At 42.3% G+C, this 144179-nt stretch overlaps 8 protein-coding genes and 3 pseudogenes across 9 annotated transcripts; 3 read left to right on the top strand and 8 right to left on the bottom strand.

Moving 5' to 3' along the window:
* Window positions 1–15892: 15892 nt before the first annotated feature.
* LOC133923205 (uncharacterized) lies at window positions 15893–16779 on the bottom strand (annotated as a pseudogene).
* A 5677-nt stretch (window positions 16780–22456) lies between these two features.
* On the bottom strand, window positions 22457–24296 carry LOC133923206 (mitochondrial carrier protein CoAc2-like; annotated as a pseudogene).
* A 1042-nt stretch (window positions 24297–25338) lies between these two features.
* On the top strand, window positions 25339–28598 carry LOC133922385 (peroxisomal membrane protein PMP22-like). Its single transcript, XM_062367706.1, has 7 exons — window positions 25339–25768; window positions 25859–25957; window positions 26943–27044; window positions 27570–27645; window positions 27958–28028; window positions 28110–28195; window positions 28290–28598. Exons 1-7 carry the CDS (start codon window positions 25631–25633, stop codon window positions 28339–28341), a joined length of 624 nt encoding a protein of 207 aa, XP_062223690.1. The 5' UTR covers window positions 25339–25630; the 3' UTR covers window positions 28342–28598.
* A 1335-nt stretch (window positions 28599–29933) lies between these two features.
* LOC133923207 (probable F-box protein At4g22030) lies at window positions 29934–31211 on the bottom strand. Its single transcript, XM_062368631.1, has one exon. It carries the CDS (start codon window positions 31209–31211, stop codon window positions 29934–29936), a length of 1278 nt encoding a protein of 425 aa, XP_062224615.1.
* Window positions 31212–38213: 7002 nt separating this feature from the next.
* On the top strand, window positions 38214–39491 carry LOC133923208 (probable F-box protein At4g22030). Its single transcript, XM_062368632.1, has one exon. It carries the CDS (start codon window positions 38214–38216, stop codon window positions 39489–39491), a length of 1278 nt encoding a protein of 425 aa, XP_062224616.1.
* Window positions 39492–43216: 3725 nt separating this feature from the next.
* Window positions 43217–47626, bottom strand: LOC133922386 (protein NDL1-like). Its single transcript, XM_062367707.1, has 11 exons — window positions 47336–47626; window positions 45209–45308; window positions 45019–45116; window positions 44815–44903; window positions 44662–44722; window positions 44494–44580; window positions 44328–44405; window positions 44186–44242; window positions 44043–44098; window positions 43798–43933; window positions 43217–43704 (listed from the first exon to the last, which is right to left on the bottom strand). The coding sequence occupies exons 1-11, from the start codon at window positions 47396–47398 to the stop codon at window positions 43483–43485; spliced, it is 1047 nt and encodes a 348-aa protein (XP_062223691.1). The 5' UTR covers window positions 47399–47626; the 3' UTR covers window positions 43217–43482.
* Window positions 47627–52237: 4611 nt separating this feature from the next.
* Window positions 52238–56093, bottom strand: LOC133923209 (uncharacterized). The gene is made up of 4 exons (XM_062368633.1): window positions 55861–56093; window positions 53817–54183; window positions 53454–53516; window positions 52238–52393 (listed from the first exon to the last, which is right to left on the bottom strand). The coding sequence occupies exons 1-4, from the start codon at window positions 56091–56093 to the stop codon at window positions 52238–52240; spliced, it is 819 nt and encodes a 272-aa protein (XP_062224617.1).
* Window positions 56094–68431: 12338 nt separating this feature from the next.
* Window positions 68432–78309, bottom strand: LOC133922387 (uncharacterized; annotated as a pseudogene).
* Window positions 78310–85840: 7531 nt separating this feature from the next.
* On the bottom strand, window positions 85841–91781 carry LOC133922388 (uncharacterized). 2 transcript variants are annotated; one of them, XM_062367710.1, is made up of 7 exons: window positions 91380–91781; window positions 90188–90300; window positions 89887–90072; window positions 89710–89808; window positions 89454–89525; window positions 89007–89123; window positions 85841–87289 (listed from the first exon to the last, which is right to left on the bottom strand). In XM_062367710.1, exons 1-7 carry the CDS (start codon window positions 91684–91686, stop codon window positions 86129–86131), a joined length of 2055 nt encoding a protein of 684 aa, XP_062223694.1. In that variant the 5' UTR covers window positions 91687–91781; the 3' UTR covers window positions 85841–86128. The 2 variants fall into 2 exon arrangements, with proteins under 2 accessions (XP_062223694.1, XP_062223693.1); XM_062367709.1 differs by having other exon boundaries at window positions 91371–91781.
* Window positions 91782–115366: 23585 nt separating this feature from the next.
* LOC133922389 (serine/threonine protein phosphatase 2A 55 kDa regulatory subunit B beta isoform) lies at window positions 115367–124243 on the top strand. Its single transcript, XM_062367711.1, has 14 exons — window positions 115367–115759; window positions 117642–117745; window positions 117823–117918; window positions 118816–118935; window positions 119369–119572; window positions 119754–119845; window positions 120738–120856; window positions 121732–121855; window positions 122019–122142; window positions 122686–122754; window positions 122842–122933; window positions 123032–123109; window positions 123511–123578; window positions 123666–124243. The coding sequence occupies exons 1-14, from the start codon at window positions 115633–115635 to the stop codon at window positions 123800–123802; spliced, it is 1554 nt and encodes a 517-aa protein (XP_062223695.1). The 5' UTR covers window positions 115367–115632; the 3' UTR covers window positions 123803–124243.
* Window positions 124244–129264: 5021 nt separating this feature from the next.
* Window positions 129265–132220, bottom strand: LOC133922390 (probable protein phosphatase 2C 12). The gene is made up of 4 exons (XM_062367712.1): window positions 131886–132220; window positions 130421–130777; window positions 130210–130327; window positions 129265–130116 (listed from the first exon to the last, which is right to left on the bottom strand). The coding sequence occupies exons 1-4, from the start codon at window positions 132075–132077 to the stop codon at window positions 129692–129694; spliced, it is 1092 nt and encodes a 363-aa protein (XP_062223696.1). The 5' UTR covers window positions 132078–132220; the 3' UTR covers window positions 129265–129691.
* Window positions 132221–144179: the final 11959 nt, after the last annotated feature.

A 144179-nucleotide genomic window follows, 5' to 3' on the forward strand; every position in this document is an offset into this window, starting at 1 on the left:
GCTTTGAAAAGCGCGCAGAGAGTTTCACGGTTGGGCCGCAAAACCGTGAAATGATTGAAGGAGTATATGATACTATCGTGAAGCTTGTGTCGAGGCGAAGCTAAGTCGTGAGGCGTCGCGACCGTTCGATAGACAGAGCAAGAAATGGACCAAAATATCTTCGGTGATAGATAGAAGTATACTATAAGAGTGAGGTATTTTAGTAACAAGCTAGAAAACTTAGCGGTCCATATAATAGTCTTGTGCTATGGTTTTAGACGAGAGGAAGAAGAGTGTTTAACCTATATATTAAGTGAAAGTTTTGTGAGAACTTTTTTTAATCTATCTAAAATAAGACTGATCTTGGTTGCAATGAAATTTATTTTTCTACCTAAAATATCGAGAGAGATATAGATGGCGATCGATGCCTCTGAGGCCTCGGTGCCGTGGCTCGGTTTTGGATGACCGGTGGGGCTTGTGAACAATAACCAGCCAAAAGAAGTATTCTCTCTAATTCTCTAATTCAAAAGAAAACCTTCCCAATCTCTAAAATTTGTGGGACAAATTTTGCGTGAATCTATAATTCGAGTGCAACACATTTTAACTAGTTTGACTTGAAGGCCTGAGACAAATTTGAAATAAAATTATCCAAAGTTGCAACCTTTTGCAACTTGCACCAATTTTTAGGCCTCCAATTTAATTCCCAAAAAATTGGGGAAAAATCACTAATATTCTTCACATGTCATGGACTAATTTCTAAAATTGTTCTCAACCCTATATTTCATAGCAATTTTGTGAGCTCCTTCACATAACACCAATTATTATTAAAATTATCCCTTTTTGTTAAATATTTAATTACATTAATTTCAGACTCAAAACCTTGATTAAGATACTAATGATGCTCGTGAGTGTTTAATGACATGCTTAAGAATTTTGGGTTGTCACAAAGTCCCCCCCTTAAAAGAATCTCGTCCCGAGATTCGGGTGAGGTTCGGGAAGAGAGCGAGGAGCTTTGGAGTTCCGTGAATGAAACAATAAAGGTATCGAAAAGATGATACGACTCCTAGGTTTTTTAGTACCATATTCACCTAGACAAGTTAATCCTTTAACAAGGATTCTACAAGATAACGTAGGTGTGGTGTGAGTGCCGGTGGTGTCATCACTTTTTCTCATATCAGTTCGCTGACATGATAAAGTAATCACTTCTACTCATATTCATGAGAGAAAAAGGTAAGGGTGGTATCCTTGGTTTCTTTTATGGTGATTGCATGCATATCTAAGAAAAGTAGGGATACAAGATTCCTACAAAAGCAAGGGTGGTGTGGGTGGGATGATAGAACTTTCATTTCTCAAAAGTGAACTCATCTCAACAATAAGCAAGGAGTTTTATGATGTCTACATTACTATAGTATCATTTATATATTGGAGAAAAGATCAGGAAAATCAGTGCAAGCTGATCTTCACGTTCCCACGTTACTTCATCTTCAGAAGGATTGTTCCATGAAACATTAAGAAACTTAATCGAACGACATCCTTCCTTTCATTCAGCTTCATCGAGGATGCAAATTGGATGCTCGTGATAAGAAATGTCAGGTTGGAGATCCTGACTGTCCAGTTCCACGTCTTTGGTTGGAACTCGAAGACATTTCCTCAATTGAGAGACATGGAAAACATTGTGAACGTCGAAGAGGGATGGAGGCAGCTCTAACTGATAGGCCACTGTTGCACGCCTAGCAATGACTTGGAAAAGGACCAACATATCGAGGTACCAACTTTCTCTTGACTTGGAAACGTTGGGTCCCTTTGCGTGGAGCAACCTTGAGGTAGACATAGTCTCCCAAATTGAAAAGGAGTTCACGCCGACAACGATCAACGTAGCTCTTTTGATGAGATTGCACCGTAAGCAAATGCTCGTGTATCATCTTGACTTGTTCTTCTGCTTTCCTGACCAGGTCCAGACCAAGGAATGATCTTTCTCTGGACTCAGACCAATGGAGGGGAGTCCTACAACTCCTTCCATAAAGTGCTTCAAAAGGTGACATCTTGATGCTTGACTGATAACTATTGTTGTACGAGAACTTCGTAAAGGGCAACTAAACCTTCCATTTCTTTCCATATGTGAGAGCACAAGCGCACAACATGTCTTCAAGTATATTTACCCACTCGGTTTGGCCATCAGTTTGGGGACGGTAGATAGTGCTATGGAAAACATCGGTACCTATAGCTTCATGGAGACTCCTCCAAAACTGAGAGGTAAAATATGAGCCTCGATCAAATATGATCTTCTTAGGGACACCGTGATGGTAAACAATCCGAGTGAGATACATATTAACATATTCTTTTGCACTATAGCGAGGACGGGAAGAAAGTGCGCGAATTTGGTGAAGCGATCAACGATGATCCAAATAGAATCATACCCTTGAGAGGTCTTTGGTAACCCGACAATAAGATTCATGCCAATCTCTTCCCATTTCCAAAGAGAATCGGTAACAGTTGAAGGGTACCAGTTGGTTTGAGATGATTGTCTTTCACTCTTTGGCAAACGTCACACTCAGCCACATACCGAGCAATCTCCCGCTTCATGCGAGTCCACTAAAACCTTTCCTTGAGATCTTGAGACATTTTCGTGCTTCCGGGGTGAATGGAGAGCAACGAACTATGAGCTTCATCCAAGATCTTCTTTCTCGATTCATGGACCTTAGGAACCACTAGTCGCTTTCCGAACCACAGAACACCTTGATCATCTTCGGAGAAGCAACTAGTCTTGTTCTTCTTCATTTTGTCCTGAATTCGGTCCATACCCTTATCAGTCTTTTGGGCTTCTTTGATTTGATCCAGAATGGTGGACTTTATCTCAAGGTTGGCAAGTAATCCTTCTTTGACTATTTCCAGACCAAGTCCTCTAAATTCGTCACACAGGGTGGCGACTTCGGGTTGGACTATAAGGCAATTGCATTGGGACTTTCGGCTCAGAGCATCAGCAACGACATTAGCCCTGCCAGGATGATAATGAACCACCAACTCATAGTCCTTGATCAATTCAAGCCATCTTCGTTGCCTCATATTGAGATCAGCTTGAGTGAAGATGTACTTGAGGCTTTTGTGGTCGGTATAGATGTTGCAATGATTCTTAAGAAGATAATGACGCCAAATCTTTAGGACGTGCACAATGGCCATAAGCTCTAAGTCATGAGTAGGATAACTTTTCTCGTGGCGTTTCAATTGGCTAGAGGCATAAGCAACAACTCGACCTTCTTACATCATGACGCACCCGAGTCCAATGCCAAAAGCATAGCAATAGATATCAAAGCTCTTCTACATGTTCGATTGAGCTAGAATAGGTGCAGTGGTGAGAAGAATCTTCTAGGTTTGGAAAGCTTGCTCACAAACCTCAGACCACTTGAAAACCATGCCCTTCTTCAATAATTCAGTCATAGGTTTTACAATCTTTGAGAAGTTTTCGATGAACCCGCAATAATAGCCTGCAAGTCCAAGAAAACTCTGGATGTCGGTGACGTTCTTAGGTTGCACCCAATTCAGCACCTCTTGCACTTTACTTGGGTCAACTGTGACGCCATTTTTAGAAAGCACATGACCTAGAAAGGAGACTTTCTTGATCCAAAACTAACACTTGCTGAATTTGGCATAAAGATAATGCTTCCGAAGTCTCTCTAGAACAATCCGCATATATCCTGCATGTTCATCTTCTATCTTAGAGTAAATGAGGATGCTATCAGTAAAGATCACGACAAAGGCATTGAGCTCCTCCAAAAAGATCGTGTTCATCAAGTACATGAAGTAGGCCGGCACATTGGTTATGTTGAAGGACATGATAGTATACTCGTAAAGCCCATAATGAGTAGAGAAAGCCGTCTTCGGAATATCTTCAGTTCGGATTTTGATTTGATGATAGCCCATTTATGAAGTGACCTTGTTTCTTGGCGTCGGTGTTAACTTCCTTAGGGGCATACTGAGCTAAGTAATTAAACTCTCACCCGTAGTCCATCATGAACTTATTCTTTTGCTTAAGATCCCTGAATTCATGTCTGTTGTTACCAACACCCCGGTAGATATGTGGTAGGCGTGAAAAGCTTCGTGGAACTCTACCCAAGATATACGATGATTGGCTAGTTGCATGGTGAGGAAGTTCGTCCACCATGCCTCGGCTGCTCCCTGAAGTTAGTGCATAGCATAAAGGGTCTCCTCATGGCCCTCGCACCGAATAAGGGTAAGCTTTTGTTCGATGGTGCGAAGCCAATCATCAGGATCGAGGGGGCCCTCGACGCGAGTGAAGACGGGTGGATGAGTGTGAAGAAAGTGGGAGTAGTCATCGTGACGATTGGCTCCACCTCCGCCATAAGGAGTCGTATTCTAAACCAGAGCTTTAAGAAATTGGGTTCGGTCCTGACGGTTCTGTTCGATTCTCATCAACACATCCGCCATAGTCAGCGGCGGGGGTGGGCTCCGTTCACCTGAGCCTTCTGGTTCACCGTCCCTAGAATTATTGCGGGTTCTCATCCTATTGCCAAATCCCAAGTTAGTGGCAACGAGGACACTCTAAAGGGTTAGATAGTTTGAAAGACTTCCAAACAAACGTATGATTTAAAACTAATAACCAGTAAGTGGAAGAATCATTCCAACTTGACAGTTATGCATGCATACACAATGAGATATGAAGATGATCATGACCCTAAACTACACATCACTCACATATCGATAAGTTTACGAATACGTTACACTTAGGGTATAAGATAATGGATTTAAGCATTCAACTAGTTTCACTTATCGAGCTAATTTTCTGAATACGAGAGCTGTACTCCTTGGGAATATACTCATACTTATCCCATGAAAGAAAAGGTGAGTCAGAGATCAACTTTTCCATATATAAGGGTGAAGCAATAAGACTAGAACAACTCTATAATAGAGAAGGAATAAAATAGAGCAACCTTGCTAAATTTCAAATTTTAGTTTCAGTTAGTGAAGTTGTCAAATTTTAATTAACCCACTTACTTACTATGCTATAATTAACTCTATCCACCTTGACTCTGATACCACGCTGTTAGACCTAACCAAATTACACCTGGTTTAATCGACAATTAAGTCGATTAAAACGAAAATAATCTCAATAGTCCCGATATATGCTCAACAAAACCCAAGATCACAGCATAAACCGCTTACAATATAGTTTCATTACAAGATATGAACAAAATGTAAAAGTTTTAACTTTTATTATAGACAATGTTCCGAGTTCCAGTTTCTACTTAGATAAGAGGTTTCATAACGCAGCGAAAAGATATTAATAAAATAAAAAACCAATGGCACTATTGCCCATAAGGCATCACCAGAACTAGCTTAGACATTTGATCTCTACTCCCGGCCATCTTCATCACTGGCAGGATAAAAATACCCAGATACGAGTTCGTTGTTACCTGCATCAACTTAAGGACAGTTCCTTGAGTACGAATGTACTCGCAAAACTTACACAATATGAATATATATATATATATATATATATAATCCCAACTCCAAGGATAATGCATTGAGTTGAATAGCAAGTCATAGCCACAAAATTAAGTTGACTTAGCGAAAAGCAATTTAACCAATGTAATAACATGAACTGCTAACATAAACTGACAGAAAAACATAATCTTCAATAAAGTAAACTTACCTAACTCAACTTAGTACCAGCACACGCTTCTCTCGGAAGCCCACATACTTTCCATTTATTTTTCCCAAACTGAATCGGAACTCTATGACTGATGTAGATGAAACTCAAGTATGCTCATGATTGAGAGCGCGGTAATTCAAATTGGTCTTGCACCCTACAGAGGGTATATTTTTACCCACACGACTTGGGTCCATCCTCTTGGCCCCCGAGATAACCTTTCTCATACCCGGAACTACCCACTTACACTTCCCCTATGACATCAGGGTTACCGTGAGCGTGTCCCGGACACCTCCGGCTCCCCGCCACTTTGCATCTCCTCGTACTTTTTCTATGCGTCATAGGGACACAAGGCAAGCGTCAGTACGGCATACGATAATCGGCCTATCTTACCATTAGATCGACATGTGAAAGTACGGAAAGTGCTCAAGCCAACAACACCAACGGACTATGCTTAAATGATACAAGCAGTCTATGGCACCCGGGTGTCCTCTCTCGAATTGCCTCGGACACCCGCTCACATCTTGTCTAATTTTTTTCTAACTCATCATCCCAATATATCATTCTTTTGTAACAATAGTTGAATTTCCTGTAACTCGTGAACAGCGGTGACTTTCATCGCTCGACTTCTACCGATGACCTATGTAAGGCTAAGAAATTACCGTATCACTTTTTAAGTTAGACCATATCATGAAAATTCCCAGAATACAAGGATTAGGATTAACAATTTTATCAAGTCATGTACGATGCAACAAATAGGTTCTACCTAATTCCCGACATTGACTCCTTATCACATGCATCTACGACATATAGCGAAATCTAACAGATTAATCAACAATTCACCAAAATATAGGAGAGATATGATATATGCTTGCATGGTGCCTGCCTTATGCTTCTTGCACAACACTCACAAAATTCTGCTTGTTCGTTCTCAGGTTAGATCACGTGACACTCCGAAGCATCAATTTCTAAATAAAGACGACAGTGCATCACAATGAGCATGATGGCATGTAACAAGAGGTGAACCATAGTGCATGAACAAAGTGGAGATGTAATTCATCATGACATGAGTTTAACGCATTAAGGATTTCCTTATTTTAAACTATCATTAAACATTTAATAATTTTCTGAACTAATTAAGCTTAACACCAAGCTTAAACCTAATTAGAAAGTTAATTATGTTCAACATGAGTGTGGGTATTTTTAATGAACATGGTATAATATAATAAGATTTAAAAATTTGGTTTCAACAATTTTGGTGTTACCATAATTAATTATGAATTAATAAAGCTTAAACAAATTTCCTCAATTGAATAAACCACATAACATATTTCATGACTCCTAGTATTTTTAATATGTAGAGCATGATAAAACAAAGCTACCAAATTGGTTTCACGATTTTTGGAGTAATATTTGATTTTCTATGCATTCTACAAGTTTCAGCCCATTTAATGACATAACAATAATTCTATTTCATGATTTCTGAACTAACCAAATATTAAAATCCCTAATTACTTTTTGTACCAAGGTTGAGCTAACCTCAGCAGCTAAAGCGGGCCCGGGCGTTTGACCTTGGGTCAAAATCGACCCGAGTTGCTACTAGCATAGCGCCGGCCATGGCGGCAGGCACAACGTGGTCTGCCGGCGGCAAACGATGGCTTAACTTCCCGGCCGAGAGCACCTATGACCTCTATGCGAGCATGTGAACATGACGGCATGCCTCTTGGCCAAGAGGCACGACGACAGCTCGGCCAACAACGTGCATACACGGGTGGTGAAGGCACATACACCGTGGACTACCGTGCTGGCGACAGGCAGAAGAGAAAATGACACGTGCAAAAGCTCTACAAGGGTACGAGGGAGCTCACCACGCGCTCAAATTGGAGAAAAGCACGGTGGAACAACGGCACTACGACGGGTGGTGAAAACTTGGCCGGAGTTGAGGAAGACGACGCTGCTGAGCTCGATTCGCATGGGAAAAGTCAGGAGAAGCGGCGGAGAAGGGCTTAGTGAAGCTCCTTGAGCTTTTTGGCGGCTAGGAGGGCTCAATGATGGCAGGGCTCTAGCAGATTTGAGCCGCGGTGCGTGGTGTGTGCATGCGGTTCTACTGCATTGAGTTCGGCTGAGAGAGAGAGAGACTAAGAGGGAGATATATAGACGATGGTCGATGCCTCTGGAGGCCTTGGTGCCCTGGCTTGGTTTTCTGGTGATGTGGCCAGCCTCATTGGTCAACAAAATCGGCGTCCACCTCTCTCTAAGCTGCTCGGCTGAGTGAGAGAAGGGGATGACCAGTGGGGCACATGAATAGTGTTGAGCCAAAAGAAATATCCTCCCCACTTATCTAATTCAAAAGAAAACCTTCCCAATCTCCAAAATTTGTGTGACAAATTTTGTGTGAATCTATAATTCGAGTGCAACCTATTTTAACTGGTTTTACTTGAAAGTCTTGAGACAAATTTGAAATAAAATTCCTCAAAGTTGCAACCTTTTGCAACTTGCACCAATTTTTAAGCCTCCGATTTAATTCCCAAAAATTTGGGAAAAATCACTAATATTCTTCACATATCATGGACTAATTTCTAAAATTGTTCCAAATCCTATATTTCATAGCAATTTTGTGAGCTCCTTCAGAGAACACCAATTATTATTAAAATTAACCTTTTTGTTAAATCTTTAATTGCATTAATTTCAGGCTCGAAACCTGGATTAAGATGCTAATGATGCTCATGAGTGCTAAATGATATGCTTAAGCATTTTGGACTGTCACAAACCAACAACCCTTCTATTAGACCCGCCATTTTAACGTGTGCTCCATCCTCAGCCTCTTGCACGCCAAATGAGGTGTGCCTCTCTCCTCACGCCATCTTCCAACTATCTTCTCCCCCATGCGCTCACACCATCATCCGGAGCAACGGCAACGGTGTACCACCAGCGCAGATCGGTAGCAATGAAGCTCGTCAGTGTCCCTTCTCACGCTCTTCGCGCTCACCCTCTCCAACCCTACCTTTGGCTTTGCCTCGGCTGCGCTTCCTCGTGCAGCCGCCTTCTGCTGTTGGGCGCTCCAGAGGCGCAGGTGAGTGGCGGCATCAGCCATGGCCTCACCCAGCTCTGTGCTTAGTGAGCACGCCTTCAAACGGCTCCAGCTCGGGAGCGACGACAGGGACGAGGAGGGAGCGTACAGGAGCGACGGCGACGAGGGAGTTGAGGCGGCAATAGGGGAGGGGTTCCAGGGGGACGAGGAGGAGTTCGCCATTTCCAAGCTCAGTCTGCCACGAGCTCATCGCCACACTTGAGAAGCACGAAATTTGGCTCATGGATGTTGATTTTTGGCCTTATTTGTGGGGGTCCAAGGAAGGTGACACGTTGATTTTTTCAGAACTAAATGGGATCGGGATGATTTGGCTTGATTTTGGTGGAATCGGACATGGGGAGCAGCAGATGGACTAGAGCAACAAGAGGGAGATTGTAGCGAAAATGGTTCTATTAGGCCATGATTGTGATTTTAGTGATTAATGACAACATAGTCATTGAGACTAACATGTTTGTCAAGAATATATGTTAGTAGGTCTCATGGATGCAATAAATGAAGAAACCACCATAACTGGGACAAAGTTCAGTTGAATAGGAAGAAGTCCTAGGAAAATTGACTACACAAGAAGATTTGATGCTCAGAGGGCTATACACACCGAAGCATTCTTGTCAGAAGAAGCCAGAAAAGTTTCTATACACCGGAAGGTCCGGTGCTCAGAGTTGAAGACACCGAATTCTTATATCGGAGCATTTGTTGCAGTAGTGGAAGATCAAAGATCAACACGCTAAAAGGTCCGACGATGAAAATATGCACACCAAAAACTTCACTGGAGTATTTAATAGAGTGTGTGAAAAAAAACCCCGAAAAGATAGTGTTGTACACACCGGAAGGTTTGGCGATGAAGATTGTGAACGTTGGAGCTTTTTGCACATAAAAGAAGTGACGCGGCCAGGCTTAGGTTAAAACACCGAATAGTCCGGTGATGGAGTGAAGGTTACACCGAAACATCCAGTGTTCAGAAGAGTTGCTGAGTGGAGTTTCAACGGCTAGTTTGCGATGGTGTATACACCGGATGATCCGGTGAGTACAAACTGTTACACTGGACCATTCAATGCTCACAGTAAAGTTAAGCCGTTGGAGTAGCGACTAGTTAGTGGGGTTTGAGGCTATAAATACCCACTCACTTGGTCTTTGAAGGTGCTGAAGTCCAGAGAATCTCATACACACCTAAGAAGACATCCAAGTGCTTAAAGTGTTCATCCCAGGTGATGAAGCATACTATAGAGAGTGATTAGTTCTTATAGGTCTAGAGAGAAGTGTTGCTAGGTGCTGTAACCTACAGAGTAGATTAAGGAGTGATTTAACCGTGTACCGAGAGGTATGCCGGCGCATTGGAGTCTTGGTGACTTGTAGGTAACTTGTTAACCCTCTGACTTGGTGTGGAGTGGCAACAAAAAAGATTGTGCGGGGACGCGGATGCCCTTGTACTTGTGACTAAAGCTCCAAAGTGAAGACGACGTACAAGTGACCAGAAGAGAGGTTAGTGGTGAGACCTCGTCTTGGTGGCTTATCGTGCTTGAGACCTTGTCTTGATGACTTGGTAACTCAAGAGCTATGATTAGAAGAGATTTGACGACCGATAGTATATCCTTTGTGAAACTCCAACGTGAACTAGAGGTGTCTTGTGTGTCATCGATATCATAGGATAAAAATCACTCGTACGTCTCTCTACCTTATTGATGTTTTCGCATTTACATACTTATATTTTACCTTGTTAGAGTAGGTACAATCCTTTTAAGCATAGAGTAGATATACTAGATAAACTTAGAGCACATTTAGATAAAAATTGAGATAGATTTATCTTATAAAATTTTTGCAACCATTAATTTTTAAGTGTTGTAAGTCATCCTCCTCTTAGGACGCCACCGTTCCTCACAGAGATAAGTGGTGGGACTGGGTTATAGAATACTATTAAAAAATAAGAGAGAATATAAAGAGTGAAATATAGATGTGTTGTTATAGTGGTGAAGTAATATAAAGAGATAATCTTTATATATGGTAATCTATATAGAGGATAAAATATGGATATGCTGTTAAAATTATTCTAACTAGATCAACTCCAACAGTTACTCTAAACTATTGTGCTCCAGTGCTATAGTGGGCTTACGGACTCCATGCAGCTGCAAACAAGCTCCAGCAGACTCGACTTCGACTGCTATAGGGGTGGTACAGTGATAGAGATGTGAGTCTCCATATTTGCAGATTCTCTCTCATCTCTATCACAGTTTATAGAAGATGAATATGAGTTCGAAGAAAGAAAAAGAGTAATAGAATGTAAAAAATAGCGTAGATGTTAGACATGAAAAAAATAGAAAGTACTGTAATAGTGTTAGAGGATGATGTAATAGTGTTTTAAAGAACAAATTTTTAAGTATCTAATGGAGATGGCCTTACTAATATTTTCTCCGCACATTGCAAATTTTATGTTTTATGATGTGCCAATGATAACACAACAGTTAGGGCCTATTTCTTTTGTTTTACGATGTAGTCAGGGCTTCTAATATAGTTATTCAGTCTATCATAACATAATCTTCAAATTCTACTAGCACTATCACAAAAATTTGTCTTTTGTGTAAGCATAAAGACTCTTTTCAGCTAAAATTGACATAAAAACTTTGGGAATAGACATGATTTAGATTGATACATGACCTGCCCTTTTCATATCAGTGAACTATGCATTAAGTATTGGCGGATGCAGAGGAGTCAGCGAGGCTATCTCCGCAAGAGCCGGTAAACTATCGGCATCTGTATTTTTACCAATTCTAACTACCGCCAGCAGCTACCGCATATCTCTTTTTTCGTTGCTGCAGCGATGCCGGTTGTATACGGCTTCTGTATCACTGTAGCTGTGTATGTACGTGGGTCTAAAGGAAGGAGGAGAATAATGGAAGGTAGAATAATAGGGTAGCTGTTGAAGATGAAAAAAATAGAGGATACTGTAATAATATTAGAGGATGTTGTAATAATATTATAGGGATAGATTTTTAAATATTTGTTGAAGATAACCTAAGCTCATCTATCTCTATCTCTATCTTTATCTCTCTTTTCTTCTTCAGAAGAATAATAGGGTAGCTGTTGGAGATAAAAAAAATAGAGGATACTGTAATAATGTTAGAGGATACTGTAATAATATTATAAAGATAGATTTTTAAATATCTGCTAAAGATAACTTGAGCTCATCTATCTCTATCTCTATCTCTATCTCTATCTCTCTCTTCTTCTTCTTTTTTTCTTCATCTCTCATCCATGAAAAAAAATTATTAGGGGCTCAAGGGTCCTAAACCGTAGTCCTATGTGGACCAACCTGAAGCAAACCGTGAGTGTGATAAAGTTAGCCAGCGGTATTTGAAAGCTGGAAGAAGAAATATTACACCCACAACTCCAAACCAAAAGGTGGTTTCCATTATCCATGGTTTTTAGGGTATTCCCATGGATATATATGCATGATGCAAAAAATAATACGTGTGAATACTAAGTTTTATTCGTGTAATGTTGAAAATAATCAATTTAAGTTAAAATAGTTAGATTAGGGTAAATTGGAAGGACTGCAAATGGTTGAGGCTAGACAGCTGAACAACAATATTAAATAAAAGAAAGATATTTGGTATCAAAATTTTATAGCAAATATAACTATATCTTTTTAGAGCATTTGATTTTTTGCCACACTGTTATTGGGTAAGATGGCATATTTACCACTGGCTCACATGTCATAGACTCAAAGACCCACCTACCAGCATAAGTGAGAAATTACCACTCCGATAAAACGACAAAAAATTAAATATTTATTTTTTAATATAAATAAATGTATGGATATATACTGAAGAATAGCCTTCCCGCTGTACTTTTAAAGTTCTTAGCTATATGGTCAGGGAAAAAAGATACATGATTAAATAATCTAAGGAAAAAAGAAATGAACTATGTATTACTCCTTCCCGTCATAAATATTTTATATTTATACGGTTTTCAAAATACATCTTTGACTACTACTTTTTATATATCAAAGTTATATTATTATGAAACTATTTTTCAAGATAAATTTATCTATATCATTTTTAAATATTCAAGCTTAATATATAAAGAGTAATTTATAGCTAAAATTTAAAAATATTAACCATACGTAACTCAAAAACGATACTTATTTATGACTAGAGAAAATATCATAAAAAAGGAAAATGTCTAACGCACTCAATTTAAATTTATGGGACCTAATTAAGGCTATGAACAAAGAGACTATATTTACTGCAATATATTTAAGCTTAAAAGCTAATCGGAATCTCTAAATAATATTGAATATCTAAGACGGTTAGCCCGTGGGCCGATTGACTAGTTTTACAAGAAGCAATACAACTCCTACGAAATCCCGGTGTTTTCAAATTGATATGTATCTGATCAAAGTATCAGACTGTACTCCAGCTTACTATAGTACTGTAACAGAAACCGGACGCAAAACCTCTATAGCACTGCACCCTGGTTGATATTCGGGCACGTCAGCGAGCGCGTTGTAACACAGAAGGTAAAACGGAGAACATCGATAGTACTGTAGAAGACGGGGAGCAGGTGCCTGCTGCGTTTATGGGGAACTGTTGGATGGAATAGCATGAGGTAGACGACGGACAGGCTCCGATACAGTACAGGGAATGCAGTGCAGCAGTGTTTGGGTAGGCAGGCAGGCAGGCAGCATGGACAGGATCGATGATGTCAGCGAAATCTAGGGGGTAGATCCCTCGCAGGCACAGCCATTACTGGGACCAGAGAAGAGAAGCAACAGAGAGTTTGCAGTGTTTTTTTTTTTTTTTACACAGCGGGGCACTGATCTCCTGCACAGCGAGCCTACACCTGCGCAAGACTAGAAGCATGGAAGTAGCCTGGTTTCGAAATGAGGCTCGGTTTAGTGGCGTCCAGCTAGTTTAGCTTGTTAAGAGCATCTCCAAAAGACACCTAAAAATTGGTTCTCTGTATCTCCATTTAGGGAAGCATCCTAAAAAATATTTAGTCTCTAAATCTTTTCTCCTCCAGCAGATACCTATTTGCGATTCTTTATTTTTTAAAATTTGTCCACGTAGATAACTACCAACAGACTGGACATACGCGCATCGTCTCTCTCCTGGCCTGCAATCCATCGCCGCCCCTCCCGGCTCCTTTTTTCCTGCCGCCTAGCGCTTCCCTTCCCGTCTACGTTCCAGCGCCGTGATCTCCACTAGGCGTACAGGCGCGATCCCGAGCGACAGCAGCACCATGATCTCCACTAGGCGTACAGGCGCACCGCGACAGCACAAGGAAAAATCGCCGCATGTGATCCTTCGGTACGACAGTACCGTGAGATTTACCGGACTCGGGCCAGGAGATCCCGCGCGACGTCACGCGATCCAGAGCTACGCCAAGCCGTTCAGCGTGAGTCGATCTCGAGCGATCCGAGAAGAAATTGATCTGTTTTGCGATGAGTCGTCGTAGTTTTGTCATACAAGAGGTCTTGGATTCGTCATCATCGGATGATGATGATGAATTCATTATTGCTGCAGCACACAATCAATATCATCTTGACAAGGAACCTTACCATGTCGGATATGTCCTTGGGCATCAAGTAGTTCATCGGAACAGAGAAGCAGGGCATTTGAGACTGTATGAAGACTATTTCTCAGATGATCCTACGTACGGTCATATTTTGTTCAGACGCAGGTTCGTAATTAGTATATATATTTTTATTGGTCTTTGTTGTAGATCATGATATGTATGGCTCATTCTTATCATACCCGTGCAGGTTTAGGATGAGGCGTTCTCTGTTTGTACGTATAATGCGTGCTGTAGAAGAACATGATGACTACTTTGTGCGGAAAAGAAATGCAGCCGGTAAACTTGGGTTAAGTTGTTTGCAAAAGATTACTGCATCATTCCGTATGCTAACATATGGAATAGCAGCGGATGCTACAGATGATTATGTTCGTATCGGAGAAAGTACTGCTATAGATAGTCTGAAAAGGCTTGTCAAATCTATTATTGAAGTATTTGGAGATGAGTATTTGAGATCACCAAATGAGAATGATACTACTAGATTACTTGCACTTGGGGAGGCAAGAGGTTTTCCGGGAATGTTAGGATCCATTGATTGTATGCATTGGAAGTGGAAGAATGGTCCGGCTGCATGGAAAGGTATGTACAGCGGCCATATCCACGAGCCTACAATAATTCTAGAAGCCGTTGCTTCACAAGATCTATGGATTTGGCATGCTTTCTTTGGTTTACCGGGGTCTCACAATGATATCAATGTTCTTCAACGCTCCCCACTCTTTGCGAAGCTAGCTAAAGGTCACGCTCCAAAAGTGAATTATACCATCAATGGTCACGATTATACAATGGGATATTACCTTGCAGATGGCATATATCCTACATGGGCCACTTTTGTAAAGACAATATCATCTCCACTAGGGAATAAGAAGAAATATTTCGCAAAAGCTCAAGAAGCAGTTAGGAAGGACGTGGAACGAGCATTTAGGGTGCTACAATCTCGTTTTGCCATTGTTCGAGGACCAGCACGATTTTGGGATCAAGACACACTCGGACAAATTATGAGAGCTTGTGTAATTATGCATAACATGATCGTTGAAGATGAGCGAGAGGAAGGATCAGAAGACTTCAATTATGATTAAGTAGGAGAAAAGGTGGAACCTTCCCATGAAAATACGTCTGAACTTCACGAGTTCATTGGAACTCACAAAAAAATTAGGGATAAGGAAATTCATTCACAGCTTCAAGCTGACCTAGTGGAGCACATGTGGCATCGTCATGGAGACCAATATTAACAATAATTTTTTTGGAAAAATACGTAGCACAGGGATTGGTTCTTCATAGTGCTTCAAGATTTGTCCAACTTTAGTTTTGCCGTTTTTGTATTACTGCGGTAGTGGTAACACATTCATTCAAAATTTTACATGTGCTAAGAGTTCTGTCAGTCACCTTCCTATGTGAACATCTATGGAAATGCAGGTGTGCAAATCAGTGATACATTTGGACAGGACAAATGCTAAAAGTATGAACCAGTATCATAATCAGTCTTAATAATCTGTCAAAAAGAATTAAAAAATACCAAAATCAGTCTTAATATCTGTCATATGATCTTGCACCTGGACAGGTACCATTTATCCAAACTATCAGTACATCCATATGATCTGTCAATAAGAATAAGAAAGTTTTAAATTACGCTAACACGATAATTTGCTCCATACATCAAAACCATTCATTCAAAATAAATTCAGACGCAAGTAGTTGCTTTAAAAGTATCAAGATAACATTGCACACAAGTAGCTGCATCAGCTATCACCTCAAGACGCAGTGAAACATGGATCAACACATAAGTACCATCAGCAGCAACAGGACCGAAATCATCTCCATCAGCTTCCAAGTCGCCCCTCTTTGTGTTGCAGTAGCTATCAACCCGAGCTGTTCATTCGTCGAGTCACTATCTCATCCTGCAAGCTCCGGTAGTATTGCTGTTGCAGACTAGACATGCCACTAATGTCTATTGACATAATTCTCTCTTCTTCCAACATTTTCTTAAATGCAAACTCTTTGCTCCTTAACTCTAGATTTTCTTTTTCAATTGCAACCCTCTCTTGTTCCAGTGCATATGCTTGTTTGTATCTGTCATCTTTCTTGAGCTCCTTCTCTGCATCGGCCTCTTTCTTCTTAGCCCACAAATTATCTAATGCCTCTATGTACATAAGATCTCCACCTTTACGTAATTTTTCTTTCTCCCTCTTCTTTCCTATTGGTCTCTTCGTTATTGAATACTCTGGAGTGGCAGCCTCACTCTCATCAGGGCAAATAGGAGTAGACGTAGCCGGCGTTGAAGTGTCAGTTGTCTTCTTTTTTTTGTGAGGTGGCTTTTGTGTCTGCCTATCAATCCACTTTGGCTATGTTCTTAAGAGGTTCCAGCAATGCATGAATTGAAATGACTTATTGGTCTTATCTTTTGACTTGAACAAAGTGCATACTTGCACTAGCTATATAATTCAACAAAAAAAAGTCAGTACGTTTAGCACCAATTCATATTGTTGTATAGACAATAAAATTATATAAAAACTTGTAAATAACCTTGTCTTGGTAAGACACTCCGCTTTGCTTCCTACCCTCAATCCGGCTTAGACATCTGGCAAACTTGTTCACATTTTCTTGAATAGCAGACCAACGATGCAAGAGGGACTTTTGGGAGCGATCTGAGGTGAAGTCCTTGTTGGAATGGAAATAATCATAAATTCTCTTCCAGTATGTAGAACGAGATTGATCGGTGCCTTGGACTGCATCCATACTGACATTGAGCCATGCCGAAACCAAAATTTCATCTTCCTTCTCACTGAAATTCTTTGTTCTTTTTTGGCTTGGTCTAACGGTGGGTGCAACTTCCATAACTGGTGTAACTTGCTCCTCAGGTGGGCTACTCAATCCATCCCAAACCAGTTCATCGCTCTCCTCATTCATCAAGGTACAATAATATCCACTGCCGTCATAGTCCCTATTAAAGAAGAGACTACTATAATTTTTCCTGGCAGAAATGACTACTATACTGTGGCATTAGTGACACAATAAGCCATTCAAGAAGAGACTAACAATAAAATAATATTGACAATCCAAAGATGTTGGCAGTTTAGGATAATGCTGTAAACAAAATAAAGTGATACAAGATCTGGACACGCGCCTAAAATGCATACCACATTTCTGTCACCATAAAGTTTGGCTTAAGGTGTACATTTTTCACAGCAAACAAGAATCCAAATCCTCAAGTCCGCAGGAACAATAAATTTGCTATCACCAAAAGACATCAATGCCACCAGTCATCTCCAACTATTGTTGCAACACAAACCAATGTAAAGCCAAAGAAGTAGCAATCCCAGATGACAGGAGACTGTCAACAACGCAAGAGATCAATTCTAGACTGTCGCACATTCATTTTCCCTCCTTTCCCCACCTCTTGCACATCCACCTGGACAAGAATTGCCACCCGGTAAACAAAAAAGATGCCGAGCTATCCATATGCAACCCACTAGTTCCAATTGGCATGCACAAATGCAAGAACTCCACCAACAATCACTAATTCGCCACAACAATTGCATCCGTGCAATTGCGGCAGGAAGGAGGAGGAGGGGGCACGGGCCGTCGACGGCGCGCGGCGGGAGGGGGGCGTTGACGTCGCGCGGCGGGAGGGGGGGCGTCGACGTCGCGTGGCGGGAGGGGGGGGGGGCGTCGACGGCACGCGGCGGGAGGGGGGGGGGGGCGTCGCAGTCTCGGGTGTCGACGGCGCGCGGCGGCAGGGCGGGAGTCACCGTTTGGGTGCTGGGTTCGCGCGGGAATGAGAGCGGGAACGCGGCGCGGGGGAGGGATAGGGAACGACGATGGTTCCGTAGATTTGGAGACGACGGGGGTGCGTTTAGGGAGTCTGTAAAATTAGAGATTCGTTTTGGGGAACTGTTGGAGGGTGATTTTTAATGCAAAATCTCTAAATTTAATTATAGGGAACCAAATAAGGTATCTCTTGGAGATGCTCTAATCGAAGGCAAGGAGAGGTATTTGGAAGGTAAAGGATGACCAAATTTGTGTTATCATGGAAGAAGATCAAATCGACTCAAAAGTTGAACACTTCTAGCAACCATATACATGTTCCACGATGTAAAATCAATTTAGGATGAAAAATCTAAAAATAAAAAATATAGCGTAACAAAAGAGACATAGGTCTACACGATGGTTGAATCTAGGTGGCTGTGAGATACGGAGATAGATAATATCGAGGAGATGGTCTTTTATTATATGATAATTATTTATTTTGATTTAAGTTTTAAAAATAGAGTAGCGGAATAAAAGAAAGCACATTACTGTTAAGTAAAATGATAGATGTGATTTTTTATACTATAGGAGATGGGAAGAGGTAGGGAGAAATTAAGAGTCTGTTTGGTAGAGTTTTGATTCTGTGGTGAGAGTGATTCTGTGATGGAAATAGAGTGGGAGTGATTCTGTGGTCGAAGTGATTCTGTTTGTAAAATCGGTTGGTATGCTAGTGGTGGAAGTGATTTCTAAGAGAATATTATGTTAAAATCGAGGAGAATCAGTCGGGAATCAGGTGAAAGTTTTTTCAACTATCATCTCGCTATACAAAACGGGAAGTGATTCCCGCGCAGAATCACTCCTCAACCAACCTGTTTAGCAGCGCTAGGAGAGATTCCAGCGCGGAATCAACTCACAGAGCTCTACCAAATAAGGCCTAATTTATATTGTGAATTATTTGGTCGTATAAAATATACGATGATATTTGTAGAAATCTATCTTATACTCGTTTATTTTATAAGAATATAAAAACAACTTTGTGTTTAAGTGCACAAATACCTTCAAAGTTACTCAGGTAAATTTACCTCGAAATTCAACAAGTGCGTTGCCAAACAATGCAACTGAAATAATCGAAGGCTTTGCGCTTTTGGCTAGACCGTTAAGGAAGGAAGGGGCTAATTCTAAATAACGTAGGGAGGTATGGGCCTGGTACAATCATTGGTACGTCACCCTGTAGCAAGATGGGGCAAGCGTAAAGAGGCTTTGGGGCTATGGATGCCGTGTGAGCTCCAAAATCAAGGCAGCCTGCCTGTTTCTATTTCTCCTTTCTACCATTGGGAAATGGGAGGAGGAGGGAGAAAGGAGATATGGGTCCATGCACCTGTTTCTGTATGGAAGCTGGACCTGCCACTGTTTTTTTATATCTCTCTCATGTTGCTCCTGGATTAACGTGAGCGATGAATTTTTTTGAGCAATTTTCCCTTTACACTGCATTTAGTGCACTTTGAATCCAATTTAATATTAAATATTACTTTACATAGTATATTTTCCTCTAATCTTTTCGTTTACACCGTGTCTGAAGATTAAGCTACCAGATTCATTCATCCATCCTAGCTCCACTGAGTAAACTGGAAGGGTAAATTGTTATTTTTAACCTGAACTTTCTTCCTCTTATTTTATTCTTCATTTGCTTACTTTCTATTTCGTCTCAAGTTACTTAGATCTATATCTCTATATCAAGCTTCTAGAATCCAATTGTTATTGCTCACGGACTTTTTCATTGCTCTTCTTCACTTCTTCATTGCTTATATTCCTCATTGATGGCACCACTTAAGTTGCTACTTGCACGGCTGCTACTCTCTAGCTATATCTAACTTGCCGACATCTCTTCTCAAATCATCCTTACACCGCTACACCACTCTAGCCATGTCTACCGCGCCGTCGGCCAGATGTCTATCACCATAATACTAGCAAACATGTAATTATAGAATCAGATTACATACAGAATGATAACTTTTTATATGGTTGATAGCACCATATATTCTATAGCATCCTGCATGATACGGAGATATGGCTTAGCAATTTGAGGTAAAAAAGGAAGCAAACAACGAAGGATGAAACTAAGAGGAAGCAAGCTTGTTACGAAAGATGGATACCTAAATCTAAGATGAATGAAACTACTAAGTTACATGAGTATAATAAAAAAATCAATTCTTTAAACACGATATAAATTAAAATATTAGCATTAAATATTTGGTTGAAAGTAAAAGTTGCTATTAAAGTTGGTTCAAAATGTACTAAATATACTAATACATGGTTTAAAATGAAATTTACCATGTTTTTCTGCAAAAACTCTAGTGAAGTACTACATGACAAGCAGATAATAGGAACAGGAAGTTAGCCAGATTAAGAGTGTGGCTGCAAACAAACGCTGACAATATTCAAACAAATTCTTACGACTATGGCTATGGGAGATGCAACTTAGTATAACCAGTTCTCTTTTAAAAGAAATTTGGTATAACTAGTGATATGTACAGTGCTCCATCAACGTATTGTTTGTTAAAACTAATAAAATATACCCACTCAGGTTATAAATACATATCGTTTTAGAAAATATTCAATAAAACTTTTAAAATTGTAACTAACAATAGCTTTCAAAATAAGAATTAAAATATATGTATAGATTTATCTTAAAGATAAATTTACAATATTGTAAATTCAATAAATTTTATATTCTAATAAAACATAACAATCAAATATATACATTAGACATGCCTTATCCTTCATGATATGACACCATGTTTTTTAAGACACCGGAGAACTTCCCGGACACTCGGTAAGAAGAAGGTGAGCACACAAGTGCTGGTGTGTGCATGGCATTTCAGGGCTGCACATGAGGTAGTCCACTGCAAGAAGGTGTATGATCACCATGGCAGTGGCCTATGGATCCTAGGCTGTCCTCCATCCCTGCTCCCTTGCTACCTGTCCAGAGTTTCCAGGCCTCCCTAGCCGTCTAGGTTGGTGTGCTGCACAGTACAGACATACATCATTGTCTTTCTGTCCTATTTACCAATCTAGTAATTTATATACACCAGTCATTTTAACTTTTTTTAATGTGCATTTGTCAAAACAAAATGCTGCAGAGTTTGCTGCTAATTAGCTCTAGTTGTGTACTTGGATCATTGGATGGTTGAGTAGTGAAGCACCAATATTCACATGCTGGCAGCAGAATAAACTAATCTATGTGCAAAACTGAAAGACTGAGCCAGCTGATCTTATGCAATGTGAATAACTCCAACTGAGATAGGCAGAGCCTTCTGTGCACGAGAGTTTGGAGTAAATAATGCAGCACCAGAGTAAATAATGTGAATTTAACTCAGGCCCTGTTTCAGCATAGTGCAGAGTGTGCTCAGACTATTCATGCACTGCTGCAATTGATTCATATATACTGTACTCAACATGCATACAAAATTACTCCTCTACCCAATTTTCTTTTTTCCTTTGCGAGGATATTTACCTATTTTGACAAGTCTCAAGTGTGGACAAAGACTCGGTGGCACGTTGTGGATTTTTTTTGGAATTCTTGAGATAAACCTCTCAAGTAACCACGAAGTTGTATGCGAATGATAGTACTGCAGTTGGAATTATTATGTCAAGCATACAAGGTCAGTAATTCAGACTGGCAGCAGAAACCTTGCTTCTGTCAAATGTAAAGAATACTACCCAATTGTTTTCAAATCTTAGTTAAATTGGATCCATTCAGATAACTCAACTGTAAATCCAATCTGGAACGTATCAAGAACCAGTACAGGCTAAGGCCATAGAGGGAAGGAATCTGAACTTTGCCAGTATCTAACTCCAAATCCACGTATCCAGTTCATTGCCGTGTTGCAACTCGCAAGAATCCAACAAGGTGCGGAAAACAAGGCATGACAGATTCTTGTACTTCTGGCAAAAGGTCGACGCAGACAAGTCATAACCAGGCTCAAACCTAAAAGAAGCTACCTATGGCAACAAGAAATCCATAATATGAACTCAGTTCTGTAACAAAAAATTGGAACAAGCAGTGGTAGAAACACAAGCATGTTTGCTTTGAAAAGGATCTGAATTCTGACTACGCCAAGAACTTCTCGGTTTGACACAAGCTATTCGTTTATATACATAATCTGTACAGGGTGAAGTTCCACAAGAATTGGTATTTCAAGGAATTCTATTCCTCTTGATAAATGCCAGGATTTTTCTTGGCATCAACGATTTGCTTATGGGCTTATTGATGGTCGATTATTTCTCCACTGTGATGGAGAAGCCTAATAACTATGGTGATGCAGCTCCAAGAAAGAATGCTATACTACACGCCTTGTGAATGTTAAGGCAGCAAGGAGCATCGCATTATGGAAAGAGTTAAACTCATGCTAACTGGAGTGAATGGGAGCTGTATTACTTCTTTCTTCTGTCAAAACAGCCACAGCTGCTTCCTCCCTTGATGGAACTTCAAGGCAAACCTTCATCGAGTCGTAAACAGTAAATCCTATGGCTACTGATGGCACAACCTGTGAAAGGGAGAACATATGAAGAAGTATACTACTTTGACATCAAATACAGATTATTTACTTTATGAACTTCAATAAATATAAAGTATTCATAACTATATCAATCAATAAATATTTCGCACGGTGCTCCTTTTCTATTTTGCCAGTAACGCAGAAATGAAAGGCAAGTATGCTAATGCGTCCAAACTAAAATACTGCTAAAGAATGATCACACAAAAAGACTGCCCTTGATAAAATGTTCTAACTCCTCCACAGTTCAGCTAAATTAATTAATTGGCATACAAAAGAGCAAGTGCTTAAATGAACCAAAGACTTTGGAGGCTTCCGATGACAATACATATCAGAACTTGTAGCTTGTCCAAATTCAGGTTCTACAGTCAAGACATGGGAATTGCAGTGTTTCAATAGCTGCTGCTTACCTGTCACGTTTTGTCGGCAGGTGAGAAAGGCTTTCTAAGCAAAACAAAACTAAATAAACGTTTAGTGGCACAATAAAGGAAATATCTCGCTTTCAAATAGTTGATAGATAATCCTGAGAATAGTTGTCGCCAACCTTGCTGTTTTGCTATCATATGCATACCCATTCCATTTCCCCACAAGGCTGGATGATGAAATGGCCTGAACCTGAAAATGGTGCAATGGTGCATCACAGCCACATGCTACGAAGAAAACTATACATGCATTTGCCGCCTAACAACATCAAGATTCAAGGGGTTATGTTATTGTCCTAGCAAACCGGCAACTGACCCGCAACCAAGTTTTGTTATGATATCTTTTCTGTGCTCTTCAGGAACATGAGTCTTTTCATCTTCTCGTAAAAGTAGAATTTAAGCTCAGAGTAAGGGAAAATTCCATATAGTGATGGGGCTGAAGAACATTAAATCTTAGTTAATAGAGGGGAGTGTATTAGGAACTGGTCTTGAGAAAACAGTGAAATACAATATATGCATACCCATGCCACGGTATAGGCCTTTCATTCCATTTTGTCTGTATATTTTTTTCACACAATCCATGATCACTTTGTAAACCTGTTCAGAGGACTTACATTCTCTGAAACCGACATTTACTGCACCTTTCACCTGCAGAGAAGACTACTAATTAGAAAGGTAATGAAAATTGAAGGAAACGGGGCATATACTCATAGAAGAGTATACTAGATAGATCCTATTAAAAACATAAATATCAGTAGATGATTCTAATCAGATCATTGTTCAGAGAATATGTTGATCTGTAATACATCAAAGGTGGCTTAAAACCCAACAGAAAGTGCGGTTTTCTAACTCAATGAAGGATGCAAGAAAGATTTGGACCAACCTGATAAGACAACTTTGTGCGGACTAGATCAAGAGGGTATGTGCATATGACAGCTGTTCCTCCAGCTATCGATCCGGCCACAAGATCAAGAACAGGCCCTTGCTCAACATTAGGAAAACCAAGAATGATCCATCGGCGGCATTCTTCATAGACCATATAATACAAAGCTGCATAAGGAACAATCCGAGCAACACTAGCACCATTTCCCTTAAGTATAGACAATTCAAAAGTCAAGCTCAAGAGCACGATATGTATTGATAGCCTACTTTTGTTCTGTAAACTAGGAAGAGGCCAACCTGTAAAACCCTAACAGACCTTCTGTCCGAAAGATTGTTCGGAAGGATCTAATCAATCCAGAACCATGAAACTCTGCTCTTATTGTCTGAAAGATCCAACATTATTTCAAACATCAGATGATTACTTAAGAGTCATGATGATATAGAGGAAGGGGCTTCTGTACAAGCACAAATTCAAAGCATGATAAGAAGAACCAAGTGGCTGGGACTATAATTCTGTCAAAGTAGTGACAACGAAACAAATTTCATGATGACCATTTACGGTTTATAATTGAAAAAAAAAATGCATAGGACAATAGATTTTTCGTATTTGTATGTACAACGATATTTTGTCGTATATATACGGGCAGCACAACATACATATACATTCATAAGAAAAGAGAGGAAAAGAGGCATCGGCCGGCCCCTTTTCTTTGGCCGGCCCAGCCCGAGCACCCTCTCCTTTTCCCCACCGAGTCGGCCCAAGCCCGAGGCTCCCCTTCTCCTTATCCTCTCCCAAACCCGGTTGGGCTCCTGTGCTTCTTCTCCTATGTGCTCACGCCGCCTCTCCCACGCGCTCGAGCCGCTCCACCAACCCGAGTGTCAATAGCCCATGTACTCTGCTAAAAAGAGCTAGTGCCATCAATAACGTATGTATGATTATTGCTCCGTGGAAATCTCTCATTAGTTTTTTTTTTTGAGAGAGAGGAGGAAAGCTCTTATTAATCAGTAACCAAATTTCAGAAATCGGCCATCTGATTTGTCCCCGTTTGCAGAAAGGAAATGGAAAATGTATCTGTGCCAGATACTCCTCCAGTCACAAATACATGACGTTTTGGATAAGATTCAACCAATCTTTTAAAACTTTAACTATCAATAATGTTTGAAATATTTAATTTTAAAACATGAAAAATATATGTGTGGATTTATCTTCAAAAATATTTTCATAATATTATAAACTTATTAGATTATATAAATATATTTTATTTGAAATGGTGGTAAAAAATGGATCGAAGTCAGTGCTATATTCAAAACATCAATTTTTTTTACTGAATGGTTATTTCTCAATTTTTTAACTAAACCCGGCCCAATTAGTTTCCATCAAGGCCCGGCCCGCAACAGGAGTGCCTGATAAAAGCGGCAACCACCTGTCAGACTGTCAGGGAGGGTTTAGCTGCCCCTGGCCCACAAGTCGGTGGCCGCGTCGATCGTCCGGCCGGCGAGGGACCACCGCGGCAGCCATCCACCGGCGCGCCATTCCGGAATCACTCACACGATTCCCTCCTCTCGCCGACCCAAAGCATCGCAGAATCCGCCCCAAAAAAATCTTACTCGCATCAGGCGAGCATACAAAGAGCGCGTGGTCAGTGCTCCGAGGAGGGGAGGAGTAGGTGGTTGGTGGATACATCGATCGAAGGGGCTCCGGCGGAGTTGGAGGCGGACCGCCATGGCGACAGCTGCAGGAGGAGGAGGAGGACGAGCCGGAGGATGGAAAGGAGGAGGTGGGGAGGGGGAGGCATCGCTGGCTCGCAGGGCGTGGAGGCAGTACTTGGTACAGCTCCAGCAACACCCGCTTCGCACCAAGGTCTTCGCTTCTCGGTCTTGTTGGAATTTTCCCCTTTTTGTTTTGGGGGAGTGGGGAAATCATGAACCTGGATCTGGTTGGTTTGCGCAGATGATCACAGCGGGGTGCCTCGCCGGCCTCAGCGACTCCGTGGCGCAGAAGCTCTCCGGGTACCAGAAGATTGAGAAGCGCCGCCTCCTGCTCAAGATGGTGAGCATTCTGGCTTCTCATAATTCCGCCTTCCTGGTACAGTCAGTCTGTCAGAGTGTTTTTGTTCCGGTAAAAGTGAATCTTTTCTTGGATTTTTGGTGGGGATTTTTTGAAGGACTACAGTGGGGGAAGCCCTCACTGATTTTTGGTGGGGATTATTCATTGGAGGAATAGAGCATTCAATTGTTGGATCAATAGATGGTGTTATATAATGTCAACTGAGCTCAACTGCAATTTCGTTGCTATAGGAGTATGAATAGTTCTTATCTACTGTTATTTTTGAGAAAGCTTTATTGGAGGAATAGAGCATTCAATTGTTGGAATGCTTAATCCTTTGAGCTAGCGCAGGCATAAATTGGTAGTGTATGCTACTCAATCAGAGCTGCTAGGTCTGAATTATATCTAGTCGTTTCTCAAAATAAGGATTAACATTAAACTTTCGCTTATGTGGTGTCTGATAGTTTCCCCTGCTTAATTTTTTCGAATAAATGTACACCAGAATTATGTAAGAAGATCTGTTAAAGAGTGGAGGTGGACTCTTTTGGGAAAAGAGTTGTCGATGTTTTCTATTATTCTACTCACTTCTGGTCTCAAGTTTCTAGTCGTATTTGCTTCAAAAAAGAAGTCTCAAGTATGCTAGGGATTAGTTTTTTTATTTGACGAGGTTTTGTAGCATGACTTCTTGAATAGTTGTCGAGGTCATTAAGCAGCTGAATCCAAAAGATGGAACTTTTTAAGACAGTATTTGGCACTTTTTAAGTCATGCTTCCGTACATCTTGCTTTTTTTTATTGATTGCTTATAAACAAATGATACTCCACATTTTTAATCTATCCATTCCATTATCTCTGACTTTCCTAACTCAAAAAGTAATTTAGTCACATATTGGCGTTGGATGGTTATGCCTCTGTTCTGTTGTGTATGATGCTTACTTACATGTACTTGTGTATTATAATCTAGCATCGTGTCCTAATGCTGTGCTGCAGCTCTTTGGATTTGCATATGGTGGCCCATTTGGACATTTCCTGCATAAAGTGTTGGATTATATCTTCAAAGGGAAGAAGGATACCAAAACCGTGGCTAAGAAGGTATACTATTTATCATTTGATAATTTGCACCATATATTTCGCTTCTTTTTGCGCAGGCTATGCATAAATAGTTTATAATTATCATGAAAACTATAAAATTCAAGTGAACATGCATGTATAAGCATAGTACACCGAGGAGATGTTTGATTTCAGTAGCCAACTAATAATTGTCCTGCAATGAAGTTTTAGCCTACAGTAATGTAGGCACTTTGCCCCAAAATGTTGATCAAAGCAGCATAAAAATCTTGGATTCCATTGGCATGCTTGTAATCAGCATGTGACCCCATGGTTTCCCAATGGACTCTTGGAACGTTTTCTTTTATTTATTTTCTCAATTCTCATTGCTAACTTGACACTAAAATTATTCAAAGTACTTCCGAAGTGTAAAACTGGCTTTGCTGGTTACTCCTGGGATTGAGACCCCTGTTTAAAGTCAAGCTAATGCAGTTCAACCATCTGCACTTGATATTATGTGTTCTCTGAAACGCTATATATTTCTGAACAGAGGGAGTGCTTTCTTTTCAGGTGTTGCTGGAACAGCTGACGTCTTCTCCCTGGAACAATATGCTGTTTTTGTTCTACTATGGATATGTTGTTGAGAGTAAGTCTGAACCTTGCAAATTAGTGAAGTTTGTGGCAATGAAAGACTTGTGTTGGTATTGTGCTATTACCAAATTGCCAGTTAAAATTTCGTAATTTCCTTTTCATAATTATAATTTTATGTCAGTTTCAGTTTCCCAAGACGTGACCATTTTTTGAGAATATGTTCTTTGAGTAAGGAGGAATTATTGGACCAGAGCAATGTATTTTGGACCGTGTGGTCATCTGTCAAAATATATAATGTCAATGTTGAATCCATATATCTTGTTCATATGTATGTCAGTCCAAGGATAGATCATGCCTTGCAATGCAGGGAGGCCTTTGAAGGAAGTGAAGAATAGGGTCAAGAAGCAATATCCTTCAGTGCAATTGAGTGCTTGGATGGTACACATTTTGCTTTCAGCATGAATACATGTCTTTGAGTTTTCCCTCCACAGATCATTCATAGACCCGGTTAATGTGCAGTTTTGGCCAATAGTCGGTTGGATCAACCATCAGTACATGCCGTTGCAGTTTCGGGTGATCTTCCACAGCTTTGTTGCATGTTGTTGGTAATGTTCGTTTGGCCTGAACATTTCGATTCTGTCCCAATGCATGACATGGCGAATTCTATTTCTTATCTGGTTATCATATTTTTCGCTGTAGGGGGATATTCCTCAACCTTCGCGCAAGGGCTATGTCTTTGAAGCAAGCATAGACAGTTTAGAACGAAACATTAGCGCAGCTCCATCCTGGTTGTAACCGGTCAAAGAACAAGGATGCTGGGTGCTATATCCTGTACTGTTTGGCAACAAATCTCTGTTCAAGTCATTCAAGTAGTTCAGGATTTCGAATATTTATCCGGTAGTATGTAGTTGGCTTACTTGATTGTCAACGCATGCAAGACAGTCCGAGCATTGTAATGGAACCAAAGTATATCAGCTATGAACAAAATTTGCCTACCATCGAGGACCAGTACATGCTGCAAAGCACGTTTTAATTGGAATGCTGGTCATGTGAAAGTTTGGTTGAACTGTCCTTACTTGCAAAACCCTGTTGTCTGACCAACTGCTCTTGCGTCTTGACAGGGTACGTTCAAACTTCAGAAATGACCAAGTGTTCAGAATGTCAGTGTGGAAACGAGACATTCTTTCCAGGTCTTTCCCATTCCTGGCTGCCTCGCCATGCAAGAACTGCCTGAAATCAACCTAGTTTTTGTCAAAACACGCGACACCAATTCGTCGTTGACACCAAGAGCTGAACCTTGGGACTGAATCCACACGTAGCTTGTGCGTTCGCCATTGCGCGTACACTTTTCCGTTGTCAAGTACCTCGACCATCTGGCCAGTCATAATTTTCGAGCTCGCTTCCGTTACCATGGAACCTTGAATTGACCCTACCCTCTCTGAAGTCTGAACAATTCCATGTCCAGCAGGTTGATCATTCCGGCAGCGTAGTTGAATCAAAGCGACAGAATCGACTCGAACAACACCCCTTCTAAGAAAAATTAGTGTGCAAGATGATCTGCATCGGTCAAAGACTAAAGCCTCGTTTTGTCTTTGCATGAACAATAACAAATGTGAAACGCTGGCTGGGCTTCATGTTAGTGAAGGTGATTGTACCCGCTACTCACCAATGATCAGATTTCATGTTTGTTCCTTGTGCGTTTTATTAAAGTGAAAAGGTTACGTACTGTATGGAGCGAGACAACTATGATGACTTTGTCAATCCTCAAGTTTTGTATCTCTGATTTTCAATAGGTACCATGTGAGTGCATACATATAACGTTGTAAGTGTGTACGTATGTCTACAAGTTGTACTAGTGTTTTTAAAAAAAAACACAAAAAAATGAGAGGACCATGTGAAATATGTCCCAACCGTCCAAAGCTCCATTTCAATCTCGTCGCAAAACAAACAAACACACAAAAAAAAGTTCATTTGAAAAAATTGTTACGAAGCCCAGTTGGACTCGCATCATTGTGCGACCCAAACCCGTTGTCCCCAGTGCGCGTCATGTGCCGGCCGCTTCAGTTTTGCGACGATCTCGCGTCGGTAGGTGGCGCACACCGTCGGCGTTGTGCCGTGTCCGTGTGGACGGACCATGTTCTTGGCAGGTCAGACCGTTTTGACATGTAAACCTGTTTCAACTCATGTGTGTGACACTTTGGATTGGAATGAATGAATCAAAGAATTGTCATTTCAGTGTTAATAGTTACAAAAAGAATCAATGGAATTCCTTCGAACGTTTGCTCTCGAACTAATTCGTATGCACATCCTGATGGATTTATCAGCTGCTAGTGATTCAACTGCTCAGAAGAGTTTCCCGGCGAAGTCCTTGATGTCCTCGTCCTTGAAGGACGCCGAGGCCATCCGCCTGAACTGCTTCAGGTCCGACGTGCTCCGGCCCAGCAGCAGCGCCACTTTGGTCTCGAACACCTCGCCATTCTCCCTCAGCTCGGCGTCGGCCTCGCCGAGGCTGGCCTCGATGTCCTCCTGGATCTTGCGGTAGAACCCCGCGCAGTTGCGGAGCAGCTCGAACATCATGCCCACCTGCCCGCCGTGCTCCACCGTGTTCGCCGCCGCGGCCAGCGCGCCGCCGATCACGGCCGCGCCGGAGGCCCAGGAGCCGATTTCACCGGAGCCGATGAACGCCGCGGCGAGCGCGGCAGTGCCGGCCAGCGCCGGGCCTGCCACGGCGAGGCCGCGGTTGAGGCTGAGAATCAGCTTGCCGACCGTCAGGTACTGGTGCTCGTCCTTGGCCTTGAGCACGCGCAGGAGGCCGCGCATCTCGTCCTCGAGGTCCTGGCTCCAGCCGTTGCCGTTGCCACCGCGCCGGCCAAAGCTCTTGGACTTCTTCTTGAGCAGCTGCTGCTGCTGGCGACGGCGCGGCCACCACCGGGCGGGCTCCACGGTCTTGGGGAACTTGTCGAGCATGCCGGGGAGCAGCGGCAGCGGGTACGCCGCGTCGAGCGCCAGCACCCTGTCCATGGCGTCCTGGACGTCGGCATTCGTCAACGGCGTCCTGAGGTCGAGCGTGGCGCGGACGTCGCGCTCGAGCTGCCTCCAGAGCCGCGTGGCGTTGCGCTGCTCCTCGGCGAGCTGCGACGGCTGGATCTTGTTGACGGCAGCCATCGTGACGGCGGCCGTGGCCAGGAGGGCCCCCGCGGAGGCCTTGAGCGCGACCATGGTGGGAGCGGCGGGAGCCAGCGCGGCCATGACGGAGGCAGCGAGCGCGAGGGAGTTGGTGGAGTGGAGCAGCAGGTGGTTCCAGTTGTCCCGCTGCCTGCCGATGATGTCGTGCATCTCGGCGCGGTCCGCCGCCGCCTCCGCTATCGCGCAGAGCTTCTCAACCGTCTTCGAGCCGTCCTCCGCTGCCGGTGCTGAGGCCGTGGTCGCCGGGAGGACGCGCTGGTCGATCCAGTCCAGCTTGAGGCTGACGTCCGCGGGGCCCACCGCCGTTTGCAGACCATTAGGCACGCGCAGGGAGGCTCGGCAGGGAGCGGCGCGCCTCCGCGGCCGTGTGGCGAAAGACGACGACGACGAAGAGGCCGTCAAGAAGAGACGCTGTGCTTGGAGAGCAGCAGCCATTGTCAAGGGATCAGCTATCGCTGCGCGTCTCAAGATTAAAAAAATGCTCGCTTTGAGATTGCGACTGCTTCTTCAGTCGATCTAGGCGACTCCGAAAGCGAAGTGGCGTTGCTTCCGTTCCTGGGGAGTGTGATTGGATCTGATCGAGGCGGGTTGGGAGGATGTGATGGAGGCGAGCTGGTATTTATAGGTGAGAGCGGAACGGGAACTCGGGAAGGGTGGGTGCTGGTCAGCGCGTGGGTGATAAGTTTGACCGGGTTGGGGTTGGGCCGGGTCAATTCCCATTCTGGGAAGCTCTGATTTGAAGGAGACCGTTTCTGGCAAGTGACCAACGGCGCGAGATGGTCCGTACCAGGGATTAAAATTTGGCTAAATTTTATGAAATTACAAACGAAATATTTAATTTTAGAATTTTTTCACTTACATATGGAACCTGCAAAGCAGATGATGAAAAATAACTAAAATTTTAATAAATTTTTATAAATGTTGATTTTGGCCGATGAATGAAACAAAATTGAAATCCCCGATCCCTGCAGCCCTCCATGTTCATCAAATAGAGGTTTGTTCACACGCAATTCTATGGAAGAAAATTATATGAGATCAGTTTTTACAGAAAGACTCTTGCCTTCATGTGAAACGTGTCCTCTGTTATTCTCATATGTATTCAATCAGACTGTTAGATTGAGAAAAAACAACGTGAATCAAAGTTTCACGAAGACCTTTCTGTAGATGGTCTCGTATAATCTTCTTCCCAATTCTATAAGACTCTTTTGGACAGGATAGTCCTCACAAAAAGGTGCTCTGTGGCCGTGCCTTTGGGCAGTTGTTTTTTAGCAATATGTACTATACACCGCCTCTTCTCACGGATCTTTCGGCGTGCATGGGACGCGAGGTGAGATAGATGCGATGTGAAGGCGAGAAATGGCAGCCAGCAGCTCAGGCTCAGCAACCCACGAGTGGTTCCGGCATGCAGGCTGGCCAGATCGACACCGTTGTTGGAGACCGACAGATCGATGCCGTGTCCACCGACTGCCCCAGTGTGGCCGCGGCGCCGGCCAACAGGCCAATGCAAGCTCGGAACCCGTTCCCGACAATGTGGCCGTGTCCTCCACTGTACGCATGTGCAGGCGCCGACGCGCCGTACGTACGCGGCGGGAGGGAACTGCGCCCTGGCCTGCTAGCCTGCCCGTCAGCCTCCCGGAGCTTTCTTCACGGCGCCGTTCCTCCGCCGGCCGCCGCCCAGGAAGCATGCACCGTACGTACGCGCAGGGAGGGAACTGCGCCCTGGCCGGCTAGCCTGCCCTTCAGCCTCCCGGAGCTTTCTTCACGGCGCCGTTCCTCCGCCGGCCGCCGGCCAGGAAGCATGCACCGTACGTACGCCGTCCGATCCGCGCGGAAGAACATCGACCTCCGCGCTCGCGACGCCGGTGAAATAATTAAGATTCGTTGTGCGCCATGCATGACCTTCAACGCGCCAACGCTGCATCCGCACGGCCGGAATGTGGGACGAATCGACCTCCGGAAGCATTGCTCGCCACACTGCAGCGCTGGATGCATGCTCTGTTTCGTTGACTTTCCTGAGCACGCCAACGCATGGCAGCGCTGCATGCATGCATGCCTTCCATCGACGTGGAGATCGAAGAGAAATCAAGCAGCGAGGAGGTGTACCTGGTCTGGTCGAGAGAAAAGTCAGTGTGCACAAAAAAAAACGGTGTGCTTTTCTGCAGATCCATGTCTCAAAACGAATCGATCGTAAGAGCTGGTGCCTTATTTCTTATCTAATATTTGGAGGGGAGATATAGTAAGAAATTAATATTAAGAACTAAGCTTTTAATGTATATATGTAGGTTGTTAGTTTTTTTAAGAACTCCCTAGATAATTTATTGTTTCATATTTATCTAGAATTTCTAAAAAAGCTAGTTTCTTTCCTAATAAATAAGTTTCTTCTCTCTCATATTTAAATTACTATCACATCATCTTTTTATTTAGGTGAACACCTAAATAATGTCTAAAAAACCAGTATTAGAGTGGCCTTAAACATACTATTGATTCAATTTGCAAAGTCAACCATCACTGTGCAGTTTGCGTACCACTTTGTATATGAATTATGAAATATTTTGATGGAGGTCAACTACTGCCTACTGGTGCATAAGCCGCACCAAAGTCCCAATAAGCCAATATATTAGGCATAAAGCCGCCAATGGATGTATGCATTTTTTTACTACTTCAATAATATTGAAATCAATGTCAACTACTAGCTAGCTGCGGCCATTTGTGCATATATATCTACGCACTCCTACACATAAACGGATCCATCGATAACGTCATGTGTTATGTCATGTATGGACTCCTCAAAAGAGAAGAGGTGCGATGCGGATGCGTCATTCCTCATTTGGAACCGTGTGCTTAGGCCGTTTTTGTTGAAGTATTATTCTCTCATGTAAAAAATACTTAGATATTTTGAACATCGTACAATATTTAATATGTAACTTTGATCACTATTTTCAATTAGAATGTATTTTAAAAATCTAATAAGTTTACAATATTATAGATGTATTGTTCAAAACAATGCACACATCTAATTTTCATATTAGGAAGTAAAATATTTCAAAAGTTATTGATAATTAAACTTTTAAAATTTGATCAGATCTTATTTAAAACATCTTGTATTTATAACCAAAGAGAGTACCAGGTTAGCATATCCACGTTCATAATGATCGAATCCGTACTTCAAAATAGAAGAAAATATGTGATGCCGATGCGTCATGTGGAATCGTGTGGTTAATTAAGCCGGCGGTTTTGCTAAACTATTACAAGGTTAATTAACATACCCACATTCATCATTAATGGAATTCGTACCTCAAATATAATTTTGAACACGGTGGCCTCAAACGACGAAATAACCGTAACCACGAGGAACCTCAAAGTTCGCAAGCGCCAAGAACACGTGCATCGGACGATTTTAGGGCACGTGCAATGATCCGCGCGCATCAGCTTGTGTTCGCAAAACGTTCCCCGCGGTCGAGGGGTAAAGGTCTCGTTTGTGCGCCACAAAATTTTCGCCGGGAACTTGGCACGGTTCATCAGGTGTGTGTGTGTGTGTGTGTCAACTAGTCGCCGTGTGCCCAAGGGCTGGTGTGTTAAGCGACGTCCAAACGAAGGCAGGAGGAGTGGTTGGCGTTGGTCGAGGACGATCAACTTGAGGTCGATCGACGCGAAAAGGTGCATGCATGCGTGCATGCATAAAACTTAAGCTCAGCTGCAAGCATTTGACATCATGGCGAAAAGGTCGACTTATATATTCTTTTCTCTTTTTTTTTGGGGAGACTTATATATTCTTTTCAGGATATGTTACAATTATTTTTATTGATAGTGGTAGTGCAACTTGATACGTACCACTAGTGCAATTTTATATGTTATAATTAATTTTATTGACAGGGGCCGTGGCCCCCGGTCTTTTTGCAAAAAAAAAAAGGGGTATGCAGCCCATATTGTCTAATTTTATTTAAATTAGAGCTCCCTTACTCCAGATACCTACGAAACAAGATGGAAAATCTTTCTTTTCAATTGCTTGTACTGATTGAGTATCAAATTATAGATAAATATAGCTATGAAGATATAATGAAGGACATCAAGGATGGAAAGCGTTAAAGAGCTAATCCATAGTAGTTATTAGTTGAGACCATAGCTAGTTGTAATTTTGGTAGATATAGATAGTATTGCTTTTTAGAGTCATTTCTCAGTATTAGAATCTATTTATTTCACTCGAGTATGTATTTTGAACCAAGTATAGAAAATGATAACTATAAATTATGCCATATATTAGTTTAATGGTTTAGAAATTGATATTTTCTAATTTGCTTTTGTTTTTTAGCCTCCTTGAAATTTTAGTAAAGCTTCGTCACTAGATGGGACACTACTACAGAAAAACTCATCACTGACTATCAGTGTCGGATCTAGAACCGGTACTAAAACTTCTTTTCACTGTCGGTTAGAGGCTCCAACCGGCACTGAAAAGGTTCCAGGAGCCCAAAAAATAAATGAGCCAGCTCTAGAGCTGGCTCGGCTGCCGCTCAACGCTCGATGCACCGCTGTAGGCAGTGAACAGATCAACTATCTCATCATCCAAATTCATATAATCGCATCATCCAAATCCATACAAGAACCTATCGACTATCTCATCATACAAATCCATACAATCAGTGTGTTCATTACATTGTTGAATTACATGGCTCCCCAAAGCCCACCCAAATCGCTCCTACTTTATGAGAAATAATCTCGAATAAGAGGCAGCAAAATTCGCACATGCCAAGAGCAAAGCTTTTGAGCTAATGACGAAGCAGTCCGACAGTGCCACAACAACCAAGCAATCCAAAGTATCTAACTACAAATGCAGCACCAAATCATGCACATACCGTAAGCATAGCCAATGTTGGGGTTCTACTCGCTTCGCACAATCGTGTCCCCATCCGCATACCACGTGACCTCCTCCCCCTGCCGAATCTCCCGCGGGCTTCACAAGCAAAACCAAATCCCTAAATGAGTCCACATTTCGTGAATCCACCTAAACAGTTTAACCACCACTCAGGACCCAAAGCAAGCTGAACCTGAGTGGCCGGAAGCGGAATGTGACAGTGACATTCTCCTTGGGCGTTGGGTCATCTTCCAACCCTGTGAACAGCGGGGACGCTGGCCCGTCAAGCGAGAGCTCCGGCGTGAGCCGCGATGAGGATGTGGTTGACGTCGGTAAGCCCGATTGCGGCGGCTGCTGATGCGAACCCTTTGCCCTACCCTCGGTAATGGGGACCCCGCCTTTCGCTGCTGCGAAGCCGACCGCGTCGCCATTGCCAACACGACACGAGATCTAGCAGCACAAGGCACCCACCATTGGATCTAGCAGCATGAGCCTAGGGAGGGAGGGACGACGGCCGGGGTCGGGAGCCCGTGGAAGGAGGGAGGAAGAGAGAGGGAGCCTGGGGAGGGAGGGACAGCTGCTGGGCCTGGATCTCTAGGGATCGGGAGCCCGGGGAGGGAGGGATGGCGGCTGAGGCCGAGAGCCCAGGGAGGGAGGGAGGAAGAGAGAGCGAGCTCGGGGAGGGAGGAAGATAAGGGAGAGCGAGAGGTACGTGTGTGATGGAGGAAAGAGATAAGGGATGAGGAGCGGAGCCGGACGTGAGCATGGAGATTTGAGCCAAAATTGTAGTGGACGAAATTTCAAGTCTGGACACTTATAAGTGCTAGTTCCAATTACGAACCGGTATTGATAGTGGGAGAACGATTATATTGCTGGTTGCTGTGAAATCAATTGATTGGAACGTCAGAATTTTCTAGATAGCGGAAATAAAACTGTTTCATGTGAATTTATATGTATTTAATTAATATGTTCCAATCAAATGCAAGTGTATATATCTCCAAATCTGCAGATTAATGTCGCTGGTGAAAATATATCTCTTTTTGGAGAATGGAAAGGGAAGCCTCTAGATAGGGATGTCAGTACTGTTAGCCAATGAGACAAGTTCTTCATGCAATGTGCGGAGAGACTCCAAAGCATGGCGAGCTTTAGCCCTTCATTGCTGGAAGATGAAAGAGAGAGTAATTCATGCGGTGGAATCTTGCCATCCATCAAAACATGAAAAAGAATTGAACTTTGCTGTTTTTCAAGTGCTTGGGACCAATTTATTTTTCATTCATCTTCCAATTAATGATGTAGGTAAACTCATGCAATAGAATTTTTGCTCAGAGCGTCTTTGGAACACATGATTATAGTTGAACTGCCTGTCGTGAAATCTAAGTATTTCATCATTAGTATATTTCATGTTATATACATGCAGCCTAGGAAACTTTGGGGTTATATAATATTGCTCAAAATAAATATCTATACCTATATTATTATAAAATACATAAATTATGGCAGATCCAATCAATCCCTATCGTTCATTCGAATTGATCAAATGGTTACCGTACGAATTTGAATCACATTCCTCTTTCTAAAAGTGCATTCAATATCTCATTATTTACCTTTCATATCTAGACACCTAATATTTGTCTTCTATGTATTTTAAAAATAAATTTAATCTCTTATTATTTATCTTCTATACCTAGACATCTAATATTTATCTTCTATATATTTATCGCCGGTTTTCTAGAGATTACGCCGCCTCTCACACTTTTCCTACAGTGCCGAGTTTCTCTAGAGGGTGCGCTACCTTTTACACTTCGCTTACGACGTCGGCTTTAAAAAGGATGTGTCTTTATCCGTATGTCGCCTCCACCGCCGTCTACCACAGATATCACCTCTATCGCGCTATATTTACACTAAGGTACTCTACGAGAATTATTTTTATTCCCTCGTAAATCGGTCATCATCTTGATCATCCTTATATCGTTGCTACAAATAGTCAACTCTAAATGATACGATTCCGTCCATCCTTATATTTAGGTACTCGCTGTTCTCTTCACTCTTAAAATTACATGATCATATTATAAATTTTGTATATGCAAATTTTTCTTCTGTTTATATTCTTTTATTTGTTGCTATATCTAGATTAATTTTAGTACGTAAAATACATGTACGATTGCTAGTTCTTGAGAGCTACGCAGTAGCCAGGTCTCGTCAACAGCAGTTGATTCAATGGCCTTGACTTTTCTTTTTCCTTTTCTTTTTATTGGAATGGCTGACTGCTTCGTCCTGGAGTTGGAGCCGTTCAACAGACTTGATCACCAGACCAGACCGAGCTAAAAATTCTCTCTGGTCTGAAGAACCGGTTGCCTGTGCGGACCGGGCCATAGACGACCCAGCACAACCAAACCGTCTCTCTCTCTCTCTCTCTCTCTCTCTCTCTCTCTCTCTCTCTCTTCGCGACGGCTATATATACCATGCGCACACAAGGACTAGGATAACCACCTCACACTCCTCAGGCAAGAACCAAACAACAGATCGATAGCACCTTAATTAGAGGCAGTAACAAGCAAGAAATTGGACGGCACGCTGCACAGACAGTCATGGAAGGGCTTCTCCAGTCGCAAGGCGGCAGCGGCGCTCTGCGGCCCGCCTCGTGCCCGCGCCGCCATAGCCGGCTCTGCAGCCGGGCCCGGGCGAGCGTGCGCGGCGTCCGGCAGCTCGCGGTCAGCCTCGACGAGCTGAGGCGCACCAGGAAAGCCATCGTGGGCGGCGCGGATGACCACGTCGTGAACGGGCGCGCGCCGGAGGCCGGCGTCGACGCCGCGGCTAAGGCGGTCGAGAAGCTCTGCGCGATCGCGGAGGCGGCGGCGGACCGGGCCGAGATGCACGACATCATCGGCAGGCAGCGGGACAACTGGAACCACCTGCTGCTCCACTCCACCAACTCCCTCGCGCTCACGGCCTCCGTGATGGCCGCGCTGGCGCCCGCCGCGCCGACCCTGCTCGCGCTCAAGGCCTCGGCCGGGATCCTCCTGGCGACAACTGCCGTGACGATGGCCGCCGTCAACAAGATCCAGCCGTCGCAGCTCGCCGAGGAGCAGCGCAACTCCACACGGCTCTGGAGGCAGCTCGAGCGTGACGTCCGCGCCACGCTCGACCTCGGGATGACGCCGGTGACGAAAGCCGATGTTGAGGAGGCCATGGAGAGGGTGCTGGCGCTCGACGCGGCGTACCCACTGCCACTGCTCCCAGGAATGCTCGAGAAGTTCCCCAAGACCGTCGAGCCCACCCGGTGGTGGCCGCGCCGGCAGCAGAAGAAGCCAGCTCAGTCCAATGCCATCAATGGCGCCCGGCGAGGCGCCACGGCCGGCAACGGCTGGACCCAAGAGCTGGAGGACGAGATGCGGGGCATCGTGCGGGTGCTCAGAGCCAAGGATGAGCAAGAGTACGTTTCGAACGGCAAGCTGGCGCTGAGGCTCAACCGTGGTCTTGCCGTGGCCGGCCCGGCGCTCGCGGGGACGGCCGCGCTTGCCGCGGCGTTCATCGGCGCCGGCGAGGTCGGCTCCTGGGCCTCCGGCGCGGCCGTGCTCGGCGGCGCGCTGGCGGTGGCGGCGAACACGGTAGAGCACGGCGGGCAGGTGGGCATGGTGTTCGAGCTGTTCCGCAACGTCGCAGGGTTCTACCGCAAGATCCAGGAGGACATCAAGGCAAACCTTGACGAGACCGACGTCGAGCGGAGGGAGAACGGTGAGGTGTTCCAGACCAAGGTGGCTCTGCTGCTCGGGCGGAGCACGTCGGACCTCCAGCAGTTCAGGGAGATGGCGTCGCCGTCGTTCAAGGATGAGGACATCAAGGATTTCGCCGGGAAACTATTTTAGATAGATTCTGATCAAATATAGTTGTGCAGTGCTCAACTGTTCATATGGACTCTGTAGCAATTGATCTTGTTTTGTAGATGTAAGGATGACAAATTCATTGGTTCTTTAACTACATAGAACAAAATTTTAGCCTATCATATCATTCTTCGTAAAATCAATTCATGTATGCCACTGAATATTCGTAAGTCCCTCGTTAATTCATAAGTACAATGGTAGTATAAAAATGAAGAGTTAATTTATCGCGCCAAAATTAAGGGGATCGATGATGCTATGGTGGGCCAATCCATCCTTGCATATAAGGTAGTCTCTAAAATCAAAAGCCAAGATGTGAATTTTAAGTCAATAACCATATATAATAACGTATATTATGCAAGCCATGACAAAAGTGGCGAACTGCTATCATCCTAAATGGTTAATAGCTTGGTCCTTAAAAGATGAGGCAAACCTATCAACCATCTCTTGAGATGGCAGTGGAGACCGGTGGATCTAGTTTCTCTGACTTCATAAGAGTGAAGTCACATTGAAATAGTATTTTGTGAGATGTGATATAGTAATTTACAGTTGAAATAGTATTGCTAGTGGAAAATTGTAGCATTAATGCAGCACTATTTTTTTCCATCTATTTACAATCCAACGGCTCACAACGGAGTTAAAGTCACCTAACTTCACTCTGCTGTGAAGTCAGAGGATCTCTGCCCCATGAGAGTACGACTCCGTACACCTAAAATTTAAATTTTTATGCTCACTATTTACACACATACGAGTGCTTTCAACAGTATTATTGGTAGGTATATAATAAAGACGCCCTCACATGTGTGCAAGTGTAATGTTCGTACTAGTGGTGTGTATACATCACCTTGTAATTGTAAAAAAAGTGAGGCAAACCTCTTATTTGGTGGCATGGAGGAGGATATGATTGGACGATCCTAATTACGAATTCTGTCACTTATTTGGTTTGCGTATAGAATTGTTTGGTGCATCATCGATTAACCCATGATAAGTATTAGTGTAGATAACAACTAGGAGCGTGACGTTGTATGGACCAATCAATCTAAGATACAAGGTAGTTTCTCAAATCAAACACCCAATTAAGATGTAAATATTTAAAATGAATAACCATAAAAAATATCACCCTAAAGCTATACGCAACTACATAGTAGAAATCAAACTTAAAATACATAGGTTTAAAGAAAGATCTTGTATTATATGTAGATAGACAATGACTTCTTGCAATTTAAATTTATCTTCCAAGTACTCGTTATTGATAAAGATCAAGTACTACTGTTGCAACCAAACACGTAAGTTATACCTAATTTCCGTTTCTAATGCCATGCCATGTCATGTCGATCCAACTAAGCTTTCCATGATACGGCGCCGGAAGTCAAATTCCAAGTAATTTTGAACGGTCCAAAAAAATTATAAGTAATTTTTAACTCTGCAATCATTCACTTTTTTCAGAAAATACAAGTCAGACGCGCACATATCATTGACTAGCAAAAAACGCATGGCAACAAACAAAAGCAGCCCACTGAGCGAGTAGCCCAGCTTAGTTAGTCCATTGACGGGCCTTTCGCCAACACATGGGCGGAAACAGATGCATCTCACGTTCATGACAATTCACAAACGAGGTGCCGCCGTTCGAATTTTCTTTATTTTTATATTTTAATATTTGCAAAAATACATGTTTATTTTAAAATATTGCATATATAGAATACCGTCGTCTGTTGAATGGACGATACCAAGATATCGCCCTTCCAACGGGCAATACTTAAAAAAAAATAAAAGTGTCACTCATTCAACGGGTGACATCTTTAAAAATAAAAAAACATTACGTTCCATTACTCTTAAAATTCAAAACAATATCAAAATTATTATAAAAAATTCTGAAAAAAAAGTATGTTGTAGAGGATTCTATAATCTATCTTTCAAAAAAAAAAAAAATCAGACAAAACTATGATTTGTATAATGAGAAAAAAAGACAAATTTTATTACACGCAGTCTGACAGATTTATCTGATTTTTTTAACCTAGATCATAGTATCCCCTACTACATACATTTTTTTTCAGAATTTTTCATAACTACTTCGATTTTGTTTTGATTTTTGAGAGCAATAGAATACAGAGTTTTTTGATTTTTAAAGGTATCGCTCGTTGAATAGGCGACACCTTTATTTTTTTAAGGTATCGCCTATTGGAAGGGCGATATCTTGATATCACCCATCCAACATGCAACGGTAGTCTATATGTATAATATTTTGAAATGAGCGTGTATTTTTGCAAATATTAAAAAAAAGAAAATTCCCGCCGTTCTGCTGGTGTTGTGGACTCCGGCCCATCCGGAGGTTTACACGCAGGAAATGGGTTCCTGTGCCTTGGTTCCGGAATCCAAGTGGATGCTGTCATACAATGTGCAGAGTCAATTGGCAACATTGTTCTACAGGCGTCAAAGTGTTACACATGTAAAAATTTGAGCTTTTCCTAAGTGCACAACAGTACAAACAAAAGGTAGTTGCATATGATCCTAAGATCGCAAAATGCATGTCCATTGGCAACACTTTCAGAACATGCACCTTTCTTACAATTGAAGTGGTTCAAAACCCATTAACTTTCAAGTACTGTGCATTTCCCTATTTAGTCTACTGCAATGATTCATAGCTCAGCAAGGACGCGCACTCTTTTTACAAACATTTCTGTTAATTTCTGGATTCCAAATAATGCGAAAAATGGTAGCTGCACCGACACTTGGACAGGCTACAGAAGAGCATTCATGGCTGTGACTATGTTGGCACTCGTTCATGGGCTAGAGCCTAGAAGCACTAGGGCATATATAACCAAATCTTGCAGTGATCCAGCAGAAATCCAGAACCGATCAGCAAACACTTTGGAGGCATGAATCATGGTGTCAGAAACATGGTAGCACAACTGCACAAGCCAAACTAACAACCTTTCAGAAAGAGGCTCAGCCGATGTGACACCACCGGCAACATAAACGATTTATCACGCGTGGTTGCAATAGCACTGTCACAGAAGGAAGGGCCTGTCGTAGATTGTGTGCATTGAGTGAGACATCATCTCATTCTCATGTGATCGATCATCCCTGGCCCAGATCATGAGAACAAAAACATGCCATCTGGAGGCATGGTGGCAACAGATCTTAAATAATCTGACAATAGCCACAACCGCAAGATACACAATGTTTATATGAACCAACAGGTTCCAACAGACACAGGTTGAGGAATATTATATTTCAAAAAAAAAGAAAGAAAAGAAACAGCTTGAGGAATATATTAGCACCAATGAAAGAATATGATAAGGCAAACGTGATATGCTGTGTAATTTGACGATGAAGCAGTACTCAATAATCGCGCATATATGCTTACAGCAGGACACATCAACATGACAGAATTATAAGCCAAGTGACACCTGTTTGTATATATATTCCTAGTCCAAATCCTATGTAAGGCAAAGGAATAAACACCACACAAACTGCAGACATACAGGTCACATTCTGTGCATATATGCCTTCTTTGAAAACTAGTATCTTAACAGCGCATCTTTTATGGAAACATATTGCAACAGTGCCAACATAAGCGAAGCTTCAGCCAGAATAAGGGCATAAAGGATACACTGAATGAAGATTTAGGAGTTCACAAGTCCAGCTCGCAAGAACATTCTTCTTCCCTTCAAGGCAGGCAAAGGAGAAGAGACAGCAACGTGCACAGCTAATGGTTGGGAACACCTCACCTTCCAACTATTATTTCCTTTGATAAACAATGTATAACAATTTACAAGTTTCATCAGGCTACAAATCAATGAATAGAACCACCCACCCAAGCTCACCAACCTATCATTTCCCATATATACATGACAGTATAACAGGTATTTGACTTTACCTCCAAAAATTAAGACAGGCACCTCAGCACAACGACCAGCGGGTTAGCCTAACATGTCAGCCCTAAACAACACCTGCACCCCCCTTATATTCACCTCTGCTACACTTCAAGCCTGATTCGTGTCTTGATTGGCTTTAGTTTCACTCCCATGCTCTCAGGTGACAGGAGCTCCGGCGAGATACAGAATGGGTTGAGGGGGCTGCGCGGGCTGCAGTCAAGCTGGCTCGGCCTGTACAGACCATATCCCATGAAGAAGTACTCCATCGGTATAAGCATTGCATGTGGTTGCTCCTCGGTTACGAGCGACCCACATGCTTGGACCTGCAATGCATGCCAATTTCCAGAATTAGTATTTAGAAACCAGTAATAATTTAGATGTTAGAGCCTTGAGGTAAACATGCAGATGGTTGTTACCTCAACTAGAGCACAATATCTCATGTCGAGCTTTGACGTCATGTGAACAGCCTCGGTGTGAAACTGCGAATTCTGGCCAATAAAAATCAGGGTTCTACACTGAAGCTGCTTCAGCTGTTCAGTCAAGTCATATCTCCTGGAAATAATTTAGAAGCAATTAAGGATGGTAACTTTGTCTCAATCCAGTGCTGAGTAAATTGCCACTGCATTTATTGAAATAAACAAGTTTGCAATGTATTACGTACTCATTCATTGTCTGTACAAAGCTCCATACGTTCATGCTCTGCCGCTGATCTAGCAACTACAAGATGTAAGAAAAGAAGTTATCATTTAATATATTCAAAGAAAAACAGAATAATTATAAGGGAAACATATCTGTGGTGCTTACGCTTCTACAAGCCTGCACTATGTCTGATTCAGGTAAGTCAGAGCATCCTCGCACTTCCTAACGATTAGAAGATACCATAAGAACATGTTCAAGAACAACCAAGGAAATGCCGCAGGGATAAAATCAAACTAATTGTATCTACCTTGCTGAAGTACCGCTGAAGTAGGCATTCCTTCACCAACCCACACATCCCATAATAATACAGCAAATTGGACATCACCTGTGAATATGACTATATTAGTACAGTCCTGTGGTTTCCATAAATATGTAAATCAAGAAGGGCATTTAACCATATGCAGCAAAGTTACCTTACTGTATAACCACTCCGTCCAAGTGGGGGCTTTACATAGAGGTGAAACAAGGATAAGACCTAGCACGCGCTCCCTATACTTTGCCTGCAACAAAGAAACACAATTCAATAAAAGGTTTTGATTGATAAGCAATAGTTAACACACTAGTGTTGAAGAAACGCATACCGCGAACAGAGTTAGAATGTAAGCACCTGCAGTGACACCCAAGCACATGACAGAGCCTAATCTGGAACGAGCAAATTAAACCAGACAACACAAGATTATCCATACAATCATTTGAGATTTCAAAATTTATGAGATAATATGACAGAGGATTACCCAAAGAAATCGAGGACATCTGCAACCTGATCTGCCAAGTCATCAACAGATGGCATAGGAGCATTTGGTGAAATTGGAGCAGCTCCTAACTGCATGATTCTCACAATAGGAGTGTAAAAGCACTAGTGAGGCAATAGAACTAGGGTGCATCACATGAAGGCCAAATGTGAGTTTTGTTCTAATAGTAAATTGCAGACTACTGACCTCATGTCCTGGGGGGCTGATATGGTAAATGCAAAAATTGTGAAGCAGCAGTGAAGCAGCTTCAGGACAGAATAATAATCCTTGGAAGCAAGACATATCTGACAGGTGATAACAAGGAGGCAATTGCATATTATTCAGATGGCTGGAATATTTTGCAGGGAGAACTGTTAAGCTAGCGTGCGGTACTTACGATTTAAAGCAACATCTGGATAAGTAACAAGAGCAGGCTTGTCATGGTCACCATACACCGCAACAGATACAGATCCATGATTTGTTTGTATATGGTGTTCCTGAATAAACAAGAGGAAAGATATGCTCACTAAAACACAGAGAAAAAGATAGCGAGAATATATATGCATAAAGAAAATATCATCCAGCAGGAAAATCGTATTTTTCCACATTGCAGTTTACACCCAAAAAAGTGACAATTTTACAGTTGCAGGCATGCATCTGCGGATGCTGGCAAGAAACATGAGTAAAGCTGGCCAATGGCCATCAAGAAACCAGTGGGATGCTTTATCAGAATTCAGACTCTACCAAAATCGACTATTGTTTGAGGCCAGCAAACGCACCATATGGCAGGCAAGTGGAAACGCACCAGATGATACCTGAAGTGTATCAATCAAAGTAAACCTGTTTAAATCTACAGAATGCTTAACAATTAGGCTGTCATGAACTTTCTGTGTCCATACTACAACTACGCTGTCAGTGGTCGTTGTGGTACAGCCCAGAAACACCCATACAAGGAGAAATGGTCCTTTAAACTCGGTCAAGAAAGAAATTAAGTGACTATCTCCAATATTTCTTTCAAGGGAGAAAAGCTAGCAGTCCTTCCCTGACGCTTGAAGGAACGGATTTCTCCAAAATGACACAAAGGTGATGACTTCATGATTGAAGGATCTTTGTTTTTGTATATAATACTTAAAGCTGACAAGATGCTAACAAAAGAAAATGAGGATAATAGTTTCATTATGATGAAGTGGTGGTTCCACAACCGTTGCTTCTTGGACAAAGGGAAGTAATACAGAACATAATAGATGATTCCTACACCATTACACAAGCATAAGCTAAAACTACACTTGTCAACAAAAGAATAGGCCAAGGACAACACAAACTGGTGTTCCTTCCTACCACAGGAATAGCAATTACCACATAAATATTGTGCAGAGGAATGATTTGACCGCCAGCTCACAAGCATACCATTGACAATTAAAGAAATCCACATGAAAGGGACTTGTAAACTACACTAATATTTTCACCCGTTTGCTCAGACATTAGTCCACAGCCAAACAGGAACATTTGTCCAAACTGCATGAAAATTCCATAGGCCAAATAAGTTGCACTGAAACATCTAAAATTAACCAACAGCAGAACAAAAGCACGCCCTTTTTTCGGTTCCAGTTCCCAAAAGCTCTGGGGCATACGCCGAATAAGGAATTTCCACAGCCAAATACTCCATGGAAACTTAAGCTCATGAGGACCAAACGAGCCCAACCAATCAAATAAAGAACTAGAGTGTTCAAGAAACGCTACTTAAACAAGCTCTACAAGAAAAGTGGTGGTTAGGACACCGAAGAAGCACGCAAGAGCATCAAGTCGGAATCGTTAGTGCCAAAATTGCGTGATTAAGGGCATAAACACACACAAATATAGGTCATTGATGAGATAGGTAACGTCAATTAACTAGCCAGCTAGGTTGGACAAAGACCAAACAGCCAGGCAAGAACCGTGAGCTCCAGGAAAAATTAAAAAAAAAATGACATGGAAGGACGTACGTAGGCAGACGACGCCGGCAGTAGACTCGACGGCGAGAAATCCACCATCTCGCAGCTAAAGAAATGCTACTGCTTCGGCAGCAGACGAAATGCAGCATCAAGAATCGCAGGTTGCAAAAGCAAGTGGTAGGAACGACATGCCGTGAAAGGGTGTGAGAACCTCTGGTTTTATTGGGCAAACACGGAACGAGACACGGAGATGAACTCTCTTCGGATTGGCGTCCAATCCGAGTGAATTCGTTCGTAATCGGACTTTATAATCCGAGTAGGATTAGGAGGGGCGGGGGACAGAACCCATGTCCCAAGAACACAACAAACGAACAACCGAATGGGCCAAATGCTGCAACAGAGCGAAAACGCAATGCAACAAACGAAATCCAACCAAGGCCGAGTATTTTCCAGAACCCAATCCCTTCTCCCCCAAAACCACCTCCAGATACCACCAAGTTGGCGTCGTTTCAACACCCCCAAACCCAACGCGAGCAAGAACAAGCAAAAAAAACTAGTAGGGAGTGCAGAAAGAAGCGGGGAGCTGTCCGTACCTTGCCGCCAAAGGAGATGCGCTCGACGTCGATCGACACGACGGAGCCGCCGGAGTCCCCCATCCTCGACGCCGCCCCTCGCCGCCACCGACGAGATGGCCTGGCCCGGCCTGCCCCGCCCCGTCCCCTCCTCCTCCTCCCTATATATTGCCTCGAGCGCCCCTCTCTCCCCCTCTTTCTCTCTCTATCCCGCCTTCTTCGCCTGCCTTGGCGTCGCTTATAAACGGAGGAGGCACACGCTTTCTCTCTCCTCGGCGACCCTTCCCTTTGGGGGCTGAGGACCTTCTCCTCCTATATTCGCTCCACCATTCCTGCACTTTCCTATTATTGCAAACCAGCCCCCTGTTTTCCTAGATTACTCCCTTTTGGTATTCTAGCAATTGCATATGTATTTCATAAATAATAAGAGATTAAATATATTTTTAAAATATATAAAAGATAAATATTAGATATCTAGGTATGAAAGGTAAATAATGAGAGATTAAATGTATTTTCTAAAAAAAGAACGAGATCTAATTTTGCAGAGTGTTTGTTTGAGCAACTCTGAAGACCGATCAGATAGGTTACAATCCGTGTATTTTATAAGGGAAAAAAGGTCCACTGTATGAATAAAAAGAATTAAAATATGTTACAAAATCTTACCTTAAAAAAACATAAACCCATGTTAAGAAAAAATAACTCAAACCTAGATGGAAAGTTTATATAAACCTAATCGACCGAAACAGCCTCGTTGCATGACTTTCCTTGGGATTATAAGCATGAGAGTTTAATTCAATTTATCATATATATAAGTGGTAAAAAAATACCACGTGGTTTTGCATAAAAATGCTACAAAATTGTTCCTACAAAAATAAATATGCGTGTGATTTAAACCGTGATCTAAACCAGTTTTTTATCACTATAATTACATTTCGCATCAACAATGCTAAAAAATAAATATTTGTGTGATTTAAACTGGCCTTTTATCATTATAATTACATTGTCGGTTAAAAACAGTATGGTAGCGATAACTAGTTCAGCTGTAAAATGAAACTCTATTCCATACATAGTGTCTATATCTATACTTATATATTTCTATAAAATAGATAAGTTGTGCTAGATTCGAACAATCTCACCGTATATATTACACAATTGAATGATCCACAATCAAAATTGTTGACCCATCTCCTCCCGTCTCATTTGTTTGAAACTTCTAACCAATTTAGAAACTTGCAATTAATAGACGCTATCAGCATTAAAAAAATATTAACACACCATTATTTCCTTCTATTGTATTATCAGCTTTTTATTTTTTAATTATTTTTTTTTATTTTTTGTTTTTATCATAATATTATTGATTTTATGTATGTAAGAATACATACGTGGTTGCTTGTCTGGCAATTCATTGTTTTGACACGGTGTAATCTGGAGTATAATCACCCAAGATTTGCAAGGAGATTGGAGGCTAGAACAATCCCTAAACGCTACTATCTCGCAATTCTTAAAAACTTCAGGGGGCCACGTGTAAATTTTGCTAATCCCATTCCCCACGGAGAAGGCTGGGAGGCGCCGACGGTCCGCCCGCAGGCATCTCGTCTCCGGTCGCCGTGACTACCCCGGCTCAGGTGGCCGCACCGCACCAGCGCCAGAGATTTTTGACCGTTGGAGCTCCTGCTCAACGGCCCAGATTTCGCTCTGTGTTTCACATCTCGTGGCTCGGGCGCAGAGCCGGTCAGTCGAGCCAGTGACCGGTGGGACCCGAGCTCGTCGACCCCACATGTCACTGGAGGAGTGCGCGCGCGGCAACGCTCGCACTCCACGGCGGGCCCACCAGACGACCGTTGGATCTGGTGGCCGTTCGGGACACGCGACGGTCTCCCATTCGCTGCTGCACGCCTCCCGGCCCCCACTTCAAAGTGTTGGTAGGAGGAGCAGCTGCAGCGACACGTGGGGCATGCTACCTGCTGTGGGTCCCGCTTGTCTGTGGGACACGTGGCCGGACTAGCCCCCGGGCCCCCCGCAAGTTGCGGGTACGTTGAGCTGATTCGGTGAAAAGGTTATGCGCGCATGTTAAATGGATTTTTTTTTTCCTTTGACGAGGAATATTGAGAAATGCAAGTCGCATGACCGTGTGGTTTATATCAGCCGTTTATTTATATCACATGATATTTATTTATTTTATGATTTATTTATTTATCTCTTAAATAAGTGCTAGTGGAAATTTTGCATTTAGGAATATTATACGATTTGATCATCTAGAAAAATTCCAATAAATATCGTCAGCATTTTGTGATTGTTGACAAAAGTTTTGTGGGGGACTTTCACATGCTTCACTTTTCAGCTTCATACAAATATGAGATCTACGTCATGTTAAAATTCCTCTCTTCATCCAAAAAAAAGAATGTTTAAATTCCTCTGAGCTGCACAATGCAACAACTATTACATTTCTACCAGTTGTACCTCCAGTTTAGTTACATAATTATTTGTTCTCGTCGAGTCTTAGGCTTCGTTTACTGATGTCTGGAAAATTAAGACAGGTAAAAATCTTGTGTTGCAAATGGGGTGCTAGAGAAATTACTCACATCTTTGTGAATTGTATCTTCAATATTCGTTTCATCGATCATAAAAAAGTTTTCTTAAATCTCTGAAATTACTATAAATGAGTTTTGTTTTAAATGTGTGCAGGGCATTGCCATGTAATTTCTAGTTCATATTAGGAGCAAATTTGGTTGCGGTTCAAATGGATATAGCGGTGGCAGGGTTGGTTGCATGTCATTTATGGAGTCAGACGGTGTGGATTGGTATGTTATGCGAAAAATATGATTTATCATGATTATTGGGGTAATGCTAGCTTGCATTACCTCAAACCTGGGTACATACCGCCAAAAGGTTTGGTTTTGATGTTGGGTGAAGAACAATTGCAGCAGTTGATGAAAGATCATGAGGGTCGGAAGAAAGTGTGTAATCTGTAAATTGTGAAGCAGCCCAAGTTGATCAAATCAAGTGCTAGAGGAGATATCAGCCCTAGTAGCTATGACAATGCAAACTCAAGTGACAGTGATGACAATGTGGAGGATGAAACATATAAGTATAATTCACCTGAAGCAAATGATGAGGAAGAAGAGGTTGGGGACAAAAATACTGGCAAGGGCAAGAAGGAAAAGCACACCGAGAGAACTATTCCAGAATTTGAGATTGAGCATATGTATGTCTGGGAAGGTCAAGAAGGGGATGATAACTTATATGTGATCAATACTACTGACGATGGCAAACAAAAGTATAGGGAAACGGAGGAGCCCCTAGAAAGGTTGATGAGGATGATGAAGAGGGATGCTACAATGTCTACTGCGACCAACCCTACAAGTGTTTATCTCTCAAATGCACCTAATGAAGATGCTCACAGTCCTTTGCATTCTAATGAGGATGAGACTATCTATGTGCATATGTCTCTTGAAGTTGATTATGTGAGGTTTGATGAGTCAACAATGAGGAACCCAATTCTGAATGTTGGAACAATTTTTACTGATGTGAAGCAGTTTAGAGAGGCACTAAAGAACTTGATAATATGTGAGAGAAGATATGTTAGGGCCCAAGAATGACCCTGTGCTTCAGCCAAGTGCAATACTACAGACTACCCATGGTACATTTATGCCTGTAGACTTCCAGATGGGTGTTCCTTCAAGATCAAGAAGTATGTGAAAGACCACATTTGTGGTAAAAGTCATACAGTGAAATAGATGCATGCTAAATGGATTGGAAATGAGTATGAGCATTTATTTAGAAGTGACAAAGATTGGCATCTCAAGTCCCTCAAGGACACTGTCATCAGAGACACACAGGTGGGGATCTCACTTACCAAAGCTTATAAAGCAAAGAGATATGCAGTGCAGAAGGTTAGTGGTGACTACCATGAGTAGTATTCTAGGATACAAGATTATGCTCACACATTGTTGCAAGTTAATCCTGGAAGTTTCATTGTGGTAAAATGTTTTGTGGATCCAACAAGAATGATAAATGCCCGATTTGAGGGGATGTATGTATCCTTTGATGCTCAAGTAAAAAGTTTCCTCGCTAGTTGCAGACCCTTCATTGGGTTAGATGGGACCCATGTGAAGCTGCCGAATGGAGGACAAATTTTGACTGCACAGGGACGAGATGCAAACAACAATCTCTTTCCTATTGCTTTTGCTTTGGTAGAGGCTGAAAATGGCTATGCATGGACATGGTTTTTGGAGTTGTTGATGCAGTCAATTGGCCATGAAGAGCATTATGGTGGATGTACTATTATGAGTGATATGTAGAAGGTACTAACAATAGCCTCACTTTCATGTGTTTTATGTAGGGACTTAAAGATATATGTTGTACTGATAAAAATATTGTGTTTCATGTAGGGCCTAAAAGATGGTGTCAAGGTTGTCTTCCCACATGCAGATCATAGGTACTGTCTGAGGCACTTGTATTCCAACTTCTCAGCTGTTGGGTTCAAGGGTCCTCTACTGAAGCAATTGATGGATAAAGCAGCCCACGCATACAAGGAGTATGACTTTCAGCAAGCCATGGATGAGATAAAGAAGGGAATGATAAAGCCTAGAAATGATTGTGTGAGGGGATGATCATGCATGTGCCTGACAAGACACAATGGGTGAAGAAAAATTTCCCAGATGTGGATCTACCATTATACCATGCCCCATCTTGAAGACCAAGGAAGAAGAGAGTTAGAGCTCAAGGTGGACCTCATGTGGAGGCGAGGGCTTCAAAGAAAGCATCAATTAGATGTTCCAATTGCAAGAGTTATGGTCACAACATCAATGGATGTGGCCTGCCAATTAGGCCTGATTGGGTGCCTAGGAAGAGAGCCAAGTTCACAGGGTTAGTAACCATCATTTTACTTATGTCATTTCATATGAAAACTTTGCTACTAACCTATACTATAACTTGTGCAATTTTAGACTTCCATGGGTTTACCACCTGCTTCAAGCTTGTCTCAACTTGATAGATCTCAGCCAAGGCAACCATTGCGTGGAGGATCAAGCTCTCAGAGAAGAAAAGCAACTTCTCAACGTTCAAGCTCTTAGCCAACTACAACAAGGAACCAAGTTGACATTCCCATGCCTGAGAGCACCAGCTCCTAACCGTCTCCATTTGAGGGCCCAGTCTTCATGAATAATGACCAAGGGATTGGTTTGTACTATGACATTGAAGGAGGTCCCAGAATTAGGCCACAGAAGCTGTTCCCAATCAGGAAGAGGGCTTGTTAAGAATTTGTCACCTTACTTGTAAAACACATACCTCAGAATGTTTTATCTATTTTGTTCATGAACCTTGTTTAGTTGAAACTACGCATTTTTGCAGTTAGTGATGATATGAACTATGTCTGACATTAGTGATTTGTTTATGTAAAATAATGTAAGGATATTGAGACTTTGGTGGTTGCCAAGCTCATTACAAATTTATCATTAAGTGTTGCATTGACATGGTAGCAAGCGAAATGCATTGCTTTGGTAGTAAAGCTTCTCATCTATGAAACTACAATCTCGGTATTTTATAGCTCACTGTTGGACTGACACTGCAATCTCTGAGTCAAATAATATATCTATAGAAACATTAGTGATTTGTTTATGGTCAAATAATGTAATAGTCACATAGGGCATGTCAACATTTTTTCCTGATCAACCTATGAGTCAGCAAATTTATCTCTGCTCAACCAGCTCAACACAGTTCACTCCCCATCTAAAACTGATCACAAAAAGATTGTTCTTATATTTAGAACATTTGCCCATATATTCAAAAAAAAGATGATATGAACCATGACTCACACTTGTCCATAAATTCACAAAAATATTGAAATGTTGAATCTGGTCAGTCATTGCAACATATAAACATTTCATAACATTTCAAATCTTGGAAGCCTTCAAGTACTCATATATATGAATCTAATTCTCTATTACAACAGGTTTACAACCATCCTAGCTACTCCAATGCACAAAGCCTGACGCAAACATGATTTTTGGTACACCTACATAGGAAACATATTACTACATATACATTGATGCGATCAAGACCAAGAAACCCATGTCGCACACAACACCAAACACTCTCCCAGCTATGCTCTTCTTCTTCACATACTTGACACGCTTACCTGTGACCCCACTGCTTGTTGTTTTCTAGGCAACAGCATATCCTCCAGCCGCCGCTGCTTGTTCTTCCACCCAATGTGAAGTGACAAATTGTTACAGGCTACTGAAATTTCTCCTAAACATTTGTGGCTTGGAGAAATCTATTTGACTATTCCTCACATTTGAATATAGTCCCTAAGTGTTCAAATCAAACGTAAAATTTACTCCAAAAAATTGGTGTAAAGTCAACTAAGTAAATAAGTAAAATTCATGTGAAAATAGCTGTTAAAGAAAAAACTAGCTAGCTTTTTGGTCATGCCAGTTTTAGTCAAACATCCAAGTGTCAATGATAACCAAAAAATAACTACGACTTCTTTGAAGCAAACCTTGTTGAGCACCACACACAAAGTAGGGTCCTTTTGCTTGCTATCCTCCATTGTGACTAGAAAGTCTGTCACCACACGGACAATGCCATTCACCATCTCCAACTCAGCAGAGTTCACATGCCATCCGCTCTGCACCCAATGCATGTAGAACACTAACCCTATAAAGAAGGCGTAGAAGAGCGTGAAGACACCCACGACGAATGCGGAGACGAATGCGCCGGTGGAGAGGATGGCCACGAGCCCCGCCCTGGGCATCCCGACAGTGCCCCCGAGCGCGGTGGCGGAGGCAAACACGTCGGGTGTGCCGTTGTTGAGAGCGAGGACAGTGATGTCGGCCATGGAAGGAGAGAGGCGAAGGCTGGCAGCTGTAAGGATCGATGACATTCTAAGAGAGGGGTGAATTAGAACACTTAGAATATATTCTGCTCCAAAAACTATACAAGATAAATCTATATCAATTTCTATCTAAATGTGCTGTAAGTTTATCTAATGTGTCTACTCTACTAATCAAAAGAGCTTGTAACCTATCTAGGAAGGTAAATTGCAAGTATATAAATACGAAAACTTAAATAAGGTAGAGAGAGCAAACTCAGCGCAAGCATTTTTATCCTGTTGTATTGATGGTATGAATGCCACCCCTAGTCCATATTGAAGCTCCACTAAGGATATGCTTCCGATCGCCAAAACTCTTTCGGTCACAGTTCTTAAGCCACCAAGTCACAAAGACAAGGACTTAACCCGGATGAGCCAACAAGCCACGAAGGCAAGGTCTCACCACTAGCCTCTCTCCCGGTCACTTATCGCCGTTTTCACTTTGGAGCGTGAGCCACCAAGGCAAGGGTCTCCACGTCCCCGTACAAGCATCTTGTCGTCGCTCCAAACCAAGTCAGAGGGTCAACAAGCTTAAGCAACTTTGGCTCAAGGTGACGGTGAGTCACCAAGACTCCAAGGCGTTGACGTACCACTCGGTACAAGCTAGGATCACTCCTTGATCCACTCTCTAGCTAGCAATCACCTAGCAACACTCTCTTTAGGCCTATAAGCATTAATCACTCACTAACCATGTGCTTAATTGCCTTGGATGATCATATTAAGCACTTTAGTGGCTTGGATGTCTTCTCAAATATCTCTATGTTTCTCTGGACTTAAAACACCTTCAAATGACCAAGTGGTTGGGTATATATAGTCTCAAACACGCCAACTAACAGTTTTCCCAATGACTCAGAAAAACTGTTAACACTGGATGATTCAGTGACAAATAGTACTAGCACCGGATCATCTGGTGAGTACAACCTCATAAACTAGCTGTTGGAACTCTACTCAAAGCCTCTGTGAACACTGAACTATCCGGCGTAACCTTCAAACCATCAAAGAACTATCTGGCGAGTTATCTTGGGCCAACCGAGCCACTTCATTCTTCTTTGCACAAAATACTTCGATGTGATCCTTCGGTGATCACCGGACCATCCGGTGAGTTGATCTTCGTGCTTCAATACCTGAATCATTCTCTATAAGAAATGCTCCGATGCAATACTCCGGTGAGTATAACTAGTACACTAGATCATCCGGTGAGTTCATCTTCCTTTGCCTTCTTCTAGAAAAGCTCCGGTGTGTACTGCTTCCTTGAGCACCGGATCATCCTGTGAGGCTATCCTCACCCTCTGTCAGAAATGCTCCGGCGTGTTCACCTGTTCATCACTGGACCTTCCAATGAATGTAACTTCCTTGAACTCTATTGACAGAAATACTCCGGTGTACAATTAGGCCTAACATCGGACTATTCGGTGAGGCTAACAGCCTCTAGACATAATGCTCTGGTGAGTGCAAACTCCTCTACACCAGACCATTCGGTGAGGCAAATCTTCCCGAGACTTTTCCAATTTAATCAAACTTTGTCCCGACTATGGTGACTTCTTCATATATTGCATTCATGAGACCTACTAATATATATTTTTGACAAACATGTTAGTCACAATGACTATATTGTCATTAATCACTAAAATCACAATCATAGCCTAATAGTACTATTTTCGCTACAGTGATGAGGCGGGAGATGATGGGGTTGAAGTGGGCCCCCGCTGCGGCGGTGAGGAGGCAAAACTGGAGGAGGAGGAGGAGTGCGAGGAGCGGGAGGGAGAGTCGGGAGCCGCCACGGAGGAGGCAAGAGTGGATGGCAACGTAGTCGAGGAGGCCTGGCGGGCTGGTGAGTGTGGAGGAGGCATTGCAGGTCTCCTTCGCAGGTCTCACAAGGAAAGCCAAATAGGGGAGCCGAGCCATCAAAAGGAGAGCCAACGAGCCGAGCCGATCAAAAGCCAAGCCGAGGGAGTCCACACGGCGTGATCACCTCATGGCGCCCACGTGTCACGGTCAAAGAGACAAGTGGCTCTAAGTGAGTATTTGAAAAAACTTAAAACTTGCGGGTGGTAGACTGAAACAAAAGTTCTTGTAAGTGGGTATATGAAACCCTGTAAGTGGGGTTTTACAATTTTCCCTTAATCATGTTGATTATTTGTCGACCCCTCTTCGCTCGATCGATGCATGCATGCGCGCGCGCGGCTCTTGATCGCTAGCCATATGTGTGCCAAGTGTGGCCACCTGCCATTGGCCGGAGCTCTTTATCAAAAGATGTAGGAACAAGATTGACGACTAGAGGGGATTGAATATGCACCTCAACAAATTTCTTACTAAATCAATGGTCTTCTCCTATTTGGATCATCCAACACACCTCAAAACTCAAGTGAAAGCAAAATAGAGAGAAGTTTTAACAAGAGAACATCGAGACAACATGACTCTACAGATGGTATATGAACCATAGGTTCTATTTAAGATCAATTCATATGTCTTAGCACTCAAAAGATCACAACTTGCAAAAAAACAAGAAAATATGAACACCGAGCAACGAAACTCTCCAAGTTGATTGTCTAGAGGTAAGAAAATTCAAGACCCCATCACATAAGCGTGTGTATGTGAATTTTATACCTCTAAAAATAATAAGAATGACCTCACAATTTGCTGAAATTTTAGCCCAAAAATTAAAACGAAAATCAAATACGGAAACCCGAAAACTTGCAAACTTACAAGGGAGCCAATAGAGGAAAACTAGAAGGAGGTGAGCACAATAACATGAAGAAAAATAAACTTCATTGTAGTAAATGTCAGCCCTATTTTAGACAGATTACAAAGATTTTTTCTTGCAAAGCTCTCACATAATACATAAGCTAAGCACCTCTCTTTCTTTTCTCTAAAATCCTAATACAAGACTCTCATATGGATGGTACAAGGCTAGTTCATCTTCTCCCCTGGCCCTACCTCTCTATTTATAAGTATAGAAAACTTGACCCTGAAGTTTTTTAGCTTTTTCTCAAAATACCTTTCTCTTAATACACTCTACGTACCACTGAGGGTATTTTGGTTTATTTTCTTTTTGATTCATTGGATGACCGCGGTGTCTTCATGACTTAGCTTCGCCTCGACGTAAGTTTCGTGATGGTACCACATACTCTTCCAGTCCTCCCACGGTTTTGAGGCCAAATCGTGAAACCCTAGCATATTTCTCAAAGCGTGGCTCCCCACTTGCTTACACCTTAAACAAGCGCTCTGATGTCGACGCGTACTCCATCTTGTGATCCTGACTACCGGCAATTCTCTCCTGCTCCCAATCCCTCGGTACGCCTTGTCACTTACACCGACATCCCCTTCACTTGACTTTGTCAACACGCTGATTTTATCTGCTTTTTATGCTTTGCTTGACCTCCACGTGTTCAATTAGGATCACCCTTGACTCTGTCCGACCTCCTTGATCGTCCGGCACCAAGCACTCCGCTTGACCCTGATCATCTCATTATCGACCGTCAAGTTACATCCATCACCTGCACACTATAAGACAAGCAAACACATATCTTCAACTCTAATTCCAATTAATCTATAATCAATATGTTCAAACAAAATTCCAAATCAATAAAAATCATATCAAAACTTATGCAAAACCGAAGATCATCAAACCAAATAAATACTAATATCAATCACTTATCACAAGTAAATCAAATCACATGTCAACTTAATTTCTTACGAGAGTATGCAGATCGAGATAATGCATGGTGCCGTGGTGTAGTTACAAAAAGGAAGCATGCATTGTGTGCGTGAAAAATGTTACTCGTGATCGCGACGCTCTAAGAGGATCTCAGCTCATGCTTCTCCAACCTACCTATTTGTCATGTCAATAATGTTATTGTGAAGTATTTTCTTGTGAAGCCTAGATCTTATGCCGAGTAACCTCATTAAAATATTCATAGGTACTAATATTTCTTCATTAATGAAAGAGATATCTGTTGTTAAGCTATGACATAAGCATATATTACATTATTCATTGAATTGATGCTTATCCATATAGGTTTCAAAACTAATGCTTTGGTATATGCCTAGGTTCTTTGCTTACTCGAGTTGTGCACATTTGACTCATCAACACTGTACTACAAGAGTATAAAACGAGAAACAAGCAAAATTGCAATGATAAGTGGTGTGTCCTGTCTATACTCTATAGTACTCAATTTGTGCACAGGGGCAAGGTTAATAATATCAGTAAAGTTAGGTAACCATAGGGGCGGCACCCAAGAGTGACCGGAGATGTGAATCCCATGCATGGTTTCCTTTTTTGCTTTTGGATAAAACCATGAGTCGCAGATCATTGGGGCCGGGTGTACGATACGTACCAAAACGAGGTCAGATGATCAGATAGCTAGAGAGGAGAGGGCATCAACTTCTTTATACTTTAGTCTCTATCAGACTACTTCATTTGTTTCTTTACTCTTTTAATTTGTTTCTTTCACGCCTCTTTTCTTTTCTTTTTTTTCTTTTAGGTGAGGCAATCTCTTTCGGCTGTTACTATCACACTTTCTTTTACAAAGGGAAAAGTGAGGGGAAACCAAATATTGTTTTCATGCATGCATTGCGTTTTAATTTATTTGAGTATCATGCATTTGCTAGGATGGATCATAGTGTGGCAAATGGAGAAACCAATGGGGACATGGAAGAGAATTGGCCTTGTTAGTTGGGTGATAGGGATAGCACAGGGAATTAATTGTATTAGTCCATGTTTGCTAACTATTAAACTTGTTTTCATGTATACGATAGATCTACTAGACTTGCTTCTGCTCAATTTTATTAATTCCTTTTTGAAGAGACATTAGCAGCATTTCGTGTAGTCTTCAAAGGGAAACCAAGTGAGCAAATATTGATGAGCAGTCGTTGAGGTCCTATTCAATTTTGCTTGCCCTGCAAGATGACAGGAACTGCTCGGTTGCCAGCCTATCCGAAAATGACAATTGTTTATAATAAAAAAATCCATTCTTTTTTTATTTTAATTATTTATTGCAAAGCAGGTAACAATTCTTTGGCATATTAGTACCTTATGAAATCAGGTCAAACATATAGGTATGTATGCCATGGCCAACATTTTGGATGCAACTAACGTTTCTCTCTTGTTAAGGTTTTGAGGAACACGTGGAGATTAAATTTCAAACTAAATCTACCACATTATTTTCAATAAAGAACATTGAAATGCAAGGCAGCTACTGAATATAAGCATGGGTTTCAAGCTTGTCTCTCTGCAAATTAGCATTACCTACTGCAGGTTAAAACATCCACTTCATGTCACAATCCAGTAAGCAAACTGGTTTTTAGACAACATCACCAGAACTCCCTTTAATATTGATTTTTTTGGGCCTAACTTATGCGAAAGAAATATCATTTGTGAGCCCCACCATGACTAAAATAGTCGAATTTCAGTCATTTCTACTACTTGATGTCTACTTCACTAGCTCGTCAATACATAACAAAAAACATCCAAACAAGATATAAATTACTCTCAACAAAAAGGCTTTAATAAACCGTGATTTGCTGCAAGAAATAGACTTGTCATTAGAAATAATGGAGTGGCATGCCCTACTCACAGTTAGTCCTTAGACTTGCAACTCTAATTTCTGCTTAAAAAACTGTAATTGTACTTGTATTCCTGTTGTCAAAGAGTTGGAAGATGAGATGAATATTCTTCTAGGAGGTCCCATTTTTTGGAGTTAGGAGCATGGTGTTTGGCCAATTTGTGTGGAAAAAGGTAGGTTCGTTAGAGAAGCCACACTACATTACAAAAGAGATTCAACCAAGGAGGCAAAGAATTGGGACAGTAGTTCACTAGGAGCCAAAAATACAGCTGGAGAAAAAAAAAAGCTACATGAATCCAAATCATTTTGTCTGTGGTGTACCATTTTTTATGTAGATATAGGTGTAAGCATTAAATATACAAAGAGGTGATGTTTTAAACATTTCGGTATTGCTCTTTTCTTTCTAAAAAAATATGAATCTATAGCAAAGTAGTTAATATTAGGTGGGGCAAATTTGTATTAACCTAAAAAGGTATTTGCAATTCAATTTGCACGAGCCTATTAGGTGGGAAAGAGCTACCACTCTCATATAAGAAAATTTTTAGAAATAGAAATGCACAATGTCTTTGAAGCATCAATTTTGACAACTTTGCAAAATTTAAAGGTCTTTTATGAAAAGACAAGATTATAATAGGAATTTTTTTTAGTACAAACGCACATATGTACACCCTACCATCTAAACCCGTGCGTACTCTGAGTTCTTCTAAAACTTGAACCCAGGGTGGATGGGGTGTTTGCCACCAATGCCCCACCACGGACTCGAACCCAAGACTGTCATGTTATGCTCGGGAGCCTTAGCCACCCGGGCAACGAGCCGTTCGCAGATTATAATAGGAATTGAAGTGGGTTCACCTCACCAATACAAGCAACAAATCTGCAGTACTGGCTATTTTCAGGGACGACCACATGTTCTGGAATAGCAGAAAGAACAAGGAACCGGGAACAACAACACAAGCCAATATGCAAACCACACTGTTCTGTCTAAAAAGCTTTTGTAGTTCAACATCCACACTTCAATTTTATAGGACCAAGATAAGTGACTAAAAGGAGGCGAATAGATGCCTTATAAATTTCTTGTGGAATAGACGGTCTACTCTGTATTCACCCAACGCATCTCAAGAAGAAATCACTACAAAGAGCGACGTAGCAGAAATTCAAGCTCAACCCGAAAGTTCCAATTCAAAAACCAAATTTGAAAATACAACAAAAGGTGGGTCTCATGGTTGGAATCGAACCTTAGGTTTCACAGCAAACCAATCCATGACTCAATCTCACACAAAAATTGGATCTTTAGGAGAAACAAAAAAAAAACTTAAGAAGATGATCATCAGGTGAAGAAAACCTCCAAGTTGATGAATTAGAGGCAAATGAATTCAATATCTAATTGTGTACTTTTGTATGTGAATTTTATGCCTCTAGTAACTAGAAGATTAACTCCAACAAGGTGTAAAAATTCAGCTCAAGCATGAAAACACAAATCGCAACTGAGATCGAGAACTTGCACAAGAAAAAAACAAGAGAAACAATAGAGAAAAATTAGAAGGAGGAGAATTCAAGCATATGAAAAAACATAAATTTCATTATCCAAAGAGGTCAACCCTATTTTAAGCAAATTAAAAAGATTTTTCTCTCTAAACTCATACATATTACATAGGCTAAGCACTTATCTTTCCTCTCCTCTACAACCATAGCACTAGGCTCTCAAATGGGTGGCACAATAGGGTTCAAGTGGCTTGTTCAAACTCTCACAGAACCCTACTCTAATATTTATAGGCCTAGAAAACTTGACCTAAGTTTCTTAACTTGTTATCAAAATACTCCTCTCTTGTAGTGCACTCCTACCTACCACCAGATGTATTTTGGTCAATTTCTTGCTCCGTTCATCAAACTGCCGCGACGTCTTCATGACTTAGCTTCGCCTCGACGCAAGCTTCCTGATGGTGCCACATACTTCTCCAATCCTCCTATGATTTTGAGACACAACTGTGAAACCTTCAGCATAAGTGTGACTTGCCATTTGCTTACACCTTAAGCAAGCGTTTTTATGTTGACACATGTACTCTGACTTGCGATCCTGATCGCCGATAAGTCTCTCTCACTCTCGATCCCTCGGGCTACCTTGTCACTTGCACCGGTATCTCGTTTGCTTGACTTTATCAATATGTCATCTTTATCATCCGTTTCATGCTTTACTTGACCTCCACATGTACTCCGTCTAACCTCTTTAATCGTTCAGCACCAAGCAACCACTTAGCCCCGATCACCCGTCGTCGACCGTCAAATTGTATCCGTCACCTGCACACTATAAAACAAACAAATATATTTCTCCAACTCTAACTCTAATGCTTAAACCAAGCTCAAGCAATCCGAAACTTAACCAACTAAATCGATAAACTTGATAATCACTTATCACATACCTACCAAAGTATATTTTAACTTGCTTTTTCAAACTTTAATTTGCTTGTTGCAGCCAACTGCAGAATATTTGGAAAATGCCCACACACTGAAGGAAGCATATACAGACTGCAGGATGTGACCTGGCAGGGCCAAAATGTTGACCAATTGGAGATTTTTCAGCATGCAACTAGCTAGAATTCAATCAAGCGTGGAAACATTGGGGATCCAATTTGTTTGAAACAGAAGCCATCTTTATTTTATTATTGCCTCCGTGCACGTGTGCAGGTTTTGTGGGTCAAAGAACTGTAGCAAAATTATTGCTTGGTTTTGGTACAAGACTAGTGGTGCCCCACGCCATCATAATATCATGTCGCACTTCGCCACTTGAAGTAAATATTATTTGTTGCCAAATTTTGATGCATGTTTGGCAAAAAAAAAAAAAAACACTTGCTACATAGTTATACAAACAAGCATCGCATTATATTTATCGGATGTCGCTCGGCTTATGACTCGTTGTATTCAGAATAAATTTAAAGAAAAACCGAATTTTATGTTATAGTGGTATATAGTGGTAGATAGTGGTAGCCATATTTTCTTCGATTGTGGCACGTGATCCCAGATTTTATGTTCACAATGTTTTACAAAACCAAGATTCAACTATGTGCCACCTGATTAAACATATCATTAGGTGGGATCGACATGTCAATCTGGGGCGCCAATGGCTAGGGTCCGTAAAGCGTGAGCTTATGCGTCACAATACAAGAAAATTGCGGTTTTTATGCAACTATGACTATGAAATGCAATGTTTCTAAAATTTACTCTGACAATAAATAAAAGAAAACATTATACATTAGGGAACTATGGCCCGTCATGATATTTCGGTGATCCGGGACGAGATTAAAAATAGATTCTATTATTAAATATAAATTATCCAGATCTAATTTTTTTCAGTGTACTTTTGGACCGATATACACAGTATATATATAAGGCCTCTGGATTTTTTTTACCCAGGGCGGCCGCCCCGCTCGCCCCCCCCCCCCCCTATGGTGAGGGTGAGACTGGTTAAGCCTGGATTTTTATTTTGGGGTTGCCTTGTTAATGAGCCAGTGCGTGCCGAATAAGCAGGCAGCTATATGCCAACTCACCAACTCTTTGGTAGGTGAACGATGGAGCATATTTATGGGCCAAATTGTTCAGGTAGGGGTTTATAAATTATAAATAAGCATACCCCATCACCAATTATAAAGCTCCATATATAAAAGTTGTCACACTTGATGTACGGCTCTACCTAAATAAACAAAAGTACTTTCTACAGGGACATAGTAAAAGTCCATTTTTGAGAAACGCAAATAGAAGTACTCAAAACCTTTTGTGCCTTCATAATTCTTGTGATGAACAATTGTTGAAGCACCACAAAGGCAGAAACAGCAAACATCTACACTGCAAATGTCTACCCCAACTGGTAAGTGATAACTTTTCCTCATAGAACCAAAAAATTGTGAAGGAATAACTGGTAGAAAAGAGACGGCTGAACTAATTCGAAGAGCCTTGAATTTCCCCTTTTTTTTGGTTTTCTCATTGATCTCAACCCACGACATATGGTCAGTATATTGGTAATAGCCTATCAATATATCATGAAACCAACAACTAGTTTGGGCCTCACTACAGTTTAATGATTATACCCCATCTTCGTGCACTTGCATTTGGACACTGGACATGACCAAGGAAAATGAAACTGAAAGTTAAGATGCTTTCGACATGACATTCTCTGCTGCTATCGCAGTGAAACTGGAAGCCTGCACAGGCAATGGTGCACCAACCATTTCCCAGGTCTCTCGAGGATAGTTTGTTAGGTTCCTGCATCCTTGAGCCCCCACATTCTGCAGAAATGGAAGAGTATTGTTAGTGTGCAAAAGGAAGAGGGTGAGCATTTTGTGTAGGTAAGTATGCTGTGAATGTTAAAGAAGTGGTTCTAATTTTGGCAAAAATTTATGGCAAATAGTGGAAACCTTAGTATATGAACTAAATAGGCCCAAACCATACCAACAGGTTGATAGTTTTTTGTTGGTACGGCGTGTGTCACAGGAACAATCGGCGGTCGTAAGTACTTCAACAATTTGTGATGAATAATTTTGTTTTGTTCAGACCGTTGACCACAGAAAATTGAGTAATTAGACTTTCCATGAGTTCTGCCAAATGCAAATAAACTGCAAACGTGACAATCAGATTCATAAAAAAGTACGCCATTGGATTGGTCAACCTGAGCACCGAATTACACGTACCACATTTTTGCTCAGTGATTGGTGTATTAAAATTAATCACAATATACAGCACACAACCCCCTGAAACAAATAACAGATAATAACTATCACCTGGTGGCTAGGCTAGCATATAAAATAACATTAAACTGCACAGAACTATATCCGGTGTTAATACTATTATTCTTACCGGATCATTCGGTGTTAACAGCTTTTCTAAGCTATTAGTAAAACGGATAGTTGGCGGGTTTAAGACTATAAATATCCCTACACTCAGTCATTTAAAGATGTGTCATGCTATTAGAGTCCAAAAAATCTCATATATACTTGAGAAGATACCCAAGCTATCAAAGTGTTTAAAGTGATCATACAAGATGATTAAGTACAAGATTAGAGAGTGTTTATTACTTATAGGTATAGAGTGAGTTGTAGCTAGGTGATGCAGCTTGAAGAAGAAATCAAAGAGTGATCCTAACTTGTATCAAGAGATACACTGGTACCTTGGAGTCTTGGTGTCTCACCGGCGACTTGAGTCAGAATTGCTCAAGCTTGTTGACCCTCCAACTTGTTGTGGAGCTGTGGTAAGACACGTGTACGGGGATATGAAGAACCTTGTCTTGATGGCTCAAGCTCCGAAGTGATCACGACGGTAAGTGATCGAAAGAAAGGCTAGTGGTGAGACTTTACCTTGGTCACTTGGTGGTTCATCCGGCTTGAGGCTTTATATTAGTGGCTTGGTGGCTCAAGAGTCATGATCAGGAGTATATCTTTGATGGAGTTTCAATATGAATTAGGGGTGGCATTCATACTATTGATACCACAGGATAAAAATCTCTTGTACCGAATTTGTCTCTCTACCTTATTTACATTTCTGCATTTTAATTATTACAATTTACCTTGCTAGAGTAGGTTACAATCATCTTGAGTGGTACAGTAGACACACTAGATAAATCTAGAGCATATTTCGATAGAATTTGAGATAGGTTTATCTTGTGAAGTTTTTAGAGCCAATTATCTTGTGAAGTTTTTAGAGCCAATTAGGCTCTAAGTGTCCTAATTCACATCCGTTGTTAAAACGTCACCGATCCTCATAATTGTCTGCTAAGCCGTCCTGTTCCTACGCCCCCTGAGTTTACCTACAAAACCATCCACTTGTTTGGTCGTTCTGCAAACCCTATTTTATTAGCCGTGTTGGTGTTGCGTCGGCCCGCATGGTCGCATCTGTAGCATTTATTGCTATGGGACAGAGCAGTGTCCAACTGCATTGACTATGACTTTGTTCAGTGAATGTGATATCTGGGAAATAAAAACACTTGATTAGATAATAATAAATACGATTAGAGTATTAGATAAGAACTGATCCCCAATCAGCAAAGGCTGATCGCGGGATCTCATAATGTCGCAAGGAGATTGGTCACGTCAGTCTTGTGCTGATTGTCCCAACTTGGACGTGATCACACGATAAACCGAGTTTAGAAAATATTTCCCGTTAATCAGCATATCTCACATAAAACCTGTTAGCTAGACCCTATATGGAAAATACTTAGACAAGGCCACTAAAACCATCACCACTTGAACCGTATAGATGGTGGAACTAAGACCATCTCTAACCATATTCTTTTCATTTCGTTCCCTTTCCGATTCCCTTTCCCGTTCTCATTCCTTTTATTTTCTCTCATCTCCAACAGCTTCCATTCGAGGGGAATCACGAAGGGAAAGGAGAGAGAATCCCGTTCTAAAGGGAATGACCCTGTGAATCCCGTCGCGAAGGGAATTGTGAAGGGAAACTGTTGGAGCGCTGAAGAGAACGAGAATTCCTTCACGACGAAAATCTCACCTATAAAGAGAAGCTGTTGAGCGTGACCTAAGTGCATTGGAGATACTATTTTGTTCTGCCCCTTCTCCCCCAATGAACAGCCACATCGATGTGTGAAGGTGCAAAATCATAACCAACCAGTGCACCACTGATTCCAAAACGCAACACAGAAATCGAAAACGACACCCCAAGACAAGTTCGCAACCAGCATTCCTGAACACGCGCACACGTAACAATTACCGTGCTACTACTTACGTTCTCCAAGAAATATCTTTTTACAACATATACAGTCAAACTATAAAAACTTTAATTATTAATATATATATAATTATAATTATTAGAATTTGGTACCTGTAAATAATATAAGTGGATTTTCCATAAATGTTATAGAAAACGATGTTAAATATGTGTATTAGAGACCGTATCGATATCCTGAATGATAAGTAAAAAACAAAGTTAATATTTGGTATGATTCACAACCAGATCCTCCAACACAATCAGAATATCATCCGAAAAATCATTCCAAAACAATATTATCGCCAATCTAACGCCACCGCAAACGCAATTCCGGAATGATGACACTGGGAGATCGGGTAGGCGGAGCTGATTACCTTGCGTGCGCTGCAGTGGAGGCGAGCGCCGGGAGAGCACTGGCGGCAGGGACAGCCCTAGTATATGGACATGGAGTGTACACCCAATATTTTTTGCAAAACAATTATAATTAGTATATATATATACTTGTAAGGTTATAATATATATATTTGAGCACAAATTCCAGAATGTCGAGGCCCACAAAGACGGCGGGGCGATAGAGTTCGGAGGTAGCTATAGTATTTAAACTCACAAGATTTATAGAGCCTCTACCTATTCGCCTTGTAATCCAAAAGCCCTATATATATTGAAGAGATTTATAAGCCTCTACCTCCGCAAGAGGTAAGCAAGACTGCTTGAAAGAATTCTAATTATATGTGAGACAGAGTAGAACTCTCGACCGGTAGCTGGCACGCCGGCGAGCATATCATCATGCTACAGACGCGTTTGCAAGACGGCAAAGACTTGAGAGTAGTTGACTGCACTCGTTCCCCTCAAGGGGGAAAAAAAGGTTGGCTGTGCCTGTCGATATTCGTGGCTTCGTGCATGTACAACTTTCAGTCGCCTAACAGAAGATCCGTTGATGCAGCAGTAAAACTCGGTTACCTAGCATAACTTCCGATGCAGCATTACACTTTACTTATGCTTGTATCGACTTTGTTTTGAAAAAAACTGTTTTTGTCGATCTTCAATATGCAATGCGAACGGAGGATATCTTGCATTGGATGTTATTTTGCTCTAGGAATTTTTGTGGTTTGAATGTATGTTATGGTTGCTGCTTATCAATGTTGTGAAAGTTTTGTGGGTGCTTTGTGTTATCTTAGGGGCTGTTTAGTTTTCCCCTCCAAACCTTACCAAAATTTGGTTACCAGTTCGTCTACCCATGGCTTAGCCAAAACATCGGCAAGGAAATGAACTAGCAGCGGCAAGATGGAAGGCAATCTTACTAAAAATTTGGTAGCAAACCAAATGCTAGCCAAATTCAGTGAATGCTATCAAATTTCGGTAGGGTGAGCATTGGCAAAGATTGGTTGCAAACTAAACACAGCTTTAATGTTTATGTTGCATGAGATATTTTGCCCACGGATTCATTTTAATCCCTCTGCAACTATATTTTTCCATAAATGGTTTGTGAGAAAGGATCCAGCTTTGCTTTCGATGTTCTTGCGAACGCACCAGCTTCATTCTTCAGCGTATCTCTGGTTTTTTAGGTTTCCAATTCCTCGTGCATTGCTCATTGTGTTTGCAAAATCAAGATGGCAAGCATACTTCTTGCTCTACTGGGCATTGCGTTTTCGTTGGATTTGTGTCTCAACGCTCGTATTCAGAAAACCATAATACAAGAGCCCATCAGGTTAAACATATCCCATCACCAATTATAAAGTTCCATAAAAGTTGTCACACTTGTGTACGACTCTACCTAAACAAACAAAAGTACTTCAAGAGGGACACAACAAAAACCATTTTTAGAGGAACACTAATAGGAGCACTCAATTTCTAGTGATGAAAGATTGTGAAAGCATCAGAATCAACAGACATCTGCACTGCAAATGTCTACCCTAACTGGTAGCTTCCCCCTCTAAAAAAAATGCTAAGGAATAAATGGCAGAAAAGAGATGGTTGAACTAACAAGAGCCTTGAATTTCTTTTTTCGTTTTCTCTTTGATCCCAACATACCAACCATATGAAATGCTTGTCAGCCTTATGAAATGGTTATTGATCATTGAATCAACTTGGTCCTCACTATTTATTGAATATACCCCATCTTCGTACAATTTTGTTTGCACTTCGACATGACCATGAAAATGGAACTGAAAGTCAAGATGTTTTGGACATGCCATTCTCTGCTGTTGTAGCAGTGGAACTGGAAACCGGCAAAGGCCATGGTGCACCAGCCATGACAGCTTCGATTTCCCACGTCTCTCGGGGGCAGTTTGTAAGGTTCCTGCATCCTTGAGCCGTCACATACTGCAGAAAAAGAAGAGTATTATTAGTGTGCAAAAGGAAGAGGGTGCACATTTTGTGAAGACAAGTATGATGTGGGTGTTAAAGAAATGGCTCCAATAGGTTCGATTGTTGTGTTTTTACATCAGAACATGTGTTGTTTGGAGGTGCAATTGATTAACATGAAAGTGGGAAACAAAATCGACGAACTTCTTCCTACACATATTCAAACTTCACAGAATAAGTGTCAGTGTGTCACTGTTGCCGACAACATCTAATATGCTTATCAAATTTCTTAAATTCACTACAAATAATAATACATGTGCAAACTATAGAGCAAGACTTATGGAACTCATATCAGCATCTATTTAAACTTTACAGGAGAAGGGTCACCATTGTCTAAACTCTAAAATGCTTCTTGCATCCCTTGAGGTTCACTGGGAATAACAATAGAGGAATATTTTTTCCTGCCATTGCAATTTTGCACAAACATAAAGTTGATGGAACATATTAAACCGTCTCCTAAGAAAGAAATTGAATATCTTCATCAGGCATCAACTTCCAAGAAAACCTTAATTCACAGTCTACACTAGGCTACCTATCAAGCTTGAAATTGTAGTGAACAGAAACTAGCTAAACAAAAATGTAATATACATGCCACGCTGGAGATCAATACTTGGATTCCTAGTAGCAAATAATAGTAATTGGAGTTAGGTAGGGTTGTCGCCCTGTAGCTGTTTACTCTTCAATCCATTATCATAATGTGAGATACAGGTCAGTGAAAAACAATATTCTGAGTATGATCAAATGGTTTTTTATATAGTCACTTGACAGAGAACAACAACCCTGATGTGAATTTTATATAGTCACTTGACAGAGAACAACAACCCTGATGTGAATTACTTGGTCATTAAGAGAATTTATGCAAACTGGTTCTAATAACCAAGTGTATCTTTACAGTTCAACTAACAGAAGTATCTTTTGCTTCTACTGTCATCCATGCCACAGCACAAAAGAAATACAAGATAGCTTGCCTCAACAAGGACTATACTAACATGCAAAAGCACATTCCATCAGTTTTGTGTTTCTCATTTCAAGGTTTTCCAGCTAACAGCACTAGAAGACTACTACATTGAATTTATTTCCTACATGCTACAAGATACATAGAATAGTGCACTACGTTCAAAAAAACAGTGGTGACTACGTTAAAAAAAAACAGAGTGGTGCACCAGCAGTGGAGGCCATTCTTGTTCACAAGAGTGGTGCGCAAGTAATTATGAAAAAAAATCCAAAAAGTAATTATGAAAAAGGATGACTAAGACATACCACATCACTTTCAATGCGAACACCGCCAAAGTTTTTGTACTTTTCAACCTCCTGCCAGTTGAAGAACTTTGAGGAAATTGGATCATCCCTCACTTGTGTCAGCAAAGCGTCAATGAAATAGCAGCCTGGTTCCACTGTAATAACCTACAATCCAGACCATAAAAAGCTCAAATATCTCATATTACTGTACTAGGAAGATACTATTGGAAAGAGCATCAGCAAGACAATGATCATTTTCTTGTTCCAATGGCACAAACTACTTTTTTCTTCGATACCAAGTACCGACTATGATGTCAGATATTTGCAGGCATATATCTGAAGCACTTTTACCAATTTACATTTAAGTATTATCATTTCCAAGCTTTCGAATAAGATTGTTGTTTCACGAAAACCAGACAGACCGCAAGCACAACGTATCTCGGGGATCTCATGCGAACAATAAGTACCATGCTCATCAAGAATTGAACATGAGAAAGGAATGACTTATAGAAATTGTGGAATTCTATAGCCAGTTAAGGGGTAGTTCTGATATATAGCCAACAAATGGTGCATAAATGTGAGATATACATGATGTTGCAATGAACAAAATAAAGTTTGAGTTCCCAGAAGATAGAGAGAAAAATCTGATTAGTGTGTCTGAGAAGAAATCGTACATCCCTATCACTTCTCGTTCTCAATAATCGATGCATATAAAATAGCAGAGCATTCTGTATTGTTTATGCTTCGAGATCTTAAATTAACCAGACAATTAATACTAACCATGCCTTCTTTGAGTTCTCTTATCATCCGCAAGGAGCTCAGACCTGGCTCTTTTGGCCTCTCTAGGCCCTAAGGTCAAGAAACAAGCATTACTCTCAGATGAAAACAAGGAATAAATGTAGATTGAAAATCAAGAACACAAACTATCTATGAAGAGTTTGTTAACCTGAGGGTAGCCTCCTGGATCATGGGTATCAATCCCAAGTAAGTGTCCAAGACCATGAGGCATGAAAACAGCCCCTAACCTTCGAGCCATCATATCATCAACATCCCTGAAGAAAAACGGTTTCCAAGGAACAGAAAAGTCAGGGAAATAGCTTTACATGTTGAAGTTTCATAGGCACAGTGAATTACACACGCACCCATGGATAATTTGTTCTTTCTTGAGAGATTCAAGTATTGCCTGCTCTGCCAGTCTGCAAAAGAAATTGTTGAAGATGAAGGTGTTCAAACAGGAAAAAAAAAGCAATGTCATACGGGTAAATCATCAAAATAAATTAACCAAGGTCCTGAAATATGCATAGAAGTAGATATAATTTGACAAAAGGCATATTAATGGTAAGCATCAAAGAATCAAGCAAAAGTACAACATATGAATAGAACTGTTAAGGGTATAATAGTTAAGGATATTAGAGTAATCTCCTAGTCCTAGGGTTTCCCTCATGTACCTCTATATACAATGCCCATTGGGTCTCAATGTATCCATGCATCATTTATTCAATCTATACAAAGTTAAAAGCCTGGTTAGGGTTAGGGTTAGAGTTAGGTTAGGTCTAGCCTAATCCACTAACCACGATCCCAAATCCATACTATTTTCCATCGCGCCGTCGCACAGGATCCATCCCACCCTGTCATCACCCGCCATCGTGATCCCACCTATCGCCGCTCCACTGTCGCAGTCCGCCCATCGGGATCTTGCCACCGTCGCCATCAGGAGGGTCGTCGTCGCCTTCTTCTTTGTCTCGTCATCAGGCGTCGCCGTCCGCCCTTCATCCTCCACCCCGTCGGGGTCAGCATGCGGCCGAGCCATCATGCCAACTCCCACACACGGTCGCGCCTCAATCCGGGGCGGATCCGACCAGGTCGCCATGCATCTACAGGTCTCGCCGATTGGAGTCTTCAACGCGCCACCTGTCGTGGTTGACTCTGCTGTCTTCGCCTGCTCTAGTCATCATCACCGATGGATCCACGATTGGATCTGGTCACCATCACCCTCCATCACGACTCATCGCGGGCTTGCCATCTTCGTATCATCCGCGGGAACGCTACCATCTGCCCGTCACGGAGCAGCGCCGTCGTCCACCCACGGTGGCCTCACATTGCACGCCCATCACAGTGGATCTATAGCATCACCCACGATCCTCACTCACCAGTCACCGAGTCGTCATCGCGCGGCAGTCAGCATGCCTCCCTGTCCTCATCAGGCACGGGTCGAATCTGCAGTCGCCAAGCCTCCCATCATCTTCCGCAAATCATCGCCACCCATCGCCGCAGCCTTCAGCGTCGTGACCCTTCGTCGCCCATCAGGTCACCCTTCGTCGTGGCCATTGCCGCACCTCAGGGCCACCGTTGTTTTCGCTGTCATTGGGACTCTTCCGCTGTTGCTCAGGTTGTTTTTCCGTTGCGTCCAAATCTGTTACTTATTACTTAAAGGTTGTCCTCGCTATTGCTATCCATATCCTAGCCGTTTTTTTGCTAACATCTTAGTCAGTCTTTGTTTTCGTTGAGTCCATCCAAGTCTGTTACACTCCTTCAGTTCGTCTTAGCTAGTGTGAGTCCACAAAATTCTATCAAAATCGTCCAATTGCTTCTTTTGTTTTGTTGTTGGCCAAGTACCGTCTATGTGGCTAATCTCATTATCATCGTCATTGATGCGACATTTCCCTCTTGGTCCTTTCGTAGTTGTCTTGCTACACATCATGGCCAATGCCCCCCTTCGTTGTCATCACGATTTTGTCTCATTGCTTGTCGTCTTGCAGCAGTGACTTCTCTATTCCCCCTTCAGCTTGATTTGACACATCTCACTATTCTCGTCGTGTTCAAAGTCTCCAAAGCAAGATTCATATTTGAAAAGTCTAAAGACAATTTGTGAAGACTTGAGGTATTTGCTGAAGTACGGGTTGTGAAGGCGGTAACCTCTTGTGGAGGAGTTCGTTTTGTACATCGAAATTGTTCAAGAGTTGCACGCTTCAACGGCATCTTCAATATCGGACTTCGGATGTATCATTTTTTTTTAAGTCTAATGCTTAGTGACAACTCTTCAAATGCAACGCTATTGCATTCACGTTGCATTTGAGGGGGGTGTTAAGGGTATAATAGTCAAGGGTATTAGAGTGATCTCCTAGTCCTAGGGTTTCCCTCATGTACCTCTATATATAGTGCCTATTGGGCCTCAATGTATACATCCATCATTTGTTCAATCTATGCAAAGCTAACAAGAGCAACATTCGATGCATTGAAAATTGCATCATAAAAATGAAATGACTCTCCAGGAATACTTCTTGAAAGGTGTGTTTCAAATTGCATGATTGCATTAAGTTCCAACAATGGATTCTTACTTGTGCATATCCATCTAGTTAACTCCAGGCTGCATGTGTGATATGACAGCATTGTGAGCCTTAAGGACAGCCTGTAGAAAATGTAAATAGCCTTACATCAGAAAGATGGGAACTAGCTCAAAAGAAACAAAGATGCTAACTTAGCCTTCTAAGTTCTGTATCACATACAGAAATCGGTAGAATAAAATAAATGGATTTTTATCGCTAGCTACTTACATTGTATATTATTATCTGACTTCTGTTGAATTTCCCATTTATCTGAAAACATATAAGTTCATTAGATGATATTACTCAACAAATGTTATAGTAAGATGCAATGAACAGAAGAATGGCGTGGTTTACATCGAGGACTGTTGAAAATGAAAGTTATAATCTAGCCAGGGTTCAGTACCCCCCACACCTAAAAAAATCAAAGCCCAGGGAACGTCTCCTCCCTGTGGTCGAGAAAAAATAATAATCTAGGTTCTAGAATGACATCACAAACAAAGAATTGAAGTGATATCTCTGTGCCTCTGCCAGCTATAGCCCATAGTCAGCTCAAGACTAATAAATAAATAGTAACCCTAAAGTAGCAAATGATTGAGGTTAAACAAAAAAAACAATATCTGATAGAACCCAGATGAACCTAGACTATATTACTGAATAATAAGCTTGGCTTTGCTCAGTACCAATAATCTGATAGCAAAGAACGAAAAAAAATGACCCAAAAGAAAGGTACAGGAAAAAAGGGGCTCTAGTGATATAAAAAATGATGCTACGATGTTCCAATATTTCCAACATACTCCAAGTGATCTGAGAACAGCACTCGTATATAAGGGTAAACAGAAATGAACATCCATCTATCTTTTGTCCTGTAGTCTCAATAAGCTACGCTATAAGTAATGCCCTAAGGCCCTAACATGTATACATTTATTTAGATAGCAAGGCTCAGATAAACATATAACAGAACACACGAAAAGCTTTTTTTGGTGTTATAGCACAGTGGAAGGACCTTTCTTATGTACATTTAATGCCAATGATCTCGTAAGATATAATTACAGCTCGAAGCTGACGCACATAAATAGGTGATAGCACAACATATACAGTGTAGAGTTGTCAGTGCTTTTAACAGGAAAAGGAACACTAAGAAGTCCAAATAATATAGACACTGAAATTTGGGACACAGTGGGTACCGACATAGATTCTGGATTTTTTTAAGTACTTACAGGGTAGGAACATGTGATATCAGATCCATAGTAATGGTATTCAGCTCCCATATCCATTAGTGCCATGTCTCCATCACTCAAAGTCTGAAAGTACAAAAGACAATCAGTTAAACCTCCGCAAAAATTGGAAAAACACACACAAGGCACACAAATATCCTTCATGGCTTAGTCCACAGCATATTGCTAACCAGTATTATCCTGTCCATACACATTTGATCTTGTGGCTTCTCCAACTGTAAATCTTACATCCAAAAGTTTCCTCACTCATCCTTTACCATGCAAAATGTTAACAGAAATTGCTTCAACGCTGAAAATGAGCTTCCATTTTCTCCTAAATGGCTGGTGAGAAGACAACAGACAGCCAGACACTACTTGGTGGATAAAATCATAGGCTATCAACTAAGCAAAATACCAACCAAGCTATTTTCCTCTTATCATTGTTTCAAGTATTCAACTACTCCGATATGTGCTATGAACACAAATATGAAATAGAGACGAGACAATTGCTTCAACTTTCAACATTCCAAGACCCCGTGGTACTTAACAAATTGCAGATAATCAAGAAGAAAGTAAACTCTACTGTCTGAATTCAAAACAAACAATACCAGCACAAGTAGATGGGAGAATCAGAATCTGAAATTATGATATTTCAGTGCTTGGAGGCTTAAGCTTATGACAAGCAAATCAAGTCAACCCCAAGTCAAAAAGATATCATAAAAGATGAGTACCCGCCTACCCGGTCATTTGGAGCTGCCGCATGTCCATAATGTAGAACAGCACTGCAAATGAGCAGAACAATTATGATGTAACAGATAGTCCAACAAACACAAATCTAACACAATTTCATAAGTAAAGATTAGTCTTGAAACTTGAAAGCAGAAGCTCAATTTCCAAGGTGACAGAATCAGGGCAGACCTAAAAAATATCCAATAATGTCACATGGTCTATTTTCTTATTTTAAGTATTCTCCTACAGTACTGTACATGTTTCGCTGCATAATTCAACATATTGTAAAGATAGCCTATGTAGAGTAAGTTAATACTAAAAGGCGACCTTACTAAAATCTCAATAGTTGTTTTCTGACACTAAGAAGGGTTTATACAAAAAACTATATAATGTCACTGTCACTGCAAGTTTGAGGTCACTAAAAGGGTGAAAAAATCATTATCCGAACTTTGAATAAAAACTGCATGTGCAACAACAATGAATAATGATCTAAGATTTGATGGTCCTTTCTTTAACCACTCCAAATTCCTACAAATAGTAATTCACTCACAAGCGAGCACAACATTTTGCAGATATATGTGTCGACATCAGGCATTCTCACCTGTTATCTCCAGTAGCACATATACACGTGTAAGAGCAATGTCGGCAACCTCCATACATATAAACATGGTGAAGGAAGATGCTTTCTAGCTGATATTCCTTCATGCCTGGTCTTGCTCGTCTCATAACCTTGTAAAGTACAAGTCAGGAGCAGATCCATTTGTCTCTCAAAACAAAAATAGTAATGCATTTGGTAATCATGACACTCAAAGGATATCCCTTTTCAAAAACAAACAAAAAAAACTTTCAAAGGATAACCTATAGGGGATATTTCTATGAATTGGATGTCTGAGATAGTGGTTTCTGTGAAGAGAGAAGTTCTGGTGTCATAAGGTGGATTAATGCTTAGCTACTCTTTTTCTTTATTTCAAACCTTGTAATAGAACATTACTAGTAGTTGCTCTACTTATTTAGTAAGTCAAGACCTTTACTCTACCTCCGCTATCAAAGAAAATAGGCAAAGGAATTGCAACTCTTGGTCGTCTTGGACCAAGACCAACCATACCAAAATCAAACTAACACTGCCGAGCTTTTGGCCAATGGTATCTGGCAAGGTGGGGATACAATAGCAAGCCCAAAATTGAGCAACCATGGTTTGGCCATGACTCAACATAGTTAGCTATATGTGCACTCTAAACACCAAAGAAGATGGAAATGAATGATTAGCATGTCTTCTTGTACTCGGTAGAACTTTTTGTACCTCAATATGAGCTTCAGAGCTGACGTCATTAGCATACTGAATGAGGGCGAGCTCCATGTCTGATTTGATAACACGGCATTCAGTTAAAATAGGATGAAGTAGGCTTAAATCAGTATCAAACTTCTCCATCCCCTAGCACAGATGGAAGAATATTGTAAATACAAAAGCACAAAATCAAAAGAGAAAAGGGTGAGACAACAAAAACTGTTTTGATAATTAAGCACATTTATCAAATAAAACAATACGCATTTACATTAGAATATAATTTTGGTTCCTCAGAAAAAACACAAGTAATGCAAGACAAAAATTGCTTGTTTACACAAAATTAACCAGCATAGCTTGTTTGTGATAAATTGACAATGCAGCTAATGGCATATCATGTACCTCAAAACTAGCTGGCTTTGAGTAATTTCCAGAGTCGGTATTCTTTCCATGTAAGAGAAACAGAAGAGGCTTCCCATGATCAATGAAACGATCATGCAGAACCTGTGCAATCTCATCAACATAGAAGACCATATCGACCTTGTACGTATCCTGTCCATATTCATGAAAATATCATGTTGATTCAGAATGTAGCAACAAGTAAAAGTTCTAATATTTGGGAAATACCCTGAAATAAGACAAAGGTTTTATTTCACCCATCCAAACAGCGTAGTCAGCCGGCAACCTTGGAGCGAACAAAATCGACTGTCCAGAGGCAATGTCCTTTAACAACAATTGACGGTCAAGTCAGTATACGTAGCATAAATAAATCATCAACATGAGGATACAATGAATTGCATTAGTAGGGCTTGTGGTCATATAGTGAGTAAAATGTCATTAAAATATGCAGTGACATAGACATACTCAGGCGACATTGAGGAGCTCAACATTCATTTGCAAGAATAATGTTGTAAAATATTACTGTACACCTTAGTAATAATAATCATGGGGACATTCCAACCTATAAGCGTATGTGTAATAAAATATGAGGCTAAAATTGCTCCTCTATTTTACATGATTTTCATATACTGGCAATCGGCCATATAATACCGGATTAGGTTGACTAACGCTTTAAATGAATTCCAGCACAAAGTATTTTATCTCTATTTGACTGAATTGCAGAACAAAGTAAGGTTGAGTAACGCTTTAAAAAATACCGGGTTCACTTGACACCGGGAAAGAGAAAAGGAAGATGACTCACGATTGCGCCGTAGAACCCTGGCTCTCGCACTCCGAAGAGATACGCGAAATAGCTCTCCTGCCTGCAACATTGCCCACTTCGCCTATCAATCTGAACATCCCAATAAACGGCAAAAAGAGAAGGAATAGTACAAGAACACAAACATAGGCTCAGCGCGAGCACCTAAAGAGGTCGAGGTGATCGGTGCAGTACCGCGTCTGCTCCTCCCCGCCCTTCACACGACGAACCCCAAACAATCCAAAAGTTAGCGACAATGATCGGCCAGAACAAGAAATCCAGGAGGGGGGGGGTGGATCGCGAGTGGGACCTGGATGAGGACGAGGCCGCGGAGCGGGCGGGAGGAGGCGGAGAGGTGGCCGCGGAGCGCGGCGAGGAGTCGGTCGCGGTTGCCGGCATGCAGCTCCATGGGCACCGCCGGCGGGGCGAGAGAGGAGGGGGAGGAGGCGGCGGCTGCCATGGCTGGACAGTGGCCTTGGACCCCACTCCAAAGCTCAGCGCCGTCGGTTCGTAATTTATTGATGAAGAATTCGTGTGGGCCAGTAACGAAACGCAAGACGACCCGTTTGGATAGGTTTTTTCTGGGCTTTTTTTAAAGACCAGCAACTATTTAAACGGTTGTCTTTTGATTCTAATTTTTAGTGATTTTTAATTGATTGAGGAATCAGCTATAACTGAAATAAATTAGAAGCTGAGAAGCAAATTAAGAAAAAAAAATCTGATTTTTTTTACTAAAAAGTTAAAATTTTATTATAAAAACCAACCATTAAAAATCTACAACGACAGCTGCTTCCTCAGCTAGTCAGAAGTTCTAAAGCTACAACCTATCTAAACATGACCTGAATTATATTGGACTTTTGTGGGCTCAGATTTTTTGTGTTAGCTATACATTTTGCGGTTTGTTTTGATTCTCTCAGGTGTGATTAATTGCTTGTACGGGTCTTGTCCATATCTACCATATATATAGGCAGATAAAGCAGGCTGAGCAGAGTCATATTTATTAAAAAGAAGATAATTTAGTTGGATGTATGTGTCTGAACAAGCTAAGTTGAGTTTCAAGGATCGAATCTCTGACCGTATGAGTGGATGCAAGAGCTAAAATTGTGATTAATTATTCGTATGAAAGTGATTTTGTGACACGACAAGTAGATTCGTCTGCATCCATCGGGCCTATAGGCGTATATTTATATCCATTGAGCCTGGCTATAACAGTGAATATGAATAACCTGACACGATTTTCTCTGAGATTATACGTATTCGTTAGATCAAATACTCTCATACAGACAATCAATAAGCCCACTGTGAATCTAGTAAAAATAATCTTTCTGAAAGAATAAAGTTGGGGTAGAAACTAGAAACAAATCTATTTAAAAATAGTTTAAAGTAGCCTGCGCAATTCAATATATTAATTCGAATCATAGATGACTTAATATGGTCTTTCCTATAGCAGATTGCAGTTAGTTAGCGCCCTCTCGTTGGGCGTGTTTCTATTGCTACCAACGAATACCTTAAAAAACAAATGTTGGCACGTCCATAATAATTGGCTGGCATTTGGTTCTCTGCCACTATTTGACATGCCAACGAAAATTTGGAGCTGCCCAGCTCTGTTTTACTGCCAACGTGGGCAGTAGCAAACGCAGACCTGATGGGTAAGGACTCTCTTCTTTCTCCTCTATCCTCACCTTTTCTTCATCTTTTTCTTCTCCTCCTCAACCTCTAATCTTTAATAGTGTTTCAGCCGGTAAAGAGATTGAGCCTCCCCAGGTGAGAACATAGGTGAGAATAGAGCCAACATTTTGCTCCCTCGTGTTTTGGTTGCCAAGCCGATGGAAGCCAAAGTCCATATATTAACAAGTTTCAAACCAATATATCTAAATCGTGAACTGTTCACACAGTTGTATTCCTTGCAATTAAATATACAAAATATGATCTGTTGAAGTAAGAGTTCATCTTGCTCCAGCAAGTACGACGATAGTTTCTTCTAAAGAGGAGACTTAACCTTGGAGATGAAGTTTGAGTGGAAGGAACACTACGAATGTATTAATTGTAAAGATATAGACTGGACTAAGGGGGAGTATCACAGGAAAAACTCTGCAATTATGCTCCTCCGTGTTGTGTTGAGCATGTCCCTTTTTTCCCTTTTTTTCTAAGTGACCATGACCCCCTATTTATAAGGTAGTACGTAGCTTAGTGTACAAATTATCACAATGTACAACTATCTAGAATTTGGTCGAATTACTGCGTCTTATCCTGGATAACTATTTTTTATCCTACATAGAAGATAAATATCTACCGTAGTAACTATGTTGGTGCTTGCCCCCTGAGGGGTGAGTCGGCTACCATTTACGGCCTGGCGCTGTACTGCCGGGGGTGTCAAGACGACTTGCATCGTGTTGGGGTATCAGGATAAGCACCACTTGCACCGGCATTTATCATCCGTCACCTCGCGTCAGGTCGGCGGCAGAGGGGGTGTCTTTTCTTCTCCGATATTATCTCCAGAGGCCGGTCGGGCCTTTAGGCTTCGGAAGGCCGCATGGGCACCGGAGAGGCGGCCTGAAGGGGTCCGCAGCCTCTGGGGATAAGGCCTCCTGTTGAATTTGAAGGCCGAAGGCACCAGGGGTACATCCTGTTAAAGATGGCAACGGGTAAAATACCCGCGGATAGAGGCTACCTAAACCCATACCCGCGAGCTTATATCCGTGCCCGCACTCGTACCCGTTACCCGCCACAGGTAAGAAATGCTACCCGCGTCCGCTACCCGTGGGCATCTTATACCCACGGGCGCGTCCGTATGCCCGCCCAAAGCACGGGTTTGCGGGTAATTAGGATGAATTTATATACCTAAGCTCCTAGATTATATACATAGTGGTGACTTGGACCCACATGTAACGTTATTAGAACGGGTTTACGGGTTCATGGGCACAGGTATGCTTTTTTCTTACCCGCGACCTTTTGCCCATCGGGTTTAAGATCAAACCCGTACCCATACCCACGGGTAAGTATTGAAACCCAAACCCGCACCCGTCGGGTTTCTTACCCGCGGGCACGCGGGTAATCTCACCCGTTGCCATCTTTACTTGCTGTTGCTTCGAGTCTTCGGAATGTCACGTATGAGCCGGAGAGGTGGCCCGAAGGGACCTGCAGCCTCCAGGGATGGGGTCTCCTGCCGAGTCTGGAGGCCGAAGGCTCTGGATGGACCTTTGATGGCGACCGCCAACTATTATCCTCAGGCTGATCTATTTTCCCCCAACATGATCTTACTTGATATGTTTCAACATGGAAAAAATCAATGGCATGAGATCCCACACGTCATGCTAACAACTTTAATAATAATTGGTAAGGCTTTAATCCAAACAATATTTTTTCAGACATATTTTGTCATTGTTCGCGAATTGGTAAGATTGCAATCCAAAAAACGTTGGTTTGCTCGTGGTTTGACATTGCCCACATTTTGGTAATGCCAAATTTTAGCATGGCTTATAAAGGTCACAAACCAAACCGCCCTTAATTTTAGCAACTTAAGCAGTCGCACCAACGGCTATCAGATGCAAATTCAAAAGCCCAATTCAGTACAAAACATTGTAGCGACACATTGTGCATATTCCCTACAGCAAAATCCTTATATCAGACCTTGCTATAGTAATCAATCTAGATTGTTTGTCGTTGGAACGAACAACTAAGATGGTGTGAAGTCCTTGAGTTGCAGTCGCTGGAGGGACTGTACTAGATCTTTGTACCCATGAGTGACAGTAAGAACAACGATGAATAACATCTCCGAAGAAAGTTAATGGATAACAACATTGGAAAAGCAACTAAACCCAGCCCCTTAGAGCTTTGTACTACCTTCCAGAGAACTCTTCCTCTCCCCTCCCCAAGCCTCTTCGGCCTTGTCGTCCGCGATGAGTTGGTGATGGCATTCTCTTCACCGGCTACTGCTAGGTATGGTGGCTTCTTGTCTCATTTCCTTGTTCCAGTTCTTGAAGGTCACAAATCCCCCAACCAAAATAAGAAAATCCAAAATCTTATCGTGCTTCTTCATCATTGCGGCCAGCTTCTTTTTGCGAAGATGGCATGGCGTTGCCGATTGCCATCCTCATCAACACGATCTTCTTCAACCTCCCCCATCGGAGGCCCAATCGAGAGGTGGAAAATCATCTTCCACTGACACCTTGAAGAGTCGGCGCTCTCTTCTCTTCATCACCCTTATGCGGTTCCATGGCAGGTCACACACCAACACCTCCCACCGATCGGCTCCAGCATCGTTCTTCACCTCCAATGTTGTAGCTGATTCATGGTTGTGCGGAATGTAATTTTCTTTTACTAGAGGGGCTTGTATGTAATTGGTGAGGATGTATTATAAAGAAAACATTAAAATCAGAACAAAAATACTCCCATATGTATCTTTGTAGAAGCGAGAATAGCAACTAGAATGGCACCTTACTAGGTTCTTTCAAAACGAATGGCTTTATCCTTTTTGTCACCTAACACACCTCAAAAATTAATAACAGAAGCAAAAACAGAGAGAATCAAGTTACTATAGAAATCTCATAAAAACCCTAGCTCTCGTGGATGTATATGAACCCTAGGTTCTATTGAAACTAATCTCATGGGTCATCGTCACAAAAAGCTAACAAGTTGAGGAAAATTCCTTCGAATCAAAGAAAAGATCACCGGTAGAAAAAATTCTTCAAGTTAATGATTTAGTGACAAGGTAATTCAAGACCCACTTGTATATGAATTTTATACATCTAGCAATAAGAAGAATAACTTCTCAAGGTGGAAAAATCTCAGCTCATAAACAAAAATAAAAATCACAATCAAAAAGAAAAAGAAAAAACTTGCAACAAAGCAAATGAGCCAATAAAAGAAAACTAGAAAGAGGTGAACACAAGCATCAGAGGAAACATGCATTTCATTTCTTGCAAAAGTCAACTCTCTTTTCGACTGATTACAATATATTTTCCTCATAATAAGTTCTCATCTGTTACAAAGGCTAAGTTTCCTCTTTCCTTTTCTCTAAAACCTAACACTCAAAACTCAAATGGTTGGCTCAAATATCTCATATAGCTCTACTTCTCTATTTATAGACCTAGAGAGGTAGCTTAGCCCTTAAACTTCATTGTTCTCAAAATATCTTTCTCTTCTAATAGCCTCCTACCTATTATTGAAGTATTTTAGTCCATTTTTAGCTTCATCCATCGAACGACCGTGATAACTTCACGACTTAACTTCATCTCGACGCAAGCTTTATGATGATACCATGCGCCCTCCATCCTTCCACGATTTTAAGGCCAAATCGTGAAACCACCTCGCATGCTTCTTAAAGTATGACTTACTGCCACTTAATTTCACCTCAAGCTAATATCCTAATATCGATGTGTATACTCCGTTTCATGATCTTAACCACCGGCATCGTTCTTCATGGCATTGAAAGTGCCTAGAGGGGGGTGAATAGGCTTTTCTGAAAATTAAAACTAAAAACAGCGGATTAAAACTGTCGGATATTCCGGTGAAGGCCGGATACTCCGATATGGTCCGGAGTATCCGGTCTAGTCCGGAGTCTCCGGCCTAAAAAGGATTTTCAGAATAAATGTGAACTAAAGATAACAGCTAGAGTCTAAGGATTACACTAGGTCTACTAGATATCACAAAGCTAGAATAACACTTAATACTAGCAAGATTGTCACTAGAGCAATTTAAATGACAAGTTACCAAATTCACACGATAAAGTAAATTGCGCAAATAAGAACACGTGAATTTATCCCGGAGTTCGGCCACCTCACAAAGAAGTGCCTACGTCTCCATTGAGGAGCTCACAAAGAGCCGGGTCTTTTCCAACCCTATCCTCTTCTAGCGACCACCAAGATCAAGCTAGAAATTCTTACTCAATACGAAGATGTTTACAAACTTCCCGAGGCACACCACAAGTTTTGGGTGCTCTTCGGGCGACTCCTTTCCTTCTAGAAACCCAAAGCTTCAAGAGAGATGATTGCAGTAGATGCTCGATGAAGAACTCAATGCTCAAGTGGCTTGAACCCTCTCCAAACACAAACTCTCAAATTTTTGCAAACTTTGCTCTAAAGGTGGTTAGAGGGGCTTTGAATGCTTTTAAAGTGCTCAAGAGGTCTTAAGTTTACCAGCCACAGCAAGCTCTAAATGCTATGGAGAGAGGGGGCATTTATAGCACTCTCTCACAGACTAGCTGTTACTGTTTTTGTCAGAGCTTACCGGAGTATCCGGTGTACACCGGAGTCTCCGGTCCTAAATCCAAAAACGGCGTCAGAACGGTCACCGAACGTGTCAGAACTAGTCGTTACAGTTCTGTTGAATTACCGGAGTCTCTGGTCCTGACAGTCTTTCCAAAAAGATTAAGTCCGGAGACTAGCCGGACCCTCCGGCCTCTCTAGGTACCGGAGTATCCGGTGAACACCGAAGACTCTGGTCTTTCTTTTCTTTTATCAAAAAGATTAAATGCTAACCGAAAGTCTCTGCCGGAGTCTACCTCGGAGACTCCGGCTGAACACTGAACATTTTACCGGAGTATCCGGTGAACACCGGAGACTCCGGTCCCCTTTTTAATTAAAAAACAAATACTTAACCGAGACTCTCTGGCGGAGTCTCCCTCGGAGACTCCGGTCTGTTGACCCCTAAATTACCGGAGTATCCGGTGTACACCGGAGACTCCGGCCTTTTTTCCAAAAAGAATAAACCGTAACCGACTCTCTGCCGGAGGCTACCTCGGAGACTCCGGCTGAACACTGAGTACCGGAGTATCCGGTGAACACCGGAGACTCCGGACTCAGTGAAGATTTTCAGAAGGAATTCTGTGTCCGTGAGTGAATGTGTCTCTCAACTGGGTGGTTCTAAAGGATCTCTTGAGCATTGAGACACTAACCACGCAATCAAATCCATCCTTCTAAAAAAGGCGTCTACCCTAGACTCAATTTCAAAAATAAAAGAATGTAAACCCTATCTAGTACCCTTCGTTGATTCTTCATTTGTTTCGGCGGGCGTCAAACGTCATTTATCTTCACAACTAATGCTTAAACCTGTTCATCACTCAAAAAGCATGTTAGTTCTTTAATCGTTTTGTCATCAATAAGCCAAAACCCACTTAGGGGGCCTAGATGCACTTCCAGGCATGCAGTGCAGGCGGGCGTGGGGACCAAGAAGCCTCAGCAACGTGGGTTCGGCGTGGCGGTGCTCGGGTGCCTTCGACCCGCTGCGCGAGCTTGTCGAGCTGGGGTCCTCCATGTGCCGATGTTCGCGTTCGTTGCCGCCGGTGACGAGCGCTTCTCCTCGTCTCTCCTCTCCCGCTTCCAACTCGCCGCCGATGAGGGGTTGGGTAAGGGATCATCCAATCTTCGGTGAATGTGTTCGTGCGGAGACCGGCTTGCTGTCTATGCCGTCGCGCTTACACTGTTGGGTCGCTATGGAGGGACGAGGCTGCAATCACTGCTTCAGCCCGCCTTGGATCCGTGGTCAGCCGCCTCCACACCGTGTTGCTCGTCCTGCCGCTCGTCCAGCCGTGCTGAGCCACGTCCCTCGGTGCAAGGCCCCTTCGTGCGACTTCCGGCGTGTACCTCGTCATCACCCTTCAGTTCGCCACGTCGCTCAGTGCGTAGTGCCGTCACACGGCTTCCGTCCTGTGGATGCGCTGGCCTTTATGTTTGTGTGTAGACTGTGTGGTAGTAACTGTTTGTGTATCTGGTATTGTATAGTTGTGTATATGTACACATGTGTACGTATATATGGTTTGTAAGAGTTTACGTATGTTTTCGTATACCTTCAAAACAAAAACTGATGGAGAATGCGATCTCAACAAAATGCAAGATACTCAAAAATAACCACGCATGCAACGTGGGCAACAAAAATAACCGCATTTCAAATAATACAGCAATTAGGTAATTTGTCAGCAGTCCGTATTTATTAGACAATAATTTGAAGCACAAGGCTGGAAAGCCTGAAAAAACTATGTAACATTTAAGTCAAAATTTAATCCATTCTAATAAACAGAAAATCACAACAGAAACCTTAGAAACACAATTAATTCAAAATATGGTTCAGAATGCATTTGAAGAGATGATGACTACCGTCCAGTGTCCAGACCCGGTACAGTTGCGCACATAAGAGTACAAGCACATCAAATAACCAAGTGAACATAACACAGTACAACCGAATTACCGACAAAACAGAGTCAACATAAAGCAACAAGGAACAATATAACGCAAAACTATGGAACCCTCCTCCCTAAACTAGAAACGAAGGAAACCAGATGACAAGCTTGCAAATGTCGTTAAGGCAGCAGTTGAAAGCTTAACTTTCGGCAGGGGTTGGAGCACCTCCACTGTTAGCAGGTGCAGGAGCAACTGTCGTTGCAGTAGCAGCGGCGGTGGCAAGGGCAGCAGATTGATCCTGTGATGCAGCAGGTGCAGTTGCTTCAGTAGAGTACGCCGGAGGCTGCCCATAGCTTCCACTGCCATAAGCATCGCCATAAGCCTGCTGCTGGCCATAGCCCGGGTAGCTTGCAGGTGGTGCACCAGGATAAGGAGGGGGTGCACCATATCCTGGCTGGCTGTAACCATACTGCCCATAACCACCCTGAGCAGACGCGGGAGGCGGAGCTTGTCCATAAGGTGAGGATGCAGGAGGTTTCTGGCCCTGTGGAGAAGGCTGCCCATAAGCATTCTGACCATAACCACCTTGTGCCGGCGGTTGGGTGCCATAGCCAGACTGCGGCGGTGGAGCGCCATATCCAGATGGCGGTGCAGGACCTTGAGCTGGGTAGCTTGATGCAGAACTAGTAGGTGGTTGGCTGGCATAACCAGGATGGCTTCCAGCAGCTGGGGTTGAAGTTTGCTGCCCAGGAGATGCCTGACTGGCCCCGCCAGGACCACCATAGCTGGGTGCAGACCCATCCTGGGTCGAGTTTGCTGCAGATCCATAAGCAGATGCGCCATAGCCCGGCTGATCATAACCAGTCTGCTGAGAGTAGCCCTGCTGCTGCCCTTGGGTCTGATAACCTGAGTAACTATCATGTCCATATGCTTGCTGCCCACCACTCTGCTGAGGGTAGGTAGAATCACCATAACCTTGCGAAGCATATGTAGGAGGCTGACCATAACTATAGCTAGTAGCATCAGTGGAGGCAGCAGTCCCAGGGGCAGACTGCTGTTGTTGAGGCTGCTGCTGCTGGCTATAATAGTCATACCCAGTACCAGGGGGAGTTGTCTGAGATTGCTGGTTTTGAGATTGATCCCACCCAGTCTGATAGCCACCAGATGTTGGAGGATAACTACCATAAGGTTGCTGAGGTGCACCATACTGTGGCGGTGCCCCAGGATAAGCTCCAGGCTGCATATAACCATAACCAGGCTGCTGCGGTGGCGCACCAGGTGGGCCCCAGTTTGACTGAGGACGAGGAGGGCGATAGCCCTGCTGAGAATAGCCACCTGACATTGGGTTTCTGGCACGATTCTGCAAAAATATAGTTTGCACATTTGTATATATGTATACGATAAAAGAACATACAGCACAGAATGCAAAAAATAGTAGCGCAGAATACAGAAAGACATACAAACACAAGGCACATTATAGCAGATAAATTCCAGAACCACCAAGAAAAATGTAAGGAACTCACCGATCAAGATTGGCAAGCAACATAGGTGATGCCCATCTACCTTCGCCCACGTGCAAAACTATAGGGGGCTAATGAAGATTGGAAGCTAGACGAATATATGTTGAATAGCAAAAAGAAGGTTGCCATAGGAATTGAGTTGTAGATGTTTAAAGATCAGTGATAATTGAGGTGACACCACTCCTCTTAAGGATTTAATCATTGCTAAATTACAGGATATAAAAAACAAATAGGTTCATTTATTGGCAATATCCTTTAAACAGAAAATGTTTAAATGTATTACAATGAAACATCAAACGAAGCATTTAAGTGATACTTTTAAGCACAAAAAAAAGGATAAGTGACAACAACCTGCAAAGTCACGAGGTAGATAGAATAGAGGTATGCATAACCAACACATAAAATAGCTTCATGCAGGGTTTTCTCCATTCTTTTGTTACAAAACAGTTTAACAGATGCGAAATTCAGGTATATTCTAAATGAAATTGATGCCCAATGTGAATAAAGTATATGTGGTTTCCAAAGGGTATAGTTAGTAAATGTAAGCAGGCTAATTAAGGATAAAAAAATGTAAGCACGCAATATTGCCAGAAAAGAAAACCTAGCCTCTTGATCATTATAACATCAGAGTCCTAAATACTTGCAACTAGAATGGATAGCCTAAAATGGAGCGTACTCCCATCATGATAAACTGAACACCTGCAGGTCTGGGCCTGTTTAGAGCAATTCTTCCTTCCAAACAAGCCCTGAGTAAAGCAATGTATCCATTGTATCCACAGTGGTACAGATGAAACGGATGAAATTTTTTAAATGGTACAAGTACCAGATATAGCATGTCAGATCACATAATTCATAAACATGCTATAAATTAAAATATTGTGTTCTATCCAGCACAACATATTGATATTAAATAGTAGCAAACCTGATCTCCAGGATAGTTTGCAGTCCTGGCAAGCTAAGGAGGACTACTTTGGCTATATGTGAAGAAATGAGTAGACAATACCCCCTGAGTAGCACGGATAGCAATATGAACCGGCTACAGACACAATGATACAATGTTGCCCAACAAAAACCATCGCAGCATGTGAACAGTCATATGGATTACAAAGAATGACTTCTCAAAACTTTACTGTTTTTCCCTAAGAAAAACTATTTATCAGGCCAAACAAAAGTAGCAAATTAGATATAGAATGAGGCAGGTAGCAAATAATTTTCTTGTTTTATTGTATATTGAAGTCTTAAACCTTACTCAAACCATTATTAAGTTGTACTCAGAAAATAAGGAAGGCGTATGACAATCTCCTTGCATGTCAGAGCCATGTTGAGGCTGTATCCCGCGACCAATACGTTTCCGACATTGGTGGCGTCAAAGAAGCAAAACAAACAAGATTTTTGAAGCAAACCAGGGAAAAGTTAACCAAGGAAAATCGTAAAATGAGGTAAAGCCTACTAAACAACATGAACCAGAAGCAAGCCTTTTAACAACACAGATCAATCACAAAACAACAAAGCAATCATGGAAATCGGGATGATTACACAACAAGAGAGAAAGCGGACCTCACTGGTAACCTCAATCACCAGCTGCTTTGCAATTTCAATTTGTTCTTTCGTGCCATCAATATGCACAGTTCTTTCAGTTGAAGGATCACCAGCAGGCAAATGCAAAGGAATAACCTGCACAAGAATTTATAAAAACATAAATAACTGGACACAGATCAACAAGCGAATACAGTCGAGCAAGAAGATTTGAAGTACAAATAACAGATCACGTAGTCAACACATTTCTGGTATTTGGAAAAACGTGAATGGAATGTTTAAGACAAATATGAATGAAGAAACTCAATGATAACAGAAATATGAGGTTTACTCTATCGAGAGCAACCAGCGCTAAAATTCACTTGGCAAAGCCGAAATCAACAGAACAACCACAAAGGAAATTTAATGAAGTTTTATTTCTGGTTGCAGATAAGGTAAGACAGAATACTGGAGAACAAGACAACAAACCTGGATACGAGCTCCAGATTTGGCTTGCATGGACTTTATAGTCTCACCACCCTTTCCAATAACCAGACCCACCTGAAAGAAACAAACAAATCACAAGCAGAACAGAGAGGATAATCACGACAATACTGACTATTGATGTCACACTGACAAATGGACACCTGTCCACATATCAAGAACTAGTGGTAATGTGGTGAAGTGTGGTATTCTCATGGTATGTGAGGCAAATCCTTATCCAAAAAGAACAGCCGGTGTGTACCTTGTTATTAGCAATTTTCATCTCGAAATGCTCAGCACCTGGCTGTGGCGCATTGTATTTCCGGCCGCTAGATCCAGTTCCAGATGACCCAGCATCAGCCTGCACAAGATTGCAAGATCAACAATGATTGATGAGAAAGGTGCAGAACTAAACAGAAGGCTGTGAGCTTAAATTTACCTCTGCCAGAACATCATTGATCAACTGCTCAGCTTTGCTAATCTGCTCAGGAGTGCCTGAAAGCTCAACTGGTCTTGTCTGCGCACCAGGTTCAGCTTCGTTGTCTCTCGTTACTTGAATCTTTGCTCCTGACTGAAGTTGGAGGTACCTTATAGTTTCCCCAGCTTTTCCAATGATAACACCAACCTACAGCAAGTCAAAAGCAGTGCCAATTAGCACAACTACAAACATCACACTTCAGGTGACCATTTTTCAAACAACTCTAGATTCAGTGATTGAAAACAAATTGAATACAGTTTACCCTTCCACTTGGGATTTCAATCTTTTTGCTTGTACCCCCTTGGTATCCACCATATGAGGAGTACTGAGGTGCGCTGCTCTGAGAAGATAACGGGGGCATAGAAGCCCCATGCCCTGATACAAAAACCACCATTATTCAAAATCCATTTGAGAAAAAACAGAATTAATGGTATATTATAGAACTATGAACCACAACAAATAACATTTTTAGTTTGCGTGGACCAAACAATGCAAGATAAAAGGGAGATTTTGTAACACACAAGTAACGACTTTGTAAAATGCCAACAACAAAACACTCCAACTGAATGAACTAATTACTTGGGGGCAACCAATCCAGATAGGTAAATGAGCTCGAACATAGCACCAGTTCAACTTTGTATTGACTCACATTAAAAAGGAAACAAGGTAGCAAATCAAAGAGATCAAACATCCACATCCACACCATGTATCTTACAGTTTAATGCATCTTATCATTGATTTAGTAAGATAACAATAAAGTGTGAGGTGTTTCTCACAATACTATCTAGAAAAATGGTGCATTATGAAAAAAACTACACCGTTGTGACATTGACTGATATCATGGATGCCAATATTCAATTTTACTTATCTCCTAGCCTTTTTCACATGGTGGAGTGCATGAATCTGGTGGCCTCTGACTGAGCACAAGCACAATTTGCCCACCCTCTCTCTACCAGCACCAAACTTTCACCCCGGAGCCAACAGAGGTGCAAGTACGCAATCTGGCACTCAGAGAGCCTCCACTTTTCCACCCTCGATCTGCTCAAACGTGGAGCTGCAGGGCCACCGGCTGACACGTGCCCTGAGGTTGATACTCGCAGCTTGTTACAAAACTAAGGCTCTGCACTTGCAGCTTGTTTTCTATAATTCTATAATATAGTCTGAGAGCACTCACAAAAATATCGGAGCTCATAACGGGAGCGGCGTGCTTCATAACTATGCGTCAAACTTTCCCACTAGCCCACAAGTTAATTAACCAAGAGTATCAAATTTGTACATCACTGCATCTCAAGCTGATAGATCTATCGATCCAGCCCCCAAATCGAATCGTAAAACAAGCAAAAAAAAACCTAAATCCAAACCATGAAAACAAGCATTGACCGTAAGCACAAACAAACAGATCTCGCGATCACACATGGGCTTAACGAGAAACCCAATCCACTCACCACCACCACCTGCAGATGATGAGAAGCCGAGGCCGCCGCTGCCCAGGGAGCCTCCCCCGAGACCAACGTCATCATCGCCGTTGTCGACGCGGGGGCGCTTCGCCTCGGCGGCGCTGAAAATCCGCGCCGCAATCTGCTGGGCGCGCTGCTTCGCAAGCTGGATCTCATCGGGAGGCGGCGGCACGCTGTTGTAGGACGGGGCACCGCCAGAGGGCGGCGAGACGGGTGGCGGGCCGGAGGAGAAACCCGTGCGCCGCGGCTGAGGCGGCGAGGGGTCGTCGTACTTGCGCTTGGAGGAGTAGTGGTCGTCGGCCATGGCGGAGGGGGGCTAGGGTTTGGGCGAAGGCTGCGGGGTAGCGTGGTGCTGAGGGCGGAGGATAAGACGGCGGAAAACCCTAGAAGACTGCGAGGGTGTGGATATTTATAGCAGCGGCACCTTGAGTTTTAGAGGATGAGAATACGACGCAGAAAACCCTAGATATCTATCAACATATTTTACTTTGGCAAAATCTGTCAAATTATTTCAAATTAGAATCAAAAGATTCCCTCAACGAGTCTGTCTTCCTCAACCCATCTGCCGTCCCTCACTTTCACCCCATGCGCTACACTCGCCCTCTATTTCGTCATCTACGCGGTCTACCCTACTTCACCGCCCCTCCCTCCTCCGCTTCCCCTCTTCCTCCTCTGTCGATCTCTCTCCCTGGTGCCCCTCCTCCCGCGCTCCCCCGCTTTCACCGTTACCTCGACCGGCTTCGACGATGCCGCCACTCGTGTTCATCATCCATTACCGTCGGAGCCGTCGTCCTCGATCGCTCCCTCACTAACCACTTCAAATAACAACACCCCCGCCTCCAGCCACGCCCAACCGGTGGTCCACCATCGCGGCGGGCGATGCTCCCATCACCTCGTTGTCCCACCCACTGCTCGTCACCATCACCTGTCCAATGAACCCCTCGGCCATCCCTCTATAGTCGGGGGTCACCAGACCCTTCAAAAATCCCAAACCCTAACTCCAACCCGAACCCCCTAACCCTCACCGGAGATGTCGATGGCCTCATTGGGGATTATGAGAGCTCGTCGGAGAAGAAGAATGCACTAATCTCCACGCAAATCGTAAGGTATGAAAATTGACATATATCCACCCTTAAATCTGTCAACGGATAGTTAGTATTTTTTGTTTTTGTCCAAATTGCTCTTGTTTCTGTTTTACTGTTGACAGAGAGTTAGAGGGATAGGATCTCGAGGGTTATTGTTCTAGAGCTGCTTCCCTGACCTAGAATCCATAGTGGGAGACTGGCAAGGTAGTGGGCGACTCTATATCGGTGGGACGCCATTGTCCGTGGGTGGTGGGCTAGGTCAGGGCGTGTAACATCTTGAGTTTAAACATGCTAATTAATTACAAATTTTACTCCAAATTAAAACTTTTTAGTATTAATTAATCCAACTAAGATTAAGAAAATAACTAACTAAGATTAACAAAATAACTAACTAAGATTAACAAAATAGGTATGTGGATTTATATATACCAGTATATATACATTTATATATATTAGATGTGCTAAGTTGAATAGGAGTCCCAGAGTGCACTAGAATCAAATTCAAAATAATCTTTGCATTAAGTTGGAACTTGTGCTTTAGTTAAGATTTTGTGGTTATTTGTGTGGAGATTTAAAATTGAATGTCTCTTAATTTCAAATTTACTCTTAGATTCTATTCAGCTCAAATCCCTTAAATTCAAATCCTCTTTCGAAGATCTATATCCAAATCCAAATCAAGGTTCAAATATTCCAAATAGAGTTGATCTTAATCCAAAGTCAAAATTCAAAATTCAAAATATTCCATTTTGAATTATTCCAAAAATCCCTCTCTCTTTTCTTTTTCTCTTTTTCTTTTTCCCTTTTCTTCAACCGGGCAGTGTTCCTTCTCCCCTTTCTTCTCTCTTGGCCAGCCCAACAGCCAGCCTCCTTCCTTCTTCCCTCGCGTGTGCCAGCCCATTCACCGCGCTGGCGACCCAGCCGCGCCCTCGTGAGCTCGCCCGCATCCGCGCACGAGCCCCGGCCGTCCACGTGTCGCCAATCCCGCGAGCACCCGCACCTCTCCTCCCTTCTTCCCATTCCAGCGCGACGACGCCTCTGCTAGCCGCAGTTTCTTTGGGAAAATCTCCCGACCAGCCTCCGTGATCTCTGCTCTCTCTTCTATATCGCTCCTCTCTCTGCTGCCCATGCCCCCGCTACCCATGCCGCGAGACTTTCGCATCCCGCACGCGCATGGACGGTGCAAAGCGCGCCCATGCCCCGAGAAAAAGGTGGGAGCCGGACGCCACCTCGTCGACGATGTCACGTGACGCTAGCGAGTCGCATCGTCTCTCTCCGTCCCTCTCCCCTCTATAAATAGAGCCCTAGTCTCTCTCTCTATCCCTCTTTCTCCCTTTGAAGAGAACTTCGGAGAAGGCAAGTTGATGAACACATGGCTCCTTCGGATACGATCAATACCACAAATAATTCTCAAATCATACAAGGTCCAATTATAAGAGCTCGTGCATGACAATTAGACCACCAGGTGAACTCGTTCCTTATTATTCATGTTTTCTTGGATGGATTACTACTAAATTCTTGTGATGTTTATTGCATAGGAACGTGGGAGAAGCACCATAACCTTACTCGAACATCACTCATCGAAGACCAAGTCTACTCAGACTCAAGACTGAGCTCTAGTCGTGGTCGTGGTCGTGGTCGAGGTCGTGGTCGTAGTCGAAGTCGAGTTCCAGGATAGCACTAAAACGGGCATAACTCTCTCATACGAAGTCTATTTTAGGCAATCTTGGACATTCTGGAAAGCTTATGACGAGCTCTTTCCACTGGATATGAGCTTGAACAGATATGCCTTATAGTTTAGTCAGAGTCAAAGGAATAAGGTGCTGCATCACCGTTTTGAACCCTATCGGGTTTTGTAATCGTGTCGGAGTTGGAGTCCAGATTGTGCATGCCACTCTCCACGATTGCACAACTCTAGGTCGACCTCCTCACGCCCCCCTATATATACAGTAGCCATCATAGTTTAGTCTTGGGTTTAGCTTAGATTATTCTGTTTAATACAGTTTCGCTGTTTATCGGTTTGTTGAACCCCAAACTTGAGTGCTTCATTGGTAATTAGCAATATTCAGATTGCATCTACCTGTTCCTGCTTGAGTTCTTGATTCGCTTGCAGGAAGCTTTCTTGACGAGGTCAACCTTGTCTTGTCATGGTTGATAACCACGGAGTAGTGGTGTAGTGGTTGTGAGGGTTCTCGATCTGTTCTGGTCGGAACTTTTGAATCATCAACGTCGAAACTCCACCAATCAACTTATCATATTACCTTTCGGAAAATCGGGCAAACGCGCATCACAAGTCCTATCTCATTGATCATATTGAACATATGATTTCAAATAATATACATGATTAACTAAAACCGAACTTATTATCACATGTGCTATGTATTGCGCCTTTTACAAATTATTTGCAATAGTTAATCCTATCAAACACATGTCATGTCTTGAATATTATCATCCAGAATACATATCACATTTGGATTATCTGTTGTTATCTATATTAATAACAGTCGACGCCTTGATATCTAGCATGCTTAGGATTGAATACGTCTCCCCGGAGACGTCGCTTTTAAAACACCTCTTATCGGAGATAAGATTTACTGTTATCAATGATAAATCATATACCATGAATCCTTGATGGTTGTAAAATCCTTGATGTCGTGTGGGGTATGGTGGGTAATATGTAAAAATAGGTGAAAACTGTTTGGCGGGGGCAGGTACAGTAGTACTCTGGATGAGGATGCTCCTAGGGGCTTGAGTCATCTCTGTGGTGTTCATTGCCAGAAGATATTTGCCCTGGTCGGTTAATGATCGAGTCTTGCGTCATCATGCTTAGCCACCCCCGTGCAACCATGTGTCCTGAATGGACAGGACTTGTCTTTTCTTTCACCAGACTGAGTTGGGCATAATACTATGAGGCTGAGAGCAACGAGAGGCCAAGTGTCCATCTGTCCCTCTGTCTGAAGGTTTCAAGAACCGGCCTAGGCTTAAAAAGGGAGCTGACCTTTAGTACATGACCTCTGGGACTTGGGGTGTCTCGTAGAAAAGCCCAGCAAGAAAGGTGTTTGGAGGGTCTTGGTATGATTCGCTCTTCCGCTTGTAACGGTTGGAGGCTGATCATATTAAATGGGTAAAGTTGTACAACCTCTGCAGAGTGTAAACCTATTCGAATAGTCGTGTCCACGGTCATGGACACAGGGAAGGTATGATCATGCTTGAGTAGACTCCGGGTGTGTGTCTTGATGAGTGAGTGTGTGGACTAGATGTCCGTGTAATAAGGTTCCTGGCTCGATCTGTCAGAAGCTGTGTGGTATTAGAGGTACACCAGATATGATAATAAGGACTACGGAGTGAGGTGTAGCCCCTCCCAGGACCAAAAACCCCCAGATAAAGCTTGTTACTTGGTTTTAAACTATTTAAACTGTTTTAAGGTCAAAAATAAATGATATAATTGAATACCTGCATAAACCGCTTTACGCTTAAAACTAAACCGTAAAGGCTTATCCTTGAATTACCCATTTATACATCTATCAATATCTTGAAGTAGTATAGGGCTTGCTGAGTAACTTCCGTACTCACTCTTGTTGTCATTCAGATGAGAAACCAGACGCTGCCAATGCCGGAGGCGAAGGCGAGGATGAAGGGTAGTCTTAGAAGTCGCGTTCGCACCCTAGCTGCTTGTGGCTTGGGTCTTTGCTTTCTGCTGCGCTTTTGTTGGCCGTTCGGCCAGGTTTGTATTATTACTGTTTGGTTTGTAACCTTTTGTACTTATAACCTTAATATTTATGTACGAAGTTTGACTGTGCGTATCAGCTACTTAATTCAAGAACTGATACAGGAGGAACATGAGATCCCGGGATTGAGGTCTTACAGGGCGGGGGCGTCACGACGGTCGGGTTAGTGAAGGGTAGGGAGGAGATGGTGATAGGTGGGGCGAAGCGTGGCGAGGCAGCGGACATGCCATCAATCACCGGTGGTGAAAGAGGAGACGGTGGTGCAGTGGGGAAGCTACAACATTGGTGGAGGCTCTAGAAGGCTACGACAAGCGAATGCATAGAGAGGCAAGGCAAGGCAAGACAGGGCAATCGAGGAGTAGAGAGCTTGGTAGATTGTGCTTTTATTCGTCCTCCCATTGCTCGTCTACGTGTAGTCCTTAATCATTGAACTGTCCAATGCAAACTTCTTGTTCTAGCAGCTTCCAACGCTACACGTCATACCTTACCTACCACAGCATGCCACCTCCTCCTGCAAACGGCAACATTCGACCGCATTTTGCCATATCACATGTATCCCTACCCTTTCAGACTTCATCGTGTTCATCGTCCACTCATTATTCAACCTCAAAATAGTGGCTAGCAACGCCACTACCACTTAGCTACACCACCACCATTGTTGATCTGTCACCTCACTTTCCATCCCTATGTACTCTTTGAGGCACATTAGCCCTCTTCCTAATTTTAATAGTGTAAGAGCCATCAAATTGCATTTGGCTTAATTAATTATGTCGATCAGCTGTAAAGATAAGAGCTAGCACACACACGATATTTGATGTGTCATGTCCTAACACACATCTAAACCACTCATCACAATAATAAATCGATTAAAACAAGTGCAATTGCCGCAGTACATGCCTGCCAAGATCACACGTGTACATTTACAACATGTTCGTCACAATAAGGTGCAACAATTGTAAGTTACATTACAACACGGTTCGACATAAATTATCAAAGTAAAAGGTTATCCCAAGTTTGAGAAACTAAGTTGAAATGTGCCTTAGTTTGCATATGACGAGTCATTAATAATGTTGGATTTAAAATGATTTTAGTTGACATGAGCTTGTTTGTGTGTGATATTGTTTATGGCTAACCAAAGTTTGAATTGGAGCAGATTGTTTCACATTCCAGGAAATTATGCCTCACCAGAACATCCGGTGTGTGGGTTTTTTACACACCGGATTGTTTGGTGTTACGGTGAAGTGAGCACCAAAGCATTTTTAGTGCTAAAACAGAAATGAAAGCAAACATTGGATGGTTCGATGATGGACTTAAAGATTGTCAGAGTATTTTCTGTAGAGAGGAGATCTTTGGCATCAAATTTGATTATGTACGACAGATAGTTCAGTGCTGAGTTTGTGAACACCGGAGAATGCGCATAGCCTTTTATTGCAGAGAGGTTGCAGAAGGGTGGTTCGATGGATTGGCACACGTCGGATTATCCAGAGATGGACATGAGATCACCGGAAGCTTTCATCAGACCTTTTTTTTGCAGAGAGCAAAAATTTCCTAGAACATATATTGTTACACTCATAGAAACACACTGAAACATCTGGTGTTCATATTTTCTACATGATGTGCTCTGAGTTGAAGTTTTTAATTCTGTGCTAATCTGGAGATGTTTTGGAGTGTGGAGAAATGTGTTTGCTTGTTTCAATATGTGCAGGTGACAGATGCAACTTAGCGGTCGACGACGGGTGATCGGGGCTATGCAAGTGCTTGGTGCCAGACGATCAAGGAGGGACGGGCGGAGTCAAGGATAATCCTAACTATACAATGAAAGGTCAAGCAAAGCAGGAAACGAATGATGAAGATGACATCTTGACAAAGTCAAACGAAGGGGATGCCGGTGCAAGTGACAATGTGGCCCAAGAGATCTGGAGCGGAAGAGACATGCCGGCAGTCAAGATGGCAAGATGGAGGACACGTGTCTTGCTTTAGGTGGAAGCAAGTGACAGCTAGTCACACTTTGAGAAGCATGTTAGGATTTCACGATTTGGTCTAAAAACCGTGTGATGACTGCAGGAGTACATGGCACTATCGTAAAGCTTGCGTCGAGGTGAAGTCAAGTCGTGAAGGCACTGAGGCCGTCCAGTGACTAGAGAAGAAAATTAATCATAATACCCTCGGTGGTAGATAGGAGTGTACTATAAGAGAGAGATACTTTGAAAAAAAGCTAGGAAACTTGGGTGTTAAGTTTTCTAGGCCTATAAATAGAGGGGTAGAGCTATGAGAAAGGGGAACCATAGCCATTTGAGCCCCTTGTGCCAATCATATGAGAGTATCGTGCTAGGGTTTGAGAGGAGAGGAGAATGAGTACTTAGCCTATGTAATAGGTGTGAGTTTTGAGAGAAAAATCTTTGTAATTCGTCTAAAATAGAGCTGATCTCTTTGAGTAATAAAGTTTATTTTATTACATATGCTTGAATTACCCTCATTCAGTTTCTCTCTTGGTTCTCTTGCCTTATGTGCAAGTTTTTCCTCTTCGGTGTTGATTTTTTTTCCTTTTGAGCTGAAATTTTAACATATTGGGAGGTTGTTTCTTCTTGATGCTAAAGGCATAAAATTCACATATAAATGTATATGTGATAGGATCTTGAATTCTCTTGCCTCTAGACCATCATTTTGGAGATCTTCTTCACTCGGTGTTCATCTCTTGATCCTTGAGTGATCTTTTCTCAAGATTCAACCTTTGTGTGGAGATGAGCCATGGATTTGTTTACTATAGAATCTAGTGTTTGATTCCAACCATGAGACCTATTTTTTGTTGAATCTTCAAGTTTGGTTTTTGATCTTTCTCTGGAGTCTTCGGACTTTCTAGGTAGGTGTAGTTTTTCTGTTACATATTTGTGTTGCGTTCTATTATGATTCTCTTGTAGAGGTGCGTTGGGTGATCGAATAGGAGAAGACCATCAATTTCACAAGAAAATTATTAAGATACCTATTCACCCCTCCTTTAATCGCCACTCCTGATCCTACAAAGTTATCAACAAGCTTGACCCAAATGAGGACTAGATGCTATAGCAAGCTCGTCTCTAGTACATCATTCATCTAATATGCAGCGAGAATTGTACAACAAAATAACAAAAGAGTATAGTGATACTTTTGCCCTTAAGCATCATCGGTAGGGATAGCAATTAAACCCGGTTACCCGTTTACCCACTGGTAAATACACCAATAGGGTCGGGTATGGGTCAGATTTGGTACTCGCAAGTACGTTCATGGGTAAAAACACTACCCGACATGCATACGGGTACGAATATAGGTAATGCATACCCATACCCGTGACACGTGTTTACCCATATATCCGCTAAGGAGGCTATCATTCTGAAAAGTATCCATCACTTTTGGTTACAATCATGTAGTCTCTCATCACCATAATTCATCCGTCTTCGTGCTTTTAGTTTCAAAAGCATATCTTAGCTGATATGCATACTCCCTCGCCTAAAAATTTCTAAACAACTAAGTTCTTCATATGTAAAAATTATGGTGCTGAGTATGGACGATTATACAGCTACATCAAGACTTTATATATGCATGTGGTGGATATTGCACATCTTTAGAATATACTAGACCGGAAAGCGCGCGTTGCGCACCTGGGCGGGGCAAGTGTAAGCTTTGTGAGGTGGAGTGAGGAGGTGGCGATTGGCTATTAGAATTTGAAATGGAAATTAACGAAGCAGGCAACTTGAAGGCGGTTGGTAAACAGCTATTAATGTGATCGCAAGTAGAGGACCGATGTAGTTTAGGAATAAAGGTGACACCAATTGGTAGGTCAGGTTACGCAACGAGTTTACGAAACATTGCACAATTCGAAGTAAGTAAAATGTGAATATATCATTTAGCAAGAAAAGGGAGGTAAGATGATGGGGAAACGAAAGCGGCATTGTGCGGTGTGCACTATGTAAGCAGGGAACTAATTGTTGTAGGATACACACGGCACATGTTCGGGCTATATTAGCATGATGTATGAGAAGGTAATATCCCCGAGATGCATAACAGAAAGATCAGCTGATCAACAGTGGTTCATGGTGCTTTGGCATCCGAAAGTATCACATGTGAAGGAAAACGAAATACACCATGGCAAGCCTAGCTTACCGGCCATAGTCTCGGAACATGTTAAAACAAGCAGATGTAGCAGCATATCCGGGTGGAAGCCTCTGCCTGAGAATGAAAAATATAGAGGTGGGAACCCAGGCAACACCAGGTAAGGTATCCGAGAAGCAAGAAGGCAAAAACACATGTCATGTGAGGTAATACATAGTGTAAGAGGCTAAGGCACATAGTTTTTTTTTTTTACGACAGTGCTGAACATATGCAGCGATGTAGTTATGGGCAAGTAGCTTTAGGCTAGATACATATGTCTTTGCATAATATAGGGATACATGGCTGCCTGGATAGCTTGGTCAGGGAGTTTGCTATACATAAGATAAAGGCCGGTGCTTTGCAGATGATGAGTGGAGATGTTGGAGCGAATAGGCACCTGTCACCATGGGTAGGCAACCTACATATAACGAGTGTGTATGTTAGGATCATAAAGTTTTTTCTGGTTTTCGAAACCATCAATGTATCCACTATGGTAGAATGGCACTCCTCCCCACCCCCCAAGAAGCAGGGATTGTTTGGCAGACTGCATATTAGGGAAAGATGAATGATATGTTACCTAGTTTTTGTCATCGGAGACGCACATGCGGAGTTTCCTAGCGACATGGTGTGGATTTGCGTCGGTGGGAGAGCTGCAAAGGTTTGATATTGGTTACGGCTAAACATTTCATTGTTTACGGGGAGGGGTTAACGAATAGAGATCGGGAATAGCAAGGCCAGGCAAGGAATACCTTTTGGCGGCAGCAATGCTGGCGTCTAGGTTTTCATCGCTTGGGAGGGGCCGTTTGTGGGATGCAGAGCCGCTGTTGCAAGGCTATTTGACAAAGGAACATGACAGAAGGCATGAAATTAGACTTAGATTGCATTGAAAATTCTGGCAGATGTAGCCAAGTTAATTCTAGAAATGTGGATATGTATATTAGCGTGATACCGTGGATGCAGCCTGGCTAGCAGGTGTGGTTTGTATTGGCGGTGTTGACGATGGGACCAGCTGGTGTACAGGAAGGAAAGCATAAATAACATCGTAAGTTTGTATGATAGCAGAATGCGGAATGTTAAATAAGTAGTACAGTGTGGAAGGAACCTTATCAGGAGATGCAGGAGGGGATTGCGTATTTGTAGGTGTAGTAGTACTGGTTTGGTGATCCAATGTGGTGCGGGTGGAGAGCTGGGTGGTAGGCACAATGTCTTGTGATGAAGGTATTGCACTGGGTGCTATAGGAGTGAGGAGCTTGCCTCATAACCCTGCATGAACAACAAGGGCCTGGACTTGGAATGTGGGGTCTATGCTTTGGAGGGAGCCTGTTGTCATCTCGACAATCATGGTGTAAGTTTTCCTAATATGGCTTGTTATCTCTGGGGGGACATAGGCTGGGTCCACGTTTCCTGCCGCAATTAGGACGGTGGGAGGTTTCCCAATTAGCTGGTGGCCCATCTTCCCAAAGAATATGAAGCGCGCAAGTCGCGAGTTAGATTGCTGGCTTGCAGATGGATCGGCGCCATAGTATGTAATTCTGTATCTATAACATAAATTGTGTAGCGATATATGTAAGCAGAAGGTAGGAGGATGGAATGAGGATGTTGAAGGCAGGTAAAACAGCATGGAAAAGGTACATACCAAGGCTCTGCCTCTATGCTGGAACACCTAGGACATTTATAAGAATCACCGTCGGGATCAGTTCTTTTCCAGCAAGTTCCGCAGGACATATACCACCAGGACTCGCCAGGAACCAGATCTTTGAGAAGGATGGTCACAGTGTAGGCCTGGCCCTGCAACATCGATATTACTGGTTAGGTGTAATAGGCTTCAATAGGTAAAAAGAAGCAGAGATAGTAAGCAAAAGATGCTAGACCAGAGCATCATTGGGAATAAGATTGATGAGGTTGTCGATTGTTATAGCCACTGGGTTGTGCGCAATGGGGTGTCATTCGAGCCATTCGATTTAGTGTGGTTGATTTGCTAGGCTATGCAGTCATCAACATGCAATTAGATTGGTAATGGATGCTGCAATGGTTTTGCAGCTGTATACAGGACGTAGATACAACTGAGATGGAAAATCCCGTTTCGTCCCGGTGTCGTATCCCTTTTTCTAGTCCGTTTTCATTTTTTCCCGTTCCCGTCTATCCTGTTTTCGTTTCCGTCCGACTGAGAAAATGTGAAAGTGAAAACGGTAGGGGGTTTTCCCGACCGTTTCCGTCCGTTTTCACCCCTACGCTCACTTATGTCTTTGATTGAGACTTATCACTTATGTTTATTATATGCTTGAGTATCGAGTTAAGATTTATGTGGTTCTTTTTTTAGAGGGGTACAAAATATGACGTACATAACCCACTTACATCACACTCACGCCTAACGCACGCATACGCGTGCATGTCCTAAGCATACACATTACAGATATATTCTCGCTAAACGGGCACGTGTGTGCATACCCCTAACTACTAAGGAAAAACCCCCGATGAGGCTCATGGGTCGATCCTAGGGATCGAACCCACGACTGGCCGTCCCTGTCAGTCTACCACTGGGAGCGAACCAACCGAGCTACTGCTCGGTCCTAAGGCTTATGTTGTTATATCTTCGTGTCTTGCATTGTTTGAGTCAAATATTGATAAAAAATGATATGTCATGTGAATCGAAAAATCATATGACATTTTTTTTACTTTAATGCGACTTGCTGATTGGATTGGTTCATTAAACTTATTAATTCAATGTTATCTGAAGATAATGTTAAACTTATACATGTTGACATGTCTTGATGATTCTGTAGGTCGGTGTTTCCATTTTGTGTTTTCGAATCCCGACCGATACCGGCATTTTCCCGATCGGATTGGTTCGTTTTCGACCCTCTGATTATGTCCAATCGTTTTTGTTTTTTCCCATTCCCGCCTATCCCGTTTTCTTTTTCGTCCGGCAGAGAAAATATGAAAGTGAAAATGGTTAGAGAGTTTTCCCGACCGTTCCCGTCCATTTTCATCCCTATGTATAAAAGGTGGTGTAACCTGGTTCAGAGTGCTGCGATTTCAGGAATCGGTATATCGATATACCATTTTGTGACTGAGATTCCTTGTAGGGCAATAGATCCTGCAAAAAGTAACATTATATATACAGAATTGGGTGAGCAGCAGACAACGTGTTTGGAGGAATAATGTGTGATAGGTAAGGTAACATGCATGATAACATAATACTGCACCTGAAAAAGTCCCCACAATCATACCAACGAAGAGCACATAAACTACTATAGTAGTTGATGCATCATGCAGGCGCTCACCATCAAAGGCCTGGGACTGTTCTTGCCACAGAGTGATAATTACTTTGTGGCTGGAATGGGATACCATTTTTAGTAGGTGTCATTACCAAAAATGAACTATATAGTGACCACAAAGTATGAATAATAAGTGGATATGAATTAGCACCTACCATCAGTGATGTGGATGTTTCTTTTTAGCCTTGGACCATTCTTGGTGTTTACTGTCACGACACCATCGATACCAATAATTTTTTCAACAAAATCTGTACATCAGAACAGTTTTATGAAGAATATACGCAGGAAATAACACACAGAAGGCAAGCGCAAATGTAGACAGGTATGCTGCGGTGGTCTAGTTTGTATACCTGATAGAAGAACAGGTTTATTGACCCGCTGCGCTAGAACAGAATATGGCACAGGCTCATATGCATAGATTGGGAACTCCTGAGGCTGAGGTATAACCTCGCTAACTTTTGTAGCCATAATGTAATGGTCAATGCACTTGTAGGTCTTCTTGGCTGTAGCAACTTCGAAGTAGTTGATATCATAGATATTGCCTTCTTGAAGCAAAAGTCTAAATTGATGAAGCCATCATTCTGGGATACACCCCTCCATCTTGGTACCCTAGAAAGGAATAGGCATGGCCACAAAGCATTCATAGAATGGATCAAACTGTGTTAACTAAAACATAAAAGACTAAATCTGATAAGCATACATCGATGTAGCAGGAATGCACAAGTATAGAACCAAAGGCAACAACAAGGCCATGTTAGAATGAAAATAATTAAAGGAACATAGTACCTAAGCAAGAGGAGGCATATGACAGAAAATGAAGTTAGTGAAGGCTGCGCTAGGCAGATGTAACTATCCATGGCTATAGTGATTTAACGTGGTAACCAACAGGTGGTACGCAGGGAAATGAGGCAGGTATGTATGACAAGACTTTGTGAACATGCGGTAATCCCCTTTTTTGGACTCAATAGTGTACATATTTGTACATGAAGAAAGCAAGGTAAGGAACCACGTAATAATTAGAAGGAATACAGATGGTAAGGAGCATGTATGAAAAGAGGAGGAAACAATACATGCTCGAATAGGTCCGAAGGCTGTGCTATCTCTGATATCGGCAATGTACTCATCTAGCTTCACGGAAAACACGTGTAACCACATCCGAACGACATGTGTGTTGCTGACCTAGTTCATAGCTGAGAGCCTCAGCAATCTCTGGCCATTTGGGGTTACAGGTGAAAGTGGTAAATATATCAGGAGGTCCGTACTGCCGACAAACAACCATTGCATCTTGATAGTTCATAGCTAGGTACCGGGGGTTGCCCATATGGCTGAACGGAAGCATCCACTTGACCCCAACATTCTTGCCACTTGAAGCACCCTGTCCTAAAGCATCAGTAATGCCTTGATATGTCTCAGACTGCAGAAGATCTTGATTGAAGTAGAAGAATTGCAGCCTGCTAGCCTCAATGCATGAATAACAATTGACTATAGCTTGGTCAGAGAGGCGGCCACATCATGTGTATGGATTAGGTTCTCCCCGGCGGTAATGAACCTGACAGCAATAGAATTCTCTCATTATAACATCTTCACGGCCACCAGGAGGTGCACCATCAACATGGTGATATTTAATACCTAGATGAAAGCTCCTCTCACCATACGGGAACAACAGAGGATATTGCAGGGACATGAGCGCTGGATTCAGAAGGCTAAAATGAGATCAGAGTCACAAGCTTCTATAGTAAGGTCAACAACAATGAGAGCAACCAACTCAGGAACGGATGGCATAGAATCACGATTTCCATGGTCACCAGCAGTGCCAAGGAGACGGATGTGCACATCTGGAAACTCAGGAGAAAAGATACGGTCACGTGCCATCCTAAATTTCTTCACTAAAGGATTACACTGGTCAAGCATATGGATAAGATCTTGGATAATAGTTGGATCAGGTTGGTCACGATCAGGTCCATCACACTCAAAAAGATCTAGCCGGTTATGAACCTCATTGGAAGTATCATATACATATAGCTGTGCGAACTGAGGACGCTGTCCTGCAGGGGGCACCAGGGAACAATTCTATGGTGCACAACACCATTTATCCTGAAGACATATGGTCCATCACCAGTATTGATTGTCTTTTCAACGTCTACACCAAGAGAAGTGAAAGCAAAGAGAGCATTGTACTGCCTAATCAGCTGCATGAATTTATTGGAGCGTCGCCCATGGTTAAAACCTATGAGTTCAGAGAGTGGCATGGGCCAACCAGTATGCCAGGACAAAGAAACCGTACCGTGTCGACAATAAAGATTGTACACTATCTTGTGCTGCCTCAGCGAACTAACCCACTGGCACCTCTCCTGGTACCAGAAAAACGCACCACATGCATAGCATTCATAATCTGGACCGCCATAATAAGAACGCCCAGAATATGTCTCTGCACAAACCAATCACAAGGGGAGAAATCAGAAGCTGGCAAAGAACATACATCGAGCAGGAACGAAGGTAAAGGAGGCAAGGATAGACCTCTCAGTATAGCCAAATACTCGGGTGGTATAGCAACCATGATCAAGGTGACCGCTACGGAGGCAAGGGAGGGTGAGAAGCAACAGAACAGAGAGAATAAGCCAACATTGCAGCACTACAACGGAAACCCATACAAGAACATGGCATGGAACCTAAAGGTTGGCAATAAGGGCATAATAGCAGTCTGAGACAAACACACGAACCTCGCTTAGTGGCAACCTACCGCTCCCTGGCCAGCTTACGTTTGCGCCTGTTTTGCGCAGTCTGATGAGAGGGTAGCAGAGGGCAGAACTGGTCGCCTAGGGAGGAAAGAATAAATAAAGTGAATAAAAAAAAAGCAGCCTACATAGGTATAAAAGAGCCTAATCACATGGAACCAAATTAGGTACCAGATACACGGGCGTAAGGTGTGTGGTCCAGCTGGGTATAGCCGGCATTGTGGTCTAAGAACAGCAAATACATAAGAGGTACGATTTTAAAAAGGAAGATGGGGATATTGGTCAGGAAGGGAGAGAATCAATATCAGAGAAGAAAGGAGCAGTACTGGGCATAGAAGCTGGAGAAGCAGGAGGTGTCGAAAGGTTAGAGCTAGCTAGCTCGTTAGCAGCTGCCAAAACACGGCCTGAGTACAGGTACAAAGGAGTGAGGACAGCAGGTAAGCACATAAGTACAGACCAAATGGTAAAAACTAAGGAAGAAGCACACATGTCCGTGACGAAGGGCCAGGCCCATCCTCTGCAAAGAAAGAAGCAGAAACCGTAGCGATAGCAGAGGGCTCAGCAGCAGGACGTTTACCGCGCCAGACCTCCTGATGCCTCAGCCTGGCTTGTCGCCGTTCGCTCATAGGAGGTGCGACGCTACACCAAAACACCGAAAAAACAATAATAGGCAAGGCAAAATAGAGCAGAACAGATACAGAATCACGTTGGGAAGACATAGCGTGTAAACGGGAAGGCAACATGTATATAACCGTAACAGGGGTGTAGGCAATAACATACAATGCAACGAACATGGTTGACCGAAAAAGGTTAGGCAACCTATAACAACAGCAACCAAGACAGATGAGAGGAAATACACAAAGCACGAACATAAGCATTAAAATCATCAATATAAGTGTGGCACAGTAGAGATCGAATGGCCTAAAGGTGTGGACAACAACGCATAGAAGGTCACCTAGGTAAAGGTATGAAGCCGAGGAGCTAAAAAGTACAATAGCAAATGTATCAGCAGCGCAGGTACCAAAATGACTAAATATAAGCACATCAAATGGCTAAACGCACAAACAACAGGCAATGACACAACAGAAGCAGCGGTAAGAGTTCAAACGCAAGCGGATCGGCTCAACGACGATGGTCCTGGATGGAAACAACGCACAAAAAAATCTTTAGTTGGGCACAGAGAAGCTCACCGTGTCACGGGTTTGGAGGGAGAGGGCCAGCAGCAGCGCTTGGTTGGCGAGAGGCGGAGAGTGGTGTCCGAGCTGGAGGAGAAGGCGATGGGGTGATCGATCGGAGGGGGAGACGGCAAGGGCCGACCGGAGAAGAGTGGCACGACCTCCCTCCTCACCCTCCACGACTCTGGGCCACCAGATCTAGGGTGGAGGTCGACAAACGCGGGCGGATTTGGCCGACTGTGGTGCTCATCTTTGACTGCAGCGTGGACGGTAGAAAAGAGGTGAGCAGGGGTGTCAGGGGAAAAGAGAGAAGGAGAGCCTAGGAGAACCTCACCGTATCACCGATTTGGAAGGAGCGGCATCAGCCTTTTGTTGGAGACAGGTAGAGAGCAGCGACCGAGCTGGAGGAGAAGGCAATGGAGAGCTCGATCAGACGGGGAGATCGCGAGGACCGAGCAGAGAAAAGTGGCACCGCCTCCCTCCTCACCTTCCACGGCTCGGGGCAACAAGATCTGGGCTCGAGGTTGACAAACATGGGCGGATTTGGCCGGCGGTGGTGCACGTCTCTCATTGAAGCGGCGTCGACAGAAAAGAGGTAAAGGGGTGTGAGGGGAAAAGAGAGAAGGAGAGCGCACGACACGCGGCTACGCGGCGACGCCATGCGTAGGAGTAGAGGACAAAACCTGCACCAGGCGAGGCGTGACGATGAGACGGCGGGGGGGGGGGGGGACCGGGGGCCGTAGAGACAGTAGAAGGGCACATACCCGGTCACCCAGGTCGACGAGATTCATCGGGCGGTCACTGGAACGCCGTAACTGCGAAACGGGGACACACACCGGCGCGGGATTTATATATTAGTTATGTTCCAGTGTCATAAATCAGCCTAGGTGGCCTTCTAGCCACTATGTCCCGTGCCACCATGATGTTTTCGCCCAAATCAACGTGCTAGGCTACCACCCTCCTTGGTGGTGTTGGACGATGTCCAAGGAAGTTGGTAGGGGGAGTTGTAGGGCAACAGAGGAATGACTAGCAAAGTAACAACGATAAAGGAATGGGTTGTGAGGGGCATATGAAGGAGAAGAGGTGTTGAAGACACCACATAGGTAAGGAAAAGAATTTTTTTATGATTTTAGGGGACTGTATCGAGGGTTATTTTTTCCAAAACTAAATGGATCGAATAATATGTGACGATGGGTGGTATAAAACTAAGATATATTAGTATCCTATACGTATCAAATTCAATAGGTTTTTCTGTATTCTCAGAGCATATATCTATGTCTGTAGATATATAGAAATTACCCGCATATATCATGGTATCTCATATGTATGAAAGTTTATCACTAAGGATAACATAATACTATTTGAGAAAGAGTTCATGAGCCGCATGGTACCTCTCATATATATACTATCGATGTAATGAATATAGGGGTTCCCACCGGGATGGCCTGCAACGGTCAGCTTTGGGCAGTATCCACCTTCATTCTTTGGCCCATGACCCCCGCACGACCAGTCGACGCTAGCGCGACCACGTCCAGGACCTTCGCAGGATTCCCCACGACCAGCCCTTACTGGTCCGCCGACTGGTCGCGGGGCGGGTACTCATCTATGCCAGTCAAACCTCAATTAATACCGCTACTCACACCGTTTTCCTTCCTAAGGCAGCCCACTCCGACAGGTCGCGGAAGTGAGCGAGAGAGATAGAATGAGAGGTGGTTGATTGGGCTTTAAGTGGGCGTTATGAGCGTTGGCGGTCAGACCGTAGGCTAGGCCTACGTGCAGTGAGTTCTCTCTCATTTCTCTTTTTCTACAATTTTTTTTCGCTCTTCCTAAATGATTTTGGACTATCTAAACTATTCCAAAAATCGAGCAACTTTTTGTGGTGACACTAGGAGTCATGGGAAAACCATTTTAGTTGGTTTGGCTCAAAAATCTTGAGCCAAACTTTAGAAGAAAAAAATCTTACTTATAAGTATAGGGTGAAAACTCGAGTTGCTTAACAATATACCATTTTCAAGTAGTTTTTAACACTTAAAACAAAAACCAAAAGCATTAAACATAATGCTCAGAATTTTTAGACGTGATGCCGTGGTGCCATTATGCATAAGTGTGCTCTACGATCAAGTTAGGATTTTTAGCATGTGACAAACCTTCTAGCCCTTGTCAGTTTTATCAACTTGTTGGAGATGGTAGTGCGATAATAAGGAAATTAGGGATGCAACCCTCTCAAGTACAAATAGGATTATTTGCTTTTCACATAGCAATAACCGTCAAAAATAGCCACATGGCGAATGTTAAAAAGGAAAGTGATTTTGCATGCGAAGTTTTTGTAAAGTAAACTTGTACGAATTATAGAGAATAAATCACGTTTCCACAGTAACTTCCAAATCATACAAGAGTATAATCAGAGTCACCTTTTTTTCTCATCGGCTAGAGTCACTTTTTCGTCGCCAGCAGGAGTCACTCGAGACCACCTGAGAGTTACTCCATTGTCGTTGTGCGATGCCGCACATCTGCCTATCTCAGCTCTACTAACCAACATGAGATTAAATGTAAGAGAGGATCTTATCGGTTGCAACTATTGATGCAGTGTTGCCTCAAGGGCTCCTTTTAAGTTTATTCATGACGCCTCACTGGTGTTCCATACCTAAGCGGCAAGTTTCCAGGTTCTGAATCAAGCCATTTAATCTAGAAAAAGGAACTACTATTTTCCCTACCTTAGAATCCAACAATTTGAGCGAGGAATTCATCATGACACTGTTAGGGGTAAATTTGAGAGTAGGTTGGTTTGAAATTGAGAACCACATGATCTTGCATTTAGAGGATGATTTTTTCCATGGACATGGCATTCAGCTCGAGAGAGAATAAAGAGGAGCTTAGGCCATCTCCAGCAGATTCGGTTTCCAGTGCTATAATATCCCGCAAAATACTGTAGCACTCAGATTTGCTCTCCAACAAATACGGTACCTAGCGCTACAGTGTTGAGGAGAGAGAATCGAGCACTCCAAATTTACTGAAATACTATAGCAACCGTATTACTGTTAATAGAGGTTGACTGTGGGTTCAGAGGGAGGAGAAGAGTAATAGAAGGTAGTAAATAGGGTAGCTGCTGGTGATAGAAAAAATAAAGAGTACTATAATAGTGTAAGGCCATCTCCAGCAGGGGAGTTATTTTTGCAGATTCGGGCGCTACAGTGATTTGCGGTGGGACTATTCACGTAATGTAGCAACTCCATCCGGTGCTACAGTACGCTACAGTGTTGCTACAGTACTACGGAGAGAGAAATTGGATCTGCAAATTCGAGGAGCTACTGTAGCACCCGTAACACTGTAGCCCCCGCAACACTGCTCACAGAGACTGCAGTGGCCCGGAGGAAGAAAACAGTTTCTGTTACTGTAGCAACACTGTAGCAGTATTGTTCACAGAGGCTGACAGCGGGTCCGGAGAGAGAAAAAGAGGAGTAGAAGGTAGAAAATAGGGTAGCTGCTGGAGATAAAAAAATAAAGGATACTGTAATAGTGATAGGGGATGTGTAATAGTGTTATAGAGAATGAATTTTTAAAGTATCTGTTAGAGATGATTTTATGTCATAGATGTATAGAGATTTCCCCTATTCAAGAGAAGAAAGGGGACCAGAGCCTTCTGTATGACCATCATGTGGCATAGTTGTTCGTTTCATAAAAACCTTACGAATTTTTTCGTATATATAAAAATATTTTATTAAAAGGAGGAACTAGAAAACCTTTAATACCAAGTGCTAACTATCATCATCTAGCACCTCGCTTGAGCATATTAATCAGAATAAGATTTTTGACTCAAGCACTACATCACGAGCCTCCGATTAGGAGGCTATCATTCTGAAAAGTATCCATCACTTTTGGTTACAATCATGTAGTCTCTGATCACCATAATTCATCCGCTCAAAATTTCTAAACAACTATGTTCTTCGTAGGTAAAAAATTATGGTGTTGAGTATGGACGATTATACAACTACATCAAGACTTCATATATGCATGTGGTGAATATTGCACATCTTTTGAATATTTGTTCCAGTGTCATAAATCAGCCTAGGTGGCCTTCTAGCCACTATGTCCCGTGCCACCATGATGTTTTCGCCCAAATCAAAGTGCTAGGCTACCACCCTCCTTGGTGGTGTTGGACGATGCCCAAGGAAGTTGGTAGGGGGAGTTGTAGGGCAACAAAGGAAGACCAGCAAAGTAAACAACGATAAAGGAATGGGTTGCGAAGAGGTGTTGACGACACCATATAGGTACGGGAAAGATTTTTTTTAATGATTTTAGGGACTGAATCGAGGGTTATTTTTTCCAAGACTAAATGCATCGAATACTACGTGACAATAGGTAGTATAAAACTCACATATATTAGTATCCTTTATGTATTCAAATCCAATAGGTTTTTCTGTATTTTCAGAGTATACATCTGTGCCTGAGAAAAGAATTTCTAGACATATAAAAATTACCCACATGTATTCGAGTATCTCACATATATGAAAGTTTATCTCTAAGATAACATAATCCTATTTGAAAAGAAGTTCATAAGCCACATAGTACCTCCTGTGTGTGTGTATATATATATATATATGTATGTATATATATATATATGTATGTATATATATATATATGTATGTATATATATATATATGTATGTATATATATATATATGTATGTATATATATATATATGTATGTATATATATATATATGTATGTATATATATATATATGTATGTATATATATATATATGTATGTATATATATATATATGTATGTATATATATATATATATATATATATATATATATATATATATATATATATATATATATATATATACACGGAGCCAGGAGATCCAGCGAAAGACAAATCCATTTAAGTTTAACAAACAAGCCCCAAGCCTACATGAGCCTCAAGCCCTCGAGCCTTCTATAATTATGATATATATTAATATCTCAATAAGATTACAAGCAAGGAGTCATCGACTAGTTTTAGATCTATCTAGATTAGCTAAGACATTCTTTTTTAATATTATCTTAAAGATCAATATAAGATCATATGATATAGAGCTATTATCTTTCGAGAGGTCTGAACATGAATAAACCTCTATATGTTGACGTGTGATTTGGCTACAGAGAATATCCCTGTATCCTTAAAGTATTTATAAGATCAGCTATGGTTCACAAATCTTAGACACTACGGGTGTACTCTCCCACTCCTAATAGCATATTCCCTCTGTTGAGTGATCAATGTCTCACCTTCATGATGCCGTTGGATGTCAATAACCTTGTTGCGTGTTCCATTTATCTGTTTCCTGTTTGGCTGCCTAGGTGAGCACAACACTAGGCCGGCCCCTCCTCCCCGCTGCATGCCATGTTTGTTTATTTTTTTATTTATCAAGAAGCTAAATTTGAAATAAAGAGGCTGTTTTTGGAAATCGATTATGAGAATAAAAAAAATTCTTCACTAATACAAATTCCATAAGTTATTTTTTGGACTCTGAGGGCAGATGTTTTGAAGTTGGCACTAAAGAAATTACATATATTATATATTTTATCCACATAAAAAATCAACCCATTATAAGCTTATGAAGAACACACTTATCCAAAGTCACAATCTAGGATCACATGCTCCTAAAGCTAAATCTCAAACAAACGAGCCCTAAATCATGGCGATTTTTTAAACATCGAAGCTGAGTTGAGGTGATTGGTGACACGAGCACCAAAGGCACGATGCTTAAACACAACGCGAATCAAAACATTAGTACGTACACCCTCGTCTAAAGTTACATTTGTTTGAGACGAAAAACAAAACCCTGGAAATGCATCGAACCAGAGGCCTCTTGACCATCTATTTCAGCGGCTGGATAGAACTCGTTGCTTCTTCTTGGGCCAATTGAACCACCACTTGTTGCATCGGCGGCGACTCGTCTTCCTTGTTGGCAACGCCGTCCACTGGAGTTCTGGATTGTAGTTTTTTATTTGCTTTTATGGCCTCCTAGCCATTTTTAAGGATCTATTTATAATTTCAATCCCTTCTGCAGGCCTCCATGTAAAATGTCTTCTGTACCATCCTTGCCCTTGTGGACATATTGCCTTAAAAAATTGAGCCACCACTTCATCGAGGCCACCGAATCTAGAAAAGCAAAGCTCAAGTTTTTGACACCTTTTTTTTTTGAAATAGTTTTTGACACCTTTTAGTTAAAACTGTATTGAACTCAAGATATCCTGTTTGCAGAACGTAGATGTCACGGCCCATTTGGTAGCTGCTCAAGGGGCCGCCGAATGCCAACTAGACTGTGGGCCCAACAAAGTCTGGAAGAGAGTATACAAGAGAGGAAACAAATTCTACATGACTTTATTTAGAATTTTTTTAATCGTATCTATATCATCTATTTTATGATCTAATAGCTAGACTAAATAATATAGAAAGTAGGTACATATTATCACAGAAAAAATAATCTTTTTTAAGACAGAGTTTTATAAAATTTACTTCTTAAAGTAGGTGTTGACATAACAGATAGAGAAGAACAGAAATCAGGATTACCTTCTTCCTTGACAGGCGCTCTTTTTCCTCCTCTGAGCTCTATTCCCTATTCCTCCTATGAGCTCTCTAGTTCCAACCCTCTCTTCCTTCCCCAGTCTAGCTGGCTTTCTCCCCATTCTATGCCTCTGTTTTCTCCACAAACTTATCCAGTTCTGTGATAGACTCGTGTGGTAGTCAAATCTCTGGAGGTGTTCATGTATTGATTCCAGTGTCGGATCATCTGGGAACGTAACAGTAAGAGGCTGTTTGGTTCGTCCGTTTTGGCCCGGTAACCGATTGCGGTGTAAGCGCATCCCGTAGTTTTGCGTTTGGTTCAGCTGGACTGCAATCCGATACCCTGTAAACGGATCACAGTGCAGGCAAAAGCCGCTTACGCTCGATACCGCTCACCTCCGTCGACGAGCCCCATCTCCGTCGGCACCGCCTTGTCCTCTTCTAAGTCCGGCAGCGCGTGGAGCTGCTGGACGGAGGGCGCGATCCGGCGGCGCTTTGCTGCGAACGAGCTCGAGGCCAACATGCGCGCTTTGCTGCAGGAGCAGACGGCCGCCGTGGAGAGAGAGTATCGGGGCAAGGTCGTCGGGTTGCGCCGCCAGGAACAGAAGATGGCTGAGCAGTGGGCCATCAAACACGAGTGCCTCGCCAAGTTCCTCGAGCAGGTCTACTGCTCCCGCATCTGGCCCTTCGTCTAGATTTCCTCCCTCGCCTCCTTCGTGCGGATGTGTCGCGCTAGTGCACGTGAGCTTGCCTGCGCACGCCGGCGCGCGTCTCGCCTCCGGTCGACATGGTCTCTCTTCTTCCCCGCTCGGTGTTCGCCTTCGATTGATGCCAATCTCTACTCCCTGATCCAAACGTCTGTCACGGAAAGTAGAACTCGCTTACAGGAGAACCAAACAAATCCCATATTCGGTTAAGGGCTTGTTAGTTTGGACTTTTATTTTTAGTTTTTTTTAAAATTTGTGTTTTTAGTTTATTAAAAAATTATTTTTAAAAATAGATTATTGGTTTTTACAATAAGTTTTTAGCTTTTTATTACATAGCCTTTTAAAAAAATATTTCTGAGTAAGTTTTACAACTTTAGTTCATTTCTCTCAGAAATAGAATTTTAATTTTTTTCAAAAACTACTTTTTAAATCCTATTTATTCTGTCTTCTGATTTCTGACAACACAGAACCAGAAAAAAAACAAACAAAGTCTAGTCCATTCCCATCACCACCGTTTTTCATTACCGTTAACGTTCACGTTAACTCGTACACTTCTGTAGGGACCAAACGCGAAAATGTCCCCGTCCCACAGACAGGAACGGAAGAGAAAAAGAGCAAAGCGAAGTCCCATCGAAAGAACACACGGGGGCGCAGCGCTGGTCATCGACTCGTTCGCTCGCTCCCCACATCATCCCCGCTGCAGCACGCACCACCCCCTCGATCTCCGTCGCCGCCTCCCCCACCCATTCTTCCAGAACCTTCCGCAGCCCCCCATCCCCCCCGGAGACTTCGAGAGCCTTCCTCTCGCCCTGAGATCTCCCAGCGCCATGGTGTGGTCGTGACGGCGGCTGCGGCGGAGGCGGAGGCTTCATGGACCCCATGTCCCCCGACGACCGCCCCGAGGCGGCGGCTGCTCAGCAGCAGCAGCAGCAGCCGTTGGAGTGGCGGTTCGCGCAGGTCTTCGGCGAGCGCGCGACCGGGGAGGACGTGCAGGAAGGTAAGACCCGCTGCGGTCCTCGGGCTTGGCTAGTTGCGTCGCGCCGTCGCGAGATCTGTTCGGTCCGGCGTGTTGGGGCTGGTGCCGCCGCTGCCCACCTCAAGCCCGCGCGTTTCGCGGCCGCGGGGTGGCGGGGAGCCGGGGATCGCGGGGGTTGGAGGGGCCTCGCGGCGGCGTACCGCGGGGATTTCGCGTCGAGGCCTTTGCGGTGGCTTGGGTCTCAGGCGTTTGGTTCATTTCGTTTTAGACGAAGTGTTCTGCTCCCAGTGTGTTCCACCGCTATTTAGGACGGTTTACTGCCTGGACCCTGAATGGCGAGGTTTCTGTACGTGGGCTTTGTGTCAGGTCCGGTAATTAGTTAATGTTGCTGGCTTTGCTGTGTAATATGGATCCAAGAGAGTGGGGTGCTGGGCAGGAGTGGTTTGCTATTGCAGAGAGGTGGCAAGTAACAGTATGTGTTTATTTGTTGAACTGTAATGCGTCATGCTCTGGGAGTTGCTTTGATGGTAGGAATGCGGGATGATTTTGTTGAAGATACGGCCTGGTGCTATACAACATGGTATACCTGGAGAGTGTTTGAATGTTTGATTTTTTTTTTTTCCCGTGATGTGTGGTGGTAGTTCATTGACTCGAGGTTTCCTTAGGGTCTTAAGATGGTCTGTCTGGCAGTAAATTTACGTGCTTTGGAATTCTGGTGAGTTTCAGAGGGGACTAGGGTAATGCGTCCTTGTTGAAAATCTTGGGTAGCTGGGATTTATCATTGCTTCTGCATTTGATATCGTGTAGGTCTTCTGGCATCTGTTTACCTGACTTCCACTGGGTCATGTGCTTTTCTGGCATGTGTGGGATCATGTGATTATTGCTCCTCATTTGGCTTTTCAATTTTTCTCTGGTTTTGTGTTGAAATGGTGTTTATTTGATCAGTACTTACCAAGGAATAGTGAGGTATATTTGTACGTGCCACTTAGATTTTTGCACTTTGGCCTCTCCACATTTTTAGGACTATCAAAAGGTTGACGACGGTGGCATGGTGATATTCCTTTTCCTAGTTCATACATAAGGTGATTTAGTTTGAAGGTAGAAACATGGCAAATAGCTTCAGTTATAGCTTTGCAGTCCGCTCACATAGCCCGTTCATGTTTCTCTTGTTTCAACAATTCAACCGTTGTTTCCCATGTGCAGACTCTCATGGGGAACACGATAAAGTGGTCCTTTTCGCTATATAATGCTATTTGATACTGAAGCCATCGATGCATAGGGGAGATAGTGCAGCTTGGATGCTCAGATAAAGTGTTAACAAAAAAAAAGACAGGCTTTTTTCTAGTTTTATACAAATGGCCTAGCATAAAGTTGAGTCATTCAATATCAAGTTTTATTAATCTCATCAACTAATCTAGTTACCCATTACATATTTAACATGTTTCCAATATATTAACACATCACCCTTTTTTGAGATGCTTTTCACTACTTTACACTGATGGGCAAAACTTGATCAATTGTTGCAGGCAGTTCACAAAAATGAATAGACCAAGGGCAAAATTTCCCAACATTAGCTATGTTTTTGTTTCTTCTTTTTGATCTTGGGATCTCACATTCTCCATAAACCTGTCTTGATGCTTGGCCCAAGTCTACCATTTTCTGTATAGAATTAACACAAAACTGACCATCCGGGCAAACAAAGTTAGACAGTATTGAAGCTTATGGGAAGTTAGGCACATGCAAGAGCTGAGTGACAAAAAGTGGACTTTTCTTATGCTAATAAATCCAATCGACTGGATATTTATTGTCTTATTCATTTCACTTGATATTTGTTTTAATGCCTTGATGTGTTCACGAGCCAAGTTCAATTTGTTTCTTTGATCAAATATGTTACTTGTTTCAGTGGACATAATTTCTGCAATTGAGTATGACAAATCTGGCGACCATCTTGCCACTGGAGATAGAGGTGGACGTGTGGTTTTATTTGAAAGAACAGACGCCAGGGATGTAAGTACTGCACTATATAAATTCTGTAGTTTTTCGTGCTTAAATCTCTAGTGATCATAGTGTTAACGGATATGCAGAATGCCAGTCGAAGAGAACTTGAGAGGCAAGATTACCCGGTTGCTAGGCATCCTGAGTTCCGTTACAAGACCGAATTTCAGAGTCATGAACCTGAGGTATCTGAGTCTTAATGTGACGATAGTTACAACTTGTTCATGCATGTCAGTGACCTGCATGTGCCAACGAGATCTGTCTAGGAGGATTTTCCTAGGAATTTTGAAGGAAAGGAAAGATCAAATTTAAAATAATCTTGTGTTCAAATTTCTATGAGAATCTTGTGTTTACATTTAAAAAGATCCATGTACTTGAAAATTCATAATAAATTTGGAGTGAATCACATCATGAGTTCATGTCCATTCATTGTTTTCTTTTTGGTAGAGTACTTGCTACTAAGAAGTAAGAAGTGGAAACTTTTCCTTTTCCAGTTGCACCTTTTGACTGCCAAGTTTAATTTATCAAATGAGATCTCATTGTTTAACTGCAAAATCTAGCTTATTTGTACTATTTGAAAATAAACAAGTAGATTGCCAATTATGAAATTACAGATGGTAGTTTGCTGAAGATATGCCTGCCTTGCAAGTTTTCCAGTACTTATCCATGAATAAGTGCCAGTTTTAGAATTGTATGTAGTCAACTTTTTAACTTTTGACTACTAATTTACCAGTATATTTTAGCCACATGAAATTAATACTAGTAAATTTTGTTGTGGAAAGTAATATCTTTAGTTTTTTTTTATTTACACTAGCATGTTAGCTTGACATTAGTGATCAAAGTTGCACATTGGAGACCGCAACACTTCCCTATAACAACACTTTCGTAGGTCGTTAATCTTGTAGTTTGGAGTTTGGCCGAAGTCTTTGATGACATTAGGGCAAGCAAGTATGAGCTCTGAAAAAAAATTTCCTTACTCGTGGATTAATTTTACCAGAAAAAGTGAAGCTATTGCATAGTTGTATACTGGAATATGTGAAATTGTGAATTTTTTTCTTCTGATTTCTGTGTAATTCATGTAGTTTGACTACCTAAAAAGTTTGGAAATAGAGGAGAAGATTAACAAGATCAAGTGGTGCCAAACAGCCAACAAAGCACTCTTTCTCTTGTCTACAAATGACAAAACAATAAAGTATTGGAAGGTATGGAGAAAACAGTTGCATCAGAAAGTTGCTCATTGGTTTGATTTCTTATGGTTATGACTTCTTGCCTCACCTATTTTTTTATTTTTTATCTGGACCTGTTATACCCTGGAGTTGTACCCATTATATAGTTCACAACATATTTTTGGCACCTTAACGCGGATTTGCATTTCTTTTTTCTTTTTCAGTCTTGCTCCCCATATGAACGGGAATATATTCACGAAAATTTTCTATTTATTCTTTCTTATTTGATCAAGAAACACATGTTTTGCACCCTTGGTTTTTACAAATGCAATCAGATTATGCATTTTTCTTCTTTACAGTTTTAATATTATGCAATGCTATTGCTTGCCTTTTTAGACTTTCCTGTTATTGGCAGATGCATGCATTATCTCTGTAATATTGTTATCTTGCTGCTTTGCTATCTCTGAAGGTGCAAGAGAAAAAAGTGAAACGAGTTTCAGTGATGAATTTGGATACCTCCCAAAGTTCAGACAATGGTTCAACTTCAAGTTCGGGTACCAGTAGCTGCAGAGCTCTTCTTCCAAATGGCGGATGCTCAGAAAAGTTGTGCAGTCCAAACAACAATATTTCATTTCCTCCTGGAGGATGCACATCATTGCGTTTGCCTGTGGTGGTTGTACTTAACCCACTTTATCCATCATCTCTAGTGTTCTACAACATGATGCATCAGCAGTGCTTGCATATGCAATACAGTTGTTTTTTCCCTGACATGATAGACAAGTAGATGTTCTTCTAACAAACTATAGATAACATCAATAGACAGGTCTGAGTAGTTTCCTTTACTATGTATGCAGGTCACAGGCCAAGATTTAAACCATGTCGCGAGATGCCGACGTGTATATGCACATGCTCATGATTACCATATTAATTCCATTTCAAATAATAGGTTAGCTTCCCTCATGATATTATGGATGTCTAATCAAATCTGCATTTTTTTGTATTCTTCTTGTACTGGAACAAGCTTTACTGTTTGCTTGTCTCACTTCTACCTTCATCTCATCTTATTTTATTTTATCTTACTTATTATGTCTTCTTTGATCTGTTTTTAGAGGATACTCTTTTTGACATATTTCTCTTGACCTCTCAATTTAAACACACTTAAAAACCAGACCAGATCATTGGTTAAATTGGGAAAAACAGAATGTTTGAAGATCGATTTCCTTTGAAGACCGTTCACGCAACTGGACTGGGAAAAAACTGGCTGTGGTGGGCAGCTGTTCATGGAATCGGTGAACCGTGGCGGTTGGAAAAATCCAGCAAAGTAGAGCAAACACAGGTGGAGTTTCCTCCCCTGTTGGGTCCAGCCCAGTCTGCCCATTTCAAACGCTGAAGAGGGAAGCCCTAGCTCCCCATGTCCCTAATCTGTGGCTGCCGCTCCCTTTTCATCTATTCATCCCCAGTGCCTGCTGCAGATCCAAATCTAGACAGTAATAGCGGCTGCTTGATATTCCTATCCGCTTCTCTTTTCATCTAGTCATCCCCTTTTCATGATTTAACGCTTTTATTTCGTATTTCGTGTATTTCCCAAAAGATTGTTGTATTGCCCAAAGGATATCATGGATTAAATCTTTGACTTCACAGGAATTATGCTGTGTGTATGGTGCGCAAAACTTGTCTGGTAGTAACACTGTTTGTTGCCTTCTGCACTAGGCAATGTGGTTTATGGCTTTATGTGGTTGAGTTTGTGCAACTTTTATTTTTACTGTCTGGTTTGATTTATAAATGACAATCCATGAGCATTGTGCCGATACCGTGTTATCTCTTTGTTTTACTCACAGCGATGGCGAAACATTCATATCAGCAGATGATCTGCGAATAAACCTGTGGAATTTGGAAATTAGCAATCAGAGCTTCAACATTGTTGATGTGAAGCCTGCAAACATGGAGGATCTAACTGGTAAACTTTTTAGTCTGATAACTATTTATGCAATTGCAGTGAGCCCTCGGTTTATTGTAAATGTTAAACATGCAAATGTTATTAAACCGGTAGATTCACAGTCCAGTAGCTTGATGTTCTTTATGGAGTTCTTGATTAGTGGAGTTGGATGTATCACAAAGTATGCAGGGTAAGATTTTTGTGCCTTCTCTCTTTTTCTTCTTCTTTTTTTTTTTACCATGCAAGCATTGCCATGCTGCAGGTGTTACATGGTACGGTATACATGTTCTTGTGATGGTTATACAAATTAATTATATTTTTCATCTCTACGACCTTCCAGTATTATTGGAATAGCAACCTGCATCACATTACCAACCGTAACTCCTATTTCGGTGGGGTCAAATTTGTCCATGATGGACAGTCTTGATTGGTGATGGATCGGAAAGGCAGTTCCTATTCTCTGAACCTGCCAACTTCCTGACCAATCAGTCAGTCACCTCTCTGCAGCTGTATATTGGTATGCTATCTAGCAGTTCTTACTCAGAAGTGTAGATTTCTAGCTCAATGTCAACAGTTGATAGTTGGCAGCTTTCAGGTGAGGAATTCAGAAACACTATAGTTGCTTTATGGAAAAACCACAATTAGATAAACAAGATAATCTCTGTACGAGCTTTTGCTGTGCTAAAATAGCCTAAAACAAAACTAATACACTATTGCATGTGTGATCCCAAAATTTGTTTGTTGACTGGTTAACCGTGTGACACCTTTGGCTGTTGCTATTAATACGTGATCTTCTTTGGCGTTCGTCTATTCTCTCATGCAATTCCTGTTAGTTTCATTATTTTTCTTGTTCTGTGGCTACACACATTACATTTTATAATTTTATGAAATTTCAGAGGTGATTACATGTGCGGAGTTCCATCCAACTCATTGCAATACACTAGCATATAGTAGCTCAAAGGGTTCTATGCGGCTTCTTGACCTGCGGCAGTCAGCACTGTGTGACAACCACGCTAAGCTGTTAGTAATTACCCTTGAACTTCTTAAGTAACATTTATCCTTGTTTAGAAGGCAATGTATAACATATCTTATCATTTCCAGTGGCTAAAAACATTTGAAGTTAATTTATATGGTAAAAAACTGCTCATGCTATTACCTGATTTAATTGGGGCATATCATACAGATTTGAAGAGCATGAAGCACCTGGATCAAGATCCTTTTTTACAGAGATAATTGCGTCAGTTTCAGATATAAAGTTTGCAAGGGATGGAAGACACATTCTTAGTCGTGATTACATGACTCTCAAGGTATGCAACTGACCTGTCTGTTCCATTTGTTGAATTCTTAGCGTTTCGCTTTCTATACGAATTAGAGACATCAATTTGATTACCAAAAAACTCCTGTCAAAATGTTCATCTGGCTCTGTTCTTTCGATCCAATCCAGGTCTTGATATATTAAATTCATCTTTTGATGTTATGAATAAGCTGTGTGCAACATCATTGAGTTCTGTACTGGAAAGTATTTGGCTTTAACTTTCTTGAAGCACACTTATATAAATATGGCTTTGGTCCCGCAACCCTAATGATATCTTGTGATTTTTCGATGTTGACCAATTGACTGGCAAAAGAAAATGACCCAAATCATCTGTTATGTGCATACACTTTTAATTTAAAACCCTAGCGATGGTCTTACTCAAAGTTGTCTCCACCTGTCATGCAATTGATTCTTTGTCAAATATTTTAAATAGTTGTATATTGGAAGGGCTGAGGAACTTTTGAGGCCTCGCCTCTTGAGATAGTAGTGTTTGGCTGCTAGAAATATTTTAATTTAATTTCTTTTCATTCTTCAGTTATGGGATCTAAACATGGATTCGGGGCCAGTTACAACTTTCCAAGTTCATGAATACTTAAGGCCTAAGGTGAAGTTTTATCATCTGAATGAGAACATAAGAGCCATATCAATAGCTGTTGTAGTCTAATACTTTATTTAATCTCATCTTTTGTAGCTTTGTGATCTATACGAGAATGACTCAATATTTGACAAATTTGAATGTTGTCTCAGCGGGGATGGAGTTCGTGTTGCAACTGGTTCTTATAGGTATATCCTTATTCTCGTTATGTGCTGTAATAATTGCTAGCTATTGTTTTGTTTAACACTTATGTATGTTTACTCTTCTTGTGGCACCATAATTGCAGTAATTTATTTCGTGTTTTTGGTTGTGCTCCTGGAAGTACGGAGGCATCCACTTTGGAAGCCAGCAGAAATCCCATGAGGTTTGTCAAATGTTGAGAACGTTATTAATTGTTTATGTTGTAAAATGGGTATAGCTTATACTCTACCTGAATATGGACTATGCCAAGATAATTCATAAGCCTCTTGCTTCTATCTTATTAATTTTGCGCTCCAAGTTAGCTCAACACTTTTACCTATATTTTTACCACTTTGAAACTACCTACCAAAAAAAGAGAACATTTCACTTATGATGAGTATCTTATGTCAAAGTTGGTTGGGTTACCAAACATTCAAGATTCAATATAGGTGTGACCTGTGACCATGTCGTAGTAGGTATGAACACATCATGTCAACACCAAACAAACATGCATTCGACTTGCAAACTATTTTTCTAAGCTTGGCTAAACTTTTATTCTATTATTGGAATTAAAAACCCATACAGGCGTCAGGTTTCTAATCCAGCAAGGCCTACACGGACTCTGACCTCTTTGACCCGAGCCGTGAGGAGAGGTAAGTTGCTCTCTTGCATCGTCAGTCTTGACTTGTTTTTTATAATGTACACTACCTGTTACTTATCATTAAGCTCATATGGCGCAGGTGGAGAAAACACAAGCATTGATGCCAATGGAAACTCTTATGACTTGTCAACAAAATTGCTCCATCTTGCGTGGCATCCAACCGAAAATTCCATCGCGTGTGCTGTTGCAAATAGCTTGTACATGTATTATGCATAGGGAATGTGCTAGGGAAAATTGATTGTTTTTTTTGTTGCTCGACGTGAAAGCTTTGGCCTTCAACATGGAACCAGGGAATATGGTGCATGAAATTGTTCCAATTCCAAGATTGGGACCAAAAGAGGCAGTCGGTGACCGCAATATTACTTACCACGCCAGACTGCTTCCTTCCGATTCTTTAGTAAATGAGATGTATTCTGATCACATCAGAAGCTTTTGGTCCCGAGATACTATTGTAGCGAATTGGTTGTTGAAGGATAAAGCAGAAGAAGATAGTCGAAGGCTGATGCTAATCCCACCAAAGTCACAGGAACATCTGATCACGACTCACAAAGGTTGTAAGATTTCTTCTTTTTTCTTTTTTCTGATCACATCAGTTGTCATGAACTTTGAGATCTTTGAGCATATTTTTTTTTTATCACAGCTACTGTAGTTATTCTCTGCTGCTGTTCTATTCGTTGGATGGTTCAAATAAGTGATCGGTAACCTACTTGTGATTTGGGTATGAATGTGACCTTGTTGTGCAAAGAAGAGGGCGTGATAATGCGCCTCTTCAACAGTTTTTTTAAGTGATTTGTGAAAGTAAAGGAGAGAGAATGGAATGATCATATAATTTTTTCGTGATAGAAACTGTAAAGTAAAACCATTGAAACGCTAAAAAAAATGAAAATTCTTTCGTAAAGAAATTCTAGATCCTGATAGAAATCGGGATGATCTTACGCCTGTAGTTCCCGCGTCGCTCCTGGGGACCGATTTTTGTTCCCTTCAATTTCAGCTCTCTGAAGCATTTCGCCGCACGAGGCTCCCTCCGTGCAAGTTGATGTATGTGCTTTTACACCGTGCTCGTATGGCACACGAACTCGGTCTCCAATCCCTATCCTTTGGTTTGTTTCTCTTGGGATCTGGAGCCCAGCAATTGACCCTGAGAGGGCGATGCTCAACCTGTGCCTGTGCAGGGAGGGAGGGGAGGCGAACTGGAAACCGGAGGATCCGGATAGTCAGAGGCGAACAGTAATATGTGAGGCGCCTCACAATAATCTACAGTTGGACACTATTCACATAGCGCCAAGTTTCAACGTTTACAAAATACTGTAACTATTTCACTTTATAAATAGTACTATAACATCACATCTTTTCAATGCATTTGAGATCCAAGTGCTCGTAACATATTGTGACTCCTGATTCCTCTCTAAGTAAGATGATCCCGATTCCTGGAAACTATGCTTGTGCTGACCTTGACATTCTTGTTCGGAGCGAATACGGTGGGCCTAGACGCCGGTATGGCTTCTCAACTGGTGCTTATCCAACTCCCAAGGCGATACTGACGGGTCCTTGGCGTTTCTTGGTGCGGCATTCAGAATTTAAGACCATGCTAAGAGAGTTCCTCCACATATGAGAATTTTTTTTGAAAGGAACATTATCTCTTCGCGAAGAAAATTTTGTTCTCTTCAGCATTTTAATGATTTTTTTTATGATTTTCGTCACAAAGAGATTCTCAAAATCATTAAATGGATTTTTCTCTCTTTTTTTCTTACGAATCTTTTCAAAAGAAAATTATTAGAGGTGAGAGAAAATAAAAGAAACAAGAATATAAAAGAAAATGATATTAGGAAGAGAATGAAATGAAAAAAAATATAGTTAGGATGGTCTAACAGCCACCCTGCTTTCGATTCGAGGCGCCGCCGGATTTATGCAAACTGCATGCTTCTAGAAGCCAGCCCCCTCTGTTAATCGACCCGACACCAGCCGACATCGTGCAACTACGAGCAAATGACACTGTTGAAGATTCAAGCCGGGTTGAAAATCATATGTAACCAATCGGTTGATGATGTTTGAGCTCTAAATGCCATGAGGTGGTAAATTTTACCAGTCATAAATACTTGTCCTTGATCAAAATTTCGTTAAATTTTTAAAATTTTAACTGTCAATAGCTTCTAAAATATTTAGTTAAAAAACATAAAAATCACACGTTTGATTTGTTTTGAAAAATACTTTTGTAATATTATATATTTTTTAGATATTATAACTATATTCTAATAAAAATTAAAAGCGATAAGTATTTATGATTAGAGGGAGTATAAGTTTAAGATCGTTAAAAATTTGGAAGAGAAATGAGAGGAAAATAAAGAGCGACCAGGACTGATCTTATGTTTTTTTTAGAAAAAAACCTATAGACAACTTGAGCAGTATACCTATTTTGGATTTGAAGAAATTTACTTTGTGACGTTTACAGTGACAAAAAGCACTTCCATTGGTCGAATAAATACTCCCTCTGATCAAGAATGTAAGACATATTTTATTTTGAAAAAGTCATTGAAAACAAATTTTGTTAATTTTTCTTATAATATATCGCAATTATTATAAAAATATATATTATATTTGTACAATATTATTTTAGCATATATTTGCACCAGTGTGAACACACATGAAAAAGAGAGAGAAGAAAAAGAAAAGAAAAAAAAAGGAGAGGCTTAGACTGGCCTTTTGCCTTTTGGGCCGGCCCACCTTCTTTTTTCACTTGCACTAGGCCGGCCTGGGCCGACTCGCCTCTCTCCTTATCCCTGCACCCGGCCGCACCTGCCCTAAGCGACACCGTGCCTCCCTGTTCTTCTTCTTCCCCCGCCTCCTTATCCTCTCCACTTCTCTCACGTGCTCCCGCCGCCACCCGCTCTCACCACGCCGCGCCGCGCCGCGCTGGGCCCAAGCCGCCCACGTGCGCACGCTCGAGCCGTGCCGCTCTCTGCTCCCCACCTCTCTACCCCTGGGCCGGAGCTCTCTGAGCGCGCTGCCTCTCTCACGCACTCGTACACTCCCCGAGTCGCGCTGCCCCTTCGCTGAGACATGCCACACGTGCTTATCTCTCCCTCGTTCCTATCCTTCCACCCAAAATTGGAGCAACCCTGGATCCGCTCTCTCCGCAAGGCGAACCCTAGCCGCCGGCTATATAGCCTAGGGAGGGGTGCTCGCAGGAGGGGGAGAGGGGCCGGATATTGAGAGGAAAAGAGATAGAGAGAAGAGGAGATCCAGCAAGAGGGAGTTGAGCCAAACGCCCACCGTCGCTCAGATCCTCTCGCTGCCACCAATGGGCATCGACGGTGATGCTCGATGCGGTGAGTTCCTGCTGCGATCATCTCTTCATCTCCTTCTTTGCTACAAGTTGGCCGTTGGTTGTTTGATGAGTTCCGGCCGGCCTTGTGCCGCGACCGTAGAGACACGCGGAGGGGAGACGGTGTGTTGCCTTTGGCTGCCGCCCTCTGATGAGGCCACCACCCATGTGGAAGAGAGATGCGCAGAGGGGAGCCGGTGCGATGCCCTAGGCCGCCGGCCCCCGATGATATCGCCACCGATTGAGAGAGAGAGGGAAGGGCGGAGCCTCCTGTCCCCCCCCATGCTGCCGTTGTCCTGCTGCCGCCTCTGTGCCACGACGTGCCTCTATATCGTGCGCCCCTTCTCTCCTTCTCTACTACAAGTACTCCGGTCGACCCTCGTGCTGTGACCGCGTGCTGGCTGGCCTTTGTGCCGTGGTCATAGAGCTGGGTCCTAGCCAATGCTTGCGCCATGGCCATGGAGATCGTGCCGCCGCTATGCGGGCTGTCATTTGTTCTCTCTGGTTTGTGTTGGTCTCCGACCGTGTGTGCTTTGTGCCGTGCAAGCGCGTGAGTTTGGTTTTGCTTTTGGCCGTGCATGCCTCTGCGCAGCACAAGCGCATCGAGTGTTGTTTGGTATTGTTCTGGCTAGCTTTGAGCCATGGCCGTCAACTTGGGTTCTGGCCGGCCTCGTTGCTGCGACCATGGAGATGTACTATGTCGATTTGGTCGCTGACTGTTCTGTGATGAAATCCGACTTGCCCTCATTGCCGTGACCGTGGAGGTGTGCTGCAGTGATCATGGGTCGCTAGCTGGGAGCCAGAGGGCCACTGGCAAGCCGGCCAAGTCTCTAGGAGCCGCCGGGTGCTTATGCTGAATGCCGTGTCCGCGTGAGAACAAGTGTCTTGGCCGTGCCTCGGCACATGCTGCCGTTGAGTTGTGTGCCTCTATTCATATGGGTCGCCATGGTTCTTTTTCTGATCTGAGATGTGTTCTAGCCGGCCTTTGTGCCGTGATAGCTAAGGTGTTCCTTTTCTAGCCGGTCTGCACCATGACCGTGGAACCTGTGTGCGTTTCACCGGCTGGGAGTCTGAGTGCTGCCAGTTTGCGATGGCTACCACCTGGGCGTCTGAGCACTATCACGCATGTGCTGTCATGCTGGCTGGGTGTTGTGGTGCTATTTTCTGTGATGAATGGCAAGATTGGCAGTTTGTTTTGGTTGGCTGCTAGTGAGCTGGAGGCCATAGTGTTGCTATTTCTGATATCATCCATATACACAACCATGTTGTTGGTATTAGTCTGTGGCCTGGTTCTGTTATTGGCCCTCGGATGCATATGCGAGTATATTGTTGTTCTGGCCTTAATGCTCGGCTGTGTATGACCTTTTGTTATTGATGATCATGTGCCTATTGTGCCTCTATGTTGGTTCACGAAGCTGGCGATGGGGGCTTCCTTCTGTTAGTCATACAAAATTGAGATTTTAGCTCCTTGAGACCTTTTGCTAGTTGAGCTGATGTGGCCTTTGTCTTCTCCTGCTGTGGTCCTGTCATTATGACCCTGTTGCCTGTGGATTTTATAACATGGTCATGAGGCCCTTTTATCACTGCTTTATTGGTAGAAGACCAATGATGATCAATGAACTCATTGTTCAGTGGTTTGGCTAATGACTTGGGGAGGCCTGACAGTTGGTTGCCATTGTTATCACCCCTCGCCTTGGTGGTATTTGCCTATGTGGCTCTGTCGCTGTGGGATTAAGGGTAGGGGTTGTAGATAGGAATTTAGGCACTGTACAGTTCACCGGCTCTCGTTCGGTTGAAGCTGGTGGACCGCTAGGCGTTTGGATTCTCTCTCCCTCTATTCTCTTTACCTGAGACTGCGGTCAATGATGAGGGGCTGCAGTTTCTGAGGCCTGTGTGGTCGATGTTGATCCGGGATATATAGACAGCCCATAAAGCTCATGCTAGACTGTTTGTCCCGTTGCTTTTACCGTTTTGATTTCAAACGCTCACTTTGCTTAGTCTGTGATGTATGTGACTACAGCCTTGCAGATTCGGAGATAACCTAACGACGACCAGCAGCGCAGCTTAATCGGAGGTAGCCTGAGAGACGGGTGTAATTAGCTGGAGGCTTCACGAGGCAACGGGAACCAGGAGGACACAGTCGCTAGATGTTTAGTCAGATACACGTGTGTGTACGGCGTGTGTGATAATGAGTTGTAATCGAAAACTTGTACTTTATGGATTCAAATGGATTCATAAAGTGACAGTGTTTCCATTTAGTTATTGTCTCTTCACTTTGTGTATACTGGCACGCCCGCAGTTATACAATATAGTGATTTCGAACATGACAGCATTGTTTCGAATCTGCGAAACAATGTTAAAAATATTTTGAAATACAGATATATTGGAACAAAGTTTGTATCTTAAACATACATATAATTTGACCAATTATCAGTCAAAACTTACAAGTTTGACTTTTTTGAAACAAGTTCCGTTAAGGTGGGCGCTTTGCCCTCCCTTGGTTCGTCCAAAAACTTTACATGCTTCCCGCAACAAAAATAAAATAAATACTTTACATGCTACAAACGGCATTCCCGCCACAGCCACACCCTTTCTCCGTCACCATGATCTCAGATCAAGAGCCAAAACTGAAAAATACCTTTCTCTCTTCTCGTCTCCTTGTTGCAAAACATCAGAGAGAGAGTATTTGCCGTTGCGGCAATGGCAACCCACGAAGAGAGCAAGAACGCCAGCACAACGCACGGGCAGAGCTAAGCAAGCTAGCCGGGGGCTTCTTGCCGGAGCTAGCGCCGCGCGGCGGCACTGCCCCAGTCCTGGTCGCGCAGGAAGAGGCAGACCGCGGAGCAGTCGTCCACCCTGGACGACGGGTACCTGGTCCGCCACCGCTGCGCCGCGGCCTCCGCCACGGCCTTGGACGCGTGCTGCTTCCGCGGCGTGGTGCACACGATGGACACCACCTCCTGGTTGCTCAGCACGTCCCACACCCCGTCGGTGGCCAGGATGATGAACAGGTCCCCTGCCGTGATCCGGCGGTGCGTCACCTGCGGCTCGGACACCACGCCGTACCGCTTGAGCCGGAAGTCGCCGAGGGAGCGCGCCATTGCGAGGCCCGGGCAGTCCACGTCGGGGAGCCACACCCGGAACACCGACGGCTCGTCCTTGAGCGCGAACACGCGGCCGTTGGAGCTCTTTATCCTCTCTGCCTCCTCTGCGACCATGCCAAACCAATGATCAGTTCTTCATTCATTCACAAGGATTCAATCCAACGGAGCCTGCTATGGGGAAGAGGGCCACGACTTACGAGGCAGGTTGGGCTTCTGGTCGGTGGTGAGCTGCACGGCCTTCAGATAGCCCGCCTCCGACATCGTCGCCAGCACCGCCCTCGAGTCACCGAGGTTAGCGATGATCAGGTCCTTCCCCTTTGATCAATACAACGCAAGTTCTTTTTAAGCGCATGGACAAGATCAGCTTGAACAATGCACTGATCGGGTCAGCTCGAGCTTGATCAGTACCTGTTTGATGGCGCACACTGCGGTGGTTCCACTGAAGTTGCAGTCCACGTCCTGGAGCTTGAGCTCCTTATCCATGGCCTCGAACGATTTGGTGCAGGCCTCCCTCCACTCCTCCAGCAGCTGAGCCGGCGACGGCTGCGGCGACGAGCTACCACTCCCATCCGTCGACGTCGACGGCGAGACGTCGCTGAAGGCCAAGTCGTTGTCGTCGTCGCCCGCGGCGGCCAGGAACAGCGCGTTCCGGTGGCTGAGAATCATGAAGGGGAGGAAGTCCCTGACCCGCTTGCTGACGAACTGTCCGCACCGGCCGTGCCCGTCGAACGCGCCGCAGAACACGCCATCCGCCATGCCGAATCCCTGAAAGAAAAAATTCAGATTTGTACACACTGATCAGGTTCAGATTACATTGCTCTACGATCATTATCAAATGATAGTATCAGAGAGTATCTTTGACAACTGAGTCCCCAAACCGTAGGTGGGATCAGGGATTTCAATTTCATTTTATAATTTTTTTCACTCACGAAAAGATCAATTTTTTTGAAATTTTACCGAAATTTCAATTATTTTTCATCCCATGTTCTATATGTCCCGCGTATCGAAAGTTCAGAATTAGATATTTGATTCCCTTTCGAAATTCATAAAATGTCACAAAAATTTTGCCAAAATTTTAATCCCTGGTGGGATTAGTGCTTGCCAAATCAAGCTTTTTGGAATCAGATTGGAGGGTATCATGGTGTGTCCACGGATTGAGCAACATGGGTTCCAATAAGGCAATAATTGAGGAGAAAAAAAGTCAAAAGTTGAAGGAAAAAAGGGAATATAATTAAGCATCAACGTGACATTTCTGCGGTGTAATAAAGCAACGATAAGCTCGAACACATCCAACAATTGTTGGCGAAGCAATGATAGTCGTCACAGTTCGTACGAAGTTTGACCAACCAGGCAACCACCCCCCCCCCCCCTGGCCTGAAGAACTCTGAATTATTTCACCATCTAACAGAATCAAAACCGCAGCCGCGGGTAATCCAGTACGCCAACGTAACTCGTTCCCGTAGTTTGAAACAGGAAACATCGTTCATTTTCACTGTACGGCGATGATTCTTGTGTACGTGTACTGATACAAGGGACATCTCATGGAAATTTCTTGGCTGCAAGACAGCAGATTGACACGCCCAACACCGCCAAAAGATCCAACACAACTCGAAATTCAACACAGTTGTCATCAGAATTCAACTTGGTTTCGAGGTGTCGGTAAAAAAATTTGGACACGGATGCTCGGTAACACTGCAGCTAAGTGAGCTTCTTGGCACCCATGCCCCTTGGATCATCCACACAAACAAACAAACAGAAAAAACAAGCTAAAAGCCCACACAAATCCGGCACGAAGTTGACATCGAGCAGCAATAAGCACCGGGGCAATCGAACAGGAAGCAGGGGAAGGATGCTGAGTGACGACGATGCAAACCTGGCAGAGGATGACGGCGTCCTGGTTGGGCCCCTTCTTGCCCTTCTGCGAGAAGAGGGAGGCCACCTTCCTGCCGGCCGCCGCGCCATCCTCCTCCTCCCCTCCTCCTGCCTGCTCACCCACGACGTACACGACGTTCTCGTCGGAGTCCTGCTCCCGCTCCAGGCGCTTCGACGACGCGCAGAGCCCCATCAAGAAACCAAGCTGGCAGCGCCGAAGAAGAGAAGAGCAAACCGTGCTGCTGCTGCGGCAAAGGCAGAGATCTCAAGATGGCTGCGAGTTGCAGCGGAGAGGAGGAGGAGGAGGAGGAGGCCGGTCGCCAGAGCTAACCGCACCCCGATGAGCCGCGCCTTTTAAAGGGGAGAGTACTAAACTGTGCAAAAATTAATGGATGGATGGGTCGCGGTGGTGGTACCCGATAAAGGAAATTCTATGATATTTTTTTTTGAAATTTTTTTACGAGAATTTGATTGTTGTTTTTTTATTCAACAACTGATACGTATAAGTAGAGAAATACGTGATATATATAAGAGAGAATATTTTTATAAAATCGAATCTTATAGAATTTTTTTACTGGACTATGGTATGTGATACGCAAGTTTTTAGCGTGTTTTGCCTTGCGAACCCGTTCCATTGGTCGGGGCGGGAACTGTGGTCTGGCTTTCTTTTTTATTTCTTTTGTTGAAAAAAGCTCTTTCAACACCTGTTTGATGGGGGCAATGGAGAGATGAGAAATGTTCTTGGTGGTTCGCTTGGATTGGAAGGCCGGCGTCGGCCATCCTAATATAATAGTTTTGCGAGGCTGATCTTTGCCGTCATCGGAGTTGTTGATCGGCGATTTGGCACGCGTAGCCACGTAGCCACGGGGGTCGTCCTGAGCATGTGGTGACGTGGACTTCTTCCAAGATGGGTTTTAGTCGTTTCGCCGCGAGTTAAATCACATTCGATGCGACTCTCCACTTCCACTGACATGTGGGGCCATAACGGCATGGCTAGGACTAATCACGTTGCAGTGGTACGTACGTTAGTGGACCGAGCATTTCGGTGTTTCTCATTTTCCAACAAAATTGCACGGAGTATTGACACATTCGTAGACAAAATCCTACCTCTCTTGACGAAGAAATTCGTCGTGACCATCTGTGCAGCGCGGCCTTGGAACACTGAATCCTGCAAGGGACGAAGAAAAACTCACGCGCGAACGGAACGAGCCGAACCTAGAGCGCAGCCTTGGCAGCGACGGCGTGGTGCGCAGAGAAGAAGAGCGCGAACCCCATGGGCGGGTCGCCGTTGAAGTAGAACTGGGAGGCCTGGAAGCGCATCAGGTTGTGCAACTCCTGCTCTTTGACGTTGATGGGAACCTTATGATGAAGATAGTGTAAATTAAAGGTGTCCAGTTGGACCGGGTCAAATGGACCCACACAAGGGACGATATTTTTAGCACGGCTCAAACACGGCTCAACCCGATAGGGAATGACCAGGCCGGCATGCCACTTGAATCTCTTTACAGTGTTTTTATAGCAGACAAGATTTTAACATATCGATTATGTATTATATAAATGTTAGGTTGATCATAGATAACCCTAATTTTAATTTTATGATGTCTAAAAAATTAGAGCTAACTCAACCTGCTCTCATCTCCATAAACGTAAATGTCAAAGAAAATATCTGGTTATTTGCATCAACATCAATTACAGTGAGAATTTGGTCTTTGTATTTCCTAGCCAAGAATGTACCATCCACGCAAAGCAAAAGGCGACAATGCTGAAATGACTGAATACACTGACCTAAAGAAAAAAAAAGTACGTCAAAAAATCCTAAGCTAGTTTTTATCAAGTTCGGTCTCCTTGAAAGCAGTGTATGTGCTAGGGTTCCTGACCTTCATAATTTCAAACACACGGGCTAGGTTGCAATAAGAAGCCTCATATGTACCCCACTGCTTCTTTAAGGCTTTCTGCTTTGCACGTCAAGACTTTTGATAAGTAATCTCATAAACTATCATAATATTGATCGTTGGATGAACGAGCATTCCGTGTCCCGCTTCTCAATAATCTCAATGAACAATTCATTTGCAACTAGTGCAGTAGTGAGGTTGCGATGCTTTCGACCAATATTTTTCAGTATACAATTGTGTTGAACCACTCTTGAGGCTATCCAGTGGGTCGAATGCTTCGGTATGTATACATGAACATAAAAGCTACATCCAGGAGTTCTGCACTTGACACTGTACTTTTCTGGGCATGAGACAACAATAAATATCTCTTTATGTGATATCACTACCCACTGTGCCACTGCATCCTTCATTTCAGACTGATTGGAAAACAGCTAATTTAGGTGAACCATATTTGAACTATATTCTCAAGGGGAGTGATGGTTCTCCATAACTTGTATCCTCGTTTTGTTAGGCAAGTTTCATTCTCCTGGGATGACAGTATTAGAGTAGTCATTGTCTTCATCATCCACATCATCACCATCATCTTCATCTACATTTACAGATTCCAATAAAGCTTCTTCCTCATGAATGCATTATGGTCCACGTTCTCGAGCTCAACAATGATTTCTTTAATTTCCTCCCCTTATCAGCTTGACCCTCCTCAACCCCTACCGTCCGCCTATGCACAATAACCTTTGCCTCACTCGTCTGCATTTGTTCAACTTCCTCCGTCGATACTGCATGCCCGCGTGTATCCTTTTCTTCCATAGGAGTTGTTGCACTGCTACTATCATTCACTTCTCTTTGACATGGTTGCACCAGGATATTGAACTCAGTTCGACGCCGCGTGCACCACTCCAACCATTTCAACCACTTGTCCGTTCGATACACCAGTTTTAACTCCTAACAAACTGGATTTAACACACTAGTCCACATGCATTGCACCATAACAGAATAAATTTGAGGGTCAAGCTAAAAGTATTGGGTGAACCACATTTTCATCTCCTTCATCCTTGTACCCTTAGGGTTTGAGTGCTCAAGGATGGTTAATGGAAAATTATTCAAATCAATACCTGCTGAATCGTTACAGGTTTGACCATTTTCATAAAATACTTTAAGGTTCATAGAGTTTGACATAACTGTCACTAAAAAATATATCAATTAGAAATAAAAATAAATTACATTTATACATTACGACTACCTTAAAATTGAATAACGCAATGACCATGCTAACCCACCGTTTTTGGTCCTACAATAAAAAGTACTATGGTCTTCATTACCTAAAATTTAATCCATATTACTGTCCTAAATCTACATCGGAGATATCATTATTAAATAAATATATTACTAGCACCAACAAATTTAATATAATTAATTCGCAATAATATAATAATTAATATCATTTGATATTAGGAGTCTTGCAATTTTCAAAAACATAATGTTCATTGAATTTTAAAATTTTATCATAAATACTTCGGCGATGTATTGCTTTTTATCCTCTCTTTATTTTATTATTTTCGGTTACAAACCACTCGCTCTAAGTTACAAATAATTCAATAAATATCGTACTTTAGTGTAACGCATAATAATACAATCCTATAATATAAACCTATATACATCATCTTAACTAAAGTACTGATGTCTAATTTTTGCACGCACATATATTTTATTTTCTTAAACTAATACTAAAATAAAGTAATACAAAGCTTTCTACCCAAAATAAAAATTTACAAAAGATAAATTATTTTTCTACTCCCTAATTTAATCTAAATACAAATAGATCGATAGACATACATTAAAAAAATAATAAAAAGAAATTTTTTTACCTTAACGATTCTTCTTCCTCCTCCCCTTCTCCCTCTTCCTCCTTCTTCTTCTTCTCTTACCTCCTCCCTTCTTCCTCTTTTCTCTTCTCTCTTCTCCTCTCTGCTGGCGTGCTCCTCTCTGTGCGCTCGCGCGACTCGTGGAAGCAAATGAGACGGTGCGGCAGCCGTGCGGGCCCATGGGCGGGGTGATAGGGGGGTCCGAATTTTTCGCCGTCCCGTATAGCGAAAATAATTTTTACCATACGGTTTGGCAACAACTAATTTTCGCCAAACCGTATGGCGAAAATTGCCTTGAAACTGCAGTCGTGCACCCCAGGCCTACCGCCGACGCTACGTCAGCAATTTTTGTCATACCATATGGTGAAAATAGTGTTTTCGCTGTACGGTACGACGAAAATATATTTTTGTCAAACCGTTGGGTGAATAGGCATTATTTTTAAAATTTTCTCATTTTCAGTATTATTTTTGTAATATCTGTACATAAAAATAATATTAAAAAAATTCGTCTCGAACACATGTTTGGATGTTGCAAGTATGAACTATTTAAAAAAGTATAAGGTATGATTGGTTATCCGCATATATATAATTTTAGAGAGAATCGTATTTGGTTGCTCGCATGTACTGTTCCAGTCTGGTCTGGTAGATATAAATGTACACTCGTAGTCTGACCCGGGAAGAGACTCGACTCGAGCTTCCCTCGGTAGCCTAGCCTAGCAGATGCAAACTCATGTATCTACTCATATAAGTGGATCTATTTGTTAACGTTACAAAATAATCTTTATACGGGTAACTAATCATAGTCTCAAATCTTGTATCTGCTCACACAACTTTAGATTTGGTCAACTAAATAGAAATTTAACTCAGTCTATTTAAACAGATATAATCAACAAAATATTATTTTTTTAATAAATATGACTCCACTTAGTCTGTATATACAATTTATATAGGCAACTAATTACACGTATAGTAATTGAGACGTTGAATGTTTACATTAGATGTATGGTTAAAAAGTGCCAGGAGATAAATCCGAAGCAACGCATTGCACTGTGAAATCTATAGATGATTCGTCCATGTACATAATGGGGACGAGACGACTACCTTAGTAGTTGCAGGATACATTCATCATATGTGTACACATGCCGTAATCACCTCCCAACTACTATATACGGAAACCGACGCAGGAGCTCCAACAAGAAAATGAACCCTCTGACGTGGCAACGTATTCCTAATTGGTCGGTCCTCCCTACCAGGCTAGCTAGAGGCGCAGTGTGCCGTCGACCTGTGATCGTGGCCCTCGCCGCTAGCTTCTTCCATAGCTAGCTGGTGCCAGGGCCGGTCCCCACATTTTGATGGCCTGCAGCAAAACTAAAAATACGGCTCTATTAAACTGGAATATTAAAACATTAATTAATATATAAATTATAAAGATAACAATTGATATATTAAAAATTATTTTTGATGAACACTTAAAGTATATAAAAAAATAATGCTCATCTCAAACACTTTTTAATACCATCTTAAACAAGTTCTTCTAATATTTTTAGATACAAAATCATTGATGATGATATCAATATCAATCTCATTCAGCAATAAACTTTTGCAGTTGTTAGATTTGAAAATCTTATGATAGAAGCATAACACTTTGTCAACGTACTTTGAATAAACTAACTATTTTCTATTTTGTACCTATCTGTTGCTCAATTTTCTAGAATAATAAGCATAAAATAAATATCTGGAGTTATCATAAAAAATGAATTCAATATTTTCTTCTCTTATAGATCCATTCTCCACTAATATGTCTCTTACTTTTTTATCAAGATTATCCTAATTTTTTGAATCATAAATATCCGTAGTAAAAATTAGTTACTCATCAATATTAGCAGATGAATTCAATATATTCTCATGACCACTTGCATTGTTATCGTCCTCATTGATATCAATATTGTCTTCTATAAGACCCTAGTCTTCTAAATTCTCATTAGTTATTCATCCAGCAATAATCACCAACTCATCCGAGTTTAATGAACTGCACATATTACTTTTAAAAAAATTGTCAATGGTCCATTTCTGTGATTCTATCAACTCATCTACTCGCTTCCTTTTTTCACTGCCAAATGCATGTTTTCTAGAAGGCACGATACCAAGAATGTGCTGAAAATTGAAAAAAAGTATATTAGTGGTTAAAAATTAGTGCAAAGCTATAAAAACACCAAATCTACTTAAAGAAATCTTACCAATTATCACGTGTAATTTGCAATAATTTATATCCCAACCCATCAATTGATGGGCTTACTGCAAATCTATAATGGGTGAGCAAACTTAAAGCTTAGGTTGGGAACAGCAAGAGGAAGATGATCATATGTCAGGTCAGGTGTTAGGCATACCTTTGTGTTTTAGGTGGAAAGGAGGGAATGAAAACATGTGAATTAGGGTCTGCAAATGGTGAACATCAACCACCAAGTCACCAAGTCGTCGATTAGGGTTCTTACGGCTTATGCTGAGTCATTGACGTCACTGTGTCCATTGTTGAAAATCCAATCGTTGTCCAACGAAGCTGGCAGGACTGCACGAGAGGAAGTAATTTTATCGACTTTTCTATGCACGAGATGATTACTAATTTAGGCTGTTGTTAACCTGCTACGAAGGAACAAAAGCAGCATGTATGCTTCTTTTGGACCGGCAAAAGCAAAGCCCATGCACTATTATGTAACTACGACCGTCAATTAATTAGAATTTGGACTGTCGTACTTTGTTCGTTCATTAAGTAGTATACATATATACCTATATGAGAGGGCTCCTAAGTTTTGGAGGCTCGAGATGGCCATCCCACTTGTCCCTTTCAAGGCTGCCCCTGCCTAGTGCAACTGATATATGGAGATGGGGAACTCTACCCGTGCCTAGTTCACTGCTACAGAATGAATTGTTGTACTGGAACCAGAACTGAAGATGTATTAGTGCCGGTTTTTAAGCTTCCACGAGCGAATAATGAGTGAGCCGCTAAGAACCGATACTGATAAATTTGTATCAGTACCGGTTCTAGCCACGAACCGATACTGATGATTGCTAATATCACAACTTATCTTTAAAAAATCATAACTTTTTCACACGAAGTCGGATGGGAAAGAACTTTATATGAAAATTATAGATCTCAATGAGATATACAGATTTTTAGTTGATAACTTTTTAATTTGAGATCATTTAAATGCCCAAATAATCTTAACAAAATCTCAGCTGTGTTCGATGACAACCCATCTTAAAAAATTCATAATGTTTTCATACGAAGTCGGAAGTAAACAAATTTTATATGAAAATTATAGCTTTCGATAAGATCTACAACTTTGTAGTTGATCAGTTTTTTTATTTGAGATCGTCTAGATATCCATATAACAATTCAAACATTCGATCAGAAGATGTTAAAAGGATTGATTTTGCTATTATAATCGAGAACGAACGATAGCTGATATGGTTAGAGCGGTTACACGTGAGGGTCTGCTGTGCGGTCGTGAGTTCGAGTCCTGGTTGCCACATGCGAGTAAAAATTGCGTGACTTGTGTAGTTTGGAGAGCAGCGTGAGTTGTCAGGTGCCTTTGGTTGAAAAAAAGTTTGTTATTTTTTCGTCCCCAAAAAGTTTGAATAGGAGAAAACCATACCAATACCGGTTGGTGGTTTCAACTGGCATTGATATGGTTTTTAGTACCGATTCCAGACCCGATACTGATATTCACTGACTATCAGTGTCGGTGAATCAGGAACCGGGGGTCCCCGAATCCCGAGGCCAGGCCAGCAATCCGTCACGTGGCGCCATCCCGCGGAGTCTCCTCCGCGAGGTAAAAAAGATTAAGTCCCGGGAGAGGGCGCTCGGGGCCACAGTCGGTGGTCCCCGAGTACCCAAGTTCTCCGATGATCTACGAAGTCTAAGTGCCGGGAAGAAAGTGCTCGGGAAGGTATACGGTGGCCCCCGAGCACCCGAGTCCCCCGACGTTCAGGAAAGCTAAGTACCGGGAGAAATATGCCCGGGGCCGCGAGCGGTGGCCCCCTGGGCACCCAAGTATCCCGAGGACCCGCAGAAGGAAGCTCCGGGAGAGAGTGCTCGGGGCTGCGTGCAGCGGCCCCAGAGCACTCGGTCCCCGTAGGATCCGTACAAGCGTGCCCAGGAGAGAGTGCTCGGGGAGGTGAACAGTACCCCCGAGCACTCGGTTCCCCGAGGGTCAAGAAAGGGTATTCTCGAGAGAGAGTGCTCGGGGAGGTGAACAGTGACCCCCGAGCACTCGGTTCCCCGACGACCCAGAGAGCCCCCTGACAGTGGCCCCCGAGGGGCCCACTGATGAGGTGTCAGCCAGTCAAAGGCCCAAGGTCGCATTTAAAGAGCGCGCGTGGCCTGTCACCTCCAATTGCTCCGCCACGCTCAGTGTCAGTTCCTGTCACATTCTGGTAGAAGGGCGTGGGGCCATTGAATGCACGGGTCCCATCCCGTGCCATCCAGCCCGTCTCGGGATAACGTCATAAGGGCCGAGGCGTTCCGTCTGTCGCACTGCTGTGGAAGGAGAACAAGACAGGACGGGCACGTCGAGCCGCTCCGCGGCTGCCCGGTGGGCCCTCTCCACGGTGCCCATTGCTAGTGCATTTATGGTGACGGATGACCGGGTGTGAGACGCATTTTCCACCCCCGGTCACTTCACACAGAGGCTATGATGACACCCCTTCAATTTATGGTGTCTCGGAACTCGTGCCCCCTCCCGTTCGGGGCACGCTACTGCCCGCGGGTATTTAAAGCCGTCGACAGCACAGACAAAGGAGGGAGCTCTCGGGAAAGAAGAGATTTTTTCTTTGAAGAAGTCTTCGATGTAGCGAAGAGAAGATCGAGAGCACCCAAAGCTAGCAGCTACACGCAGACCGAAGAACAAGGAGCCCCAGGCTCTAAGATAGATAGACATTCTTGTAACCAGCAACATTCTTGAGGGACATTCTCAAGGCATTTATAGTATCCATACAGGAGTAGGGTGTTACGCCTCCGAGCGGCCCGAACCTATCTAAACACCAGCGCATTTACTTCTTTCCGCATTAGATCATTCCTCCCCCATCGGCCATCGCGTTCATACCCATTTATTTCTCCGACGAACATATTCAGGATCAGCCCCCCGGCCGAATCTCTAAAAAGGGATCCCTCAGAATCCCTGCGACAGAAGTTAACCCTCCGACAATCAGTGTCGAGTAATCTTGGCGGTTCAAAACCCAATACTGATGCAGATTTTGAACCACCACTGATATCATGTTCTGATGTAGTTGTTGGTCATGCTTGAAGACAAGTGCGCGACCTTGTGAGGTTGCCAGAGGCGAAGACGAGGAGACCAACGGGGATAGAATCAGGGGGTTTAGGTTTCAGGGGCGCACGCACTCTCCCCCTGGTATAGAACAGGGGAGGGAGATGAGAAGCTCGTGTGAGGAAAAAGACGTACTAGAGGAGGAAGAAGACGAGCTTGGGAGGGGTCGTGAGATAACCCTGTCATGTATTTTAACCTCGCTACCAATCCTACACGCTCTTGCACTATTGCAGTACTGCTTTTGTACACTTTCTAAGCTAGTGGATGGATGTTTATCCATGGAGCTAGCTTAGCTTGGTAGGCGTGGACGATCGATGAGATGGGGAAAATGCAGGCGACCAAGCACCTCCCGTTTTCCGCTGCCCAGTGACCACAAGGGATGGTTTCGAATACCGTGTATGTGCTGTGCAGTGTGTGTATACGCGCGATTCTCGTGGATATTCACCACGGTGCATGCACTCTCCGTCCATGGAGGAGTGAGATCAGAACGAACCCATAGCACTTTCGCATCGTGCTGCGTCAAGGGGCCTGTTGCTTAGACTTTTTCCTCTAATCCGTAGCCAGTTGACTTGGTTAATATATTGGGCCCTTAATCGTGACGACTGGCGATAAGCAGCAGCTACCTGCTTCTTAATATATTTTGGTCCCTCATCTAGCAGGAATGCAAGTGGGGAAGTCGTCGGCTCATCACCTCAGCTCTCCCCAATTATTGCACAAAAACAAATGTTTCGAGCCCCAATCGTGTGACAAAATCAATCCCACCTTCTCAAGTGTCCTCTCACGCGTATGTCAAGCTTTGGAGGTGTTCTTCGTTAAGAATAAATGTTGGTTTAATAATAAACTATGTGATGATGATTTATATTAACATGGTCTTTTATATTTTTATTTTTTTTAACATTTAATTATGAGATAAAATAATGTGATAATGAATAAGGGTTGTATGTATTACATAAAAGATTGAAACTCTTTTCTATTGTCTAAAAAAACAGGCCCTCTCACACGCGTCACATAAGCGTACTTAATCAAACGATCATTTCCATACACGTACGTAGTAACATGTATAGATTGCATGGTGTGATCGATCAGTGTGTGAGCATGCATAGCACGTACGGCGTCTTCTCGGCAACTTGATCACCATAGCTTTGCAGATTGCAAGGTCGATCGTGCTGAGAACAAGCACGCACATTACAGGCGACAAAGTGTAATTTACGCGCTTCTGTTAGCTCGACACGTACCGTGACGGAGATGTCACTTGATAGAAACGAGTGGTACTGGTTCTTACGCATTGCGTGTCCAGTGTGAAGCTTTGGGCGGTTGCAAGCTATTCAGTTGGCTTAACTTTTTTAAAAAAATAATGGAATAAACAACTATCCGGCCCGGTCGCCTCTGCCTCTGTAGAAGCACCAAGCCTAGTCGGCTTAATTATAATCGATAGCTGATGTGCAATATTTGGTGACATATATTTCGTCAGGATTACGTTGATCTGTGGTGATTGGATTATCTTACTGAACCTCCACTATTTTAAGCTAATTAATCTCGTCATATATGCCTCTATTCGATTCTGTTTTGGGCCTCCTTTGGTTACCGGGAACTATACATGTCCATTTTTACGAATACAATATAATACATCTAAGATCCTTTGCGCGCGAGTTCATGTTATAAATACAAGTTTGTGTTTAGTTGGAGGACGTGGATAGATAGGATATGATCATCTATGTTTTTCAGATGGAAAGATTTAATTTTTTGTTTGGTTGGGATAGATGAGATGTATTAGTTTTCTGTTTTGTTGGTTGGATTAGAGTAGATATGATGAGTCAGTTTTCTGTTTAGTTAAAGATATTAGAGTGGATAAGATTATCCATTCATATTTATATATATTTCATAAGTATTTAGATGAATTTCTGTATGTTTAAATTCAAATTGAATTAAAAAGATAATATCACATAAAATAATAAAAAATGCATATAAACAGAGTATTACAAACGAACTAATCTTCTCAGCAAATAACCTTGGGTTAGAAACATTTTTATAAATTAGTTCATCACATGAGAAGAATATTTATGAAATTTTCTAGATTTTTAGAATTTATTTGAGGAATTAAAAATTACTAGAAGTTATAAAGTAAGCTTCTTTGGAGAATTTTAGTTAAATATTGGTTCATACCTTTTGAATTAAATCAATTAAAATAAATTGCTAGTAAGCTCTAATTTACTCAAAAAATATTTAAAATTCTTGAACTATTCTTGTACTTCTAAATAAAATGAAGCGTTAAATGAAAAATATGACCGAAGGCAGTACTGACGAACGCAGCACGCAACACACCAACCAACGTGGCTGGCTCCATCCACTTGATTTCAGTCGGATCAGCTCATCCAACATATTATAGAATATTTTTTTATCCTGCTTACCCCATCCAACCCATTCAACAAGTCAAACATTATAAAAATTAGATGACCATCTCTCAGATAGATTCAACCATCCAACCAAACATATCCTAAATATCCACATGGCAAACTAGGTCGATAACTGTTCGGTGAGTTATGTTTAAGCTTGTTAGCAAGAGAAATAATACTTTAGAATAGAGAAGGTTTTATTCAAGTACTAACATTGAAGAGAAATAAATTATCTTTCATAAGAACTCAATAACTTTTTTATACATGCACTTTTTAAGTGACAAATATTTATGACGGGAGCAAATACTATATATTGATCCATGCTAAACATTGGAGAAAAATACAAAATTAATTAACTACTCGTTGATGTGGCAAAACTTAACACCTAGGTTGATTCAATACATCGTACATGCTACTTTCAATATTTGAGCAGATTTAGTGGATTTAGGTTTCAAGCACGGTCCAAATATACTGGAATAAAGTAAATGCTCACATGGGTTTCATACATAGAGTCCATAAATATGGGACCAAATTGGGGCTATATCAATGTCCCTAGCTTGTGCAAAATATCATGTTCTTCCGGTTATATCTCGGTCAGAAACTGTGCGTCTTAATCTGATACTTACACCACCCCAAAATATTGAGAAAATCTACGATTTACCATCGAATAACTACTGATTCTACAATCCGCTATCGAATAAATATTTCAGTTCCTTACATGCCGTCTGCTTCCGATACTACCCTGCGCTGTACTGTTCATGAACAGTATGAACAGTACCCGTGAATAAAAAAAGTCACAAAAATATGTCGATTTTTGTGCACGC

Source organism: Phragmites australis, chromosome 6, assembly GCF_958298935.1.
Source record: "Phragmites australis chromosome 6, lpPhrAust1.1, whole genome shotgun sequence".
NCBI classification, from domain to species: domain Eukaryota; kingdom Viridiplantae; phylum Streptophyta; class Magnoliopsida; order Poales; family Poaceae; genus Phragmites; species Phragmites australis.

Bases quoted from the DNA above. Each gene is read 5' to 3' on its own strand.
- LOC133922385 (XM_062367706.1), top strand. From the start codon at position 25,631: ATGGCGACAGCTGCAGGAGGAGGAGGAGGACGAGCCGGAGGATGGAAA. The intron at 27,646-27,957 runs GTAAGTCTGAAC...CTTGCAATGCAG, and splicing joins CTATGGATATGTTGTTGAGA to GGAGGCCTTTGAAGGAAGTG. The intron at 28,029-28,109 runs GTACACATTTTG...GTTAATGTGCAG, and splicing joins TGCAATTGAGTGCTTGGATG to TTTTGGCCAATAGTCGGTTG.
- LOC133923207 (XM_062368631.1), bottom strand. From the start codon at position 31,211: ATGGCTGCTGCTCTCCAAGCACAGCGTCTCTTCTTGACGGCCTCTTCG.
- LOC133923208 (XM_062368632.1), top strand. From the start codon at position 38,214: ATGGAAGGGCTTCTCCAGTCGCAAGGCGGCAGCGGCGCTCTGCGGCCC.
- LOC133922386 (XM_062367707.1), bottom strand. From the start codon at position 47,398: ATGGGGGACTCCGGCGGCTCCGTCGTGTCGATCGACGTCGAGCGCATC. The intron at 44,723-44,814 runs GTAATCCTCTGT...TGCTCGTTCCAG, and splicing joins GATGTCCTCGATTTCTTTGG to ATTAGGCTCTGTCATGTGCT. The intron at 43,934-44,042 runs GTACGTAATACA...AATTATTTCCAG, and splicing joins TTTGTACAGACAATGAATGA to GAGATATGACTTGACTGAAC.
- LOC133923209 (XM_062368633.1), bottom strand. From the start codon at position 56,093: ATGGCTCGGCTCCCCTATTTGGCTTTCCTTGTGAGACCTGCGAAGGAG. The intron at 54,184-55,860 runs CATCACTGTAGC...ATCGATCCTTAC, and splicing joins AACCCCATCATCTCCCGCCT to AGCTGCCAGCCTTCGCCTCT. The intron at 52,394-53,453 runs GTAAGCGTGTCA...TCCTTGTTGTAG, and splicing joins AACAAGCAGTGGGGTCACAG to TTGGCTAAGAGCTTGAACGT.
- LOC133922388 (XM_062367709.1), bottom strand. From the start codon at position 91,686: ATGGCCGACGACCACTACTCCTCCAAGCGCAAGTACGACGACCCCTCG. The intron at 90,073-90,187 runs GTAAACTGTATT...GACTTGCTGTAG, and splicing joins TTGAAATCCCAAGTGGAAGG to GTTGGTGTTATCATTGGAAA. The intron at 89,124-89,453 runs GTTTGTTGTCTT...ATTCTTGTGCAG, and splicing joins AATCTGGAGCTCGTATCCAG to GTTATTCCTTTGCATTTGCC.
- LOC133922389 (XM_062367711.1), top strand. From the start codon at position 115,633: ATGGACCCCATGTCCCCCGACGACCGCCCCGAGGCGGCGGCTGCTCAG. The intron at 115,760-117,641 runs GTAAGACCCGCT...TACTTGTTTCAG, and splicing joins CGGGGAGGACGTGCAGGAAG to TGGACATAATTTCTGCAATT. The intron at 121,856-122,018 runs GTTAGTAATTAC...CATATCATACAG, and splicing joins TGTGACAACCACGCTAAGCT to ATTTGAAGAGCATGAAGCAC.
- LOC133922390 (XM_062367712.1), bottom strand. From the start codon at position 132,077: ATGGGGCTCTGCGCGTCGTCGAAGCGCCTGGAGCGGGAGCAGGACTCC. The intron at 130,328-130,420 runs GTACTGATCAAG...TATTGATCAAAG, and splicing joins CAGTGTGCGCCATCAAACAG to GGGAAGGACCTGATCATCGC. The intron at 130,117-130,209 runs GTAAGTCGTGGC...GCATGGTCGCAG, and splicing joins CCAGAAGCCCAACCTGCCTC to AGGAGGCAGAGAGGATAAAG.